This window comes from Ranitomeya imitator, chromosome 1 (assembly GCF_032444005.1).
Source record: "Ranitomeya imitator isolate aRanImi1 chromosome 1, aRanImi1.pri, whole genome shotgun sequence".
Lineage (NCBI taxonomy): Eukaryota > Metazoa > Chordata > Amphibia > Anura > Dendrobatidae > Ranitomeya > Ranitomeya imitator.
The window spans coordinates 365,864,518-366,008,696 of NC_091282.1; the positions used below are offsets into that span (position 1 = coordinate 365,864,518).

Consider the following 144,179-nt stretch of genomic DNA (forward strand, 5'->3'; position numbering starts at 1 on the left):
CTCCTCTCAGTTGGACAGGAGAAGATGATGGAATTCACCAGTGTGTCGTGGTACTCCCGCAATTTACGCTCCCGGGTCAACGCAGGGATGAGGTTTTGGACGTTGTCCCGGTAGCGAGGATCGAGGAGGGTGAACACCCAATAATCAGGCATGTTGAGAATGTGGTCGATGCGGCGGTCGTTTCTCAGGCACTGCAGCATGAAATCCACCATGTGCTGCAGAGTGCCAACCGGCCCAGAAACGCTGTCCCCTGCTTGAGACATGATCTCTGCCCGCTCGTCATCACCCCACCCTCGCTGTACACACTGACCACTGGACAATTGTGTCGCTCCCTCCTCTGGACGGAGCTCTTCCTCCTCCATTGACTCCTCCTCATCCTCCTCACAAATTGGCCCCTGCGTACCCCTTTGTGAGGAACCACGTGGCGCTGACTCTCCAGAAGCTGATGGAAAAGGTGACTCCTCATCCTCCACCTCTTCCACCACATCATCCCTTAACCCTTGCAAAGTTTGCTGAAGCAGGCAGATAAGGGGGACAGTCATGCTGACTAGTGCATCATCTGCACTTGCCATCCGCGTGGAATAATCAAAAGGACGCAAAACCTGGCAGACGTCCTTCATAGTGGCCCACTCTGTGGTTGTGAAGTCTGATCGGCGCTGACTGCGACTTCTTTGCGCCTGATGCAGCTGGTACTCCATAACTGCTTGCTGCTGCTCACACAACCGCTCCAACATATGTAACGTGGAATTCCACCGGGTAGGTAGGTCACATATGATGCGGTGTTCCGGAAGGCGGAATCGGCGCTGCAGAGCAGCAATGCGGGATCTGGCCAAGCTGGAACGCCGCAAGTGAGCACACTCTAGGCGGACCTTGTGCAGCAGGGCATCAAGATCCGGATAGTCCCTCAGAAAACTCTGCACAACCAAATTGAGCACATGTGCCAGACATGGGATGTGAGTGAGGTTGCCAAGGGCCAAAGCTGCCACCAGATTTCGGCCATTGTCACACACTACCATGCCTGGCTGGAGATTCGCTGGCAGTAACCACACATCGCTCTCCTGCTTTATAGCATTCCAGAGCTCCTGCGCTGTGTGGCTTCGATGCCCCAATGAAACTAGTTTCAAGACGGCCTGCTGACGTTTGGCCACGGCTGTGCTCATGTCGGTCATAGGTAAACGTTCACGGGTCCATGTGGGGGTGGACTGTGACGGATCCTGCAGAGAGGAATCAGAGGAACTGGTGTAAGAGGAGGAGTCGATGCGTACAGACTGGATTCCTGCAATCCTTGGAGTGGGCAGGACACGTCCTGCGCCACTCGCACGATCTGTACCTGGCTCAACAACATTAACCCAATGGGCAGTGAGGGAAACATATCGCCCCTGTCCATGCTGACTGGTCCACGCATCGGTGGTGAGGTGGACCTTGCTACTGACGGCGTTCAGTAGCGCATGTTTTATGTTTGCCTCAACATGCCTGTGCAGGGCAGGGACAGCCTGCCTGCTGAAGTAAAAGCGGCTGGGCACCTTGTACTGTGGGACTGCCAATGCCATCAAGTCACGGAAGCTGTCAGTCTCCACCAGCCTGAACGAGAGCATTTCCAGGGACAACAGTTTGGCAATGCCTGCATTCAGAGCCTGTGCTCGGGGGTGGTTGGCCGAGAATGCCCGCCTTTTCTCCCATGCCTGTACTACCGATGGCTGTAGAGTAGACTGGGAGTGTGAGGATGACTGGGAAGGTGGTGCTGTGGGTGGAATTACACAAGGTCTCTGGGAGGAAGCCAAACCAGCTGTGCGTGAGCTGGAGGAAGAGGCAACACGAGCTGAAGAGGTGGTAGCTGCCGCTGTTGGTTGGCCTACATCTTCAGTGTGTTTCTGTAACTCCACCGCGTGCCTGGTCCGCACATGTTTCCACATATTTGTGGTATTGAGGTTGCTGACATTTTTCCCTCTTTTTACTTTCTGATGACACAGCTTGCATTTGACAAAACAAATGTCATCTGCAACTGTGTCAAAAAAGGACCAGGCACTGCAAGTCTTGGGAGCGCCCTTTTTGGCTTTGGAAAGAGACAGGCTCCTAACGGGTGCCAAAGTGGAGGCTACAGGCTCCGCAGTCTTCCCCCTCCCTCTCCCTCTTTGGCCCGTAAGAGGAAGCTCTTCCTCTGAGCTGCTCCCACCACCTTCCTGTTCCTCACGCCACGATGGGTCAAGGACCTCATCATCTCCACTACCCTCTGCCACCAACTGCTCCTCCTGGGTAGTCTCAGCAGCACAGTACGCACGAGAAAGCGGCACCTGAGTTTCATCATCAGATGCGTACTGCGCTGTGGTCACCGGAGGCACTGGCCCACCTGCCTCTTCAGAGTCAGAGAGAAAAAGGTGTTGGGCATCACTGCACACTGCCTCTTCTTCCATTTCTCCAATGCTGCTTGGCTGGCCCCCTGTTTCCAAGCCAAGAGATTCAGAGAACAGAAGTAGAGACGGCTCCTGTCCTGGGCTCTCTGACTGCCTGGCCAATTTGGCAGGTGGTGAAGAGACAGATGGCTGCTCTCCAGTGCTCTGTGCCTGAGAGGATGTGGCACTAACTGAAGTCGATGCCGAGGCGTTAGCTGCCATCCACCCGACAACGGCTTCAATTTGGTCTTCACGCAGCAGCGGTGCACGGCGCTCTCCGACAAAGCTGCGCATGAAGGACTGTTCCCTGCTGAAACTGAGTGACGACGAGTCACCGGCGCCCGCAGCAGGCACAGAATCACCACGTCCTCTCCCTGCTCCTCTCCCTGCTCCGCGCCCACGCCCACGTGCCTTACTCCCTGCCCTCTTCATCTTGGTTGACAGATAAAGATAAGCAGAAAAGTACTAAGGCCTTAGTGTGCTTATTCCTGTAATGCTCCTCCTAACAGGTGTAAGAAACACTAATGTTGTAAATTGTGGACTAAACTTTATTATTTTTCAAATGTGGCCTACACAAGTGTAAGTTGTGTTTGGTGAACTTAACCTTTTTTTTGGTGCAGATCGGGCTACAGAGCTAGTTTAAATCACACGGAGACCGTGCAGACAGCCGTAAACGGCGCTGCAAGGCCAAGAAACCCTCCTCTAGGTTAACCTATATAGTGTTTTTCCACTATTTAGCTGGATACAAGTGGAAAGACACTAATAGGAATTTTTTTTTTCAAATTTTAAACTGGCTGCACTATTTGAAAAAAAGGAAATTGTTTTTCAAGGTATGAGGCAGTAACGCACCCTGAGCTGAATCCAACCGGCTATGGCTGCACACAGACTACAGGGCGAGCTGGGCTCACACGGAGACCGTGCAGACAGCCGTAAACGGCGCTGCAAGGCCAAAAAACCCTCCTCTAGGTTATCCTATATAGTGTTTTTCCACTATTTAGCTGGATACGAGTGGAAAGACACTAATAGGAATTTTTTTTTTCAAATTTTAAACAGGCTGCACTATTTGAAAAAAAGGAAAATTTTTCTCAAGGTATGAGCCAGTAACGAACCCTGAGCTGAATCCAACCGGCTATGGCTGCACACAGACTACAGGGCGAGCTGGGCTCACACGGAGACCGTGCAGACAGCCGTAAACGGCGCTGCAAGGCCAAAAAACCCTCCTCTAGGTTATCCTATGTAGTGTTTTTCCACAATAGAGCTGGAGACTGGTGGAAAAACACTAATAGGAAATTTGAGAAAAAATGTGCAGCAGGCTGCACTAAGAGCAAAAAAGAACAACTGTGTGAGGCAGTGTGAACCCCCCCTGAGCTGAATACAACCGGGTATATGGCTGCACACAGACTACAGAGTGAGCTGCACACACACACACACAGAGACCTTGCAGAACGCTGTTAAAACAGCGCTGCAAGGCAAGAGCAAGGTGAACAGTGAAGAACACACAGCGTTTTGCTAAATTAGCCTTTGGAAAGGAAAATAAAGCAATTAGCTAGCTCAACTGGCCCTCAGTTAGAACACAGCGTCCTGTCCCTAACTGAAATCACAGCAGAGTGAGCGCAAAATGGCGGCAGCGCTTTTTTATAGTGCAGAGTGACATCATTTCAGCAGCCAATCCAAGCCTTGCCAGTACTTACATGCCCACCATGCTAAACAGGATGTGCCCACACTTTCATTCATTCCTCATTGGCTGCTGCGTTCAATTTGAATTCTGGGAACTTCCGATTCCGGTATCCGATACGCGGGAAGTATCGGAATTCAGTATCGGAATTCCGATACCGCAAATATCGGCCGATACCCGATACTTGCGGTATCGGAATGCTCAACACTACTTGCGACTCAACCTCTGAAAATACTTTCCAGAATACCTGAATGGCTTCAGGTAGCTCACTTTTCACAACAGCAGCAATGTGTACATCACAACATTTCCCATAACACTCCAGACCCCAGGATCTTATCGTACTTGATGACCAGTCCAGTGCAGGATTGTGCATCTTTAACCAGGGTAACCCCAGGAAAACTGGAAAAGGCAATTTATCAAGTACAAACAAATCTAAAGATTCCTGGTGTTCCATATTCACAGTGAGTGGAAACCCGGTGACCATTCGAGAAACGCACCCATGCTCTAGAGGAGTGTTATCAATCACCATTACAGGAAAAGGGATGATAAAGGTACAGAATCAATCTTATACTTGTCTTCAAATTGTTGATCAATCAAATTAAGTGCAGAACCACAGTCCATCATCACTTGAAAATTAATCGAATGACCATGACAGGTAGAACTGTCAGAAAAAGAAACTCCTGCTGACCGTAAAAATGTAATGCAAATGGGAGGGTTACTCTGATTGACCTTTTTTCTCTTTTCCTTGCTTATGCGTCCTTTACATTGCTTAATAAAATGGTCAGCCTTACCACAATAAAGGAATGAGAGGACATCGCCGCAAGTTGCATCATTTCCCCACAGTCAACGGGGCTCTCCTGAGACACTGGTTCCAACAAAATTGAAAGCTTCTCATTCTGTCTATCTCTCAATCTTCGATCCACCCAGATAGCTAATTGCATAGCAGCCTCAAGCGTAGCAGGTGCAGGATATGCAATGAGTAAATCTTTAACTCTGTCATTCAAACCTGCTAAAAACTGACACTTGAGTGCTGGATAATTCCAGCTGACCTCTGCAGACCATCATCTGATCTGGGTACAATATTTCTCAGTGTCACCAGAACCCTGTTTCAGCCGTTTGAGTTCTGCCTCGGCTGTAGTGACCCGATCAGGATCATCATATAATACCCCTATAGCAGAAAAAAAGCTTCTACTGATATCAAACAAGGGTCATCCAGATGCATTGAAAATGCCCAAACTTGTGGCTTACCTCACAATAATGACATAATAATCCCCACGCGCTGTAATTCAGCCCCTGAAGACCTGGGTCTAAGCCGAAAATAAAGTAAACAAGCATTTTTAAACAAAAAAAGTTCCTGCCGTTTACAAGAAAAACATTCAGGTAAACCCACCTTAGGTTCTTCAGAGCAGATTCCAGGGCAATTACTCACGTGCTGTTGTAAGCTGGCAACTTCCAAGGTTAACCCTTGCAGACGCTGAGCAAGATCTTGAACGCTGTTCATATTGCAGAAATCCGGGAGAGTTTTTTTTTTATTATTCTTTCTGGCTGTACAAACTGTTATGGATCTGCAACACAGGACTAGGGTAGAAGGGGGAAAACTGACCCTGCACTATGACTAGACTGAAACCCTATGATGGAGTGGGCAACCCATTCCTTGCGAATAGACCCACCAAGGAAACGAGGTTAATCTCAAGCGAAGACCTATAGATAGGAAGAAGGGGCTCCCTAGAAGATCTAGGACTGGGTACAAAAATGGGTCACCTCCTTATAGAAAACACAGAGAAGGCTGCAGAACTGAACTGAAAACAGAAACTAAGTCTAGCAGAACCAGAGGTCCCAGAACCGCACAAATTCTCAACACACAGAAGACAAAGGAAAGCACCAAGCTAAAACTAAAGCAGATTAACACTGTTGTCCAGCAAGGACTGGGAGGCAAGTGCTGGACAACAGTGATAGAAACATCTGACCCAAGCCAAACCCAGCACCAGAGGAAAAAGACAAGCAGCCAGAACACCGCAAGAAAATGGCGGATAGTCACAAACTAAACAGATTCTAACAGTGACCACCAGTGACATTATACACAGGTGTTCTGTATATAGTGTCAGTGCACAAGTAATACAGTGATCACCGGTGACATTATACACAGTAGCTCGGTATATATTGTCAGGGTATAGGTAATACAGTGACCACCAGTGACTTTATACACAGTAGTTCTGTATATAGTGTCAGTGTATAGGTAACACAGTGACCACCAGTGACTTTAAACACAGTAGTTCTGTATATAGTGTCAGTGTGCAGGTAATACAGTGATCACAGGTGACATTATACACAGGAGCTCTGTATATAGTATATAGTGTCAATGTACAGGTAATACAGTGATGACAGGTGACATTATACACAGGAGCTCTGTATATAGTGTCAGTCTACAGGTATTACAGTGATCACCAGTGACATTATACACAGGAGCTCTGTATATAGTGTCAGTGTACAGGTAATACAGTGATCACCAGTGACTTTATACACAGTAGCTCTGTGTATAGTGTTGGTGTATAGGTAATACAGTGACCACCAGTGACATTATACACAGGAGCTCTGTATATAGTGTCAGTGTACAGGTAAAACAGGGATCACCAGTCACATTATACACAGGAACTCTGTACACAGTATATAGTGTATAGTGTGCGGGTACATGTAATACTCTTACTCATCAGTGACATCTCTAGTTGAAGTCTTTCTTGTTCGCTTTTCTTCTTCAACCAGCACAGACAGCCATCACTTCTTCCAGCTAGGACTCATCTCTGAAAAAAATAACAGTCATCAATTGCTGATCGCTTCCTGAGCACTTTCCCCACTTTTTTCCTGACACCTACACTATGTCAGATGAAGAAAAAAGTGATTTAGTGCCGCCCTGCACAGTAACAGGACCCCCATTTTGTTCCCTCCATGAAAAATGGTTTCCTATAAAGTAAATTATATTACAGTAGTAATAATATCCCTAATTGGACCCTAAAAAAATTATGCTTCCCACTTGTCACCATAAACTAATATAGCATATTGCTCATTCTGGCCCCCAAACAGTAATTAAGCCCCTCATCCTGGTCCCCTTTATTTTATAATATGCCCCAACCTGGCCCCCTATGTCCCTTGTGCAGCCTGGCCCCCAGATATCCATCCTGCCCCCCAGCTATCCATACTGACCCCCATATGTCCCTTGTCCTGCCCCCTCATATATCTCTCCTGGACCCCATATATCCATCCTGGTCGATTGTCTGAGCCTCCCCCCGATTATTCAATCCTGGCTTCCCCCATATATCCATCCTGATCCCAGTTATATATGCATCCTGGCTTCCCTATATAGCCATCCTGGCCCTCATATATAACTATCCGGGCTCCCCCATATAAAACAATCCTGGCTCCCCCATATACAGTACAGACCAAAAGTTTGGACACACCTTCTCATTTAAAGATTTTTCTGTATTTTCATGACTATGAAAATTGTAAATTCACACTGAAGGCATCAAAACTAGGAATTAACACATGTGGAATTATATACTTAACAAAAAAGTGTGAGACAACTGAAAATATGACTTATATTCTAGGTTCTTCAAAGTTACTGCTTTTCACACTCTTGGCATTCTCTTGATGAGCTTCAAGAGGTAGACACCAGAATTGTTTTCCAACAATCTTGCCCCCATATATCCATCCTGCTGCCCCCTTATATCCATTCTGGTCCTTTTTTCCTGCCCCCCAATATATCCATCCTGCCGCCCCCTTTATATCCTTCCCGGTCCTTTTTTCCTGCCTCCTTATGTATCCGTCCTGGTCCTTTTTACCTGCCCCCATATATCCATCCTGCTATCTCCCTTACATCCATACTCATCCCTTTTTCCTGCCCCCATATATCAATTCTGCTGCCCCCTTATATCCATCCTGGTCCTTTTTTCCTGCCCCCCCACCCCCATAGATCCACCCTGCCGCCCCTTTATATCCATCCTGGTCCTTTTTTCCTGCCCCCCCCATATATCCATCCTGCCTCCCTCCTTACATCCATCCTGGCCCTTTTTCCCTGGTCCTCATGTATCCATCCTGCCGCCCCCTTATATCCATCCAGGTCCTTTTTTCCTGCCTCCCATAGATCCATACTGCTGCCCCCTTATATCCATTCTGGTCCTTTTTTCCTGCCCCCATATATCCATCCTGCCGCCCCCCTTATATCCATCCTGGTCCTTTTTTCCTGCCCCCCCCATATATCCATCCTGCCTCCCTCCTTACATCCATCCTGGCCCATTTTCCCTGCTCCTCATATATCCATCCTGCCGCCCCCTTATATCCATCCAGGTCCTTTTTTTCCTGCCCCCCATAGATCCATCCTGCCGCCCCTTTATATCCATCCTGGTCCTTTTTTCCTGCCCCCATATATCCATCCTGCCGCCCCCTTATATCCATCCTGGTCCTTTTTTTATGCCCCCATATACCCATCCTGCCACCCCTTATATCTATTCTGGTCCTTTTTTCCTGCTCCCCCCCCCCCCCATATATCCATACTGGCCCCTTATGCTGGCTTCATAGAGAGACAGACAGAGAGAGAGGGAGACAGACAGAGAGAGAGGCAGACAGACAGGCATTCTCCTCCTCCTCTCTGCAGGTCAGCGAGCTCATAGTAAAATGGCTGCCGACCTAGCAGAGGCCGGCGGCTGATGTGCGCCCGTCTCGTGCGGCGCAAAACACTGACGTCATACGCCAGTGACGATGGGCACACACTTGACAGCTACTATCGGGACATGCGACACCGTGGCCCCTGAACTTTCTCTGTCTGCCCTTAAAAACTGCAGACTTTTTTTCTTATTCTTCTTCTCCTAATCTCCTGCCCCCAGAGACAAGTGTGACGCCCAGGAGACCGGGATACCCAGCACCGGACCAATGGAGTCTGTCTCTTGAGGGGGATGTCACGGGTGGCTTGACCCGGTGCTGTGGCCTCAGGCAATGCACAGTGTAAGGGGTATCGTGAGGGGACAGGCACTTACTTGATCAGGAGACCGGGATACCCAGCACCGGACCAATGGAGTCTGTCTCTTGAGGGGGATGTCACGGGTGGCTTGACCCGGTGCTGTGGCCTCAGGCAATGCACAGTGTAAGGGGTATCGTGAGGGGACAGGCACTTACTTGATCAGCAGCAGGTTCTCCCAGCGGTGACGATCCTGATCCTGGATAGATGGCTATTGTCCAAATGAAAGACTGAGGCACTGAAACGTTTAACCAGTTTACTTTAACATAAAAGGATTTACAACCAGTCCTGTCACCGGAGTCTGTATGGGAACTCTGAGTTACTTTGACCCTGCCGGGGTCTTCGCCTCTTATTGTGCGCAATTTCTGTGTGGCCCTGCTGCTGTATGTGAACTGGCTGCCGGCCCAATCTGTCCCCTCCGGGTCCTGGTTCAACGGGCAACCCGAGTCCTTTTATCGGTTTACCCCCTCTGGGAGTACCGCTGAACTCTGTGTCTGTTGCTGCGTCCGGCCCTAGTGAAGCTGATATCAGCTCACGTTTTTCCGGTTGCTGTATTATATATAATGAATACAGCCACGGATCCGGTATCCGTCTTTGCGCCTGTTCTGGGTAGTGATTAATGCTACCCGGTTCTCACAATGTCCTTTTTCTCTATCCCTCTTCTCCTCAGGCCGGTGATTTAGGCCTGGTAACAGTCACAGGGCTGTTAGAGATTCAACTGTATAACCTCTCACTATCAGCTCCTTGGCCCAACTGCCATTTCTTCTCTCAGACCAGAATGGATCAAGGGGAGTCTCTGGAGCTCCCCCTTCTGGCCGGAGGTGGTAGTGCAGTCTTGCTATATTAGTATTTGTACTTACTGTCAGTAACTATTTTTGTGGCAAATACCCCTAGGGGTGCCACATTCCCCCTTAGTTAAGAACAGTACTCCGGGACTGTGGGACAATAACATTTTGAAATAACAATTAATATGTACAGAGTCTTAAAAATGAAAAGTTACAAAAACCACTCAAGGAAACAAAAATAGAGTTCTGTAAAAAGTCACTTCAAATAGCGTCCATTAATACAGTTCTATCCTTAAAGGTATTAGGAACGGCACTGTACTTAGTGTCCAGGAATTTAGTTCCATTTTTCCAACGGAGTTATCAATATAAAGTCTAAAGAAAGTTCAAAAAGAGCAAAAAGCAAAGTTCAAAAAGCAGTCTTTCCGGAGCTTTGATTTAGTGCCTCCGGGCTGATAAAAAGTTCAAGAATATGCAATAAGTTCATACAGACAAGTCTCTGTAGGCACTGGGCTTAAACGTTGCAGACTGATAGCAATGACTATACTACATTTTCTGTTTAACTATATACGGCATAACATATATACAATTCACATTATGAGCTTTATAGTTGGTAATCTGCATACCTGGCCGGTAATTGACCCTGGGTACTACGCTGTGATCTACGTAATAGCGGTGTCTCTTCATGTGGTGTACTACTGTCTACTGCGGATGTAGTATCTGCCCGCTCTGCTAAAGATAATTCCACGACTATGGAGTTGGCAAGTCCACCGTGAATGGGATTACTCTGACCAGGAATCTGTTCTTCCTGGCCTGGAACCTCCTGTAGTACGGGGTCAGCCTCTTCCTGTCTTGGGACTTCTGGTATTGGGTTCGGTCTTGGGTAAAAGGCCACCATGGGAACCACTACTGCACCATGGTATGTTAGTAGGGTTTTGGGAAAGTCTCCTATACAGGTGTGATACACTTCCTCTTCTTTTTCCTTTACTGGTTGAACCTGTATGGGTTGAATAACTTCTGGTTCTGGCTGGACAACGTCTGGCTCTTTCAATGCTTCCGGACATAATTTAAGATTGTCTCTTGACACTAGTACAGATGTTAAGCCTCCGTTTTTGCTAATGAGACACATTTTAGGATTATCCACTCTTGTTGGTAAAACTGTGTAGGGTATGGCTTCCCACTGATTGTCCAGTTTATTGGTTCGACGATTTCTCTTGAGCACTTGGTCACCCGGTCTTAATGGGGTCGCTAGAGCATTCTGGTTGAAAGTTCGCTCTTGTCTTTCTCTAGTTTGCTGAAGGCTTCTTTCCACACTCTCTTGCACTTGGCGATACTGCTTTTGCTGTATGATATCCCAATTGGAGTCTTGAACTTCTGCGTCTGGTTTCAGAATTCCCATTTCTAGATCGATTGGTAATTGGCCGGGTCTTGCACGCATAAGGTAAGCTGGGGTGCAGTTGGTGGAGCTCACCGGGACATGATTATACAGATCCACCAAGTCAGGCAATTTCTCTGGCCATTGATTCCTTTCTGTCTCAGGTAAAGTCTTTAGTAGGTCTATTACAATATGGTTCATCTTCTCGCATAAGCCGTTTGTTTGTGGATGATAGGCCGTCGTCCGGATCTTTTTGCAACCATACATATTACAGAATTCTCTGAAGATCTCTGATTCAAAGGCTGTACCTTGGTCGGTGAGAACCTGTTCCGGATATCCATGGGGTCTACAAAAGTACGTTTGGAACGCTTTGGCTGCTGTTTTTGCTGTCAGATCTTTTACGGGTACTACTACCAAGAAACGTGAATAATGGTCCACGATGGTCAAGGCATAGACATAGCCGGACCGGCTTGGTGTCAACTTCACGTGGTCCATGGCTACAAGTTCAAGTGGTTGTTTGGTGATTATGGGCTGCAGTGGTGCTCTTTGGTTCTTTTGATCGTTTCTTCTGAGGTTGCACGGGCCACAATTTCTGCACCACTGTTCGATTGATTTTCTCATCCCGACCCAATAAAATCTTTCTCTTAGAAGTACTTCTAACTTTTTCCAACCGAAGTGACCAGCACCATTATGGTAAGCTTCGAGGACCATCTTCACATCTTGTTTAGGCACAATAATCTGCCAAACCAATTCATGTGTTTTCGGATTGGTGTATCTTCTACAGAGCTTCCCTTGATACAGGAACATTTTGCCTCTCTCTTTCCAGAGTTGATGCGTCTCTTCTGGGGCATCCTCATAGGGATATGCACTTTGCTCAGTCAACAGTTCCTTCACCAACTTCACAGCCGGATTGCTGTCTTGGGTGTCAGCCCATCTATGGTGTGCTAACGGATTAAAATTCACCTCTTGTTGTTTCTGATAGGTACTTGACTGATGATGTTTTGCCTTGGGACGATGGAAGGCTGGTAGTTCAATTTCTTCAAGCTCCCCCGTTTCCTCTTCTACATCTCTCAAGTGTGGCATCCGGGATAGGGCATCGGCATTTCCATTCTTGCGACCTGCTCGATACTTGATTATGAAGTTGTAATTAGATAACCGGGCTATCCATCGCTGTTCTAACGCACCTAATTTGGCTGTGTCCAGGTGGGTCAACGGATTGTTGTCAGTATAGACAATAAATTCTGCAGCGGCCAGATAGTGTTTGAAACGCTCCGTCACAGCCCAAACTACTGCCAGTAGTTCCAATTTGAAGGAGCTGTAATTTTCTGAATTTCTTTCAGTAGGCCGGAGCTTTCTACTTGCAAAGGCGATGACTTTCTCCCGACCTTCTTGCTTTTGTGACAGCACCGCTCCTAGTCCCACATTACTGGCATCGGTGTAGAGGATGAAAGGTTTATGGTAATCTGGGTATGCCAGAACCTCTTCTCCGGTTAGTGCCTTCTTTAGTTGTTCAAAGGAGTCTTCCCTTTCGTCGTTCCACTGAAAAGGAGGGTTTCGGTTTGAAGGTTTCTTCGTCTGCCCTACCAAGGTGTCTTGCAAGGGTGCTGCCAACTTGGTAAATCCTTTTATAAATCTGCGATAGTAACCCACCAATCCCAGGAATTGTCTCACTTCTTTTGCGCTGGTAGGTCTTGGCCAATCCCTTATGGCGCTTATTTTCTCGGGATCTGGTGCTACTCCCTCCGAACTCACGATGTGTCCCAGGTACTGTACCTTTGGCTTGAGAAGGTGACATTTGGATGGCTTGACTTTCATGCCATACCTGGATAAGGCTTCGAACACTTCTGCCAGGTCTATTAAGTGTTGTTCGTAAGTCTTTGAGTAGACGATCACATCATCTAGGTACAGGAGGACGGTCTCGAAGTTCTTGTGTCCGAGGCAGCATTCCATCAGCCGCTGGAAGGTACCGGATGCGTTGCAGAGTCCGAACGGCATGCGATTAAATTCACATAGACCCATTGGTGTGGTGAATGCCGTCTTTTCCTTATCTCTCTCAGCCACAGGGACTTGCCAATACCCGCTTGTTAAGTCTAAGGTGGAAAAATAATTAGCAGATTTCAAAGCAGTTAAGGACTCTTCTATCCTAGGCAAGGGGTAGGCGTCTCTATGGGTGATGTTATTAATCTTCCGGTAGTCTACGCACATTCTCATGGTTCCGTCCTTTTTTTTGACAATCACTAGAGGGGCCGCCCAGGGGCTACAGCTGTCTCTTATTACCCCGGCCTGTTTCATTTCCCTCAGCATATCTTTTGCACATTGATAGTGAGCGGGCGGTATGGGTCTATATCTTTCTTTTATTGGGGGATGGTCACCTGTGGGGATTGTGTGTTCTACCCCTTCTATCCGTCCGAAGTCCAATGGGTGTTTACTGAAGACTTGTTCATATTCCGTCACTAGCCTATACACCCCTTGTTTTTGATGGGTAGGTGTTGAATTTATGCCCACGTGTAGCTGTTGGCACCAATCCTCCATTTCTCCATCTGAGCCATTGCCTTCCACCTGACAGGTTGGTTCTAAGGGCTCAATGGTTGTGATGGCATTGTTGTCAACATTATATAGCTTTGCCATTGTAGCATACCTTGGCAAAGTGACCTCTTCCTCTCCACAGTTCAAAAGTCGTACCGGCACTCGTCCCCGGTGTACCTCGACTATCCCTCGTGCTGTGAGTATAGTGGGCCTGCTGTCGGTGTACACTGGTTCTATTAAGGCTTGATAATCTCGTCCCTTAGTACCAATGGCTGCTCTACACCATACCAGCATTTCTGTTTTTGGTGGGATTACAATAGACGTTGGATCACTTACCCTCACACTGCCGATTTCTCCACCTGCAACTTCTACCTGTTGCCTTAACATCAATACTTTTATTTCCCTCCGGAGAACGCTCTGCTGGCAGGATTGGGCAGTTTCAGCAATTTGCTGTAAGACAGAAATGACTTCGGAAAAGCAGTTCTCTAACACATTCATTCCTATCAATACAGTTGGTTCACAGTTCCGCCGGTCAACATCAACAACAATTATACCCTGTTTCTTCAGTTCTACTTTACCAATCTTTATGGTCATCTCCCTGAATCCTAGTTTCGGTACCAACTTACCATTACTGGCCCATATATCTAGTTCAACATCAGAGGGCCCTTTATCAATATCTGCATCAGCCCAGTACCTCTTATAAAGGATATACGGTATAGATGAAATCTGGGAACCTGTGTCCAGCAAAGCGTTGAGGGGAATTCCGTCCAGCACGATAGGGATAATGGGTCGTCCTCCGATGTACCTGTCGTGCCAGGGTGTTGGGCCTTGAAAGTTCATTCCTGCGAAGCGGCCCGCATTCCCAGGGGATTCCCGTTTAAATCACAATCTCGTGCAAAGTGGCCCGGCTGCTGGCAACGGCGGCAAATGGGCTGTCCATCCGGTTGGTAGCGGTCGCGGGGTCGTCCTCTCCATGTCGGGTATCTCCGGGGTCTCATCCATGGAACATCCTCTCTACAGTTTGCCAACTCCATCTTGGGTCCTCTCATCTCCTGCATGGTTTTAGCCATTGAAGCAACAACATCAGCTAAAGAGTCAAGCTTTTGTTGAAGAGCCTCATTAGTACTGGGCCCCAGGGGCTTAGCAATGGCCCCGGACATAGCTGATGTCACTGGTACTCCATGTTGTTGAGGAGCCTCTGCCATGAGTTGCGCAGGCTCCTGATCCCGAGGTGCTTCTGCCAGCTGGAGACGTATAGCACTCTCCTTTAATTGGGCAAATGTCAATTCAGGGTTCTTAAAAACAAGCATGCTCACATGCCCCCGGTGAGAAGGGGTGTAGAGTCCCTCAATAAATTGATCTCTTAGCAGTTTATCCGCTCCGGTGTTAAAAACGGGTTCAGCCAGTGTAAGTGATTTAAGGGCTTCCTGCAGGTTTAAGGCAAAGTCTCTCATGCCCTCATTAGCTTTTTGTTTGCAACTAAAGAATCGTATTTTAGCTTTGCTGCTGGCCGTGGTTTCAAATGTAGCTTTTAATCCAGCAAATATGCGTTCAACAGTGCCTTTTAGATCAGCTGCCCATGCTGTGACTTCTCGCTTAGCATGGCCACTTAACTGCATCATCAGGAGACTAACACGCTGAACTTCACCCACAGGGAACATGTCAAAATGGGCCAGCATCTTTTCTCTGAAATCGTCAAGGGTATTAGGCTCACCTTCATACATTGGAAGCCATGGGCCACCCGGGGTATATGGCATCAGCACCGGCATGATGGGCGCCACTCCTTGCACCGCTGCGCTGCCGGACTCTCTATTGACACTCTGTCTTTCAGCTGCATTAGCGTTGCCGAGTGCTGCGGCGTCTCCGTGCTGCGACATACTGTGCCCCCTTAGTTAATCCGGACCCTTCCGGTCCTCCGCTTCCGTCGGGATAGTGTAGGATTCGTTCCGCTGTGCAGCAGGATCGATTTTCCCCTTGCTCTGATGTCAGAGCGCTCAGCTTGGTGCCGCCCACAATGACACGCCCCCTGCTGCTCCCACCCACCGCGCTCTGTAATGGCGGATTCTGAAGTTTTTCAGTTAGACTGGGGCTCAGGTGATGGCGTAGCTCAATTAACAGTCTCGTGCCTAACGGTTATGAAGTGATTACCTCAGGGGATGGCGGCCATCTTTACTCCATTATAACCAATGGGGAAAAGTCACTTTCAATAGTTTTCAATGGGGAATGGATTTTTCTTTAATAAAGTCAATTTTCAAGATTTTTCATCCCAGTTTTCACAGTTTTGGGCTCCAATCACGGCACACAATACCCGGTATACGGGCTGGCTAGATCCTGTTCGTGACGCCAATTGTGACGCCCAGGAGACCGGGATACCCAGCACCGGACCAATGGAGTCTGTCTCTTGAGGGGGATGTCACGGGTGGCTTGACCCGGTGCTGTGGCCTCAGGCAATGCACAGTGTAAGGGGTATCGTGAGGGGACAGGCACTTACTTGATCAGCAGCAGGTTCTCCCAGCGGTGACGATCCCGATCCTGGATAGATGGCTATTGTCCAAATGAAAGACTGAGGCACTGAAACGTTTAACCAGTTTACTTTAACATAAAAGGATTTACAACCAGTCCTGTCACCGGAGTCTGTATGGGAACTCTGAGTTACTTTGACCCTGCCGGGGTCTTCGCCTCTTATTGTGCGCAATTTCTGTGTGGCCCTGCTGCTGTATGTGAACTGGCTGCCGGCCCAATCTGTCCCCTCCGGGTCCTGGTTCGACGGGCAACCCGAGTCCTTTTATCGGTTTACCCCCTCTGGGAGTACCGCTGAACTCTGTGTCTGTTGCTGCGTCCGGCCCTAGTGAAGCTGATATCACCTCACGTTTTTCCGGTTGCTGTATTATATATAATGAATACAGCCACGGATCCGGTATCCGTCTTTGCGCCTGTTCTGGGTAGTGATTAATGCTACCCGGTTCTCACAATGTCCTTTTTCTCTATCCCTCTTCTCCTCAGGCCGGTGATTTAGGCCTGGTAACAGTCACAGGGCTGTTAGAGATTCAACTGTATAACCTCTCACTATCAGCTCCTTGGCCCAACTGCCATTTCTTCTCTCAGACCAGAATGGATCAAGGGGAGTCTCTGGAGCTCCCCCTTCTGGCCGGAGGTGGTAGTGCAGTCTTGCTATTTTAGTATTTGTACTTACTGTCAGTAACTATTTTTGTGGCAAATACCCCTAGGGGTGCCACATTAGGGCCCACTGGGGATTTCCCCGATACCCCGCCAGGCCAGTCTGATCCTGACTGTAACTCCTAAATCTATTTAAATAAGTCTCATTCCCTTCTATTGAGAGTTGACTCTCAGTGATTCATTTTTTGTTCTGTGGAAATTCTGACTTTTTCTGGCAGCCACATGATTCTATAAGCTTGAGGCATTTCACAGAACACATACTTAGAGTAGTGTGGGAAGTGAGTGGTGTATATACCTAGCTAGAGACCAGTCAGTCAAGCAGACTAAGGTGGGATAGAACTGGGGAGAACCCACCCCCCTGACTAGTCCAGTTTGCCACCTTTTCTTGGAAACATTGCAGCATAAAACATGGCTATTTGTAATGCTGGAGCAGGCCTCTGATTCACACTCTCCAAAATGGCTGTTTGGACCTGATGGCTATTTATGAAAAAAAGAAAAAACTAAAACAAAAAGAAATCTGGTGACACGTCTTGTTTTCTCTCAGCACAAGAAGATTTATACTACTTAAAATCTATGGAACATTGTGCCACGTTTGGGAGTTGTCCTCCATCCATAGCTTTAAGAGTAACTTTCTGATCGCTGGGGATCTGACTACTAGACCCTCCATCAATCCTGAGAATGGGGCTCTGAAGATCCCTTTGTGAATAGAGTGGAAGTTGAGCTTGCGCACCTCTGCTCCAATCATTCTGAATGGGCGCTCTGTGAATCACAAGACATTGGTCCAGTGGCCATATCAGTATTCCTTAAACACCTGATGCAAACCTTGCAAAGCGCCTCATACCTGCCAGCATCCCAAGTATCTTTTCTGATTTGTAAGTCTGGCGCAACGTCATCATTGTGGCTTGAAGCAATAATCATTTCGCACCAGGCCTACAAATCAGAAGAGATGCCAACAGGTAGGAGGCGGTTCACCGAGCTTCTGTCCAGTGAATACTGACATGGCTTCTTGACTAGGGTCATGCGATTTGATAAGCTCCTCTATAATGCAAAGAACAGGGACCCATAGCCCTTCATTCTCAGGATTACGGATATTATAACATATTTAAATCTGATAAAACTAATTAACCACTAAAAATAATCTCCATAGTGAACATCATGCTAGAGTAAGTGACATATATAGAGACTGCATGCTGTGAGTGACACAGTGACTGAAGCTAACAGCGACCCTGTCACATATCTCCACCACTTCCTCCGTAACACTTTCTCTCCTCTCAATAAATAAAAGATCAGATATAACATAAAGCTTATGTTATACAGTACATCCTCACGGGGCTCGTTTGGAGAGATGAACTTTTTTCTCAAGACTTTCATTTTGTGTCTTTCATCTTGTTCGACTAAAAGATTGCCACCATATTTTATTTTCCAGCCTATAATAAACTGAGAATGTCTGCATATGCCGGTTTGTGGTTTGTAGCATTTTATTGCCATTTTTATCATAGGATTACTATGACACATTCTCTATTTTAATAGAACGTTAAACAAAACCTGGAAAATCTTTTATATAAGAAATACAGGAGTTTTTTAGAAGCATTTTAAAATGCTAAAATACCATATAAAGGATGTCTAAGGCTCATGCCCACTGGAACTGGGCTGTGGGGCACAGTTAATAAGGTGCTGTAACACCTGTTCATGCTACACATCTTCAGTTGGACCATGTTGCAAATGCAGAACTAATCCACAGAAGCCCAAAGAACCCATAGATTCAAAAAATCGTAGTTAGTGATGAGCGAGTATACTCATTGCTTGGGTTTTCCGAGCACGCTCGGGTGGTCTCCAAGTATTTGTGACTGCTCTGAGATTTAGTTTTTATTGACGCAGCTGCATGATTTACGGCTGCTAGCCAGCCTGAGAACATGTGGGGGTACTGTTGTATATGCATCTTGATTCTTTAATATACAATTACAGTTGGGCAGGGAATGATGACATCATTCATCTCGTTTTGGCTCAGAAGGCACAATTGCATTGTTATTAGTGTTGATCGATACCTTCCGATATTTGAAAGTATCGGTATCGGATTGTATCGGCCGATATCTGAAAAATATCGGATATCGCCGATACCGATACCCGATACCAATACAAGTCAATGGGACACAAATATCGGAAGTGATCCTGGAATGGTTCCCAGGGTCTGAAGGAGAGGAAACTCTCCTTCAGGCCCTGGGATCCATATTCATGTAAAAAATAAAGAATAAAAATAAAAAATATGGATATACTCACCCCTCCGGCGGACCCTGGACCTTAGCGGTGTAACCGGCAGCCTCCGTTCCTAAGAATGCAGGGTGAAGGACCTTCGATGACGTCGCGGCTTGTGATTGGTCGCGTGACCGCTCATGTGACCGCTCACGTGACCAATCACAAGCCACGACGTCATCGCAGGTCCTTCACTCGCTCATTCTTAGGAATGGAGGCTGCCGGTTGCAGCGGTTACAACCAGGGCGCGTCCGAGGGTGAGTATATCCATATTTTTTATTTTTATTCTTTATTTTACACATGAATATTCATCCCGATCCCGATTCCCGATATCGCAAAAATATTGGAACTCGGTATCGGAATTCCGATACCGCAAATATCGGCCAATACCCGATACTTGCGGTATCGGAATGCTCAACACTAATTGTTATACCATGCCTCCTGTGCAAGGCCAAACAAAGTGGTGCCATGCTGGAGCTGAGTACTGTGGGGGGTATCATAGTGTCTGTGTAAGGAGGTGGGCCTTGTGGGGGCATCACAATGTGTGCATCATTCTTTGTGAGGGAGTGCTAACTAGAGATGAGCCAATTTAATCGGGTCCCTCTTTATTTGGCAAGCTATAGCACTTACCAAATAAGCTGCAGAGGGAACACGGATACTTGGAGTGCTCCCCATTATCAGGTGTTCGGCTCCGCAGCTGCATGTGTTGTGGCTGTGTGACAGCCTGTTTGTTGGGCTCTCCATGCCTGTGTTGTGACTGTCACACAACCGCAACACATGCAGCTGTGGCGCCGAACAGCTGATCATCAGGAGCGCTCCATCTATCCGGGTTCCTGATGCAGCTTTTTCGGTAAGAGCTTTAGCTTTAGCTTTAGGAGGAACCCAGGGCCAACTGCACCAGCATATGGTCTCACAAGGGGTCTGATGATCTCATCTCAGTACCTAATGGCAGTCAGGCTACCTCTGGTGAGCACATGGAGGGCTGTGCGGCCCTCCAAGGAAATGCCACCCCACACCATTACTGACCCACTGCCAAATCGGACATGCTGAAGGATGTTGCAGGCAGCAGATCGCTCTCCATGGCGTCTAAAGACTCTGTCACATCTGTCACATGTGCTCAGTGTGAACTTGCTTTCATCTGTGAAGAGTACAAGGCGCCAGTGGCGAATTTGCCAATCCTGGTGTTCTGTGCCAAAGGCCAAGCATCCTGCACGGTGTTGGGCTGTGAGGACAACCCCCATATGTGGACGTCGGGCACTCAGACCATCCTCATGGAGTCGGTTTCTAACCGTTTGTGCAGACACATGCACATTTGTCGCCTGCAGGTCATTTTGCAGGGCTCTGGCAGTGCTCCTCCTGTTCCTCCTTGCACTTTATAGCTGCTAGCCAGCCTGAGTACATGTGGGGGTTGCCTGATTGCTATGGAATCCCCACATGTAATCAAGCTGTCTAGTAGCCGCAAATCATGCAGCTGCGGTGCTGAAAACTAAATCGCCGAGCAGTCACAAATACTCGGAGACCACCCGAGCGTGCTCGGGAAAACCGAGGGAGTATACTCGCTCATCACTATTTGTAGTCTGTGGCAGTTTCCTACACAGTCAGCTATAACAATAAACCAGAGGCGTAGCTAGAGCTTTTGCCGCCCGGGGCTGTTCCCGAGTTTGGCGCCCCCCCCCCCGGCTCAATACACACAAAGGTTACCAAAAACGGTTTTCCTGTTTTGTAGAACTTAAACTGGGCCTAATGGTGTCACCCCCACATGCCACACCTGTGACTTAATACCACCACACCATGACCAGGCCACATAGTGACCGAATAATACTACATACAAGGGACAAATACCACAACACCATTTCCAGACCACATATTACCACTACATAGTGACTGAATACTACAATACTGATCAGTAATAAAAAAAAACCCACAATACTATCACCATAAGTGCCAGTATTCACAGGAGATCTGTACTTAGTATGCAGTGTCTGTGTAGAGGTAATACAGAGATCACTGGTGACATTATACACAGGACCTCTATATAGTATACAGTGTATAGTGTCAGTGTATAGGTAACACTGACTCACCAGTGACGTCTCTAGGTGAAGTCCTTCATCTTTCATCCAGCACAGACCGCCATCATTCCTTCCAGCCAGGACTCGTTTCTGCAGGAAATAACACAGTTATCTCGAGCTCCGCTTGCAGAACACATTACTTAATTTTTCACAACTTCTACATTACATCACATGAAGAAAAAAAGGTGATATAGTGTCACTCTGCACAGTAACAGGACCGCCCCCCCATTTAAAACAGTATACTCAAAAAATAAAATAAATACATCACTGCAGTAATAATATCCCTTAATTAGCCCCTATGGTAATAATATTCCCCACCCTGGCCCCGTTTCTCATTCCTGGCTCCAGCCATATGTTCTCGCATCCTGCCCTCATGAGTATCCATTCTACCCCATATGATCTCCACATCCTGCCCCACCAGCCTCCATCGTATCCGTCCTGCCCCATGATCCAATCCTGCCCCGTGTCTCCAATCATGCCCCGTATCTACATTCTGCCCATGCCTCAAGTCCTGCCCCCAGTGTGTCCAGCATATTACCCCCATGTTGTCCAGCAATCTGCCCCAGTGTGTCCAGCATATTACCCCCATGTTGTCCAGCAATCTGCCCCAGTGTGTCCAGCATATTACCCCCAGTGTGTCCAGCAATCTGCCCCAGTATGTCCAGCACTGCCCCCAGTGTGTCCAGCCTTTCCCCAGTGTGTCCAGCAGTCTGCCCCAGTGTGTCCAGCATATTACCCCCAGTGTCCAGCATTGCCCCAGTGTGTCCAGCATATTACCCCCAGTGTGTCCAGCAATCTGCCCCAGTGTCCAGCATTGCCCCAGTGTGTCCAGAAGTCTGCCCCAGGGTCTCCAGCATTGCCTCAATGTGTCCAGAAATCTGCCCCAGGGTCTCCAGTATTGCCCCAGTGTGTCCAGCATTCTGCCCCATGGTCTCCAGTATTGCCCTGGTGTATCCAGCAATCTGCCCCATGGTCTCCTGTATTGCCCCAGTGTGTCCAGCATTCTGCCCCATGGTCTCCAGTATTGCCCCGGTGTGTCCAGCAATCTGCCCCATGGTCTCCAGTATTGCCCCAGTATGTCCAGAAGTCTGCCCAGGGTCTCCAGCATTGCCTCAATGTGTCCTGAAATCTGCCCCATGGTCTCCAGTATTCAGTGTGTCCAGCAATCTGCCCCATAGTCTCCTGTATTGCCCCAGTGTGTCCAGCATTCTGCCCCATGGTCTCCAGTATTTCCCCAGTGTGTCCAGCATTCTGCCCCATGGTCTCCAGTATTGCCCCAGTGTGTCCAGCAATCTGCCCCATGGTCTCCTGTATTGCCCCAGTGTGTCCAGCATTCTGCCCCATGGTCTCCTGTATTGCCCCAGTGTGTCCAGCAATCTGCCCCATGGTCTCCTGTATTGCCCCAGTGTGTCCAGCAATCTGCCCCATGGTCTCCTGTATTGCCCCAGTGTGTCCAGCATTCTGCCACATGGTCTCCTGTATTGCCCCAGTGTGTCCAGCAATCTGCCCCATGGTCTCCTGTATTGCCCCAGTGTGTCCAGCAATCTGCCCCATGGTCTCCTGTATTGCCCCAGTGTGTCCAGCATTCTGCCACATGGTCTCCTGTATTGCCCCAGTGTGTCCAGCAATCTGCCCCATGGTCTCCTGTATTGCCCCAGTGTGTCCAGCAATCTGCCACATGGTCTCCTGTATTGCCCCAGTGTGTCCAGCAATCTGCCCCATGGTCTCCAGTATTGCCCCAGTGTGTCCAGCAATCTGCCCCATGGTCTCCTGTATTGCCCCAGTGTGTCCAGCATTCTGCCACATGGTCTCCTGTATTGCCCCAGTGTGTCCAGCAATCTGCCCCATGGTCTCCTGTATTGCCCCAGTGTGTCCAGCAATCTGCCCCATGGTCTCCTGTATTGCCCCAGTGTGTCCAGCATTCTGCCACATGGTCTCCTGTATTGCCCCAGTGTGTCCAGCAATCTGCCCCATGGTCTCCTGTATTGCCCCAGTGTGTCCAGCAATCTGCCACATGGTCTCCTGTATTGCCCCAGTGTGTCCAGCAATCTGCCCCATGGTCTCATGTATTGCCCCAGTGTGTCCAGCAATCTGCCCCATGGTCTCATGTATTGCCCCAGTGTGTCCAGCAATCTGCCCCATGGTCTCATGTATTGCCCCAGTGTGTCCAGCATTGCCCCAGCCCCAGACAGTCAGACATAAAGAAAAAAAAAAAAAAGTAAAATCCTCACCTCTCCCGTTCCTAGCGCAGGTCCGGTGCAGTCAGCGTCTCTCCGGCTCTGCGACGCTCAGGACAGAGAGGCAGAGCGGCGCGCACAGTACTGACGTCATCGCGCCCTCTGCTCTGAGACGTCGCAGAGTCAGAGGACGCTGCAGCTGCCGGCGCCGCAGGAACCAGGAGAGGTGAGTATAGAGCGGGGGGCGGGGTCCGGTGGTGGGGGGAGCTGGCCCTGGTCGTGGCGGCGGACGGCGCCGCCCGAAGATTTAAAGGGGCGTCTTTTTTTTTTTTTTTTCTTCTCCTGCAGCGCCGGCCGCCCCCCCGCATTGTACCGCCCCCCCGCACCCCCCTTCCTACGCCACTGATATATGCAAACTTATGCCATTGTGGCATATCCAGAGACATTGCTCCATAGAGGGATGCTGTAGCGGTAATTAGGCATGAAACACCGCAGTTCAGACTTTACTCTTTCTTGAGACTCACAGGTTTGGTGATCATGCTTTCCAAATCTTCCAGATCGACCGGACACTTGCAGATTTGGAAAGCTGTCCCACTGTCCTGGATGGTCAGCGGTATGCCCTGAATTCAACTGTTGTATATGCATCTTGATTCTTGAATATACAATTACAGATGGGCAGGGAATGATGACATCGTTCAGCTCGTTTTAGCTCAGCAGGCACAATTGCATTGTTATACCATGCCTCCTGTGCAAGGCCAAGCAAAGTGGTGCCATGCTGGAGCTGAGTACTGTGGGGGGCATCATAGTGTCTGTGTAAGGAGGTGGGCCTTGTGGGGGCATCATAATGTGTGCATCATTCTTTGTGAGGGAGTGCTAACTAGAGATGAGCCAATTTAATCGGGGCCCTCTTTATTTGTCAAGCTACAGCACTTACCAAATAAGCTGCAGAGGGAACCCGCATACCTGGAGTGCTCCCCATAATCAGGTGTTCGGCTCTGCAGCTGCATGTGTTGTGGCTGTGTGACAGCTAGTGTTGAGCATTCCGATACTGCAAGTATCGGGTATCGGCCGATATTCGCGGTATCGTAATTCCGATACTGAGTTCCGATACTTTTGCAATATCGGATACCGGAATCGGAAGTTACCATAATGCAATCAGCCAGTTTGATTTAATTCAGCCAATGAGGAATCATTAGAAGTGTGGGCTCATCCTGTTCTGCATGTTAGACATGTAACTACTGGCATGGCTGTGATTGGCTGCTGAAATGATGTCATGATGCACTATAAAAGTCGCCGCCGCCATTTTGGATTCACTGTGCTGTGAATTCAGTTAGGGACAGGATGCTGTGTTCTGACTGAGGGCTGTTAGGACTGGCGGAACGCACCCAGAAAGATGATATAGATGCGTTCGCAGTCCGAGGTCCACCGTGCAGGTGAAAACCCGCTGCTAGTAAATTGCAGACTATATGGCGGTACACTAAAGTAAACACACGTGGGTTCAACCTCACCCAGCGTGAAGGAAGCAATCCTGTTGCGTCACAGGACCGCGGTACCGCACCTAAAGCGCGAGCAAGCAGTCAGCGTACTTAACCCCAACTGGGATTGAAGTCCGATTAGACCCTTGCTGGCACTACACCGCAACTGGGTGTGTAAGAAAACTAATTAGAAATATATAAATGCACAGGAGTGCGAGCAATGCCGCACTGACGGACGCCACCAACCACACAGGCTTGTGTATGGAAAGCGCTAGGCAAGCGCACGGCGCCGTACAGGCGAACACAGCAAGAGGACGCTGTAATGTGTGTATCGTGCAGATGGTTAGTCGGGCGCTAGATAGCTACCAACATCCGCGAGCAGACAACAACTCTAGGGAGGGATATTTAGGATCTTTCATCCATCGACATACATCCATCTACACACACACATATATAATTATGAGACAATACTAGCGCATGGCCGTGCGGTCATGCGCAGTTTATATAGTTGCAGCACAGGAAGTGGCTACAGAACTTTTGCCCTTCAAAGACCTGCCAAGAGGACCAATGGGATGTGCCGCAGAGCCTGAGCACCTGACCCTCGATCTCCAACGGGAGATCTTGCCCTGGGCATGCTCAGTATGTGCAGACAAGGACTTAGTTCCAGAGAAGTCCGCTTGCTGCTGACCAGTACTGGCTTTAATGGCAGAAGCTGGAGAAGCAGCAGTAACTCTTAGAACAGAGTGAGATTGAGCAAGACGCTGGGACCGACGTCTTTGCTGAGCAGACTCCACTGCGGCTGGAACAGAATGGGAGACCGCAGTGGAGATGGCTCGAGATTCCCCCTGTGCAGAAGCGGGAACTCGACCTCTAACATGCCCCCCACTCCTTGGGCCTCGCTACGTTCGAAGGCAGCAATAAGCTGCGGAGCCCGAATGTGCTCAGCAGGCTCCCAGGACCTATCCTCAGGGCCGTAACCCTTCCAGTCCACCAAAAAATATTTTTTGCCACGTACCACCTTGCACCCCAAGATGGCGTTCACCTCGAAATCGTCCGTAGACGAACCCGATGTCTCGGCAGATGACTCAGAAAACCGGGACATGTATACGGGCTTAAGGAGGGACACATGAAAGGTGTCGGTGATACCAAGGGGTGGAGGAAGGGCCAGACGGTAGACCACAGGATTAACCTGTTGGAGGACCTTGAAGGGACCCAAGTAGCGAGGAGCAAATTTAGTGGACTCAACTCGCAGCCTGATGTTACGGGCGGAGAGCCACACCAAGTCGCCAGGAGCAAAGGTCGGAGCGGGGCGCCGATGAGCATCGGCGGAGGACCTCATTCTCTCCTTAAAGGCCCGAATGGCATCCTGAGTGCGGTCCCAAATATCCCGTGCCTCCACAGCCCAGTCTGCCACCCTGGAGTCTGCGGAAGACACGGGCATAGGCACAGGTACCCGTGGATGCTGACCATAGTTGAGGAGGAATGGAGTTTGTCCAGTGGAGTCGGCTACGGCGTTGTTCAGCGCAAACTCTGCCCATGATAGCAAGGATGCCCAGTCATCCTGCCTGGCTGAAACAAAATGTCGCAGGTATGTGACCAAGGTCTGGTTGGCCCTCTCTACCAACCCATTCGTCTCGGGATGATAAGCGGAAGAGAGATTCAACTCAATACTGAGTAGACGACAAAGCTCTCTCCAGAACCGAGACGCAAACTGGGGACCTCGGTCACTGAAAATTTTGTCAGGCATACCATGTAGGCGGAAGATATGTTTAATGAACAACGCTGCCAAGGCCCGTGCAGAAGGTAACCGTGGTAGCGGCACCAAATGCACCATTTTTGAGAAATGATCGGTGATGACACAAATAATGGTACAGCCGCGAGATTTGGGTAAACCCACGACAAAGTCCATCCCGACCATCTCCCAGGGCCTATCTGCCACTGGCAAGGGATAGAGCAACCCAGCTGGCCTTTGACGCGGAGATTTATTTTTGGCGCAGGAGACACACGCCAGAACATAATCCCTGACATCCCGGACCATATGCGGCCACCAGTACGTCCTCGCCAGTAGCTCAGATGTCCTTTTTGTCCCAAAGTGTCCACCCACCCTGGACGAATGAGCCCAAGAGAGAACCTCCGGTCGCAAATTAATGGGCACAAAAGTCTTGCCCGGAGGCACAGACTCCAGTGAAACCGGCGCTACGGTTCTCAGGCTCTCAGCAGGGACAATAAGCCGAGGCTCCTCTTCCTCCTCCTCAGTTGACATAAGGGAGCGAGAGAGAGCGTCGGCACGAATATTCTTCTCCCCGGCGAGATAATGCAGAGTAAAATGGAACCGGGAGAAAAATAAGGACCATCTGGCCTGACGAGAATTCAGCCGCTGGGCTGTGTGTAAATACACCAAATTTTTGTGGTCCGTGAAGACCTGGAAATGAAACCGTGCACCCTCCAGAAGATGTCTCCACTCCGAAAAGGTCAACTTCATCGCTAGCAACTCCCTATCCCCGATGGAGTAATTTCTCTCCGCTGACGTAAAGGTCTTTGAGAAAAAGAAGCATGGATGCTTCCGACCTTGAGCATCCTTTTGATAGAGGACTGCTCCAGCACCAACGGATGAGGCATCCACCTCCATTAGGAATGGCTTATCAACATCGGGGCGACGTAAGATGGGAGCGCTAGCAAAGTGGGACTTAATAGAAGTGAAGGCCTTGGAGACCTCTTCCGACCACAATTTGGGATTTGCTCCCTTCTTGGTGAGGGCTACCAAGGGAGCTACCAGAGTTGAGAAGTGGGGAATGAACTGGCGGTAATAGTTAATGAACCCCATAAAGCGCTGCACCGCTTTAAGAGAATGGGGCTCTTGCCAGTCCATCACAGCCTGTAGTTTGGCAGGATCCATAGCCAATCCCTGGGCGGAGATGATATAGCCCAGGAACGGTAAAGACTCCTGCTCAAACATACACTTATCCAACTTAGCATAAAGAGAGTTTGCCCGTAGGAGGTCGAAGACTCTGCCAACATCTCTCCGGTGGGAGTCCATATCTGGAGAAAAGATGAGAATATCATCCAGATAGACTACAACTGAGGTGGAAAGCATATCCCGGAAGATGTCGTTGACAAAGTCTTGGAAAACGGCTGGAGCATTACAGAGCCCGAAGGGCATCACCAGATACTCATAGTGCCCATCTCTGGTGTTAAACGCCGTTTTCCATTCGTCCCCCTCACGGATGCGAATCAGGTTATAAGCACCCCGCAGATCTAATTTAGTAAACACTCTAGCTCCCCAAAGCCTATCGAAGAGCTCGGATATCAGGGGCAAAGGATACTTCTTCTTAACCGTGATAGCGTTAAGACCCCTGTAGTCTATGCATGGACGTAGTTCCCCATTCTTCTTCTGCACGAAGAAGAACCCTGCCCCAGCAGGTGACACTGACTTCCTGATGAACCCTCTTGCCAGATTCTCTTGAATGTACTGAGACATGGCCTCCGTCTCCGGGAGAGATAAAGGATAAACTCGACCCCGGGGAGGCTCCGCACCAGGCAAGAGATCGATAGGACAGTCATAGGGGCGATGGGGCGGAAGGGTCTCCGCCGCCTTTTTGGAGAACACGTCTGCATAAGACCAATATTGCTTGGGGAGAGAGGATAGATCTGCGGGTACCTCTGTAGTAGCAACCTGAACGCACTCTCGGTGACACCTACCCCCACATGATTCACCCCATCCCAGAATTCTGCCAGAGGACCACTCGATGTGAGGAGAGTGGTACCGTAACCAAGGTATCCCCAACAGGATCTCATCAATCCCCTCAGGAATGATGAGCAGAGATATAATCTCCTGATGGGATGGCGACATGGACAGAGTAAAAGGGATGGTCTGATGTGTTATCTGTGCGGGGAGTGTCGACCCATTCACCACTCGTACCGTTACTGGTTGAGATAGCATAACCAGGGGTATTGCGTGACGTTGGGCGAAGGCAGAAGACATAAAATTGCCCTCCGCCCCAGAATCCACGCAGAGCTCTACCGAGTGGGAGGATGAGCCAAAAGTAATTGTCCCCTTGAAAGACAATTTGGAGGCAAACGTCGCAGTGTCTAGTGCACCTCCACCTACTACCACTAGACGCTGACGTTTTCTCGACCGCTGATGACATCTGGTGGCAAGATGTCCTGACTGTTGGCATACATGGCAAACCTGGAGTGCACGGGCGGTCCGGGACTTAGATCCCGCTCGTGACACCACCTTAGGTTCATGGGGCTCAGGAGCCTGGACTGGAAATTCTAAAGGCTTGGCGAAGGTGGGAGCCAGCCGAAACCTCTGCCTACACTGGGCTCGCTCTAACCTCCGCTCGTGAAAACGGAGGTCAATACGAGTAGATATAGTTATTAATTCCTCCAGTGTGGCAGGAATCTCCCTAGTGGCCAGGGCGTCCTTAACGTGGTCAGCCAGCCCCCTCCAAAATATAGGGATAAGGGCTTTATCCGACCACTCCAGCTCAGATGCTAGAGTGCGGAAGTGGACGGCAAAAAGGCTGACCAAGGACGAGCCCTGAGTCAATGCCAACAGTTGGAGCGCCGTATCATGGGTGACACGAGGTCCTAAATAGACCTGTTTCAGAGTGCTCAGGAATAACGGAGCACTCTGCACCACAAGATCGTCACGCTCCCACAGCGGCGTAGCCCACTGCAACGCCCTGTCCGACAATAAGGAAATGATAAAGCCCACCTTAGCCCGCTCTGTAGGGAAACGAGAGGCCAGAAGCTCGAGATGTATTGAGCACTGACTAACGAAACCCCTACAGGACTTACTGTCACCAGAAAATTTCTCTGGTAGTGGGAGGCGAGATAGCGTCGGTACAGGGGCAGCAGTGGACAAGGTAGCTGCAGCCACACTTGCAGCCTGAACAGCGACAGCAGTAACATCCACAGCTGAAGTTGAACGCTCTAGAGCCGCCAACCTTCCCTCCAGCTGCTGGATGTACCGCTGTAAACGCTGATCGTCCGCCATTTATTAGCCAGACCTTGGCGCTAGTATTATGTTAGGACTGGCGGAACGCACCCAGAAAGATGATATAGATGCGTTCGCAGTCCGAGGTCCACCGTGCAGGTGAAAACCCGCTGCTAGTAAATTGCAGACTATATGGCGGTACACTAAAGTAAACACACGTGGGTTCAACCTCACCCAGCGTGAAGGAAGCAATCCTGTTGCGTCATCACAGGACCGCGGTACCGCACCTAAAGTGCGAGCAAGCAGTCAGCGTACTTAACCCCAACTGGGATTGAAGTCCGATTAGACCCTTGCTGGCACTACACCGCAACTGGGTGTGTAAGGAAACTAATTAGAAATATATAAATGCACAGGAGTGCGAGCAATGCCGCACTGATGGACGCCACCAACCACACAGGCTTGTGTATGGAAAGCGCTAGGCAAGCGCACGGCGCCGTACAGGCGAATACAGCAAGAGGACGCTGTAATGTGTGTATCATGCAGATGGTTAGTCGGGCGCTAGATAGCTACCAACATCCGCGAGCAGACAACAACTCTAGGGAGGGATATTTAGGAGCTTTCATCCATCGACATACATCCATCTACACACACACATATATAATTATGAGACAATACTAGCGCATGGCCGTGCGGTCATGCGCAGTTTATATAGTTGCAGCACAGGAAGTGGCTACAGAACTTTTGCCCTTCAAAGACCTGCCAAGAGGACCAATGGGATGTGCCGCAGAGCCTGAGCACCTGACCCTCGATCTCCAACGGGAGATCTTGCCCTGGGCATGCTCAGTATGTGCAGACAAGGACTTAGTTCCAGAGAAGTCCGCTTGCTGCTGACCAGTACTGGCTTTAATGGCAGAAGCTGGAGAAGCAGCAGTAACTCTTAGAACAGAGTGAGATTGAGCAAGACGCTGGGACCGACGTCTTTGCTGAGCAGACTCCACTGCGGCTGGAACAGAATGGGAGACCGCAGTGGAGATGGCTCGAGATTCCCCCTGTGCAGAAGCAGGAACTCGACCTCTAACAAGGGCCAGTTTGTGATAGCGATTTGCTTCATTGTGCTTTACCAAGGCTAATTTAGCAACCGCTGTTTGAGAACCTTGTTTTTGCCTTGCAGCGCTGTTCACAGCTGTCTGCAATGTCTCTGTGTGTGAGTGCAGCTCACTCTGTAATCTGTTCTGCAGCCACAGCTGGTTGTAGACAGCTCAGTGTGCGACACTGCCTCATACTGTTCCATTGTCCTTTTTTCAATTAGTGCTGCCTGCTACACATTTTTTCAAATTTATCCTATTAGTGGGTTTCCATCCGTATCCTGCTAGATTGTGGAAAAACACTATATAGGAGTACATAGAGGAGCTTTTTTAGGCCTTGCAGCGCCGTTCACGGCTGTCTGTAAGGTCTCTGTGTGAGTGCAGCTCACTCTGTAGTCTGTTCTGCAGCCACAGCCGGTTGTAGTCAGCTCAGCGTGCGTCACTGCCTCATACTGTTCCATTGTCCTTTCTTAAATTAGTGCTGCCTGCTGCACATTTTTTCAGATTTATCCTATTAGTGGGTTTCCATCCGTATCCTGCTACATTGTGGAAAAACACTATGTAGGAGTACATTGAGAGCTTTTTTAGGCCTTGCAGCGCCGATCACGGCTGTCTGCAAGGTCTCTGTGTGGGTTCAGATCACGCTGTAGTCTGTTCTGCGCAAACAACAAAAAGTTAATAAAGTTCACCAAACACTACACTTTACACTTGTGTAGGCCACATTAGCTCATATTAAAGTCTAGTCCACACTTTATAAAATTAGTGTTTCTTATACCTGTTAGCAGCTGTTCAGGAATAAGCACACTAAGCCCTTAGTACTTTTCTGCCTATCTTTATCAGTCTACCAAGATGAAGAAGGCAGGGAGTAAGGCACGTGGTCGTGGTCATGTAGGTGGAGCAGGGAGAGGATGTGGGGATTCTGTGCCTGCTCCGGGCACCGGTGACTCATCATCCCCCAGTTTTAGCAGGGAACAGTCCTTCATGCGCAGCTTTGTAGGAGCTTGCCGTACCCCACTTCTGCGGGACGAACAAATTGAAGTCGTTGTCGGATGGATGGCAGCTAATGCCTTGACTTCGATTAGTGCCACATCCTCTCAGGTACGGAACACTGAAGAGCACCCATCTGTCTCTTCACCACCTGCCAAATTGTCCAGGCAGTCAGAGAACCCATGACAGGAGCCATCTCTACTTCTGTTCTCTGAATCTCTTGGCTTGGAAAGAGGGGGCCGCCAAGCAGCATTCTAGAATCTGAAGAGGTAGTATGCAGTGATGCACAACAGCTTTGTCTCTCTGAATCTGAAGAGGCGGGTGGGCCAGTGCCTACGGTCACAACACCTCAGTACGCATCTGATGATGAGACACAGGTGTCACTTTCTGGTGCGTACTGTGCTGCCGAGATTACCCAGGAGAAGCAGTTGTTGGAAGAGGGTAGTGTAGATGATGAGGTCCTTGACCCATCATGGCGTGAAGTACAGGAAGGAGGTGGGAGCAGCTCTGAGGAAGAGATTCCCCAAACGGCCCAAAGAGGGAGAGGAAGGGGGAAGACTGCGTTTCCTGTAGCCTCCACTTCGGCACCCATTAGAAGCATGCCTCTTCCAAAACCCAAAACGGGCGCTCCCAAGACTTGCAGTGCCTGGTCTTTTTTTGACACAGTTGCAGATGACATTTGCCTTGTCAAATGCAAGCTGTGTCATCAGAAAGTCAAAAGAGGGAAAAGTGTCAGCAACCTCAATACCACAAATATGTGGAAACATGTGCGGACCAAGCACGTAGTGGAGTTACAAAAACGCACTGAAGACCTAGGCCAACCTACATCGGCACCTACCACCTCTTCAGCTCGTGTTGTAGCCTCTTCTTCCAGCTCACACACAGCTGGTTCGGCTTCCTCACAGGATCGCCATGGAAGAACCTCTGGCACTGTTGTACAGCGACCCAGTGTAATTCCACCCACAGCACCACGTTCCCTGTCATCCTCACCCTCCCAGCCCAGTCTACAGCCATCGGTAGCACAGGCATGGGAGAAAAGGCGGCCATTCTCGGCAAACCACCCCCAAGCACAGGCTCTGTATGCTGGCATTGCAAAACTACTGTCCCTTGAAATGCTGACATTCAGGCTGGTGGAGACTGACACCTTCCGTAACTTCATGGCATTGGCAGTCCCACAATACAACGTGCCCAGCCGCTTTTATTTCAGCAGGCAAGCCATCACTGCCCTGCAAAAGCATGTGGAGGGAAACATTAAACATGCGCTACTAAATGCCGTCAGTAGCAAGGTCCACCTCACCACCAATGCGTGGACCAGTCACCATGGACAGGGACGATACCTTTCCCTCACTGCCCATTGGGTCAATGTTGTGGAGCCGGGTACAGATTTTGTGAGTGGCACTGTACGTCTTCTGCCAACTCCAAGGATTGCAGGAATCCAGTCTGTACACATTGACTCCTCCTCATACTCCAGTTCCTCTGAATCATCGCTGCAGGAGCCGTCACAGTCCACCTCCACATGGACCCGTGAACACTTACCTGTTACGACCGATAAGAGCACAACCGTGGCCAAACGTCAACAGGCCGTATTGAAATTAATTTCTTTGGGGAATCGAAGCCACACAGCGCAGGAGCTTTGGAATGCCATCAATCAGGAGAGCGATGTGTGGTTTGTGCCAGCGAATCTCCAGCCAGGCATGGTAGTGTGTGACAATGGCCGAAATCTGGTGGCAGCTCTGGGCCTAGGCAAACTCACATCCCATGTCTGGCACATGTGCTCAACTTGGTCGTGCAAAGTTTTTTGAGGGACTATCCAGATCTTGATGCACTGCTGCACAAGGTCTGCCTAGAGTGTGCTCACTTGCGGCATTCCAGCATGGCAAGATGGCTCTGCAGCGCCGATTCCGCCTTCCGGAACATTGCATCATATGTGACCTACCCACCAGGTGGAATTCAACGTTACATATGTTGGAGCGGTTGTGTGAGCAGCAGCCAGCAGTAATGGAGTACCAGCTGCATCAGGCGCAAAAAAGTCGCACTGCGCGCCGTTCAGACTTCACAACCACTGAGTGGGCCACTATGATTGGCGAGTGCAGATGATGCACTAGTCAGCATGACTCTCCCCCTTATCTGCCTGCTTGAAAAAAACACTGCAAGCGCTAAGGGATGAGGTTGTGGAAGAGGTGGAGGATGAGGAGTCACAAATGTCATCAGCTTTTGGACAGTCTGCCAACTTGGTTCCTCACAAAGGCCTAGGCAGGGGACACTTTGTGATGAGAATGAGGAGGAGTCAATGGAGGAGGAAGACATCTGTCCAGAGGAGGGAGGTACACAATGCTCTAGTAGTCAGTATGTAGAGCGAGGGTGGGGTGATGCAGAGCAGGCAGAGATCACTCCTCAACAGGGGACAGCGTTTCTTGGCCAGTTGGCAGTCTGCAGCAAGTGGTGGATTTCATGCTGCAGTGCCTGAGAAATGACCGCTGCATCGCCCACATTCTCCACATGGCTGATTATTGGGTATACACCCTCCTAGATCCTCGCTACCGGGACAACTTACAAAGCCTCATAACACCGTTGAACCGGGTGCGTAAAATGCAGGAGTACCAAGACACACTGGTGCATTCCGTCATCTTCTCCAGTCCAACCGAGAGCAGTGTTGCTAGTGCTTTACAAAGCAGCTCAGTGTATCGAGGCAGTGAAGGAAGCTTTGCACAAAGAGGGAACAGAAGCAGTGTCTCAGCACAAGGCAAGACCAGTATGGCCCAACTGTGGCAAACTTTTGTGTGCCCGCCACAAATGTCTACACCATCACAGACAGCTCCAGTCAGCAGGAGGCAACGTTTCCGTCAGATGGTGACAGACTACATGTCTTGCCCTCTCAGTGTACTCCCAGACGGCTCTTCCCCCTTCAAGTTTTGGGTCTCTAAGCTGGATACATGGCCAGAGCTTAGCCAGTATGCATTGGAGGTGCTGGCTTTCCCTGCTGCTAGTGTATTGTCGGAACGCGTCTTTAGTGCCGCAGGTGGTGTACTAACAGACCGTCGCATGCGACTATCCTCCGATAACGTTGACCGGCTTACTTTTCTGAAAATGAACAAGGCCTGGATCTCGCAGGAATTTGCCACTCCTCTTCCAGATTAAATAATTGGTTGGCAACAGTATCCAGGTCTCCTGTTGTGTTCATGTTTCTACCACCTGAACTGTAATCCCTGGGCTCCAACACCGCCAGTTGCTGCTCAGAAGTGCCGTCTGCACAGTCAACACATGACCCAGTGTTATTGGGTTTCAGTAACGTCAGCTGATCCCCAGCTGTGTATCCGGCAATTTCTTCTGCTCCCTCCACACTCACACTACTACAGATATTAAAGGGAACCTGTCCCCCCAGGCATTTGTAAATAAAAGAGCCACCTTGTACAGCACTAATGCTGCATTTGGACAAGGTGGTCTTTTTGTTATGCTCCTTGCACACGCTGGACTAAACACTTATAAAATGTGCCCCCTCATACCGTGAAAGTCCCGGAGGCGGGACTTTCCTTCCTAATCAGACGTGGCACAGCCGTAATTCTTACCCCCTTGTCGCCAGGTGCTACCTCCTCAGTGTTGTTTGAATCTGTCCCGGCACCTGTGCTGTTATGTTATCCCTTAGCCATGCGCAGTTAGCGCTGCCCTTCTTCTGACATCATTTGATGTCAGGCTGACTGCGCCTGTGCGGCCACGCTGGCCGTGATCCCGCCCCGCAGTGTCTTCTGATTTATTCACACTGCGGGGCTGGGATTCATGGGCACGCGCAGTGCATATCTTCGCCTCTCACTCATCTCCCTCCGCCTTCTTCAGACTGTGCAGCGTCAGCTGATCCCTAATCGCCATGGCATGCGCTTAGGGATTAGCTGACGCTGTACAGTTTGAAGAAGGTGGAGGGAGATGAGTGAGAGGCGAAGATATGCACTGCGCATGCCCATGGGATAACATAACAGCGCAGTCAACGGGACAGATTCAAACAACGATCAGGAGGCGGCGCACGGTGCCAAGCGGGTATGAATGACAGCTGTGCCCCGTCTGATTAGGAAGGAAAGTCCCGCCTCCGGGACTTTCACGGTATGAGGGGGGCACATTTTATAAGTGTTTAGTTCAGCGTGTGCAATGAGCATAACTAAAAGAGCCTTTTCCTTGTGCAGCATTAGTGCTGCACAAGATGGCTCTTTTAGTTACAAACGCCTGGGGGGAACAGGTTCCCTTTAATTTCTGTAGTAGTGTGAGTGTGGAGGAAGCAGGAGAAATTGCCGGATACACAGCAGGCGATCAGCTGACATTACTGTACCCCAATAACACGGCAGCAAGTGTTGACTGTGCAGACAGCACTTCCGAGCAGCAACTGGCGGTGTTGGAGCCCAGGGATTACAGGAAAAACAGAGTGTAGGCAGAGACCTAATTGGAGCAAGTTTAATATATGTTGTAGTCTTTGTGTGGAGGGAGCAGTAGACATTGCTGCATACACAGCAGGGGAGCAGCTGGCCTTACTGAACCCCACTAACACAGGAGCTAGTGTTTTTCTCTGGATGAGAGACTCTACGGCGGTCTGCAGCCTTCTGTCTAGTGTCTATGATTTTTAACCCTTTAGGGACCAGGCCGCACTTTTCAAATCTGACGTGTCACTTAAATGTGGTAATAACTCTGAAACATTTCAACGTATCCCAGTGATTTTGCAATTGCCTCTTCATGACACATTGTTCTTTATGATAATTATTTAGGATAAATTTAGATCAATATGTTTTGCATTTATTATAAATATCTGATATTTGACAAAAATGTTAATAAATTAGCAATTTTCAAACTGTGAATGCTTATATCTTGAATCCAGATCATCACACCACACAAAAAAATATTTCCCATATATCTCCTTTACATGAGCACAAATTAGTAAAATGTCTAAAATGTCCTTTTATGTTGTTAGGATATTAGAAAGTTTAAAAATATAGCAGCATTTTTTAATTTTTTCAAGGAAATTTACAAAACTTATAGTATTAGGGAGTTATTTAGTTTTGAAGTGACTTTGGTGAACCTATACATAACAGAAACCCAAAAAGTGATACCATTTTATAAACAGCACCCTTCGGTATGTTAAAAGTGTTTTGTTTATTAACCCTTCTTGTGCTTTTCAGGAATTAACGCAAAGTGGAATCACAGGGATGAAAAAATTATATATTTTTTTACCACTAAAATGTTGCTAACATCTGAAAAGGTCACCAACCATAGCTGACAGACTCTAAGGGCACTAATTGGCCTTAAATTGCCATGGTAACAATCAAGACCACGCGATGATTTTAGGGTGCCGATGGGGATAAAGAGGTAGCCCCCACTGTACTAACCAATCTAAATGCCATTGTCACTATTGACAGCACCATCTAAGGGGTTAAATAGCCATGGTCAGTGCCAAAGCAGAATCTGGCTAATACTACAGGGTGTCAGTTATAGTGTACAAGTGATCACTGGGGCCAAAATTGAAGACAGTGATTTTTACAGAATAAGGCATCATCCAGGAGGCATACAGGTATAACTAATTTCTGCTGTATACAACCTGTATGTCCATATTATTAGCTCAAAGGTGTGACAGTGAAACAAACAGTTAAAACATTTTAAATGCCTTTTTGTACCAGATTCGCCCTAATAAGAACCATTCTAATACGTCATCCTATTTTACTGTACATTTGAATGCAGAGGCATAATAGGGGTTTAGCCCAAGGGGGAGAAACTCCTACAGACCAGAAGGCAAGCACGCACACATGTTCAGTGCATTATTCCTCTCAACATTTTTCATTTAGCACTTCCTGCTTCAATCTATTTTATATCTGCCTGCCCCCCCTTGTGGTGAAAGTAGGGTATTACTGTCCCAGATTTACTGAATGAGAATTAGGTCATCATATCCTTGTATGTGCCTGTGGGTAATCTCCTGTGCGCCTAACTTCACTCAGCACTTTGTATTTGGATGGGTGCTGTCACAGTGAGCGGCATTGGGCATTCTTCATGTATCAAGTAAGTTCTACCTATCACTGTACTATAATAATTATCATAGCGTAATAACATGGATGTGTTATCTCTGGAATATTCAGCGTAAGGTATACGCATGCCTGAGGCTTCACATCGCCTCCCCTCCTGCCTAATGTAAGATATTAAAGAAACATATGTTATTTCACTATATTTAAGTTTTAAGCATAGATCTATTAATATGAACTTCAGATAATATAAATTCCAGGCCTAATGCTCTTTTTAAAGGCAGATAAAACTAATTTTAAAGTACAGGGCTGATGGAGATCGCAGAAGCAATTCCAGTGCATTTATTCTAGGAAAAAAAAAAGTTTCTTGGTGTTTTAATAAGATAGTAATACGGTGATCATACTCAGTGCATAACCAACAGGATGGAGATCTGTAAAGTCTATGCAGAGTTATTGTTAAGGAATCCTTCACTGTGCGATGAGGGATCTCGTTCACTTTTGGCCATGAGTTATTTCAGGTTACCAGGATCTGTTGGAGATGTCGACCGGTATGTGAAGGAGGTTGAGGTGGGATTATTGGTACCATACAAACACAGGGTTGTAGAACACTAATATATTATGTGTATTACATTGGAAAGATCGAGAGGACAGGAATAATGTATGAACATCATGTAACATGAATATTATATTAAACAAGTCCTAAGTCATATTGCACGACTCGTTTAAAGGGTTGATTGTGACTTGTGGGATCGCTACTTCCAACAGGTGGCGCTATAGAGTTTAAGTCCTCTTTTTCTCAGAAGAGGCAATTTGCATATTAAACAAGTACATTTATAATTTATTGTTACGGCAGTATGAACCTATAGTCTTCATGAATCCACCAACATGGCACATACTGATGAATACCCGTTTCACATTGCTCATACATCATTATCATATATCCGGGCAACCATTTGTACCTGCGAAACTGTCTTATTTGTCTAACCGTGACATAGAAAGTATTATACAATGCGACTATAGAAACATCATAGAATACAAATAGTCAAAAAAAGGCACATGACATGGGTGAGTGGGAAAAAGTCATAAAGAAAAAAGTGGTGATGGCGATATTTCATAAATAAGACGCAAGTGTCAAAATAGTGATATATCTGCCATCTGATTTTTACCACTTTGTTATAAATATTTCCCATTGCACTTCATTTAATACAATTAACAGACAGACGTGACACATACGCCATTCCAATTAAAGTATTGTGAAATGTATTTAAACACTTAAATAGTCAAATTGTTCTTTTCTTTAGATTTATTTTTTTATCATTCTAACATTATCCTTCTGATAGCCATCATCAAGCTATATACATACGTCATAGCAGCTAAAATTGTTATGTAATAATAATTATGGAAATTATCGTCTTCAGTGGTGCATTTGGATTATGTTAATAAGTGCCTCCATACTGCTTAAATATCTGGGGAATGCAATAGATGTCATTGTCAAGAATAATGCTATTAGGTAATGAGCAGAGACGTTAAACATATAGTGTTATAGTAATCTATATGACACAACATTGTCATCCTAAAGGCAAAAATTACAGGTAAAGCAGGAACTATGAAAATATCATATGGATTTTATGCGTAAGATCAACTTTGGAAAATGTGTTTAGGTGAGGAGCAAAGGTCATCGCAATGAGTAGGCTCCTTTAATATAAAAACTATGATATACAAGAAGTTAAAATATGGCCGTAAATCTGATATGTCGGACAGTGCTACTATGGGGACAGCATATATCTTATATAATGCTGGCTGTGTCCTTCTGTATGAAGCCGAAATGGGTGGCGCCTGCACAGTGTGGTGCCGGGGTCAGCGCATGCGCATACCGCACCTCGGTACCATTTCATTGAACACACAGTGTATGTGAATTTGCAGACACAGTGTCTACAACAAAATGGCGCCTGATATTGCGGTATGTACACGCGCTGATTCCGCAGCCATTTTATTGAAGTAATGTACAACAACATCAACATAACAGTGTCAAAATCGCTATTATCCCTATGGCCGACACGTGAGCAGTGCTATGTTGACGTTGTAGCACATTACTTCAAGAAAATGAAGTCAGCATGTGCACTTATCATGATCTTTGGCGCCATTTTATTGAAGACACTGTATATATGAATTCACCCACACCCTGACTTTGGTGCCATTTTATTGAAATATTGGACTATAAAATTAAACATAGCTCTGCGCACGCCAACACTTCAGCTAAAATTGTAATACACTGCGAGCAGAGCACAAACGCCAACCATATGGCTACTGGAAAAAGGGAGAAGATGATTGTACTAAAAAGTTACATAGCGCTGCGCACGCCCACACTTAAGTGCCGTTTTAATTCTAATGCGCAAAAAATGTGGTTTACAGAGAAGTTTTTCACACAATAAAAAAAATAGCGTTTTTAACTAATACTTTAATAAGATTAAAAATATGCCAACAAAAATGTCATATATCAGTAAGCAAATCATATCCATAAAGTTATAGCGCCTACCATACGCATGTTATATAGGTTTACTGCTCTGTTCTCCAAGTGTAGAATCCATTTCAGTAGTAACAGCCTAACCCAAGAGGAGTTTTTGTGATGTCACGTATCATTGTGCATAGCACGAACGATAGAAAGCTGATATTTGGTCAAGGGACAAAACTAACAGTTATATATAGTAAGTATCACCTGGTAAATATGTCATCACTCAGACATGCAAGGTTTACATTTCATATATATTTATATATATATGTATATATATATATATATATACAGTGGGGCAAAAAAGTATTTAGTCAGTCAGCAATAGTGCAAGTTCCACCACTTAAAAAGATGAGAGGCGTCTGTAATTTACATCATAGGTAGACCTCAACTATGGGAGACAAACTGAGAAAAAAAAATCCAGAAAATCACATTGTCTGTTTTTTTAACATTTTATTTGCATATTATGGTGGAAAATAAGTATTTGGTCAGAAACAAAATTTAATCTCAATACTTTGTAATATATCCTTTGTTGGCAATGACAGAGGTCAAACTTTTTCTGTAAGTCTTCACAAGGTTGCCACACACTGTTGTTGGTTTGTTGGCCCATTCCTCCATGCAGATCTCCTCTAGAGCAGTCATGTTTTTGGCTTTTCGCTTGGCAACACGGACTTTCAACTCCCTCCAAAGGTTTTCTATAGGGTTGAGATCTGGAGACTGGCTAGGCCACTCCAGGACCTTGAAATGCTTCTTACGAAGCCACTCCTTCGTTGCCCTGGCGGTGTGCTTTGGATCATTGTCATGTTGAAAGACCCAGCCACGTTTCATCTTCAATGCCCTTGCTGATGGAAGGAGGTTTGCTCTCAAAATCTCACAATACATGGCCCCATTATTTCATGTACCCGGATCAGTCGTCCTGGCCCCTTTGCAGAGAAACAGCCCCAAAGCATGATGTTTCCACCACCATGCTTTACAGTAGGTATGGTGTTTGATGGATGCAACTCAGTATTCTTTTTCCTCCAAACACGACAAGTTGTGTTTCTACCAAACAGTTCCAGTTTGGTTTCATCAGGCCATAGGACATTCTCCCAAAACTCCTCTGGATCATCCAAATGCTCTCTAGCAAACTTCAGACGGGCCCGGACATGTACTGGCTTAAGCAGTGGGACACGTCTGGCACTGCAGGATCTGAGTCCATGGTGGCGTAGTGTGTTACTTATGGTAGGCCTTGTTACATTGGTCCCAGCTCTCTGCAGTTCATTCACTAGGTCCCCCCGCGTGGTTCTGGGATTTTTGCTCACCGTTCTTGTGATCATTCTGACCCCACGGGGTGGGATTTTGCGTGGAGCCCCAGATCGAGGGAGATTATCAGTGGTCTTGTATGTCTTCCATTTTCTAATTATTGCTCCCACTGTTGATTTCTTCACTCCAAGCTGGTTGGCTATTGCAGATTCAGTCTTCCCAGCCTGGTGCAGGGCTACAATTTTGTTTCTGGTGTCCTTTGACAGCTCTTTGGTCTTCACCATAGTGGAGTTTGGAGTCAGACTGTTTGAGGGTGTGCACAGGTGTCTTTTTATACTGATAACAAGTTTAAACAGGTGCCATTCCTACAGGTAATGAGTGGAGGAAAGAGGAGACTCTTAAAGAAGAAGTTACAGGTCTGTGAGAGCCAGAAATCTTGATTGTTTGTTGCTGACCAAATACTTATTTTCCACCATAATATGCAAATAAAATGATAAAAAAACAATGTGATTTTTCTGGATTTTTTTGTCTCAGTTTGTCTCCCATAGTTGAGGTCTACCTATGATGTAAATTACAGACGCCTCTCATCTTTTTAAGTAGTGGAACTTGCACTATTGCTGACTGACTAAATACTTTTTTGCCCCACTGTATATATTTATATTTGTACATACATATGTATATGAAAAATGCTAATAAAGGAAGCAGAACATCCAAAATAGTGAAAAAGTGAGGATCCTTTCTTCACCAAGGCCGGCTACGTCTCAGCTCTTATGGAACCTTTCTCCATTGGTTTTTAGGGAAAGACTACATAGAGAGCTGAGACATAGCTGGTGTTGGTGAATAAAGGATCCTTCCCTTTTCCCTATTTTTGGGATTTTTACATCTTTGACAGTAAACTTTGCCAGTGGGGGAGATTTGCATCCATTTAGGCAGTTCTGCCATTTTTGTGGATTTTTACATACACATTTATATTATTTCCAAATAATACCAGTAAAAATAGATATAAAATTGACTTATTCATAGACATGTTTTTGTCATCATAACACATTGTAGCCATTGTAAAAATGAGATGTTTTGTTGGGATCTGGAATATTTTCACCAATTAACACAATGGGGACTATGTTATTGTATGAAGGCCAATCACTGTGTATAGTGGGGCCGACAAACTCATATTCGGAAGTGGAACCAGACTATCTATAATATCAAGTAAGTAGCCTGCATCATTGTATGGGGTAATTGGGGTAATATAATAGTTGCATACTAATATTTAATATTATTGAAAAGTGTTGTATTTTTGGACAGTTGTCAACCTTAGCCATGTCTCTGTCCTATGGTGACCTATTGGGATTTTAGCAACTGAGAATATCACTGTGGGGGATCAAGCGAGAGGCTCATATTTGGGGTTGGGACCCTTCTGGTTGTTTTACTCAGTAAGTGCCATATTTTATTATTTAATTTGCTTTTACTTGACTTTGCATCAAAAGAAGTCAAAAAGTAGTTTTCGTGATGGGATATTTCACTGTGAACGATGGAGGTGGCAGAAGGCTGATTTTTGGAGGAGGCACAAGGCTATCAGTTGTACATAGTAAGTAAGGGTTAATGACACAAATGCATCGCTATGAGGGGGAGTAACTGAGGTGGGCATTCATTTTACCTTAATAATCTTAATAATTATTAAGCAATTAATACTTTATATAATACACGATGAGCAGATCTTTTCAGAATTCGATTTTTTATTTTGTAAAAAGAAAAAATAAAGGTATTGTTTTAAAATAATTTCCTTGGACATTGTAACATAAGTTAGTAAGTTAGGTCTCTTTTTTCATTTACAGTCCATCATTCACACACATATATATATACAGTATATCTTTCTCAAAATCTTGATTTGGGAAAGTAAAATTGTGAGAAATCTCCACATATAGGAATTATTCACATGGCAGTATTACAGCACTGTGCGGGCTCTGAGTTGCATGATAGGGGATCCATAGTAGTCTATGGGGCACCAAGTGATCCTCTGGACGACTCTGTACTGATATGATGGGATATATTATGGGGTTTTACTCCACCATTATCTAGATTCTATAGAGAAAAACCATGGGATGCTCCACCGAATAGAGGGATTTGTGCTTAAAATCGATGCTTTTAGAGAGGAATATCTCCAGAATACCATATGGGGTCCTAACTTCCCCCTATTTGATATGTCGTAACAAACTAAGTTCTGTTTCCCAATGTCCCCCTTTCCTTTCCCCTCTCACCCTCTCTGTTAATAAACAAAACAAACCCCTCAATTGCCAACTTACTTACCCCTTTTCCTTTACCACTCTGCCCCTTTGTTAATTATAAAATATTCAATAAAAATGATTGGAAAACAAAAAGCCCCCCGCTCTGTAGTATGGAGACACCATAGCGCCATGTACATGTAGTCTTGAGTAGATCAGTAAATGGACGACTTTCTATGAGATTACACTACGCCAGGTTACTGTAAGCAGGAGAATCACTGTGTATGGCTCCAACGAGAGGCGCGTATTTGGAAGTGGAACCAGACTCTCTGTGGCCCCAAGTGAGTATCAAATAATAGTGTAGAGATTGCTTTATAGAATTCATAATAACCTTAGACAACAAAACTTTATATATCTCCGGTAATTTCAGTAATTCAGACAAAAGAGGAGATTATTATGTTAATATCTGAGTCTTTTTGCGATATTTTTGTGATATTAGGCACAGACAGAACAAAAACACAAGGAACAACTAGCACAATTAAAAGCTGTGAAAATTACAGATCAGATTACAGTTACACAAGTATTTTTACATGTAGGTTATGATACAGTATTACGCCCATGGTAAAGTCAGGATTAGAATGACAAACATCTACAAGAACTACATAAACTACTAACATAAGTTAAAGGGGTAGTAGGTGTAATAATAATAATAATTGCAAATTACTCCATTTAAAAATGTGGTATAGTTTTCTGATTCACTGTCTATTTCCTCATGTGCAGGCATTGCAGGACCTTAGGTATCCATGGTTATGACCACTAGCAACAAGATAACTGTTCCCATATCAATGGTCGTAACCATGGATACTTAGGGTACACAATGCCCTGCATACCAGGAAAGAGACAGAGAATAAAAAAAAGCTAGACTACATTTTTAACTGGAGGCACTAGCTAATATTATTATTACACCATCTACATATGGGGATAGGATCTTGGAGATGGGAATACCACATTAAATGTAAATAAAAGAATATAAAGATGCAAATTTTTACAACAAAATCTAGTAAGAAATGTAAGTGCAGACAGGAGTTCAGTCCGGGCCACGTTATTGTAACCACGTCAGTCACAGTGTATGGCGCAGCACAGAAAGTTCTCTTCGGAAGCGGAACTAGAGTTCGTGTAACACCAAGTAAGTGTGCAGCTGAGTGTCTGCTCTTTCCCTAAACATACATATATGTGTATATATATACTGTATATATAATTACTCTTGGGACTCACAGTGTAATTTTCCTAACTAATACACCTACTTACTGTCTGTGAGCAAATTCCATAGACGCACCTGCAGATACCGCCACTACTGAACAAAACAGCGCAGTTATAAAATGGCAAAGTCTAGATCAGAATCCAGACCTTCCCCATTATAGTCAGTGATGTGGGTTCTGAACCCCTGGTTTGCGCCATGTAATCTGCCACTGCCATCAACTTTATTGTTGTCCTTCTATGACGAAGCATTGGAATTAAGAAACACAGATGTGAAGTAAGCCATACATCTGCTTTACCATGTGCCTTTATCTCGCTCTATTTCACATAACTGACAGGACACATAGCAATACAACCTAAAACATCACCAGTGTCCAGAAAGCTAAAGATCAGTGTGATACAGATACAGAGCTACAGCCATTTCTACCATGTGCGCAGGTCAGTTTTATGTACAGGGGGAATCACAGTGTTCTAACAACTATGCAAGGCTCATCTTTGGGCAAGGAACCAAAGTCGCTGTAAATCCAAGTGAGTCTATCTATCTATCTATCTATCTATCTATCTATCTATCTATCTATCTATCTATCTATCTATCTATCTCCTATCTGTCTGTCATCTAATTATCTATATATCGTCTATCTATTATTATTATGTTTTATTTATTATCTATCAATCATCTTTTATCTACCATCTATTATCTATCTATCTATCTATCTATCATTATTATATTATATCTATCATCTATTATCTATCATCTATCTATCATTTATTATCTATCCATCTATCTCTATCTATCTATCTATCTATCTATCTATCTATCATCTATCTATTATTATTATATTATATCTATCATCTATTATCTATCTATCATTTATTATCCATCTCTATCTATCTATCTATCTATCTATCATCCATATATTATTATTATTATATTATATCTATCATCTATCTATCATTTATTATCTATCCATCTATCTCTATCTATCTATCTATCTATCTATCTATCTTCTATTATTAGTATATTGATTATATCTATTATCTATCTATCTATCTATCATCTATTACTATTATTATTATATTGATTATCTATTATCTATCATCTATTATATCTATTTTGTGATGTTCTGATGATTTTACTGTTTTCTTGAAGATGCTTCTTTTACACACTTGCCATGTGACTTAATAACTTGGCGCCTCCATGTTCTGCCAGATCTGTCAAATGACAGGTATCACTGGCTCCACATACCCCCAGGGACTAATATTAGGTCTGATGACATTGTGCCATACTGATAAGAAAATTATCACTGCACACATGCCCTGAATGGAGCTTCTGATGCAGATGTGACCTATGTCTTCAGGCTTATCCACACTGGTGTTTTTTTGTACAGCAGTGCCTCAATGTGACGCTGTCCCCACCAGTGAGGCGCCCACATTGTCAGGCCATATTCAAAGATGTGATTATTAGTGGAGCACTTCTTTCTTTGGCTGCAGCCATGTTTGTTGTAGCAATATTATTGATTACTTTTTAGTTTTTGATATTCAGGAGAGAGATGAAGGGTAAATCGAGCCACAAGCAATTTGGGCCATTGTTTTTATTAGTTTGCATTTGGTAAAGCTGAAAGTCACGGTGGGCAAGTTCTTGAGGCCTCCATAGAGATGAGATGGCTGTCGGCCGAATGATGCTTTCTTCGACCGTTCTGCCGGAAGCCTCCTCAGATGTCTTTCCCATAGACTTGCTCGGCCGAGTGCTCCCCCATGTTCTCTATGAATCCAACAGCAATCTGAAATCGGACATTTCCTATCAACCTTTCTCCCGACCATCAGCAGGCCGGTGCCTCCATACATATTAGAGCGCTGGCTGAACCTGTCGATATAGGTAGACATTAGTCTAATGTGTATGGCCTTAGCCCAAAGCCGTCCATACTGTTATAGCATCAGGCTAATGATGTTGGAAAATATTTTCATTTGTTTCTACATGCCCAAATAAAATAGTTGTGTATGTGAAGCTGAGTGGCATCACTGGCACAATATGCCCGGTAGTGGTACCCTTTGATTTTGCACACACAGTGAGGAGGTTATTGTTATGGTGTGTGTCACTGTGAATAATAACAACAAGTATATATTCAGATCAGGGACCCGAGTATCAGTTATACCACGTAAGTAACTGTGTTTAATGTAATGACATCAAGTTATGTTTTCAGAATATATACTATTACTGCATTATAGTGCTCTATTACATGTACGGCTTTTTGCTCCAAAGCTTCACTACGTTTGGTCAAATACATTTAGTTATCAGAATTATATATCAGCAGCCCAGGACTAGGAGTGGAGGAATATATCTCATGGTGTTATCTAAAATGTAATAGTAAATTTTGTTATATTTATATAATAAATATAACGTATATCCGTATGTTTAATGTCTCTTACCGCATGTATATAAAGATGTCAATATCCCATGCTATAAAGAATAATTAGGGGAGAAGAAGTAGAGGAATAGGCAGTTTTTGGCACAGGAGATGTCACTGTGTGGACTCGGAGCTGCCAACAAACTTATATTTGGTGGAGGAACAGTCTTGTCTGTCACGCCTAGTAAGTACTACTAGAATTAGGAACGCTGTACTTATACCTAACAGTATTTTACAATTTAAGATCGTTTTGTGCATTTCTCTGCTGTGTAGAAGAATAAGAAATAAGAAGTTCTATAGTTTCCTATTATTCTTTGTGAATGAATTCCTTGCCGTTGTCAAAAAATTCATTATTCACTTCTCAGTTGCATCTAACAATATTTTACTCACTAGAGACTTGGAAATGGTGTCAAGAAGACATAAAATTCTCTATTTGTATAGTGTGTACACATGATTTAGATACTCTGAAAATCATTCTAATAATAATATTAAATAAAGGAATAAAGTATAAAAAACATTCCCCCAACCTTCATAAGGTTAATTTAATGCAAGTTGTACTGGAATTTTTGTGAAATTTGAAGCTTCACAAACTGCGGATTTTATCACATGAGGATAAACAATGCCTCCTCTTTGCTGTAGATTTTTTTTTAAACGGATTAGTTGACGGAACCTGATACATTTTTAGCACATCATCTGCTATATGCAAAGTCTCCAACAGGGTCCCCCAGGTCACTAATAGTAATAGTCTTTTCATTTAGGCCAAATGGACGTTTTGGGCCCCCTAGGCTCTAGGGCCCGAGTGTGATTGCAACCCCTGCACCTACTATAGTTACACCCCTGATAGAGAGAGAAAAGGAGAAACATTGATGGTGACTTGCATGTAGATTCTTGCTTCAGTGTGTACATGTACTCTGAGCTATTAGTTTTTTATTAGTAGAAATTGAATATTGTATTCACAAAATTAAAAGGGTGCTGTTGCTCATTTCCCCTCTTCCACAGCGCGCGCTATGTTTTTGTATATTCTCTTCTTTCTTGTTAATATACCAAAATCCACAACTCGTAGCCTGCCTCTTTACTTCTAATACCCAATCAGGATAGCTGGAAATTACTTTTCTACACTAGACAACGACTTTACCATTCTTCAACTTAAACGGTTAATCCTATCCTTTAACAGTGACATGTGCATGTATGATGCATTTAGCCATTCTATACATGATACCCATAATGTTTCTGCTGGGATAAGTTCTTGTAATGACGTCAGTCACTGTGATAATGATGCTCGGAAGATGGTCTTTGGTCAAGGGACAAATCTCAAAGTTTCCCCAAGTAAGTCTATGAAACTGGCGTGAAACCATGTTCTAGCAGTAACATCTACATCAAGAACTGCAGTGCACAGTATACGTGTGTGAATCCGCCGTCATTTATTATTTTACTGCATTTCAGGTAGCCTATAAAGCGGAGCTTACTCCATAGGCACGTGCTCTGTCGAATCGTGTGCTGGATGCTAATATATATATATATATATATATATATGTATATATATATATATATATGTATATATATATATAATTATATGTACTGTATATTCTGCACCCTGAATGTGTCCAGCAGTAGTGGTGTAAAAATATAGACTGGTGCGTTTTCTTACTATTAGTCTCTCTTGTATTGTATAATGAATGCAGTGTTCCGTTACCCGTGGATTTGCTGAGAGTTGTAGTTGTGCAATAGCCGTGGAGCCAGAGAGTAAGAACCATTAGTATATAAGACCATGTATATCTCTTCACCTTCGGTCATTATTACGGTGTGCTGGTAATGGAGACTTTTTAGTATGTTTTTAGCAATTAGAGGAAAGTCGTATTTCATTGCCATTACCATGATTATACGACACTTTGCAGTCTATTATTATTATGCTTTGCTTATATAGCGCTATCATATTCCGCAGCACTTTACAGACATTATCATCACTGTCCCCAATGGGGCTCCCAATCTCAATTCCCTATCAGTATATTAGTATTATATAATAACCCCTGTGTCCAACCCAGTAGGTTATATCATATTACACCACAGAATGTTTCCCGCACATAATAGTGAGATAAGAGGTTTTCGCTACTGGAAATATCACTGTGTGCTACCGGATTCTCCAATAGGCTCACATTCGGCAGAGGAACGGCTGTATCTGTTTTGCCCAGTAAGTAGCACTTTAGAGCTTATAGATCTAAAGTTATTCTAAAATAAGTATTCATACATCAGTAGAGAAAAACAGCGTTTATGCCCCAATATGTCCGTAGCATGTTCCCAGGGAGGTCACCTAATACAAGGAGGGAATGGTAATTCATGGGCAACTTCTCTTACTGCTATTCAAAAATGAACGTACATGTTATAATTGGTCAGCATTGCACAGAGCGTTCTGTTTTTCCATCCTCCAGACCAAGACGCTTCGTCCATGATGGAAATGTAACTTTCTCCAATGTAACTGTATTGTGTGGGCGGTTTTCATGGGTTGTAGTTATATATTGTAGAACTATATTGAACTATATAGTGATATTTATGAAGGCCAGAGACTGTGATGCGGAGAAGACATGAGCTTTTCTTCTGAGCCCGAGAGTTTATGTAATGCTCCTGAACACTGTGCTACATCTGGATATGACAAACTCTTGTTTGGAAAGGGCACCAAAGTGGAAGTGATGCCAAGTAAGTGATTATACTATATATTGCCAAAATGATAGGTAGATAGATAGATAGATAGATAGATAGGTAGATAGATAGATAGATAGATAGATAGATAGATAGATAGATAGATAGAAAAGAAACAGCAGCAGCACTGTGTAAGGGCCAAGATACATGAAAACACTAGAAATAATAAATCTGAACTGTGTTATTACTCAGTAAGATGTACTTACAAAAAATCAAGGTTCTTGGCTCATAAATTCACCACTTCATGAATGGAATCAACCATGCCAAGGTGAGAGGTATGTACAGTAGGGTAGGACCCATCAGATAGAGGTCACCTTGTTGTGGTAGATGAGCACACGTGAATTGGCCAATTTATGCGCTAAGAACCTTAATTTATTGTAAGTGCATGTTATTGAATAACAACATAGTTTAGATGTAATATTTCTAGTGTTTTCATGTATCTTAGCCCAGTCTTACAGAGTGCTGCTGTATTTCCTTTTCATATCATGCAGTCATTGCAAGTTGCACCTGTAAACACTGAGGAGGTGCTGGTCAGGCTTTCCACTATAGATAGATTTATTTTTTTTATTTTACTTATATAGTGCCATTAATTCCACAGCCCTTTACAAACATTATCATCACTGTTCTCATAGGGTCTCACAATCTAAATTCCATATTAGGATGTCTTCGGAGGGCGGGAGAAAACACGCAAACATGAGGAAAACCTACAAACTCCTTGCAGATTGTGTCCTAGGTGGAATTTGAACCCAGGACCCTAGCGCTGCAAGGCTGCAGTAATACCCACTGAATCTCTGTGCTGCCCCTGACAGACAGACAGACAGATAAATATGTGCTTGAGAGAGATAAATTAGATAGAGGGTTTCTGAAAAGCTTCTGAACACGGTGTTACATCAGGAAATGACAGGCTTACATTTGGAAAGGGCACCAAAGTAGAAGTGATCCCAAGTAAGTAATTATACAATATACTGTCAAGAGACAATTTTCACTACAGTTTTACTGTATTTATGTATATGAAGTCTTGAAGTTGTTGGCTATAATTACTCCGTTTCTCTAGATTGTGCACTATAACCCCAGTCCATCATAGATACAGAATTGCAGATATTGCTTGATCTTTAAACCTTTGACATAAAGCCACGTAATATTCATCATAAAATACTATTACCCCAACATATAATAATAATTCACCATATTTCGCCAAAAAAGGGATTGTAAAAAAGTAAATTTAAAGTGTGGATTCTCTATTCCAATTCAAAGCAGAGTAATAATGAAAACTGATAAGTCTAGGTAAATTATATATTTATAAATTCATCTAATATCTGTAGATTATATATTTTTACATACTGAGTACTCTCAGTAGGCTTTTTGATGAAAACAGAAATATTTTTTATTCTCTGACAGCAAATTTACATTTTGTAAATCGTGAAAAACTGAGATAAAGTTATTAGAAAAGTAAAAAAAAAAAGTTTTACGCAAAAATAAATAAAATCCCCTTTGAGGATCTGTGTATATGGGTAATTTTTGGACCGAGCGCATGGTCACTATTCACCTTTTCTAGTTGTAGACACGTTTTATAGTCATCTACAGTGACATTGATTTGATAATGACGATTCTAAAAAATAGTTTATTAACAAACGTCATATTTATATTGTTGAGGATCCTATAAAGAGCGATTCTATCATGTTTATTCATGGATTAAATTATCAGAAATGTTTTTACTTGCGCTAATGCTATTCTGTGATAGAAAAATCTGAAAATCCCAATAAAGGATCTATCTAGTAAATATTCGACATCGGTCTTGTAAAGGGATTATCATAATGTGTAAGGTAAAGGTCCTCTCCTTGCAGAAAATGTTCTGCACTTCAGTAGCTTAATTTTCTCTGTGATCCCCTCGGTGGGTTTCCTTACATGCCCCCATACTGTATGTCTCACATACGTAGCTATTTGACAAGCCTTGAAGCACTGTGCTTGATAGTAGTTGGGGCTACGGGCTGACATTTGGCAGCGGGACCAAGTTACTAGTGACTCCGAGTAAGTATAGCTGCTAGAATTGTACTGCGTATGTTCTACCAGAAATCAGACATTAAAAAAGTCTATTCTTAAAGGGACTCTGTCACCTGAACAGGAGGGAACAATCTTCAGCCATAGAGGCGGGGTTTTCGGGTGTTTGATTCACCCTTTCCTTACCCGCTGGCTGCATGCTGGCTGCAATATTGGATTGAAGTTCATTCTCTGTCCTCCATAGTACACGCCTGCACAAGGCAATCTGGCACAGCGCAGGCATGTACTATGGAGGACAGAGAATGAACTTCAATCCGATATTGCAGCCAGCATGCAGCCGGCGGGTAAGGAAAGGGTGAATCAAAAACCCCAAAACCCCGCCTCCATGGCTGAAGATTGTTCCCTCCAAATTCAGGTGACAGAGTCCCTTTAATGTCTGATAATACAAAATATATTATACTAAATATGTAGTAATAATGTAAAAAAAAAGACAAAATATATGAGTAATTATTACTTTGGCACCATATGGCTGTTACGTCCTATTGATAAATTTGGCAAATAGAAAAGAAAAGCAGGTTAGCCTCAGTGTTGTACCACTATTCATAGAAAAAAGTGGATTTCAACCAATCAAGTGCCCCCAGCAAAACTCTGAACAACTGCTCTCTTCCTAATTTTTTTTTTTTTTAAAGTTGGAAATAATAATAATCAGAGATTTTCTATTATTATTGAGTAAATAAAGGACCCTGCCCCAGTGTATCCTACACTCAAGGTAGCCACATATAGCTATGTACGAGGAAAGCTCTATTCAGATTATATATACAGTATGTACAAAATACATCAAATAAAATCGTATAAAATAAAAATATAAAAATAGGAATCTATAAAGTAATTTTTTTTTTTAGCTGAAGAAACTGATGCCGATTATTTTGACTGTAATTATCGTCATTTTACGGATTACAGTGAACGCAGCTGATGTCTTCATATCAGAACTATGGGCTGTAGACATGAATCACTGATAATCACAATGATTTATTATGGTTTTCCAATGTGTCCATAAAAAAATATTGCGTGTCTGTGATTGTTTTGTGACCTATCCTGAAAAAAAATAAAAAGTCAAGTTGGCAGCTCTGGTGCTCGGGTGAGTGAAATCTTCCAGCTGCGAGAGATATTGTAAAGCTGCGAGTTATTGTGCAGCCACCGGTAACAGGGGAAAGCTGGCATTCGGAGGAGGGACGCGGCTTTATGTTTCTCCCAGTAAGTTTATTTCTGTAAGAATATTCTAAATGTAGCACATTGAATCTAATAGTGAATAATGAATGCTGAGATTAGTGGCATCCCCGGTAATAGGGAATAGCAATATCTCCATATAATAGTGGTAGGATGGATAATTGCTATAGCGGACACTGTGTGCTATGGAGGAGTGCAGCTCAGGGACAAGTGTGACACTTTTTGTAATGACGCTGAGCACTGTGACTACATCTAGTGCCAATAAGCTGATATTCGGAACAGGGACGAAAGTTATTGTGTCACCAAGTAAGTGGCTCTGACTGATTCTTATAAGATTAATATTGTCAGACTGTGATGGGAAATACAGAGGGGGAGATTATTAATGCATTTTATCGGTTTTCTGCTGTTACAAATAGATCACATTTTGTAAGCATGCGGTAGTTATCTGTACAATTATAATGTAACCAGATTTAGGGCCTAAAAAGTGGAAAAACATCAATAGACAGATGAGTTACGTTACGTGTAAAGATGCAGAACGTTTATCAAACTTCGTGCAACATTTTGATAATTTGCAGCAACAAAGAAAACTGAGTCCTACAGTTCATCTCAAGATATATTCTCCCAATTTGTCTTAAGGCTCATTAAACCCTTTTTATTAACTAGACTTCTGTTAGAGTAGAACAATGTATTAATTTAATTCTCAGTGTGAATATTTGTAGAAAAGTTTGATGGATAGATAGATAGATAGATAGATAGATAGATAGATAGATAGATAGATAGATAGATAGATAGATAGATAGAGAGATAGATGGATATGGGATAGGTAGATAGATAGATAGATAGATAGATAGATAGATATGGGATAGGTAGATAGATAGATAGATATGGGATAGGTAGATAGATAGATAGATAGATAGATAGATAGATAGATAGATATGGGATAGGTAGATAGATAGATAGATAGATAGAAAGATATGGGATAGGTAGATAGATAGATAGATAGATAGATAGATAGATAGATAGATAGATAGATAGATAGATAGATAGATAGATAGATAGATAGATATGGGATAGGTAGATAGATAGATAGATAGATAGATAGATAGATAGATAGATATGGGATAGGTAGATAGATAGATAGATAGATAGATAGATAGATATGGGATAGATAGATAGATAGATAGATAGATAGATAGATAGATATGGGATAGGTAGATAGATAGATAGATAGATAGATAGATATGGGATAGGTAGATAGATAGATATGGGATAGGTAGGTAGATAGATAGATAGATAGATAGATATGGGATAGGTAGATAGATAGATAGATAGATAGATAGAAAGATATGGGATAGGTAGATAGATAGATAGATAGATAGATAGATAGATAGATAGATAGATAGATAGATATGGGATAGGTAGATAGATAGATAGATAGATAGATAGATAGATAGATAGATAGATAGATATGGGATAGGTAGGTAGATAGATAGATAGATAGATAGATAGATAGATAGATAGATATGGGATAGGTAGATAGATAGATAGATAGATAGATAGATAGATAGATATGGGATAGGTAGATAGATAGATAGATATGGGATAGGTAGATAGATAGATAGATAGATAGATAGATAGATAGATAGATAGATAGATAGATAGATAGATATGGGATAGGTAGATAGATAGATAGATAGATAGATAGAAAGATATGGGATAGGTAGATAGATAGATAGATAGATAGATAGATAGATAGATAGATATGGGATAGGTAGATAGATAGATAGATAGATAGATAGATAGATAGATATGGGATAGGTAGATAGATAGATAGATAGATAGATATGGGATAGATAGATAGATAGATAGATAGATAGATAGATAGATAGATAGATATGGGATAGGTAGATAGATAGATAGATAGATAGATAGATATGGGATAGGTAGATAGATAGATATGGGATAGGTAGGTAGATAGATAGATAGATAGATAGATAGATAGATATGGGATAGGTAGATAGATAGATAGATAGATAGATAGATAGAAAGATATGGGATAGGTAGATAGATAGATAGATAGATAGATAGATAGATAGATAGATAGATAGATATGGGATAGGTAGATAGATAGATAGATAGATAGATAGATAGATATGGGATAGGTAGATAGATAGATAGATAGATAGATAGATAGATAGATAGATAGATATGGGATAGATAGATAGATAGATAGATAGATAGATAGATAGATAGATAGATATGGGATAGGTAGATAGATAGGTAGATAGATAGATAGATAGATATGGGATAGGTAGATAGATAGGTAGATAGATAGATAGATAGATAGATAGATATGGGATAGGTAGATAGATAGATAGATAGATAGATAGATAGATAGATAGATAGATAGATAGATATGGGATAGGTAGATAAATAGATAGATAGATAGACAGATAGATAGATATGGGATAGGTAGATAGATAGGTAGATAGATAGATAGATAGATATGGGATAGATAGATAGATAGATAGATAAATAGATAGATAGATAGATATGGGATAGGTAGATAAATAGGTAGATAGATAGATAGATAGATAGATAGATAGATAGATAGATATGGGATAGGTAGATAGATAGATAATAGATAGATAGATAGACAAATAGATAGATAGATAGATAGATATGGGATAGGTAAATAGATAGATAGATAGATAGACAAATAGATAGATAGATAGATAGATAGATAGATATGGGATAGGTAGATAAATAGGTAGATAGATAGATAGATAGATAGATAGATATGGGATAGGTAGATAGATAGATAATAGATAGATAGATAGATAGATATGGGATAGGTAGATAAATAGGTAGATAGATAGATAGATATGGGATAGGTAGATAAATAGGTAGATAGATAGATAGATAGATAGATAGATAGATAGATAGATATGGGATAGGTAGATAGATAGATAGATAGATAGATAGATAGATAGATAGATAATAGATAGATATATAGACAAATAGATAGACAATAGATAGATAAATAGACAGATGATAGATTATTAGTATTATAAGAAAGTTGCAGAGCTCTTCATTATACAATAAGAAAACTTTATTTATGTAAAAAGTAAACAACCCTCTTTATCAGTATGTGAACCCCCGCTGTATGTTTGCAGTATTTGCATGCGAGATATGGAGACTATTCACCTATTTTAGTTGTAGGCACGCTTTATATTTGTCTATATTGCTGTCTCTGTGGAATTAATTGAATAGTGACGCTCTGGAGTGTAAAAATGATTTCTTAGCAAATGTCATATTTATATCATATAGAATCTTACAAAGAACAATTCTATCAATAGACATAGAGATTCCTGGAATATGTTATGAGAAATATTATCATTTACTCCTGCTAATATTCTCCTGTGGTAGAGAATATAACCATCCCAATATTGGAGGGACCAGACATTGGTCCTAAAATGGGGTTATAATTCAGAAGGTAAAGCGCCTCTCCTTGTAGAAAATATTTAATACTTAAGTAGCTTCATTTCCATTGGAATCCCCCCAGTGTTTCCTTACATGCCCCCATTCTGTACGTCTCACATACTGTATATAGCTATTTGACAAGCCTTGAAGCACTGTGCTTACTACTGGCACCTACAAACTGACTTTTGGCAGCGGGACTAAGCTTCTAGTGACTCCGAGTAAGTATAATTGTACTGTATTACCAGAAATCAGAAATTAAGAAATATCACTTCTTTTTATTAGGAATTATCCACAACTGTAAAATACCGCGCAAAAGTATAAAAGGTAGTAATAATATGCAGAACACAATATTTGAGAGTTATCAATCCCTCTGGATTATATCAGCAGTGTGCCAGCGTCTTGTCACTGTGAAGCATGGACCAGACTTATGTGGCCTCTTGATGAATTTGGCGAAAGTATAAAAAAAAAATCAAGTTTTGGTTTCTACCATCTGCAGTAAAAAAAATTGCAGAATTTTCTCAAATTAAGTGCAAGGACTTTACTATAAGGCTGCTTTCACACATCATTTTTTTGCCATCAGTCGCAATCCGTCAAATTTTGAAAAAAAACGGATCCTTCGCAGATTGTGAAAAACTGATGTGACGGATCCATTTTTTTTGCTTGATCCGACTAGCTAATCCGGCTACTAGATCCCAAAAAAATTGGCGCATGCTCAATTTCAAAAAACGGAATCTGTTGCCGGAATCCATCATTTCACGGATCCGGCGCATCTGTCGCTGGATCAGTTTTTTTACAAAATTCAACAGATTGTGACTGATGGCAAAACACTGATGTGTGAAAGGGGCCTTACTACTAATGATTACTATCAGAGACTTAACTATTACTACTATTTATTACTATTAGGGACTATACTGCTATTACTAATTATTACTATCAGACAGAGCCTTGACTGTTAGTGCACCTGCCCCAGTGTGTCCCATACACAGGGTATGTATATATATATCTCATTGTACACAGCTTTATACTATGGGATATATGTGACAGTGTCAGTGGAAAGCTCATGTTCTTGGGTGAATGAAATCTCCCAGGTCTGAGATAAATGTATTATAAAGCTGTGAGTTACTGTATACCCTCTGGTGATGGAGGAAAGCTGACATTCCTAGGAGGATGTTCTTCCCAATAAGGATTTTTTCTATAAACATATCGAAATGTAGCAATAAAAACTTCAATCGAATGTAGAAGTAACTAATGAATATATGTACTGAGATTAGTGACAACTCTAGTAATAAAAAATAGCAATTCTTGGCTCTTTATAACAGTGGTAAGATGGATAATAGCTCTAGTGGACACTGCGTCTGGAGGAGAGAAGGTTTTTCCACCAACATAGAAGAGGATTCTTTACTGTTAGGGCGGTGAGAATCTGGAATTGCTTGCCTGAGGAGGTGGTGATGGCGAACTCAGTCGAGGGGTTCAAGAGAGGCCTGGATGTCTTCCTGGAGCAGAACAATATTGTATCATACAATTATTAGGTTCTGTAGAAGGACGTAGATCTGGGGATTGATTATGATGGAATATAGGCTGAACTGGATGGACAAATGTCTTTTTCCAGCTTTGCTCACTATGTTACTATTTTACTATGTTACTATGTGAGTTATGGAGGAGTGCAGCTGAGGGATGTGTGACACTTTTTGTAATGACGCTGAGCACTGTGACTACATCTGGTGCCACTAAGCTGATATTCGGAACAGGGACGAAGGTTACTGTGTCACCAAGTAAGTGGCTCTGAATGTTTCTTGTAAGATTACTATTGGTAGACTGTGATGATACATACAAAGGGTTCATTTATTGATGCAATTTACCTTTTTATTTTTGCTGTAAATGTGCCAGTTTTATGAGCCGTCATCAGGTTTTGATTTTTGGATGAAAGTAGAATTGTTTTTATTTAATGATAGCAAATGTACAGTAGATCTTGTAAATCAAGAGAAACTGAGATAAAATGTCAGTAGAACATTTAAAGAAATGTTACTACAGTATATAGTAAGCTTTAGATAAAAACTGGAAAACCCTTTGAAGAGCTTTGCATGTCCTTAATATTTGGGCCCAGGTATGGTCACTAATGACCTGTTCTAGTTGCAGGAATCTTTTGCATCCTTCTGCAGTGCTGTCTTTATGGTTTTGGTAAAATGCTAAGGTCCTGGAGTCTGAAATATCATATTTATATAACCTAGAATCCAAGAAAAGAACAATTCTATCAATAGTTGTTTATTCCTTGACTAAATTATGAGACACGTGCTTTCATTTACTTCTTCTGGTGCTAGTTTGTGGTAGGAGATATAAAAATCCCAATAAAGGATCCATTAGATATCCCATAATGGGACTATCATAGTTTGGAAGGTAAAGGCCCACTCCTATATAATATCCTATACTTCCATAGCTGTGATCCCCTCGGTGGGTTTCCTTACATGCCCCCATACTGTACGTCTCACATACGTAGCTATTTGACAAGCCTTGAAGCACTGTGCTTACTGGTAGTGGGGGCAACAGACTGACATTTGGCAGCGGGACTAAGTTACTAGTGACTCCGAGTAAGTATAACTGCAAGAATTGTACTACGTATGTTCTACCAGAAATCAGACATGAAAATGTAATTTATTTTTGTTAGGAATTAGCCACAACTGTAAAATACTAGTGTTGTGTCACATCTCCTCCTGGACCTGCTTCTGCAACCTCTGCTTGTGTCACCAGGCGCCACTATATTCATTCTGCAGATGGTGATGGTGATGACAGACCCAGAAACTGTAGTTGGTGCTGGCTCTGCCCAGCCACTGAGACTAGAGTTGCTGGGACTTGTAGTCTGGTCCAGTCTCTGTGCTCCTCTCATCGGGCACGACACTTTACCAAAACTCCCATCTTACCACTGGGAGGTGCCAGATATAGTTAGTTATTCCCCTGGTTTGCTGCTCCTCCTCAGCTCCTTTGAAGTCGGTCAGTTTATGGCTCTGACCTCAGCTCATTTACTGATTATTCTTCTGTATTCTGATTTTGCACTTTGTCTGCAGTCCTTGTTCTGGTCTGTTGACCTAACCGCTCCTGCCAGTGTGCATCATCGGCCAACAGCCTACTCCATGGCACCAACCCATGGCTCCATGTTTATGTCCAGATTACTGTACAGGGTTTAAAGGTTGAAGGTCAGGGCAACCCCTGAGATCTGATAAATGAAGTTGCTAGGACTAAGCCTGTATTAGGTAGCTATTTTTAAAGCTGTCTGGTAGAGCTACATTATATGTTGTTTTCCACCATTTCCCAGAGCATAAAAAAGTAGCAGAATTTCCTCAAATTCTGTGCTCTCTGAAGCATACAGCTAATTCCACTTTTTCTAACAAAAGATAGGAATTATAATCTGGGACTTTATTGTTATTGCATAAAAACAATAATAACCGGCTCCAGTGTGTAACATAGACAGGATAAAAACATATAGCTATGGGATATACAGTGGGTGAAATAAGTATTGAACACGTCACCAATTTTCTAAGTAAATATATTTTTAAAGGTGTATTGATATGAAATTCTCAACAGATGTTGGCAACAACCCATCCAATCCACACAGGCGAAGTAATCAAACCATAGATGTCCATAAATTAAGTTATGTGAAAAAAAATTAGAAATTACACAAGGAAAAAGTATTGAATGCGCTTACTAAGATTTGTGTAATACTTTGTAGCCTTTATTGATGATGACAGCTTTAAAACACCTCCTGTATGGAGAAACTAGTCGCATACATTGCTCAGGTGTGATTCTGGCCCATTCTTCAACACACACACACTCTTCAAATCCTGAAGGTTCTGTAGGTTCCTTCAATTAAATCTGAGCTTTAGGTTCTTCCATACATTTTCAATTGGGTTCAGGTCAGGTGATTTTTGCACCTCTCCTGCTTCATGTGTTTAATACGTTTTCCTTGGGTCATTTCTCGTTATTACACATAACTTAATTTATGGACACCTATGGTTTGATCTATTTGCCCATGTGGATTGGATGGGTTTTTACTGACATCTGGTGAGAATTTCATATCAATAGCACCTTTAGAAATATTGTTACCCAAAAAATTGGTGACGTGTTCAATACTTATTTCGCCCGCTGTATATTATAATGTTTGTGGATATCTCATGTACCTCAATGAATTAAATATGAGTTAAAGATATTGTAAAGCTGTTAGCTACTGTGCAACTTCAGGTAGCTTGGGAAAGATGATATTCGGAGGAGGAACCCGGCTTTATGTTACTCCCAGTAAGTTTTTTGCTGCTAATATATCTAAATGTAGCTTGAAAATGTTCCATTAAATATAAAAGTAATGAGTATCTGTACTGAGATTAGGTGACAACCCTAGTAAGTAGAAATACAAATAATTGGCTTCCTATAGCAGTAAGATGTGTATAGGCTATAGCGGACACTGTGTGCTATGGAGGAGTGACTGAGGGACAAGTTTGTCACTTTTTGTAATGACGCTGAGCACTGTGACTATTTCTGGTACCAATAAATTGGTATTTGGGACAGGAACAAAGGTTAATGTGTCACCAAGTAAGTGGATCTATTAATTGTAGGATTATTAATGGTAGACTGTAATGATAAATACAAATGAGGCATTTATCAATGATTTTTTTTCCAGATTTCTGGCACTAAAAAGTCACAAATTTTGTCGGCTACTGTAAAAATTTGTGACTTTTTGTTATTTTTTGAAACTCTTGCCACTTTCAAAAACTAGTTGTTAAAGTTGGTAGGGTTAAGTATGCAAATAAGTTTATGCCAGATTTAGGCAATGTCAATTTTTGCATAAGTCACAATTCTAACACCATTAGGGATGGGAGTAAAAAGTAGAAACGTCTGTAGACAGAAGTGTTATAAGTGCTAAATTTATCAAACATCGGGCAACATTTGAATTAATTTGGCGAAAAATAGCGACAAAACTGCCGCAAGCAAATTAATCTCATCAATTTCGCTCAAGATAAATAAAAATTTGTCTTAAGGATCATTATTGTGTCATATAGGTTTATATCAGAGTAGAAAAAGTTAGCCACTTCATAAGATGGATAGATAATAATGTGTAGAGTTTGAGTATGTAAAGATCTACTCAGACACTGTTGTTCTCTAGTATTATCGGCGACCCACATACTTTTGGCAGTTGTAGGTTTTTGCTGAGGTTTCTTTTACTGTGATAATAACTACAACAAATACATCTTTGGATCAGGGACCCAAGTGACGGTGATTCCTAGTAAGTACTTAACTCTGTTATATTTCTTAGGAAATAAGAAAGACATTTGTTTAAGAACTAACACTGGATAAAGACAGAGATTTAAAATATTTTTAAATAAATATGATCAAGTTTTCTAATTTACGGTGACTTATTAAATTTTTTCTCAGAATGGCTGTATGTGTATTTATATTTTGCCATTCTCCCTGAATATAGATAGATCGATAGATAGATAATAGATAGAGAGTTCTTAACCCTGCTGTTGTCTTCGGTCAAAAACGACCGACCTTGAACTTCAATATTCTTTAAAATATTCAAGATGTGGCTCTGAAACCCGTGGCCGACCGACCCATCCTCATTTAAGTCAATCAACCACAAGTTTCAGAACCGCATCTTGAATACCCTAAAAAATACCAAAGTTCAAAATCGGTCTCCCAGACCGAAGACAACAGCAGGGTGAGAAAGTTCTTACTGAGCCTTTCTCGAGCCAAAACATCCCTATGCTATGTTGGTTTGAATAAAGTCCACTTTTTTCACCTTGAATTCTATGGAGTGCTGCCTTCCTTTTTTTTTTTTTACATTTATCTAGATAGAAATATAGATATGGAATAGATAGATAGATCTATGTATGTATAGATAGATAGATAGATAGATAGATAGATAGATAGATAGATAGATCTATATATAGATAGATAGATAATGATTGATATAGATAGATAGATAGATAGATAGATAGATAGATAGATAGATAGATAGATAGATAGATAGATAGATATGGGAAAGATAGATAGATACATAGATACATAGATAGACAGATACATAGATATATAAACAGGCAGTATACACAGTTTTTGCTCATCAGGATATCACTGTGGGTACTGGCAGTGGGTATAAGCTCACATTCGGCTCTGGAACGCTCGTTTCTGTCGTACCTAGTAAGTGCTAATATCTCTTTAATAATTCAGCAATTCTGAATATTACGCTTCTTATTGCTGTAGAAAATGATGACGGAGGGATTTACATTGTGCACAATTTGTGTATTCCATGAATGATTGCACGCTGACAGTAGACAGGAGGCCATGAGCCTTTTGGTGTGCATTGACATATTATGATAGCAAGAGCCTAAGTCTAGTTGTTAGGAGTGTGAAAACAGCGGCCGGTTTGCCAAAGTAATTTTACGTATTACACAGTATGTGGATAACATGGTACTTACATTGCAGTATATTCGTCTCTTAGGTCTAAGTCTTATATCTCCACACATACATGTCAGGTAAACAGCAATATGCAGTTTAAAATGTCTTTATGTTTTCTGACTAAGATTTTGTTAATTCACTGACATTTCATGTGCCCCCGATATGGTACAAGTGCGTAAAAAACTGCAATATTTAGAAAAAGATTTTGCTTCTCCAATATCTGGGTAGGAAATAATCAGATATTATTTTATATTTTAGAATGGATAGACAGAAAGAAAGAATATTTTTAAGTGTGCCATGAAAATCGTCCATTGAATCTAATAGTGAATAATGAATGCTGAGATTAGTGGCATCCCTGGTAATAGGGAATAGCAATATCTCCATATAATAGTGGTAGGATGGATAATTGCTATAGCGGACACTGTGTGCTATGGAGGAGTGCAGCTCAGGGACAAGTGTGACACTTTTTGTAATGATGCTGAGCACTGTGACTATGTCTGGTTCCAAAAAACTGACATTTGGGACAGGGACGAAGGTTATTGTGTCACCAAGTAAGTGGCTCTGACTGATTCTTATAAGATTATTATTGTCAGACTGATGTTAAATAGAGAAGGTGAGATTATTAATGCATTTTATTGTTTTTCTGCTGTCAAAAAAATCTCACATTTTGCAAGCATGCGGTAGTTATCTGTACAATTAGGTGTAACCAGATTTATAAAGTGTAAGGTTACATTTCTCACTCCAGTCAGTAGGGGTATTAATAGACAAAATTGTTACATGTAGATGCATCACATTTATCAAACATTGTGCAACACTTAGGTAAATTTGGCAAAAATAACAGCAAAGCAGCAACAAGCAAAGCTGACTTCCACAGTTCATCTCAAGACAAATTCTCCCAATTTGCCTAATGGCTCATTATTGCCTTTTTATCAAATAGGTTTCTATTAGGGTAGAACAACTTATTAATATCAATCTTGGTGTGAATATTTCCAGAAAAGATGGATAGATACAGTGGGGGAAATAAAAATTTGATCCCTTGCTGATTTTGTATGGTTGCCCACTGAAAAAGACGAACAGACTTTAATTTTAAGGGTAGGTTAATTTTAACATTGAGAGATAGAATATCAAAAATAAAATCCAGAAAATCACAGTGTATAAATTATGTAAATGTATTTGCATTTTGCAGTGAGAAATAAGTATTTGATCCCTCTGGCAAACAAGACTTAATACTTGGTGGCAAAACCCTTGTTGGGAAGCACAGCAATCAGACTTTTTTTAGATGATGATGAGGTTTGCACACATGTCAGGAGGAATTTTGGTCCACTCCTCTTTGCAGATCATCTCTAAATCATTAAGGTTTTGAGGCTGTCACTTAGCAACTCAGAGTTTCAGCTCCATAAGTTTTCTATGGGATTAAGGTCTGGAGACTGGCTAGGCCACTCCATGACCTTAGTGTGCTTCTTTTTTAGCCACTCCTTTGTTGCTTTAGCTGTATGTTTGGGTCATTGTCTTGCTGGAAGACCCAGCCATGACCCATTTTTAATGTCCTAGCAAAGGGAAGGAAGTTGTCACTCAAGATTTTACGGTACATGGTTCCATCCATTCTCCCATTGATGCAGTGAAGTAGTCCTGTGCCCTTTGCAGAGAAACACCACCACAATATAATGTTTCCACCTCCATGCTTGACTGTGGGGACGGTGTTTTTTTGGGTCATAGGCAGCATTTCTCTTCCTCCAAACACGGCAAGTTGAGTTAATGCCAAAGACCTCAATTTTTGTCTCATCTGACCACAGCACCTTCTCCCAATCACTCACAGAATCATCCAGGTGTTCATTGGCAAACTTCAGATGGGCCTACACATGTACCTTCTTGAGCAGGGGGACCTTGCGGGCATTACATAATTTTAAACCTTTACGGGGTAATGTGTTACCAATGGTTTTCTTGGTGACTGTGGTCCCAGCTGCCTTGAGATCATTAACAAGTTCCCCCATGTAGTTTTAGGCTGATCTCTCACCTTCCTCATGATCAAGGATACCCCACGAGGTGAAAATTTGCATGGTGCCCCAGATCGATGTCGATTGACAGTCATTTTGTATTTCTTCCATTTTCTTACTATTGCACCAACAGTTGTCTCCTTCTCAGCCAGCGTCTTGCTTATGGTTTTGTAGCCCATTCCAGCTTTGTGCAGGTCTATAATCTTGACCCTTGCTTCCTTATAAAGCTCTTTGGTCTTGTCCATGTTATAGAGGTTAGAGTCTGACTGATTGAGTCTGTGGACAGGAGTCTTTTATAAAGGTGACTATGTAAGATGCAGGTAACAAGTTGATTGGTAGTGTCTAACTGGTCTGTAGGAGCCAGAACTCTTAATGGTTCGTAGAGAATCAAATACTTATTTCTCATTGCAAAATGCAAATTCATTTTTATAATTGATACTATGTGATTTTCTGAATTTTATTTTTTGACAATATTCTCACAATATTAAAATTAACCTACCCTTAAAATTATAGACTGCTCATGTCTTTGTCAGTGGACAAACTTACAAAATCAGCAAGGGATCAAATACTTTTTCCCCTGCTATATATACAGTATATACAGTATATATGCATACAGATAGAGTTCTCAACATGATGAGTTTGTGTTCATATGTAGGACACACATTATCCTTCTAGCAGCTTTTCACAGTTCTGGTCATGCACATATCATGCCCCAAAAAATGACAGGTACTTCATCACTAACACCAACAATAACTATCTGCAGATATCATATTCCTGCATGCTAGTAGGTGGTGAAAGGATATTAATTTATACAAATAATATACAAGAAAAATCATTGGGGTCCGCCTGCATGCACCCAGATCATCTGTACGATGGGTGTAGGCTCCACCGATCTCTTTATTGTAAGTCTTTGTGCCACTGTGTCCAGGAAACACAAATAAGCTGATCTTTGGTGCAGGAACACGACTCACTGTAACTCCACGTATGTATCATTAAACATCCAAAGATAATTTATTCATACATTCGCCTATACAGATCAGAGTAGAGTCATTTATCTTCTCAGTCTTTAGATTTGACAATTGTGACGCAGACTTATGAGCATTGTGAATGTACCAGTGAGCCAGTTGTGATATGAAGGACCCTGACTGTGAATCTTTGCTTTCTATGATAACTGCACTGACTTTCTATAGTTTGTGGAAAGCTTTTGATCACTGTGCAGAATACAATAAACTTACATTTGGAAGAGGCACCAAACTTGATGTCCTGCCAAGTAAGTTTTACAAAGCTTTTCATAGATCTTCTCTCCGCATCTTTGTGTCATCTTAGTAATGTTGATAGATGCGTGTATTATCAGTCCAATTTCTTAACCACATTTTATGCTGATTACTTTGTAAATATACATGAATAGCTCCATTAATTTCCACCAGGAATGCTTAGGAATTTTATTTAAATGGTTTATGCCAAGTTAGAATCGTATCGCAGGATTGATGATAACTTGCTGATCACTGGAGGTACAACTACTAGGATCCTCACAGATCCTGAGAGCATTTGCACAACTTCTCTATTCCTTGGCCAAGGGACAGCCAGACATACTTGAGAGGTGTACTTGGCTATCTCTGGCAGTCTTCTAGAAAGTGAATGGAGCAGTGGTGCAAATGCTTGACTGAAGCTCCATTAAGATTGGACTTAGCAAAGCTCAATTCTCCGGAGAATTGTGAGCCACAGCAATCAGTAAGTTATCCACAGCATAAGTGATAACTTCCAACTTGGTACAAACCCTTTAAATATAAGGGCAATGCCTCTGGGCCCCTTGCCAGAACATGGCAAAATCCTTTGATAGGTACAACCCATATTGAACATGATAAGCAATCCTCAAATGCAATCTTTTAACCCAACCAAGTGTGTCAAGATTTGAATGGTTCTAGTCCTGGTCAGGGACCTACAATGCCCAGAACACATTCGTCCATCCGTGAATTGTGATTTGTAAAACCTTGGACACTGGATTTATTCACAGTCAAAGACACTACTTTTGGTCTTAGTAGGTAGGGTAATAGTGTTTTTGAATGATGAGATAACATTGTGCTTCTACGGGGTATAACAAGCTAACATTTGGTGGTGGAACTAAACTGAATGTTTTTCCACGTAAGTGAACATACTCATCAAGGTTTCATTAATATTGCAGATGTTTTATATGGAAATGAGAAAATTAAGTCAAATCTCTTCAAGATAATGTTAGTGAAAGATCTTCATTATACAAATATGGAAAACATGGACTGAATGTGGTTCACATGTTACTGTAATATGTACTATACATTATTAACAATATCTCCTTGTGCCGATTTGGAATTAATCAGTCCATATTTTCTAATATATTAACTAATTATGTTGTATTTGACGGAGTTATAAAGATGCGACCTGCTAACTGTGGAGGGTCATATCAGATACTGGTAGTGGACCACAATCTGAAAGGAGAGATGATGGTATGGTATATTTAGCCTAAAGAAATACCACATCCTTTAGAATTTATCATATGTCCACTTGATAAATGTGCCATAATTTTTTAGAACGAGGGACACACTTGTTGGCCCCTCTCAAATCTCGTGAATAGGTGATAAATGCAGACCACTGGAATATTCATTTCATTCTTTTATATAATGTAAAATCAATGTCCATTGGGGATATGTTAGAGAACTATTTCTGAAGCATAGAAATAATCCAGTGATCTCTTTATGGTGTAGTCACCGCAGGAGTAAATGGCGTCTCAGTGCACACTGCTCATGAACGTGATCTGGGGCACAGATGGGTTTATGTTAAGAGGTGAAGTGATGTGTACTACTAACAACTACAAGCTCATATTCGGACAAGGAACCAGATTATATGTTCTACCACGTAAGATATTTAGGATATTTCTTCAGTAATATTTTGTGTATAAACCATATGACAGTAAAATGTTGGTGGTGGTCAGATGGCACACAAACCATATATTAAGAGCAACTTCTTACAGATTACCACCCAAATTGCAGTATAAATGGTCCTTTAGAGCCAAAGTTATTAAGCGGTGCTAATTCTACTTTAAAAGAGCCTTTGTCAGACTTACAGTTATCAGTTCAGCTGAAACGCTGTTCACATTAGCCAACAAATACTCATTTTGCCTCTAGAACTTAGCATCTACTTCTGCCTGCTTCTCAATATTTTAGATTTCCATAACTTACAGCTTGATGCGCTGCAACCTATAGATTTCTCCTTTCTTTCTTTCTTTCTTTCTTTCTTTCTTTCTTTCTTTCTTTCTTTCTTTCTTTCTTTCTTTCTTTCTCTTTCTTTCTTTCCTGTATTTATAGACATATAAAAATATAATAAGATTTACGGTATTTAAATTTTAGAATAAAATATTAATAATGTTGCCTAGTACATATTGTAGTGTGTGATACTGTTGTACTATACATGAGGCACGTGAAAGGTCAAGAATCCAGTTTTCTATTAAACTTAGATATAGGTTAGATACACAGTAAATCTTCCATCCAGGTTTTCTTAAATTTGACAAAAGGACATCTACAGACTGAGAAGTAAATCAGGAGCAATAATTAGCTATGGATTTCCCATCCCCAGTATGTCAATATATGATGCAGTTTCTAGTGGATATATGTCTATCTATCTATCTATCTATCTATCTATCTATCTATCTATCTATCTACCTACAGTATCTATCTATCTACGGTATCTATCTATCTATCTATCTATCTATCTATCTATCTATCTACGGTATCTATCTATCTATCTACGGTATCTATCTATCTATCTATCTATCTATCTATATTCTATCTATATTCTATCTAGTTTACCAAAATGAATGTGTAAAATCACAAATAACAGATGGATTCATAGCCATGTAATGATTATGTCTGGGTAATTTGATATTTATGAGGTTATATTAAAACATTATTATGTCTATATGGTTATATGTGGACATAATAAATACTGGGGTCATATTACAGATGGTACCCAGCACTAGTTATGCCTTTCTAGATATCCTGTGTACGATCACAGCTTTTTGCTATGACATGAAACACTGTGTAACAATAATGTCAAAGTCATTTTTGGAAGTGGGACAAGGTTAACAGTTTCACCAAGTAAGTACATAGCTGTTTATGAGTTTTCAAATATGTCCCATAATGGACTGATTAAGATGTAAAGCTTTACAGGAAAGACAAGTGATGACATAATAGTATTGTCCTAGCATGGCCTAATAATATTCTTTCGCTCCCCACAATATCACTCTTAGCAGATACTCCGAGGTTCAGCATTCATTGAACGCTAATAATATGCCCATATGTTCTACATATAATAGATGATTGTCAGAATACAGAGATTCATGTTTCTCAGACTCTTAGTGATTATTACACATGCGGTGTATTGTATTTGGCCATGAAGGAAAGGTAGAAAACTAAATGCACTAGGAAGCCAGGACATGTTATGAGTTATTTAGAAGATGTCTCTGCAAAACCAATTTCTAACTCATCAAATAAGATAAACGGAAGCAAAGCTAAAAAGATAAAAGTATAGTAATGAATGATTGCATTAAAATAAGAATGAATGTCATTCTGGAAAATATCATTTTTGTAACATTACAATCCTAAGTGGCTAACATTCTCATTGTGCTGTACTTTACATTACTGTCATGTGGAGCTCATTGCAGTGAGTTCCTGTGTAATGGCTGCCTTCCCTTAGATTTTATGTAATGACATTGAGCACAGTGTTATAATACTGGCTTCAATAAACTGATATTTGGAAAAGGCACCAAACTCGAAGTGCGACCAAGTAAGTTTTCTAATTAATTCTACTGACTGATTAATTTAGTTTTCCGCATTAGGGAGGTGACAGTACATGTCAATTCTAAATTAAATATTTTACATAATACAGCTGTAATCCATGTGTATGTGTCTGTATATATCTGTATATATATACAGTATATATAAATATATATAATGTTTGTGCTTGTGAATTATTCTTCAGCAGTTCACATTAACTAACTTTGAGCAATATAACAAGGTAGCATTGGTGTCCATGCAATCCATCCCACTTTTTTATTAACCTTATTGACCTAATTTAATTATTATATTATTTTACATGTAGGACAAGTCCTGAATAATCATAATATATATTATTATAATACAAAATAAACTATGTTTCAATAAAAAATAGTAGTGGATTGTATAGAAACTTCTTTTATCTGTTATATTGCTCAAAGTTAAAGAATGTGAATTGACAAAGAATAAATTTCAAAAGTTATATGTATAGAGCCACCGCCAGCTGGTCATAAATTGACTTGGCTAAGACCTAGAACATCAGCAGACATATTCTTGTAGTTCCATGTAGCACTGTGCTTATGGAGGAAGCGACAAGCTGATATTTGGAGCGGGAACCAGATTATATGTTCAGCCAAGTAAGTTCTTGACTGTTTAATGCATGCACTAATGTATTATTAGGTGCTGGGGCCTAGGTTAATAAAACTTCCATTCTTAAATGTTTTGACTGTGTATGTATACCTGTATATGAATGTATAGATAGAAACAGTAGACATTTCCCACTTTTGGTTCATAATTGAATGTTTATTTTATTTGTGATTTTAACTAGTGATGAGCGAGTCTACTCGTTGCTCGGGTTTTTCCGAGCACGCTCGGGTGTCCTCGGAGTATTTCTTTGTTTTCGGAGATTTAGTTTGAATCGACTCAGCTGCATGATTTGTGGCTGCTGGACAGCCTGAGTACATGTGGGGATTCCCTAACAAACTGGCAACCCCCACATGTATTCAGGCTGTCCAGCAGCCACAAATCATGCTGCTGTGTCGACAAAAACTAAATCTCCGAGCATGCCAAAATACTCAGAGACCACCCGAGCATTTTTGGGAAAACCCGAGCAACGAGTATACTCGCTCATCACTAATTTTAACCCTAAATGCTGATATCAGTAGTCAGGTGTTTTGGCCATGTACTGTATATATTTGGTATGGCTGTAGAACATATATTGAAATACTATGAGACGAGCAATCCCCATAGTATAGTGTATTAAATAAGTAAGTGTAAAGCCTTATGTCATTGTGCTACTGGAGGCAACTATGGGAAACTTATCTTTGGACAAGGGACAAAACTACTTGTTAGCCCAAGTAAGTATGACATATGGTATGAATAATGTTTCTAAAATGTTCACCTCCACATATCATGGACCTAAAATTGTCATCAAATACTTAGGGAACAAGACTACACATAATTAAGACTTAGAATTACTATTGCCTTTCTGATGTAACAGTGACCTTGGAATGAAAACTAGGTTATAAGATTAATATATCACTCCACAATATGGTTGCATTTCTTTTTCTTATTTATCAAAGCTACTGAAAATATCCATGATTAGAAGTAGCCGGATATTACTTAATTGAACCAACAACTAATACCTGAAAATAGATATAGACGGAACATTAAGGTCCGATTCATCTTTTGTGTTTTTTTGTGTTGTGGTATTTATTGCAAATGTTAATGCCAATTTTTCAAAATGGAACACGCAATAAATCTGTGCAAAATGAAAAATACTATTTATTTTTATCTTATACGTTTTTTTAAAGTCAAAAGTTGCATATTGGGTAAAATGTTGCAAGTAACTGTGACATTTCCTTTTCGATATAGAAAAAAAAATCACTCCAGGGTCAGCCTGAAGTATATTTGAGCAAAAATGTAAACTAGTCGCATATAATTACGGTAATAAGCCATAAACATTTGGATGACAAAAATACGGAAACAGCCAGAGCTCCTGTAGTACTAACTGAATGCACTGGTGTAGCCAGGCCTGCCATGACCAATATATCTGCAATGTGCCAAAGCAAAAACTATGCCCCACAATGGTGTACAGAGAAAAATCACAGAAAAATAAGTTTAGCATAGACAATAAATTAGGCTCAATTTAAATGAAAAATCACCTTGAAAAAAGAATAAAACTGGACAAAAATAGGCACAAATGCATAGGCAATCAGCATCATGGATGAATTCTAGGTCTAATTCTGATTCTAATTCTGTGTCTATGTTTTATATTAGTCCATATAGTTCTATTATTTATTCAGATATTTAAGAAGAAAACTAAAGCCATGAGATATTATCCATGCTTTACTGATTGTGTAGTTGGTGGATGAAGTTCCAAAGGTGCCAGATGTTTTACCATGCAAAATGCTTAGTCTAGTGTGGTGAGACCTCCGAACTTACACCCACCAGATACAGTAATTGCCACTGATGCTTGTCTGAGATTATCCGACATGGGCGAGCAGGAAACATTTACTCAACAAAACAAAAATCATTCAGAAACTTATAATGATGATTCCTTTCAGTGGCCAAAAACAGCTCTAGCCATGTTTTTGAGACATACCGTAATTAGAAATGTACTAATCATTATAGTGAACCAAGCCAAGGGCCAAGTGTGTGTGTGTGTCTGTGCATGTATATATGTCCTATGTATATACAGATACATTTATTTGGTTACAACAGCAGACATATTCTTGTAGTTACATGTAGCACTGTGCTTATCAAGGAAACTACAAGCTGATATTTGGGGCAGGGACCAGATTAACTGTTCATCCAAGTAAGTTCTTTGAGTAAAATTACATACGGTATATATAATACTATAATAATATATAATATACGCATATATATATATATATATATATATATATACAATACTATATTACTATATATATGGATATACACACATATGTATATATATGCACACGTGAATAGTTTTGACCTGAAAGAAAGTACTTATTCTATTTACTGTGATTTTAGCGCCTTTTTTAGCAGCAATGTATGGATATTATTATTATTTATTGTTATAGCGCCATTTATTCCATGGCGCTTTATATGTGAGGAGGGGTATACATAATAAAAACAAGTACAATAATCTTGAACAATACAAGTCATAACTGGTACAGGAGGAGTGAGGACCCTGCCCGCGAAGGCCCACAATCTACAAGGGATGGGTGAGAATACAGTAGGTAAGGATAGAGCTGGTCATGCAGCGGTTTGGTCGATCGGTGGTTACTGCAGGTTGTAGGCTTGTCGGAAGAGGTAGGTCTTCAGGTTCTTTTTGAAGGTTTCGATGGATATACCGGACCATATAGATCCTAGGTCCATACGATGAGTCATACATCCATTCTTTCTTATATACAGACACTATGGCTCCTGTAGTGCCAGGCCCTGAACTCTGAAGGCCCTTGGAATTTGCTGCATTGGGAATATTACAAAGTGTCGGCACTTTTGGTACAATTTGCTTACTGCTACTGGCCAACCACTGGAAATCGAAATATTATACACTTTTATGTGTAATATAATTTACTTTAATTCTACTTAGTTTTTTAAATAAAATGAGAATATTGCAGCCATCCTGCTCCCTTGCGTTACAAAGGGTGGTCCTCAGCAGTTTCTGTAGTGGCGTTTCTGACTGTGCTACTACTGGCAGCTGGAAATACATCTTTGGTGAAGGCACCAGACTGACTGTTCAGCCCAGTAAGTGTTGGAAAATATGTTTGTGCTTTGAGATATACCGGTAATTGTTTTTAGTTTGAAAGATCAAAACATTAATTTTTCATTTCATTACACTTAGTCCACATTCACCATTCAGTATTTGGTCAGATTTTACCTCAGTATTTGTAAGTCAAAACCAGGAGTGGGACAATCAGTGGGAAAAATATAATAGAAACATGTCACCACTTCTGCATTTATCACCCACTCCTGGTTTTGGCTTACAAATACTGAGGTAAAATACTGACCAAATACTGAACATGTGGACGGGGCATAAATGTAAGAACATCAACATTTTCTATTATCACTTTTTAGATAGAATGATGTTTTTACCCCATTCTCTCTCCGTTTTCAATGCCAGGTACAAACTTTTTTTCTTAGGGACACAGCTATAATAAAACCTGTTTTACTAGCTTCATTTTTTAACCAGAAGACGCTTCAGGAAGCCGCTTATGGTGTTTTCTCTGAAACTTCTTTTCTGACATCTGTTTGGATGTCATCTGCAGTGGTTTTTGCCACTGGCAATTTTTAAAAAAATTCATATATACCATAGTAGCGACTTTTAAGTGGAAGTCCTCAGAAGAATGGAGCAGTAACCTTTTTTAGCGGCTTTACAGCTTTCAAATCCTGACGTGGTTTAAAAAAAGTTACAAAAAAAACAGGCACAACAAGTCGTTTTTACATTGCTGTGCATATGTTTATTTTTTTGGTGTATTTTTGGGCGGGCTTTTTCATGCAGGTTACAGGTGGAATTTACCTGACAAAGACGCCTTTAGATTACTATATGTTTCTGTATTAAACAATTTCTGGTGAGTAGCACAATGGGGCCTGAGTTCTACAGTTGTTATATGGGCGCAATGAAGCGGCCGTCTGAAAGTGGCTAAACACTTACTAATTCTTGAGTGGCATTCTGGATGTTGAGGTGAGGATATTTAGGTTCACCTCAGCATGTTAGGCGTTACCTCTTGGATCCCACTCAGATCACCTCAGCATGACAGGCTTGATATGTCACTCTCCGCAAGGAGAAACGTTACCCCTTGGATCCCAGTCAGATAACCTTACCCCTTGGATTCTGGATATTGAGCTACATGACATCTAAAACTACATACATTAATTTTACCTAAAGACATTAATGCTGCAATGTTCTCGTTAGTAATATTTAAACATATCAGAGCTGAGTTTGTCATTTGGTGATATCACAATGCAGCAATTTTACATTTTATCTTTACTAAGTGATACATTCAACTCTGATATATACCAACGACAGATGTTTATTGGATGTAGGTTCACATTATACCACTATATGCATTTACCCATCAGATTAGCATTATTATTAAAAACTGTACCTATTCAGATTGCACACTTGTGAGTTCCTTAGTGATCGATGAGGGATGATCAAGAGTGTTTTTTTTATTCTAGTAGTGTATTATTAATAATTAGTTCTATCCAATAAAGGATGAGAGGGTATGAATTACGTGAGTGCACTATGTATAGTCTCATTGTGTATTTTATTATTATTATTAGTAGTAGTAGTAGTATTAATAATACTGGTACAGAGAGGAGAGGGCCCAGCCCTCGCAGGTTTACATTCTACAGGTCTTTTATTTTTAATATAGCAATAAAGGTTAGGCTTTACGGGTATTTATTCCCTCAATAGATGTTACAATTGACTATCAGCGATTTGATGTTTCATATGTAGCTAAATCTTAAATAATGGAAATATAATATTACAATTTCGGTTCAAAAACTGTAATATTATAAAATCCGCAAATGATTTTGGTCTGCTAGTGGTACATGATACAGCTATGACACCTGGAGCGATGTAGATCTACAATAGAGATTTATGTAAAGGGGGCAGAGGATGTGTGAATAGTGGATCTGGCTGGGGAAAGCTTACATTTGGTTCTGGAACACAGTTGCACGTGAATCCACGTAAGTTATTTTATTAAGGGGTCTATAGAAAATGTTATCTACTTCTAAACACTTGAGGGGCTGTGGGGACATAATACTGTGTGAGGACTGTGTGGCCATAATACTGTGTGAGGGGCTGTGTGGCCATAATACTGCCTGAGGGGCTGTGTGGCCTTAATACAGTGCGAGGGGCCATAATACTGTGTAAGGGGCTGTAGGACCAAAATACTGTGTGAGGACTGTGGGGACATAATATTGTGTGAGGGGCTCTTTGGCCATTATACTGTGTAAGGGGGCTGTAAAACCAGAATACTGTGTGAGGGGCTGTGGGAACATAATATTGTGTGATGGGTTGCATGGCCGTAATACTGCATGAGGGGCTGTGTGGCCTTAATACAGTACGAGGGGCCATAATACTGTGTAAGGGGCTATAGGTCCATAATACTGTGTGAGGGGCTGTGGGACCATAATACTTGTAACAAATATCAACTGTAATCAACAGCAGTTATAGTTTTCATAATGTTGGCCAGAATTAACCCATTACTTGCCAAATTAAAATTTTGACAAGCACGGATTTTTCAGAAAAGGGCGTCCCAATATTAAATTAAAAATGACAATGACATGATTTCCTATTTTGAAAACATTCATTTTACAAACACAACACAAAAAATTGGACCTAATTATAAAAATTATAAAATCTTAGTTGCTAGAAGCAAAAGATTAGGTGTCCCCAAAAAAAGGACATTGGTAGAAAAAGGGTTTTAAGAAATGCACTATATATATATATATATATATATATATATATATATATATATATATATATATATATATATATATATACATATATATATATTTACAAATTGGTAGATACAGTAGTTATAACAGTCCAAATCATATTTGTTTCACAACATTCAGTGTAATGTAACATGTTAGGATGGAGACCTAAACAATAGAGAACAGTGAGCAGGTAGAGAGGAAATGTTTTTGTACCTAGCTATAATACTGTGTAATGATGGCTACAAGTTTGTTTTCGGAAGTGGAACCAGATTAGTAGTAAAACCAAGTGAGTTCTCATACACTTCATTTGTAACATTTTTCTTTTTTGCAAAAATACAATTTACAGAACCAATATTAGATTGTTATTATAAAATTTTATATTTTTTTATAGTTATTATTAATAACATATTCCACATAAGTTCCTGACACTTCACATTACATTATATAACACAGTACAAGGAAAGTAACCAAAAGCAGAGATATATACAATATGGCTCCAGCAGAGAAAAATAGAAAGCATGATGTGAATAATGGGGGGACTAATGGCAGAATTACAAGTCATGTATCTAGGGCAGTGTTCCCCAACTCCGGTCCTCAAGAGCCACCAACAGGTCATGTTTTCAGGATTTCCTTAGTATTGCACAGGTGATAATTTCATCATCTGGACAGGCAAGCATTCAATCACCTGGGCAATACTAAGGAAATCCTGAAAACATGACCTGTTGGTGGCTCTTGAGGACCGGAGTTGGGAACATTGATCTAGAAGAAACTAGTTCCTCCGCTAATACGTGGACGATCATATTAAGTCTTATTAAGCGAGGTTTCTCCAAGAGGTGCGGAGGTAGCTATTGCACCTGGGCACTGATGCCTGAGGGGGTCCTTGGTATGTAAGCGCCTTCTTACAGATTTTGCATTAGGATCCAGGATTATACATTTGTTCAAATAAACCCCAAAAAAGTAATTAGCCAGGTAACAGCATCACTGGCCAATGCCCACCATGGCACATGTTTGGCATATGCATAGAAGGAGATGACACAGCCAGCCTTCATTTCTCCATAAAGTTAGTAGATATATATATATATATATATATATATATATATATATATATATATTATATATATATATATCAGCAATATGAGATAAATACATTTTCATGTGTCTTCAGTATAGTTTTCTCCATATTCGCACATCAGAACATCATAAGTGCCAGAAGAATCACTGCAGTTATTGATACATATAGCATTAAGACCAAATCCCATTATTTTCAATGACTAAAGAACCTGCCACAGTTGCATGTGTATGAGTAAGTATTATTTCTAAGGAGCCCCTAATGATAACTATTGGGGGTCAATGTGACTTGTGTTGGAAGAGCAGTATTTGTTAAAGGGCTGCACACTGTGTACTTATGGCGGCGCAGGAAACAGACTGGTGTTTGGAAAAGGCACGCTTCTCACTGTTAGTACCAGTAGGTATTCCATATTTTATAACACAGTGCTGGAGTAACAATGTGATAGATAGAAAAATCTCATAATACATAATAGATCTAGTAAATTGCTTGAAAACATATATATGGATTATGGTAACTTTGTAGTTACAACAAATTCAGCTCTGCTACACCTGTACTTGTCATCTGTTTCATATGCAAAAATTAATTAATGATCTGGTCTGACCTATAAATGCAAATAATGTACAATGTAGTAATTGTGTGTATGTTCTGTACATCGGAGGCAAGAGTATTAGAAACTATTCACAAACCCTATAATGATATAGTAGTTAAAGGGATTGTACCAAGATTGGAAGTTATCCCCTATCCATGGGATAAAGAATAACTTCCTGATCGCTGGAGATTAGACCACTCAGTCTCCCACCGATCCCACGAGTGGGGCTATTAAAAGCTCAGTCTGAATGAAGCAGGAATTGAGCATGTGCACCTCTGCCCCTTTTATTCTCAAGGGAGATAGTCGAGCCCAGAGGTCAGATACCCAGCGATCAGGAAATTGGCTCATCATATGGGTAGGGGATCATTTCCAGTCTTGGTACAAACCCTTTAAGTCTGAAGTCCATTCATAATAGAGAAGAGTCATGAATCAGACAAGAATCGCAATGCTCGGACTGGCCGTCGGCTCTCCGATCTGAGCAAGACAGCACGTATTTCTGTGCAGCTGTCAAGCTTGGGTCAGGAGAGCCGACAGCCAGTCCAAGAATTGTGTTACGATCCTCGTCTGAGTTATACGGCCGTCTGACTCCTCCATTAATACAATTACAACAGAAAACTCATAACTGCATTAATAAACGGGGTCTGTTGCCTTCAGTATTTATCTACTTTAGTGAATAATAGCGAAGCATTGCCGTATTACATACTAACACATCCATAGTCTGTGAGGAATACACATGCATAGTAAATGTGCCTACTGATGCAAGAGCGGTATTTGTTAAAGGGCTACACACTGTGTAATTATGGCGTTGGGAATAAGATAGTGTTTGGACAAGGAACTGTTCTCAGTGTCAGCCCCAGTGAGTATGCTACATTTTATCACACAGCGTACATGTATTATACACTATATGTAGTGAATCCCCTTAAACATAAAAAGATATATATGGGCAGTAATTAGCCCTATGTGCATAGCGTCTCAGAAGAAATCCAGACCTTATTAATACTTGTTTTGTACATGTGCCAATATGACCATCCTATGTACAATGATTTATTGATACACGGCACTTTTTCATTAAATGTTATCTGAAAATGTCCTTCTTAGATAAAAGGCAATTAACAATAGGAAGTGAGATGTTGCTCAGTAGTGTGATATTCTGTATATTCCCTAATATTCTGTATGAAGGCACAGCTTGAGGCTACAGTGCTCCCTGCCCTACTTAGCAGACAAGAGCGCCTCGCAGGTGGGTACTGCAGCCTTTACCATGGCATATGTGTAGGAAGAGGTGTTCCTACCAACACTGCTTTATGGTCCATGCTACTTTCCCAAATACAGTGGGGCAAAAAAGTATTTAGTCAGTCAGCAATAGTGCAAGTTCCACCACTTAAAAAGATGAGAGGCGTCTGTAATTTACATCATAGGTAGACCTCAACTATGGGAGACAAACTGAGAAAAAAAAATCCAGAAAATCACATTGTCTGTTTTTTTAACATTTTATTTGCATATTATGGTGGAAAATAAGTATTTGGTCAGAAACAAACAATCAAGATTTCTGGCTCTCACAGACCTGTAACTTCTTCTTTAAGAGTCTCCTCTTTCCTCCACTCATTACCTGTAGTAATGGCACCTGTTTAAACTTGTTATCAGTATAAAAAGACACCTGTGCACACCCTCAAACAGTCTGACTCCAAACTCCACTATGGTGAAGACCAAAGGGCTGTCAAAGGACACCAGAAACAAAATTGTAGCCCTGCACCAGGCTGGGAAGTCTGAATCTGCAATAGCCAACCAGCTTGGAGTGAAGAAATCAACAGTGGGAGCAATAATTAGAAAATGGAAGACATACAAGACCACTGATAATCTCCCTCGATCTGGGGCTCCACGCAAAATCCCACCCCGTGGGGTCAGAATGATCACAAGAACGGTGAGCAAAAATCCCAGAACCAAGCGGGGGGACCTAGTGAATGAACTGCAGAGAGCTGGGACCAATGTAACAAGGCCTACCATAAGTAACACACTATGCCACCATGGACTCAGATCCTGCAGTGCCAGACGTGTCCCACTGCTTAAGCCAGTACATGTCCGGGCCCGTCTGAAGTTTGCTAGAGAGCATTTGGATGATCCAGAGGAGTTTTGGGAGAATGTCCTATGGTCTGATGAAACCAAACTGGAACTGTTTGGTAGAAACACAACTTGTCGTGTTTGGAGGAAAAAGAATACTGAGTTGCATCCATCAAACACCATACCTACTGTAAAGCATGGTGGTGGAAACATCATGCTTTGGGGCTGTTTCTCTGCAAAGGGGCCAGGACGACTGATCCGGGTACATGAAAGAATGAATGGGGCCATGTATCGTGAGATTTTGAGTGCAAACCTCCTTCCATCAGCAAGGGCATTGAAGATGAAACGTGGCTGGGTCTTTCAACATGACAATGATCCAAAGCACACCGCCAGGGCAACGAAGGAGTGGCTTCGTAAGAAGCATTTCAAGGTCCTGGAGTGGCCTAGCCAGTCTCCAGATCTCAACCCTATAGAAAACCTTTGGAGGGAGTTGAAAGTCCGTGTTGCCAAGCGAAAAGCCAAAAACATCACTGCTCTAGAGGAGATCTGCATGGAGGAATGGGCCAACATACCAACAACAGTGTGTGGCAACCTTGTGAAGACTTACAGAAAACGTTTGACCTCTGTCATTGCCAACAAAGGATATATTACAAAGTATTGAGATGAAATTTTGTTTCTGACCAAATACTTATTTTCCACCATAATATGCAAATAAAATGTTAAAAAAACAGACAATGTGATTTTCTGGATTTTTTTTTCTCAGTTTGTCTCCCATAGTTGAGGTCTACCTATGATGTAAATTACAGACGCCTCTCATCTTTTTATGTGGTGGAACTTGCACTATTGCTGACTGACTAAATACTTTTTTGCCCCACTGTAAATGCAAATGAATGTAGATTAATATGGATTTGGCCCCAGATTTCACAACTCAGATTCTATATACAGTAAAATAGAACTCTTAGACCTGATAAAAGTGGTGTACTTACTTTATAAATACTCGTCATAGTGGCTGTAATAGCATTCCTAGAATTAGAACACTACTAGCCCTGGACTCAAAATATGCTCATTTTATAATTATAATTTGGGAGAACATTCAAAAAGGATTATACTTCCATTTACCAAGTAAATCCACCAGCCTCATCTGACCCAAGAAATCTATTTACTAATGTGTTAATGTGTGAACAGTTTGTATTGTGAAATGTGGTGACGGACAAAGCTCAAAATTTTGTCTATTTATTATCTATCTATTATATCTATCTACTTATTATCTATTTGTATCTATCTATCTATCTATCTATCCATCTATCATCTATCTATCCATCTATCCCATATCTATCTATCTATCTATCTATCTATCTATCTATCTATCTATCTATCTATCCCATATCTATCTATCTATCTATCTATCTATCTATCTATCTATCTGTCTGTCTATCCCATATCTATCTATCTATGGATCTATCTTCTATCTATAGATCTATCTATCCTATATCTGTCACATATCTATTATCTATGATCTATTGATTATCTATCTATCTATCTATCTATCATCAATCTATCTAAGGAAAAAAGCAGGTAGCACTCCAATAAATAATGAAAAAATGATCGATCTACCGTACATATAGGAATTGCAAGCCAGTAGAAGAGCAGTATTTGTTAAAGGTCTGTTCACTGTGTGCTTATGGCAGCGGAGCTTACAAACTGGTGTTTGGACAAGGCACTGCTCTGTCTGTCAATCCCAGTAAGTATTCTGCATTTTCTAACAGAGACAGGAGTAAGTATATAACAGAAAAGTTCCAGATTTATGTGCCTTGGTGTGATCTGTAGACTGTACAAGTAAAGGCATTTATTCTATTTATCATGGGCACGCTCAGGACTTATAGTTCGGGATTGTGATGGAGGAAGGCAGGTTGTACGTGGGGGTATATGTAGTAGCATATATTACTGTGATGATACTGGGGCTAGGAGGTTGATTTTTGGACAAGGCACACGTTTGTCAGTTCATCCAAGTAAGTCTTAAAAAGTCATCGTTAACGTTATGCTAATTAGTAAAAGTGTTTAGCTGGAGGACTCATAATATACTAGGGTATCAGGAGCCCCGGCCGGTAATTGCCTACAAATAATATTTACGGGTTTATTTTTCATTCCAATTATATTTATTAAAACATAAATCATTATCTTTTTCTTTTCACTTTATTTGCAACTATGTAACTTATCAGTTTTCCATAGACTTCAATGTTGAAAAAAAAAGGATCCAGTTGAAATCATTTTTTTAGCAAGACAAAAAAGTAGTGACTGACGGATTGCTGCTAGGTCCATTCTAACTGATTACACGTGAACATAGACTAACAGAGCAAATAAAATGTATCAGTTTGGATCCCAGCAGGTACAGACTGGGGCTCAAATTTAGCCCTGGCATTTGAAATCACACAGGCCCATGCCATTCCCAAGCACCAGATGGGATATATTACTAATATTACCCTGGACGGAGGAAAGCAAGATTTTCTACAAGACCAATGCTTCTAAAGATACCCATGGCCTGCTGGGGTAAGTGACGGAGTCCGGGACTTTGTGCTCCGTCACAACTCTTAACAGTATGGGTGTCTTGAGAATACCAATTCTGCTAATAACTCAGCAGACAAGGCGTCCCATGACCAGACAGGCCTTTCTGGAATTTGCCAGAATTGCCAGATGGCCAGTCCGGCCCTGGATCCCAGGCAGTTATAGTTCATTGCCTGCTAGATACAATTGTATTCTATTCTCAGCTGAGAGTAGTGTCTGCTCACACCAGCAGATGTGCCCTCCAATTAACTGTCTATGTTAATCAGAGGACATTTAATTGCCGACTGTACTTCCAATGCACACTGAATGATCTGTAATATATTGCTCAGGGACCATAAGCTGCTATTGCTCTAGGCAGCACTAGTTCTGTTTACACAGGATGATGTGCTGCCGAGAACGATGATCTTTTGTGTAGCAAAAAAGATCATTTCACCCAATGAACAGGTAATTGGCAACCTATGTAGACTGCATGACTATGATGAAATGAGGGTTCTCTGGCACGCTCGTTCACAATAATCCACACTGTGGATGGACAGTAATGTAGGGTTGTACAGATTTTTAGCCCATGTGCCTAATAAGCAAAAGCACAGGTCGTAGGGTAAAGTATATTAGTATAGTAGTATAAACTTGGGAAAAAAAACTATGATGCTCACATGCGCTCAGTATTACCCAATGTATAGACTACATTGGAGATAGGAATATACAGGGGAGAGAGTATCAGCTCCACGAGGCGTTCTACATTTATTGCTATCTGACCCCCTACATTATTCTACATTTACATTGGCCTTCTTGTTCTTGAGGTTTTTTTCTGAGTTTCTCTCACCTATTTATATGTGTTAAATATATTGAAAGTTTAGTAATAAAGCTTTTCTGTATTTTCTAAAAAAAAATTACTTTTTTTTTTCTAGTTTGTAGGTTTATAGTGGTTAATGGAAATCATATATAGAGGGAATGGTTTTGCCAACTCTTGTGTAGGCTTAGTATATAGCAGGGGCAGGTGGGAGCACTGAATCACTACGGTTTATGTAATGGTTTCCATTACTGTGCTGATACTGGGAGCAGCGGGAAGCTCATATTCGGAAGAGGAACACAATTAATTGTTAAGCCCAGTAAGTTCATAGTTTCATTGTTTTCCCTCTATACATGGAACCCACTGGCACATTCATCCTAATATACAATTAAAGGGGCTATCCTTCTTCAAATCTAAAGTGGGCAACTTTTCCTGTACCAAGCTTATTTTTGGTTATTTTTAGAGTTTAATTTGCAACAAAGTAATGAAATATTGCACATCCATGATCTCATTTAGCATTTGAGGCTGGCCACATTTCAGAGCCTGTATACGGATCACAATGCATGGACAGATCATGAGTCTCCCAACCCAATCTTACAGCCTTAGAGGCATACAGTGCCTTGCAAAAGTATTCAAGCTGAACCCTGAGACTCTCACAGAGCAGGTGCATTTATACACAGACTTGATTACACACAGGTGGATTATATTTAGCATTATTAGGCATTTAGGACAACATTGGATCATTTAGAGATCCACAATGAACTTCTGGAGTGAGTTTGCTGCACTGAAAGTAAAGGGGCCGAATAATATTGCACGCTCCACTTTTCAGTTTATGAATTTCCACAAAAATTTAAAATAACCGATAAATTTTGTTCAACTTCACAATTGTGTTCCACTTGTTGTTGATTCTTCACCAAAAATTTACTTTTGGTATCTTTATGTTTGAAGCATGATATGTGGGAAAAGGTTGAAAGTTCCGGGGGGCCGAATACTTTTGGAAGGCACCGTATACAAGCCTGTAAGTTTGGGTTGGGATTCCCGCAGTCAGTCTGTCCATTGTGATCTGTATATATGCTTTTGGTTTAGTTTTTAGGCATATATTTTATGCCAGGCTGCTGTTGGCAGGAAGATGAAACTTTTTGTACTCTTTTAAAAATAACTTTTATTAACGCACCTTCACCCCTAATAATGCCCATTTAGCTAACTTTAATCACAAAATCTTGCACTTCACAAAAAGTATAATTCTTTTCTGTTCAAATTTGTAATAGAAATTAGATTGGATTCACACATCCACGCTTCACAGTCTGAGTACAGACCACGATGTACAGACCGGCCGGCGGTTTTGAGCCACTAGGACTAGGAAGACAGATGTCTGAAATCGGCATTAGCTGTTTACTACCCCTAGAAAGGTTTTAAATCGTAACTCAATCAATTTAAGAAATGATATTATCATATAACTTTATGGCAGTTTTGATCTTGAACTCACTTAGTCTTATTTATAATATCATATTTAGGACATGTAGTTTATTGTCATTTTGAAGATGAATCCCAAACCAAATGAAATTACTGAATGAATTTCTAGTAAATGTAGTAATTTCTAGTAACCTTGACTAGGCGTAAAGTAATATGCTAAAAATGCAATAACATTGTATACTTCATTTTCCTTATTCTATTCCCTGTATCCATAATATAATTCCATTGTTCTTCACTGAACATATCAATCTTGACTGTTGGTGACATAGATACTATAGGGTGCCCAGGAGGTAGTCAGGTTTGTGTACTGGCATGTATGGCTGTGCTTATACTGGAGGCATAAATAAACTGGTATTTGGAAGAGGGACACAGCTAATCGTTCAGCCCAGTAAGTGATGCTTTTATATAGTATTACCGGGAATACATGTAGCTGATATAATTAATATTAATAACCTAGACACAGTATTTTCCACATACAAATGCACATAACAATATATTGTTTGTATAGATAAGTCTAAAGTCATTGCACATAAAACCACAAAAATATATATTTTTTTTCTTTCTTTTTTATATACAGTGTATATATATGTGTGTGTGTGTGTGTGTATGTATATATACTGTATATATACATAAAAAAGAAAATTATAATATAATACATATACCGTATATATAAATAAAGACTCAATGTGTAAGATCATTGCACTTTATGGGCTACTAAATAGTCCCCCCTTTTTGGTTAGTTATGGGGTCTTTGGTAATCCTTGGTAATCTAAAAGTGTGCACATGGCAATATACTAATAGTGCTGCTTCATGTATATATATATATATATATATAAATATACATATATGTGTATATATATATATATATATATGTGTGTGTATATATATACAGAATGTATACAAGCAGATATGTACAGTGATATAATGTGTCAGGTCAGGCAATCCTAGTAACAGTATGGGGTTTAGGTAGGGGTACATCTGACTGTGCTAATGCAGGAGGCAGCTGGAAATTATCCTTTGGCAAGGGAACCAAACTAACTGTCCTTCCTAGTAAGTAAAGACTTTCCTACAAATTTGGAGGTCCTCTAATTATATAGAACCCGTTATTATTGTTTGAAAACATATTTTAACACTATTTTAAAAGGAAATTTCCTTTACTTAATATGTTGCAGTCACTCTACATTTTAGGTATGTAAAAAAAAGGATGCAAAATTAAAAATACAAGTCACACATATTGGTAAAATGTTTAAAGAGGTACTTATACTGTATGCAGTTCCAAAATTCATTTGTATGTATAACCTCTGCTAAAATACATTTCTTCATAGAGATTCGGGTAATTCCTGAAGGCTGCCGAGGCAGATATATATGTTATATGCACTCAGCTTCTAAGATACTTAGAATTAATAATATTTAATATTTCTCATACTCTTCTAAAAATTCTGCCACCTCTTGTCTACCACATATGGGACCTTTACACATAAGCCAAAGATTCAATTTGCAGTCCTAGCCGGGTATATAGTCAACCTGGCCAAGGTATATTGTCTTGTTTCTGCCCCTGACTAAGCTCATATACCAGATTTCTATTAGTCAGGAATGAAAGATACTAGACTTCCACAGAATATCAGTGTGAATATCTGATGTTGGTTGTGGAGTCTAAATCACATATTGATAGCAACCAAGGTGCTCAGGTCCACAGGACACTTACTGTATGACAGTGTACCACTGTGATGGTTCAGGATATGGAAAACTTCTGTTTGGTTCTGGCACAAAACTGTTGGTTAATCCTGGTAAGTGTTTAACGTTTACCCAAAAGTAATAACGGTAATGGACAGAATTTATACGGAAACATTCAGGAAACCTTAAGAATATGATAACCCCATTTTTAAAACAAGACAATTAGACAACACATTTTCAATGTATTAAAGGCTTGAGTGTAGTTAGATGAGAATAGTAAGAAAAGAAATAAGAATCGCTCTTCTTGCTGCAAACAGACAGTGAACCCAGTGATAATCCATCCATTAGGAAAATGTTGCCCTCTTTCTTCTACATAACTCTCCAGCTTTAGGTCAGTGCTATACACTGTGAATAAGCCGAACTCGCACAATACATCGACATTGAACATTTTCATGAAAAAGAGGTTGGATGTGAACATAAAAAAGAGTAGAACACGGAGACTATAAACATTTTAAGTGGTTGTTGCAGAAAGTTAGGAAAAAGAAAGATAAGTACAGTACTTAGTCGCATTATGCATTTATACTAAAGTCCTTAGTTTTAATGTCTGGACCTAGTAATTCTTCTGGCTGAAATATGGCTGAATTTATTACACGTTACATATATTTCTACTGCCACGGAAGAATGGATTGCTATAAAAAACCCTTAATACGGGCAAATAAACACTTCTAGTCACTATTCCTGGAGGGCTTCCATGTTTTACTATGTATATAGATAAACAGATAAGGACAGATAATAATTAGATCCTGTGCTTTTGCTATGGTCGCAGCTCTCGTGTCTTATGCACCACTGAAGGGCACAGACAGAGGAGGGCCCCTGTACAACAACAGTATATGGGCCCTTTGAAGCCCAATAGCTCATCGTAAAGTACATCTCCACCTGCTTTAGAGATGGAAATGGGCCCCTTACCTCTTGGGCCCCTGTGCGGCTGCACAGGTTGCCCAATGTTATGCCTGGCCCTGATGTGCACTATTCATGCATCCTAATCCTGAGTTTATGTAGAGAGGTTTCTGGTTGTGTGAATGATGCTGGCTGGAAGATGATGTTTGGAGCTGGTACTAAGCTCACTGTATGGCCCAGTAAGTAACAAATCACTACTGTATCTATCATTACACAGAAAAGGTCCCATTTGTGCTTATAATACTTGCTCCACTCTAATAGTAAGTAATAGGGGTGTGATAATTGTCATTGTGTTCCATTCAGTAATCATTTCCCTTTAACTTTTACATTTATTCTCCTAATTTATTATTCTGGAAATTCCAAAACTAAGATCAAGCTATTTATCCTGAATCCCACTGTTATTTAACGCATGGGGAACTACTAGTGTCCTTTTAATCATTATAAGTATTAGCATTAAAGTGCCCTCCAACCAAAAGCTATTTACATACTAAAACTTAAAATGCAGAAAAACTGATTGTTTTCCCTATTTGTATTCAAAGTCTAAATAGGAACCGAGAGAGATAATTGTGCAGGACTAAAGGCAGGAATGTATTCCACTGGTACTATTCACATAATTCTGAGCAGTTTTGGCAGTTGTCCCGAACTAAACTATGGATAGATACTGGATGGGACATCAATGTGAGATTTGTGGCGATCTGACTATGGACATCCCCGCTGATCAGCAGATGTCTGCTCTGGAATTACTGGACGTAAGTCATGTATGGGGAGGAATACCGCAGATCCAGACTTTGTGTGACCACTGCCAAGTACCGCAGTTTATCTCCTGCTGCAGTGCTCGGCAGCAGCTGCTACACAATGTACGGAGCTGCGGTGTTCTTCTGATGTTTGCACAATGTTTATATCGGGCCTCTGCTGAAGCTGATCAGTGGGGGAACCAGATGTCAAACCTTCTCTGAATTCAAACAGATGACGTATTCCATGAATAGGGATAGGTTATCAATAATTTAGCACCAGACAAGCCTTTTAAGTTGACTTAAAGGCAATATTCCTGTGACAGATATTTATTAGAAAAGTTATGAAATTTCTCAGTCCTCAGTGGTTGATACCTTTTAATGGCTAACTGAAAAGATGGTAACAAACAACAAGCTTTCGGGACTACTCAGGTCCCTTCATCAGGCTTAGTATAGCATAAAATCTGAAGAGTGAATCTGAATTCTTTATATTTTGATAAGTAAATAAAGGACATAAATCCAGACCTGTATATATGATCCGTGGGGCATCATTTTAAACTAAGGTTTTTGTCAGGATATATTTCAATGTGTGAATGATGCTGGTAACAAACTCATATTTGGAAAAGGAACCATTGTGACTGTGATGCCCAGTGAGTATACTTGTTTCTGATCTAAAATATTATCAGGAAGGAAGTATAATATTATATAAATATTATTATTATTATTTATTTATTTATATAGCACCATTGATTCCATGGTGCTGTACATGAGAAGGGGTTACATACAAATTACAAATATCACTTACAGTAAGCAAAGTAACAATGACAGACTGAAACAGAGGAGTGATGACCCTGCCCTTGCGGGCTTACATTCTACAGGATGATGGGGATGGAGACAATAGGTTGAGGGTTGTAGGAGCTCCGGTGTTGGTGAGGTGGTAGCTTTGGTAGTGGTGAGGAGGCAGCGGGGTCAGTGCAGGCTGTAGGCTTTCCTGAAGAGATGGGTTTTCAGGTTCTGTCTGAAGGATCCAAATGTGGTTGATAGTCGAACGTATTGGGGCACAGAATTCCAGAGGATGGGGGATATTCAGGAGAAGTCTTGGAGGCGGTTGGGTGAGGAGCAGATAAGTGTGGAGGAGAGAAGGAGGTCTTGGGAGGACCGGAGATTACGTGAGGGAATATATCGGGAGATTAGTTCAGAGATATATGGAGGAGACAGGTTATGGATGGCTTTGTAGGTCAATATTAGTCATTTGAACTGGATACGCTGAGGAAAGGGGAGCCAGTGAAGAGATTTACAGAAAGGGGAAGCGGAGGAGTAGCGAGGAGAGAGATTAATTAGTCGGACAGTTGAGGAAAGGACGGATTCTGGAGATATTTTTGAGCTGGAGGCGACAGGAGGTGGAAATAGCTTGGATGTGTGGTTTGAAGGACAGGGCAGGGCATATGATAAGATATGAATATACTGTATATATAATGCATCTGTTCAATGTTATTCTACTACGACCATATAGAAATCAGGGACTGAGATTCATTTTAAAACTGATACTTTTCTCATCAGTTGAAAACAATAGTTTTCACATCATGGACACCTGTCTAAGGCTAAAGCTCTACATTGACATGGAGTCATCCAATTATCAAGCATCCCCAATGGTTCTCTATGAGGGAATAAGTCAAAGACAATTTTTATTGGGGAAATTATAAAAGCTGTATATTAGTTTTTCCACATTCATTACACTAGAAAAATATGATATAAAAAAATATTAGAAGAACAGTCATCAAACAGGTAACATGGTATAACAGTCATTTCTATGTGGCTAGTAAACTGAGCATGACTTGTAATATGGCTATTGTTAACCTGTGGATACAGGATGTGGGTCTAAGTTGTTGTAATGAAATGTGTCATGGTGCAAATAACTTTGGACAGAAGATGATTTTTGGATTAGGCACCAAGTTATCTGTCAAACCTAGTAAGTATGTATGTATATAGCTAAAAAACATAACTGTTGTATCTCACATTATACTATCTATATTAGTGAGTATGGTAGTATAATCGCCATATGTAGTACATCAGAAAATGACTTAATACATTAGTAGATTAACTAAATTTGAATCAAATTATCACTATTTTAAGAGACCTGGTCTAATGCCCTAAAAAGCTTGCCAAACAAGTTGGGTGTGATGCTGGTCTTGTAATGTTGTGTATCACTGTGGTAATTATAATACTGGGAAATTTATATTCAGTCGTGGAACCAAATTGGAAGTGGGACCAGGTGAGTATATGATAAGTATTATACTCCAAGCAAAATGCAAGGAAAAGAGCAGTAAAAAAAATCTACGGGATATAACGCAATGGTCTTCAAATAGCGTCACATGTCACTATGATATATTAATGTCCTGTGTGTGCTGCTCATTATGTTGCATTAGTTCATTTCTTTTTTATTAAATCATTTGAAACATAACCTTACAAGTATAAATAGCATATAGTAACAGGTTTTAAAATTGTGACCAAACACATGACTTCTAGCCCTGCTCGAATGGCTTAACAAAGCACTTATTAGTTATGATCCATCACAAAATGGTATTTTATGGAAAGTCAGTTATATTTATTAAGCCATTCTTTATATATTTGTGTATATATTTTATTTTTTTAAATGCACTTTATACATAGTAAATATAATATAGTAAGTGATCAAATATTTATCACAGAAAACACAAATTATATGAATATAGTAAATTTAATTAAAACATGGATAAAGTATCTACTCTATAAGCAAAGTATCCATAGAGTATATGGTATGGGCAGAAGTAAAGCTGCCTCCTAATAATACCTATCATCAGGAATGTGCTGTGATTATTTCACCAATGGGTCAGTATGGAGTCTAAAGAGAATTTTATTAAAATTCTGGTCAACTTCTCGCTAATGAGAAAACCTTGGCTGCCATGGGGTTTATTGAAAGGGAACATATCATTGTGTGACTATAGCACCAGTAAACTTATATTTGGATCAGGAACTACCCTGATTGTGTCACCTAGTAAGTATTACAGTTCTTACATATTGTGACATACAAGAAATCTCGTTATAGTAAAATATTTTTAACTTTTAAGATGTTTTTGCTAACAATTATCAGATTTAGAACAATACAAAAACTGGGTGATAATCAGGCCTGACGTGGGGTTCTTGTATTGAATGAGCATAAGAAACAATGAAAAATTGCTAATTCATGCCGATCCAACCGTTTTACAAGATAGGAGGGAGGACTGAACTCTTTTTAGTAACATTTGGGTGGCATATAAGGGGTATGAGGATGGGCAGATGATTTACTAGCCATCACTGTAACTGAAATATCGCAATGTTATTGCAAATTTTGGGCAAAAATGTTATAAGTGAAAATTTCCCTATACGTATAGACACAGCAGAATTTACACATTTAAACCCCAAAAAGGAGCAAAATGAACCTATCAAATAACTTACAAAGTAAGACTCAAGCAGACAACTAAACATAAATAGAAAAGAACCACTTGAAAAAATAAAAATAAATAACCAAATCCAAAAACCATAATATGCAAATATAAATAACTTTATTAGAGACACCAATCCAGACTAACACAAAAACATGATAAAAACATTTTTTATCATGTTTTTGTGTTAGTCTGGATTGGTGTCTCTAATAAAATTATTTATATTTGCATATTATGATTTTTGGATTCGGTTATTTATTTTTATTTTTTCAAGTGGTTCTTTTCTATTTAGAATTTACACATTGTAGTTCTGTCTTGTAAGGTTAATGTAATGAACCTTCACATTGTGGGAATACTGCTGGCTGGAAAATAACCTTTGGAGCAGGAACCAAACTGAATGTTCTTCCCAGTAAGTCCATCATGTTGGATTGCTAACGAGTTCTTTCAATTAGTAGAGAAATTAGATTTAAGTAACAGATTTAGTTTTAACGATTCTTTCAGAATTAATCAGTAAAAAGTACAAAGTTATGATGTAGACAAATAGTACTAATTCAACCATTAAAAAAAACATGTTCTGATAGTTTATTTCATCTTTTCAATTGATCAATTGAATGAATGCTCCTCCGTTTGATATTATAATACCGGAGCTCTGAGATTATCTCATTATTCCTATCTGGTAAGTTTCTATTGAAATAGGTAACAAGAAGTAATGGAAAAATCTAAATAAAAATGTATCTATTTTATACCAGTTTCATATATTTATAGTGATTAGTTTTGTTTTCACTTTGATTGCAGCCATTTTTACCCCTCTAAGTAATATGTGTGTGTATGAGTGTGTATGTGTGCATATGGCATGTGTGTATGTGTTATTGCCCTGCAGGAAATCACTGTGTAATAATCTTAACAAGCTTACTTTTGGAAAAGGAACTAAGTTAATTGTAAATATTGGTAAGTGTCCGATAGTACGGTACTTTATGATATTCCTATAAGATAAGTATTAAACAAAGGATAATTTACCATATTTTTTATTTTTAGAAATACTTGTTATTGTTTTATTACAATTGAACCTTTAAAACAGTCATAAAATGCCCATGAAACAGCAGCATCCTACATTAAGCTTCCAACATTGTCACGATAATTACTCCATTTTTGAGGAGTTGGAAAGCTTGTAGAATGATTGAAGAGTTTAATAAAAAGCGTAAAGAACAGAGGGAAGAATTGTGCTGAGAGCATCACTTTGGATTTCTGAGATTAGTGGGTATTAGGGTATGTGCACACGTCAGGATTTCTTGCAGAAATTTCCTGACAAAAAAACGGACATTTCTGCCAGAAATCTGCATGTGTTTTTTTTGCGTTTTTGATGCGTTTATTGTGCGTTTTGGCACGTTTTTTGTGCGTTTCTTTTGCGTTTTTTCCCAATGCATAGAATAGCGGGAAAAACGCAAAAAAATCTGCAAAATTAATGAACATGCTGCTTTTTTTTCTGCGATGCGTTTTTTTCGCGGAAAAAATCACTTAATAACGCACCCTTATAATAAAGACACAGGAAAGCATAAAAAGACATGAACATCATAACTAGGAATGCATATGCAATAATGTTTTGATAAAGAAAAGTAAACCTTATTATTGGCAAGCGTACTTAAAGATAATTTTTGGCATCTACAAATCTGGTTAAAGGTAAAGACTAGTGATGAGCGAGTATACTCGGGTGATCTTCGAGTATTTGTTATTGCTCGGAGATATAGTTTTCATCGCCTCAGTTGCATGATTTACGGCTTCCGGATACGTTGAATACATGTGGGAATTCCCTAATAAGCAGGCATTCCTCACATGTATTCATCATATCTGGAAGCCGTAAATCATGCAACTGAGGCGATGAAAACTATATCTCCGAGCACTAATAAATACTCGAAGATCACCCGAGCAACGAGTACACTCGATCATCACTAGTAAAGACCAATACACATATTAGATTAAAGATGGTCAAATCTGTTGATTTTGTTCGAACCAGCCGAACATCTAATGTGAATAGGGTCCAACTGATTCTCCTTCAGATGATGTCGGGGAGAGAAGGATCAGGCAGTTTGAATGTAAACGCCTGATTCTTTTGTTCTCCTGGGAGATAAACCACCACCATAGGGCACAGGTTTGCTCCCTCATCCCCCCAACAGAACATTGATGTATATGAGGGAGTCGGGAGAGATGGCAGTAAATGAGTGTCAGCCTACAGCTGTATGGGCACCTTTAGTGATTATATTTGCAAAGGTATAAACTATTGTTCGAATTGGGGAGTAGCGTACAAGCTCATATTTGGTAGTGAAACAGAAATATTTGTGACACTGAGTAAGTGTGATATGGATTCTACTCTAGTACTGGCCTAACTTTACATAGTGAATGCCTTAACGTTAATGAAGGAGAACAAATCACTGTGTGACTATAATGCTAGAAGACTCATATTTGGATCTGGGACATCTCTATTTGTGTTGCCCAGTGAGTATTATACTACACGTCCTGTTGATATTTGTATAAAATCTCTCTAAAAAGATGTTTTCGTTTTTAATTTTAGGAATTAGTCTGTCTTTGCTTTGGTAGCATAAAACCACACATACCAACAATTTGGGTGACAATCAAGTCATGAATTGCAGATAGAATCCCATTACACTACAGTTAGTGGGGGTCAAACATATCATTCCAAGTCATCTTTGGTATAAGGACAATAGCTATTCTTGCGAAGTCCTTGGTCCTGGTTAGTCCTAGTTCTCTTGATAATTGGTAATTTAGAAAGTCACTGTGCAAAAAGAAATCTGGGAAGCAGCAGCAGTCTTGAGATAATGTTCTTGTTTCTCCACCTTGAGGACCCCATAAGTGATGGCATGATGTCACATCAAGCTATAAGCAATCACACAGTATTATGGGAAAACATCTTTAATGATAAAGACAGTAAATCCCTTTACCTAAAGCAAAAGGAAGAATGACATACTGTCCAGCCACTTTCAGTGTGCTCTTTAGTCCAATTTCATGTGTTTTTTTAATTATCACAAGTATACATGAGATGTCAGCTGTGAATGTTTTGTACCTCTGTTGTATCACTGTGTGATACCGGTAGGAAACTGACATTTGGAAAAGGAACCAAGTTAATAGTGAATATCGGTGAGTGCACATTAATATTACGATGAAATCCTCATGAACAGTTTATAAAATAGCATTATCAGATACATAAAAAATAGAATTATCACCCAGTATAGGTTAATAATTGTATAGGTCATATTTATATTAAATAAAAGAAAAATCGTATGGAAATTTTAGGATTTGTTTTTTTTTTTTTACAATTAAATTCCTTGCGCCTAAATGCATTCAATCATATATTCAACAGATACAAAAATGAGAACTAATTAAAATGTTCGTAAATAGTAGTTTTAGCAGATCAGTTTTGGCAACTAATAACAATCAGCGATCACAATATTCAGATTCAAAATAATAATTTTATTTATATAGCAGCAACATATTCCGCAGCATTTTACAATTCAGAGGGTACAAACAATATAGACATTACAGAGTAACACTGAATTCTACAATTTACACAAGAGTTAGGGCCCTACTCGCAAGCTAATAATTTATAAGAAGGTAAGGGAGATTTTAAAAAAAGCTGAAAATTGGTTGTACTGTATGGCCCTTATGGTCCAGGGATCTGGCGGTGCACTTTTTTTTTTAAATTAAGGTACTTTGAATGTGGAGCTAAAAAGATGAATGAAGTAGTTAAAATAAAAAAAATCCCACAAAACATGTAGAAATGGAATTGTTCTTTTTCTCATACTATTGGCTTTATATAATAATCAGAATAATAGAAATAATCAGTAATCAATTTACAAGTTGATGTAAATACGGAGGCCTTTGACATTACCACTACTGTACGCGGCTACGTAAAGCATTCTTGCTAAACTGTGCGTCACTGTGCTAATGTTAATGACAAACTTATATTTGGAAAAGGGACTAAACTTTGGGTAAATCCAGGTGAGTTGGCCTCTAGTATTTTCCAAAGAATTTATAAATGTTTTCTTATTTTCAGGACAGCACAGAATATTACAATATGATTAGAATGCACCCTGCAACCCAAGCAGTTTTCTTATTTTTATATATTTTTCTTTTGTATATTTCCAGTTATAGATATATCTTATACAGCCAAATCCGTCACCACGATGCCTATGTTTAATTGTGCCCTTTGGCGTTTTGTATGCCAGTCTTAATGAAGAGATTGCTCGTGTAATAAGTGCCTCATTTACTGAGGAGTGTGTGCCTCTTTAATGAATTTGGCGTATGCTTCAACTTCAGTGCACTTATATTTTTATCAAACTGACTCGGAGTATGGAGATGAAAGACTAATAACTAAGTAATTGCAAAATTAAAACAATATACAAAGAACACATAGAAATATCTTTTTTTTTCTTTATGCTCTGAAACTGTATAATAGAAATAACTGATAATCACTCAGAAGTAGTTAATATCAGGGGTGTCAAACTGCATTCATCGAGGGCTGCAAACAGGTCATGTTTTCAGGATTTCCTTGTACTGCACAGGTGATAATTTAATCACCAACTCATCATTTGTGTAGGTGATTAAATTATCACCTGTGCAGTACAAGGAAATCCTGAAAACATGACCTGTTTGCAGCCCTCGAGGAATGCAGTTTGATACCCCTGGTTAATATGGAGGTTTTTGAAGTTACAAGCGTGTTACTACATTCTTGCTATACCGTGCATCACTGTGATAATGCTAATTACAAACTTATATTTGGAAAAGGGACTAAAGTTTGGGTAAATCCAGGTGAGTTGGACTCTACTATTTTCCAATTTAGTTTTTAAATATTGGCTTATTTTTAGAACAGTACAGAATATTAAAATAATGCATTCAGATGGTTAAAAATATAATCCACAAACCAACCGTTTTCTCTTTTTTTTTCATATATACAGTTATATATTTATCCCATCACCTCAACAACTATATTTAATTAGACATTCAGGCACAGATTCAGTAATGCCCGTGTTAATGAAGGCACTACTGGCGTAACGTGACAAATTCATGTGCTCTTTACCGAATTTGACATATCTTTAAAATGCCAGGCAAGTAAACCCGATGCGCTGGCGTACATGTTTGTCGAAACCTATGCCATTTTTGTGTAAATTATCATGAATTGGTTGGGATTTCTTAGCCACAGACTTTCCCTGCTGAGCTCCATTCATACTACAAAAAGTTTGCTGAGCTGGCCAAGACAAGTATATCAAATTAAATATGCAAAAATACAATATTTTTGGGCAAAAATTTAGTAATGTTTCAACAGAATTTTGGTGAAAATTTCTTGATGAGTTGGAGCCTTAGTCTCCATTTTGAACCTGCACCAAAGTGCAATTCTATAATAAATAGGATTATATGTGTAAAGTTGCATGAACCAGTCATAAGCCAGTACCTATATGTGTACAGAAGTGCTAATGACTGCATGGAGTGCTGAGGAAACTGATGAAAGAAGGAATGAATTGCTGAGGAGATATATAGGAAATTGAGAAAAGTTAGGTGGTACGACAGGCCTGGCTAAAAAGATGTGACTTTGGGGGATGTTTACAACTGTGGATACTGAGACCTAACAGGATTGTTTGGGGTAATGCATTCCAGAAAACAGGTGCAGCATGACAAAAGTCTTGGAGACAGAAGTTAGAGTTTCAGATTATGTAGATGTTAGAAAGCGGGAGGAAGCATCCAGGGTCCTGGAAGACTGCAAAACGCAATCCAGCATGTGTGAGTAAAATTTCTTATTAGTTGAAATAGGACAAAAACAAATCATGGACTACAGTGACAATAATGGCATATATCCCGCCATAATTAAGAACTATATTGTTTGAAACGTGTAGGTTTAAACACTTGCTGAATATGTCACTGTAGTAGGTGATTTGTTTTCACCCTATTTTAACTGATAAATAAGGGATTTTACTCACACATGTGCAGGAATGCGTTTCGGAGTCTCCCAGGATCCTGATGATTACTCCCTCTTTCTAGTTTCACCTACGAGCCCGCAGGTTCCTTGCGCTGTGCATGAGTGGGATGCCTAAGGAATTATACTGGTGATAACGTCCTTCTCTTTTTTGATGGAGGATGTTATTCTTTAATCATGTATTAGAACATGTATTTTTCCAATGGTGTAAAGTGAGAGTGTAAATAAGAAATATCAAACAAGATAATATTTGGTGCTAAAGCACGACTATTCGTGACACCAACTAAGTCTACTTTAGATTATACTTAGGTACTGGCCAAGCCATCTGTACAATGAAGCATTAAACGCTATAATGAAAAGAAACTTATCACTGTGTGTACACAGTAGTAGAAAACTGATATTTGGATCTGGAACCTCCCTAACTGTGTTGCCTAGTGAGTATTACAGTGTATCACCCATAATCATTTGCATTAAATCTTCCTATGATATTTTTTCATTTTAGAATTATTTATACTATTGCTTTAATCACAGAGATCAAAATACAAAAAAATCTAACATACTTTGATATAAACATAGGTATGATTACATTTCGATGTACGGTATATGTAAGTTAGAAGCTGCCCATTTCACATAAAATGAAATGTTAATAGCTACACAACTGACAAATCCTATAGGTCAAGATCAGATTAGACGTTACAATTTGTCAAGCGTGAAGTCGCAATCAAACCTGCAGTTTTTGGTGCATTGATTAATACAGTTTAATTAGCAAAATTCTGTAATAGATGCTAAGAGGACGAGTATCAGACTTTCCTTTATACTTTTTCTTTATGGTAATTTGAAGACACCTTGGGCTTTGAATTAAAAAAAATACCAAAAACTGCATGTGTGCTTTACAGCGTAAGTGAATTGTTTTTGCAATGGTGTGAACTGGTGTGGAAATTGGGGAGCAGGTACAAAGCTGACATTTGCTACTGGAACACAACTAATAGTCACACCAAGTAAGTTGTGATGTTTAGAAAAGTGGCCTTAGAAAACAGAAATTACAATACTGTTCCAATTTTTTAATAATACAATAATGGTTGTAGATATATATATATATATATATATATATATATATATATATGTATACAGTATGTAGCTTCATATTATTTTAACGTATATTATTCAAATAAATACATATATATATACAATATGTGTGTATATATATATATATATATATATATATATATATATATTTGAATAACACACCACTAAAATAACTGAAGTAATTTTCAGATGAAGCTATGTCGCCAGGTATGTTCCAAATTACTGCTAAGTTCCTCCCTAGAAGCATTGAGCTCAGTTCTTCTAGAGCAAAACAACGTCTTACATATTGTATCTGATGGAGAATTAAAAAATATAGCTATGTACTATTATATTATAATGCTGCATAGTCCTATCATGCTAAGTGGATCAGGTCTGCAGCTTTATATAACAGTACCGCATAGTTATGTAATAGCCAAAGAAATGGCAGCAAGAGTCAACCACTCCACTGGAAGCAAGAGCCAGCTATGACAAACAGCAAACACATACTGCAATGGGTAGGATCGGATATAACGCTAATTCGGCCATTTAAACTTTTAGATGCTGAACTATAAAATGATCATGTTAGTTCACCCCTACATTAAATAGCATAAAAAATGCTGGTTTAGTTTTTTTGTTTATTATCCTGTCTCATAAAAGAAGCAATCGGATTAGTCATATATACCCCAAAATGTACCCAAAAGTCATACCAAATGTTAACCCATTCCACAAACCACAAGCAATCACAAGCTCACGGAAAATGGTGACACAAAACAGTGGCGCAGAATATTAGTGTTGGATGTCATTTCTATACTTTTCTTTTACAAGTAAAAATAGATTTTTAGTTTTACTTTATACTATTTATGTTGTATAATTAAATAATAGAAATAATGGTAATCAATCAGAAGTAGTTGTCAACTTTTGAAGTTACAATTGCGGCCACATAAAGCATTCTTGCTATACTGTGCGTCACTGTGCTAATGCTAATGCCAAACTTATATTTGGAAAAGGGACTAAACTTTGGGTAAATCCAGGTGAGTTGGCCTCTGGTATTTTCCTAAGAATTTTTAAATATTTGCATATTTTAAGGACAGCGCAAGAAAAATGAAGACAATAGATTCTGGTAAATTAGAAGTTACTCTACAACCTAAGCAAATCAGTTTATCCCATTATCAGTTATAGATTTTTCTTTTATATCCAAATTTGTCATACTAACTACCGTATATTTAATTAGACATTTAGGCCTTGACTCAATAAGACTGGCGATTTCTACACATATTAATGAATGGAGCACTGGAATAATATCCACCAGGTTGATTAGGAAGTGTGTGCTTCTAAATGAGTCTGGTGCATCTTCCAACTTCTGTGCCCCAGACTTTTATTAAACTGACTTTGAATATGGAGCTTAAAGGACTAAAAATATATTCTGCAATATTAAAAAATCCCCCCAAAACAGGTAGAAATAGAACTGTTTTGTTTTTTTGTAATACTACTAACATTATATAATCTGAATAATAGAAATAATCCTTAATCAATCAGAAGTAGATGTAAATATGGAGGCCTTTGACATTACCACTACTGTACGCGGCTACATATAACATTCTTGTTATACTGTACGTCACTGTGCTAATGCTAATATGAAACTTATATTTGGAAAAGGGACCGAACTTTGGGTAAATCCAGGTGAGTTGGCCTCTAGTATTTTCCAATTACTTTTTAGATGTTTCCTTATTTTTACGGACGGCACAGAGTATTAAATCACAGATTCTGATTGATAGTGGATAAGAATACACCCTACAACCCAAGTAGATATCTATTTTCATATCTTTTATTATATTTTCAGTTATAGATGTTTCTTTTACAATCAAATCCTTGACTACAATGACTGTTTAATCAGACATTCAGGCCCAGATTCCTTAAGATCTGGCGTTTTGTATGACCCTAATTCATTAAGAAGTATGTGCCGCTTTAGTGAAGTTGGCACATCTTTCAATTGCTCCATATTTTTTTTTTTAATGAAATGACTTTGAATATGAACCTGAAAGGACTAATTAATTAATAATTTTAAAAATGTCCTTGTAGAAATAGGATTTAATTAGACCATTCATTTCTCGATATGTTTAGACTGGCTCTTCATATGCCACGCTTAATAAAATAAGGAGTAAGCTGGAGTAAGAAGCGCCTAACTCATTGAGAAGCTTGCTTCTCTTTTTTTAATTTGGCACATCTTTCACCTTCCGTGCCCTTTTTTTTTTTTTTTATAAATCAAACTGACTTATATGGAACTGAAAAACTAATTAATATGTAATTTCAAAATTAAAAATATAAAAAAAGGTAGAAATATATATTTTTTATTTTTACTCTTGATATTGTATAACAATCAGAGTAACACAAATCATTGATAATTCCTTAGTAGTGGTTATTATAGAGGCCTTTGAAGTTATAGGTTTGTTACGACATTCTTGCTATACCGTGCTTCACTGTGCTACTGATAATTACAAAATTTTATTTGGAAAAGGGACTAAACTTTGGGTAAATCCAGGTGAGTTGGCCTCTAGTATGTTACTATGAATTTTCTAATGTTTGCTTATTTTAAAGACGGCACATATTTTTTCTTTTTCATTCTCTTTTTTATATTTTCAGCTATAGTTTTTTCTACTACAACCAAATTTTATCATCACAACAAATATGCTCATTTAGACATTCAGGCACCGATTCATTAAGACTGGCGACTGGCATTTTTTTACCCCCGTGTTAATGATAGGAGTGTTGTTGTAAGATGCAATAATTTCATTATTACGAGGCTTGCTCTCTTTAATGAATTTGGTGAATATTTCAGCTGCTGGATGCCGTTGCCAGAAATGCATGGCAGCCCCTGGCTCTTTGGCAGAATTTGCTACACTTTTAACTGTAAATTAGGATGAATTTATTGGGATCTCTTGGCCACGACCCATCCCAAATGAGGTCTACTCACTTTTCAAAAACGTAGTGGATCTGGCCAGGACAAGTATACAAATATCAAACGTAGCAAAATTTTGTGTGAAAATTTGGCAGCAATTCAGGCAGTTTTACTGCAGAATTCTGGAGAAAACTGCTTGATAAATTAAGGCCTCAGTCGTCATCTACATTTCGAAACTGCAGATGAATTAAATTCCTAGTTGGTAAAATCATTATCTTGAAAATAGAGATGCATATTCTAACAGAAAAGGGATATTATAAAAATTCAACCTGATGTAAATTATTTTTTTCACTTTGAAGCTACCTGACTGTACTATTAGGGGATGTTTTATTGCACACCTGTTTACCACTGTGTATACTGGTGTTGGATATGGAAAACTTGTTTTTGGATCTGGTACAAAACTTCTAGTTAAGTCTGGTAAGTTCTCCAGAATAAAAACAGCATTATTTACACATTAAGAAACTCTTTTTTTGCCGCAATTTTTTGAGTATTGAAAATAACTTATTTTTTCTAGGTTTTGATTTCTTTTGCTAGTATAGATGTAGCTATAGATGATAAATTCAATGACAATCTAACGTAATGAGATCATAATGGAAAATCAGAACACCTAAGTAATAAAGCATATTTATTTCTGAAATATATCTTGAACAATTAATAGTTTTGAACAAGCCTCGAAATTATATTTAAAAAATTGTGAATTTTTTAGTCCAAGTATTCAGTTTCTAAATTTTTCTTTCTTTTTTGTCCTAATCACTGCACCCTGTAAGAGGTTATCAAAGAAACAACATTAATTGCTTGTTTACTAAATAGGTGATAAATGTATAAGGCCATGTTCACACTTTGCGGTTTTTACCGCGGAACCGCGGTGATTTTGCAGCTGCGGGTCCGCAGCAGTTTCCATAGCGTTTACAGTAACCTGTAAACCCTACGGAAACCGCAAACCGCTGTGCACATGCTGCGGGAAAAACCGCGCAGGAACGCAGCGGTTTACAACCCGCAGCATGTCACTTCTTTGTGCAGAATCGCAGCGATTCTGCACCCATAGGAATGCATTGATCCGCTTACTTCCCGCATGGGGCTGTGCCCACCATGCGGGAAGTAAGCGGATAATGTGCGGTTGCTACCCGGGGTGGAGGAGAGGAGGCTCTCCTCCAGGCCCCGGGAACCATATTTGTGGGTAAAAAAAAAGAATTAAAATAAAAAATAATGCTATACTCACCTCTCAGCGCTGCACGCGGCCGTCCGGTCTCAGGTTTGCTATGCGATCAGGACCTGCGGTGATGTCGCGGTCACATGACCGTGACATCACGAAGGTCCTTCTCGCACAGCATCTTTGGAACTGGACCGCCGCGTGCAGCGCCGAGGAGATCGGGACGTCAGAGGGTGAGTATATCATTATTTTTATTATTTTTAACATTACTATTGATGCTGCATATTGCTGCATATGCAGCATCAATAGTAGGAGTAAATCCAGCAGTGGAACCCGCAACACAAACCGCGATAAATCTGCAGGGATAATCGCAGCGGGTTTGCCCTGCAGATTTATCAAATCTGCTGCGGGAAACCCCGTGGGAAAACCCACAGCCCCCTTCCTAGGTGTGAACATAGCCTAAGTGTTGGATCCAACCACTTGGATGGTCAAAATTGGGGTTTCAAAGTCCAAGTGATTGGAGCAATAGTGTGCATGTGTGACCACCGCTCCGTTCATTTCTATTAGTATAGGGGAGCAATAGTGCGCATGTGTGACCAGTCCACCATTCCATTTACACCCATTGGTATAGGGGAACAATAGTGTGCATATGTGACCACCGCTCCGTTTACGCCTATTGGTATAGGGGAGCATTAGCGTGCACATGTGACCACCATTTCATTTATGCCCATTGGTATAGGGGAACAATAGTGTGCATGTGTGACCACCTGTCCGTTTACACCTATTGGTATAGGGGAGCAAAAGTGTGCATGTGTGACCACAATTTCATTTACACCCATTGGTATAGGGGAACAATAGTGTGCATGTGTGACCACCGCTACGCTCATTCCTCTTAGTATAGGGGAACCATGGTGTGCATGTGTGACCACCATTCCATTTATACCCATTGGTATAGGGGAACAATAGTGTGCATGTGTGATCACCGCTCCTTTTATGCCTATTGGTATAAGGGAGCAATAGTGTGCATGTGTGACGACCACCAGTCCATCCACTCCTATTGGTATAGGGGAGCAATAGTGTGCCTGTGACAACCACTCCATTCACTCCTATTGGTATAGGGGAGCTATAGGGTAGCAATAAGGCGCATGTGTGACCACCGCTCCATTCACTCCTATTGGTATAGGGAAGCAATAATGTGCATGTGCCCAGATAAACTTCAAGTCCCTATTCCCACTTTACTAAAGGGCTTGTCTTTGATTATTTCAAAAACATGCTAAAAGTAAGATATGTATGGAAGAAAAACATTTATATCTGTTAGCCCACTTTTTTGAACATTCCAGACAAAACCTTAAACTATTGGGGACCTTATGAATATCTTCATTAATTTCTTGCAAAAGGCCTAGCAATATGATTACAGGATCTGATTATACAGAGTTTGTTTATATTCTGTTACCATGTAGATCTATAATTCTGCATAGGAGCTGTAGCTTCATTTTTCATTTTAGACTCCAAAGCTTTTTCAGCAATACTATTTGTTTCGAAGAGGAGCATAGCCTTGATTAAGTGTCACTAGTAAAAGTAGATATGGGTTATTAAACTAATGAAATAATAAAGCGAAAACATTAAAAATTAAAGGTGAAAAATGTAGTCAACTAGAAATAGCAGCTAGCTTGTCTTCCTAAAGATGGCGATAAGTATTATCACCTGAAGGTATTTGCACTATCCATATATCTGGGTGTTCTTGCCAAGCTATAAACCACGGTGCAAATACTAATTATGGTAAATTCATATTTGGACAAGGAACACGACTATTGGTGCTGCCCGGTGAGTTTGTCACAGCAAAATCAACATTTATCATGACAACTGTAAAATAAAATATACTTTTTACATTTTTTAAATTATTTTGGGAAGTGTTTTGGTTTCCTTGGGTTGTCAGGGATTTTTCAAAATTCGCCCAATAGCTGGATTTTCCTTTTAAATTTCCAGACAAACCCTTTAAACACGCTCTGTTCCTTGGAAACAGATTAAAAGGAATGTAAGTGGTGGTAGTATGGTGGGACAAATGCATAAAATGTGCTATAAAGATAGAAAGATGTGGGTAAGCCAGCACTGGCAAGTAGAAGGAAAGATATTACTGTATGTATCGATATAATTCCCAAATATAAGGAAAATACATACATATATTTTTACTATATTTTACTGATTTGCTATGCAAACATCTAGATAGATAGATAGATAATTAGATAGGTAGGTAGATCGATAAAGAGATATAAAAAGTAATAATAAAACATACAGTAGTTCTACGGTAGCGACTTTTGATACATTTTGGGGGTCCCGTGTAGTGTATCACTGTTCAGCGATCCATTAATGGCCGTACCATAGTGTAAGGAAGTTCACCAATGTGATGATGATGGTGTCAGAAAAGTGGCATTTGGAAGAGGAACTTTCCTGTCTGTTAGTCTCAGTAAGTGTCTATCAGTCACTAATAGATGCAGAAATATAAAAATAATAATAATAATAATCTTTATTTTTATATAGCGCTAACATATTCCGCAGCGCTTTACAGTTTTGCGCATATTATCATCACTGTCCCCGATGGGGCTCACAATCTAAATTCCCTATCAGTATGTCTTTGGAATATTATCTAATGTGTGTCAATAATTCATATAGCGTTCTATACATTATATTATATCTATATCATTAATAAGTCTGATTCAGTTTTAAATACAATAAGTGGTTTTCAGTTAATAGGAGGGTATTCCTCCTTTTAGGCCCACTCTTTCACCAAGGCGCCGAGATGCTACCGATTGATTCTCCCACTGATCGAAAACAGCTACAGAGTTTAACACCCCCATAAGACTCCAATGTAAAGGCGAGAGGATTGTTAAAGTGCTGTGCTGTACGCGTGTCTCAACACTGAGTAGCGTATACGTTACATGTGGAGAGATATTTTACTTACTAACTGAGTAACGACACTGTGCCAACCAAATATATCAGTTGGAGAAAATGATTTTGAATATTTGTACATATAACCACAAAACACACAATTAACCTCCATCCTGTTTCTGTTTTATAGGAACATCCCGCACCATCCCTTCTGTATATCGGCTGGAGGCTGACAAGCCCAACGAGGATCTCCCGAACACGGTTTGTCTGGTCACCGATTTCCCAAAACCAGATACAACATTGACTGTAGATCAGAAGGAGATAAGGCTGAATGAAACATCTGTGCTGGACAAGTCCATCAGTGATGTGTGGAGATACAGTGCCGTCATCTGGGACAATGACAATCCCTCCAAGGACCTGGCCTGTAACGTCAAATATGATGGAAAAGATGTCCCTCAGGAGAAGAAGATAAGAGGTACATTATATATGTTCAATCTGTATAAAGGAATATCTATCTATGTAGCATTTTTTAATCTATTGTCTATCTCTCCATGTATCTATCTATTCATCCATCTGTACCTTCCATTCATTTTTTTAAATTTGTCAAAGTGATAGAGGCAGATTACACTTTGATGAGAGAATGATATTGGTCCATCCCATAGGGTAAACCAGTTGTATGCAAAAATGACAATTACCTTAAAATGTCTTTCAAAGTGAAATACACGGTAGCACTTGCTCCACACATCATCACCAATAACCCTACATCGGTCATAAAAGAAATATGTATTTCTTACTTGCATTCCACATGTAGTAATGGTAATGATGTTCATGGGGGACAGATCTGTTCTTTTAGAATGTGTTATTGGAAAAAAACAATTATTGTATTCGGTGAATAATTACTAACCACAACTTACTCTTTTACTTTTTCAGAAGAAGCAGCCACTACTTGTTCATCTCTAACTGTCAGTGAACGATTCGGCACAAGTACGTTTTCGCCAAATATCATTTGACTGTATTTCATAGTAACTTACCGTAAATAGTAGCTGCATTTTTTTCTTCCTAAATGAGTGTTACAAACGTCTATAAATTTGTCAGCAGTGAGGGATCAAATTATACCTGCTGCCTATAGAAGTGTATGAAGTGGGGAAACTGTAGGGGGAAAACCCAGAAAGGCACCAAGAAAAACTGAAGCTTATAGTGCAGAGGGAACACTGCTAACAATGCAGGACACAAGTCTTCATATGGCCAGAATAGTGGTATTCCTCATGTACACACATTACAGAGTACTCCGGTGAGCCACACGGAAGTGCAATTACACTTTAAGTCTAAAAATTATTTCATATTCATCCATTGCAATGTATTGAATCTTACGGCACGTGGATGGGTTCTCAATTCAGTAAAGTTTAATCATTTGATGTGTGAGTGACAAGGGGTTGCAGTTGTACTGAGGCCTTGGAGCTTAGGGTCCCTTTAACCCATTATAAAGACCAATACTATTAAAGACCCTTGATAGCTGTGGGTCCTGTTGCAGATTTTGTATTGGGCCAACACTTTTCTAGTTATGCCACTCGATCTGTCGTGGCTCCTGTTAAACTGACAACGCCACCAATGTGAACTGTGATCTAGCCGTCACATTCTTGTTAATATAAAGTAAGACTAGACAAAAGATGCCAAATAAATCACGGCTGGAATGCTTCCACCATTGGGTAATACTATCTGAGTAGTTAGTAATCTTAGATTGTGGCTAAAGGATTATTTTTAGGCTGATGGTCAATGATTAAAGTGAATGAGAATGCTTAATTAATTACGGTGTGCTTTACTCCTTTACAGACCCAAGCATGAACATGTTGTCTATGTCAGTTCTTGGGCTGAGGATGCTTACTGCTAAAGCCGTTATATTCAATCTAATAATAACCCTGCGACTTTGGTCCTCATAAGGTGGGCGACATTTCTTTATGCTACATTTCTGTTTTTTCTTACTTATCCTCTAAGGCTTTAACATTGAAAGGAAATGAAAGAATCTGTTTTTGAGCACCCATAAATAATCATTGAAAAACTAATCTAATATTTAAATGTAATTTTAATTAAAAAAAAAGAGTAATGTGAAGGTAGCGGGTTCTGGTGACCCCAATTACTGCATCAATAACTGATCACTGGCTGCTAGACTTACCGTTCAAAGGCGCAATGGATTCCAGTCTCCCCTCCATGGTTCGCTCACCTCTAATCCTGGCGATTGCTACATATGGAGATATCAAAATCCCATCTTATTATCCATTGAATTACCTATCATATAAAATGTTTTCCCCTCCTCCAGCAAATAAAGTAAATAAGTGTGATTCTGTGCCATAAAATTGCTAATGTTGGGAGATTTTCACTGTGTGCATCTTATATGATCTTCTTAATTTTGAACTTAACCCCAACATGACCAGGCCACATTTCACACTGGCAATTACATTTTTATTTTCTCTCCTTTTTCCAGGAGCTATTTTGGTAGACCTAGAAGTATGAGGTTTTGATATTTTTGTGGGAAGAGTTGTCATTTTTAATAGCAATGTTCACTTTACCCCACATTTATTTGTTTCCACATTTTGAGTAGATCATATGGTAATCTAGTGAAAAATTGCAATTACGACATTTGTTATTTGAGGGTTATTTTTTAAGGTGTTCAGTATATTGGCCTAGCTGCGCGATTTTCCAGGTCTGGATGATTATGAAACTTAAACAGTATTTTCTTCTTCTTTTCCAATGGTATAAAAATGTCACCTTTGCTTCGTGTCACCATTTTCCAAGTCCCAAAACTGTTTTATTTTTTTCTTCAACAGAGCTTCATGAGTGCTTGTTTGTTTGCTGTAGTTTTTATTGGTCCTAGTATTAGTACATACGACTTCTCATCGGAATTTATTACCGTAGATTGATCCGGTGATCTAAATCCAGCATTTTATTTTTTTGCTTTATTCTATTTATCATAACAGTTAATTAATTTTATATTTTCATAAGACTTTTACGGACATGGCATTAGAAAATATATAATTTTATATTTTTAATTTAATTATTTTCATATTGGGAAAAACGGGTGATTTTATCTTTTGTTTTTTATTATTTAATTTTTTTATACTCAATTTTCCATCTTTATTTCAAAGTATACATTAACAGTACTTCATTACATTATCTGCATCCTGAGGATTCCATTAACATACAATTTTCAGCAAGTTTTCTTAACAAAATAATTATGTTATTACTAATACATAAACTATAGAATATATATGTTATATAGGTTTTTGAAAGCTAATCTTGCACTGCAGATTGGCAATTCTCACCAAATCTGACATTAAAACATACAGTAAATCAAAACATGTGAAGATTTACAACATATATAAAGGCAAAGAAAGCAGAATGGTCAAGTTTTCCTAATGCTTAAAGCGATATTCACGTTCCATACTGTAGTATACCTGGTGAAATAGCACAAGACTAATCATCTGTTATTCTTCATCCACAGGAATTCACCTCCTGGGCCAAGTATCACCTATACGGGGAGCCTCGATCGTTTTCAGCACTTCTGTCCAATGAAATGAAAGCCTTACTATTGTACTGAAGCTGTATATATGTAATTATAGTGTGCTTTGTACTGTATGTATATTGTACAATTAATTTTAGGTTGGATTGAGATGATTAAAACAGGAAAAATATTATATAATCCACTATATTCAGTTAAAATCCATGTATGCACCACTTATCCTTATACACACTGTTACTTACTATGTTCTAGTCTTCATATGAATGTTATACTGTACACTTGTATCATAAATGTTGCTTCTATATGATGTAAACTATATCACAAAAGTTTTATTAAAGCATTTATTGAAAAATAAAGTGTTTTCAATGCTTCAAGTACATATGCATATCCCTTACTTACTGTTTGACAAAGAAATTGAGCTAAAGGATCTCTGGATATTACAAATGATCCAGCTTATAGATAATAGCTATTGGAGGGGCCCTCCCCGATTGTGGGTCTCATATTTCCTATTCTACGGAGTGGTGGTTATCAAAACACCTCATGAGAGCAAAAAGGAATCACAGAACCTAACCTATATCAGCTAGATTACAATGTGAAAATACTGTGATAATCTTGCTATGGATATAAAGAAGGAAAAAGTCGCAAAAGCGATAAACCCTAAGAAAAAAAACACGACCAACAACTCCCAAATATGATTTAAATAATCAACGATACATTTATTAAATAGCCAGGTATAGATGACGAAAAACGAAAAGAAGGGGTTACAACCACTAACACATGCCAGAAAATAGGATGCTCACAGGACGTAAAACATATCAGTAATATAGGCTTACAGGGACATATATCATAGTATAAAGTATGGTCACGTATCCATGTTTTACTCAGTATTTTGTCTCTTACATCAATTAAGGGGGTTGTCCCATGAGCAAAGCTTATTTTAATCAATAGATCTTGGAATAATAATAAGTTCCACAATTGGATGTTTAAATAAAATGTTCCTGTGCGGAGATTATCTTATAAATGTGCCCCTGTTGTGTAATGGCTGTGTTTGACCGTGCAGGAACATGGTCTGATCATATTGCAGTCCCTGGCTAGGGGAGGAAGCAAAAGAGAATATACAGACAGGACAGCATGGGGATCACAGCTAATCCCGTGCTGTCCTCTAGTTGACTGACTATTCTCTCCTACATGTGTATTGGACTATTTAGGTCTCTCCCTATAGTCCCCGGTTGGTTGCTCAGACTGTTTTTGCTGAAATTTTGTGGTATTTTGTAGAAAATCATACTTGTTTGCAATCATGCAGCCAGGCTCAGAAACACAGGCACTAAGAAGATAGTGACAGGTCCCCTGAATGCTAAAACATTTCAGTATTTGATCAGTTTTACTTATTGTTGTTAGTCAAAGCCAGAAATGGATCCTAAACACACAAACATATAACACAAATATACCGTTTCAATTTCTTGAATGCACTCCTGATTTTGGCTTACAAAACAGAGTACACATATCAGAGAGTCGCCATCTTGCTGCATTTCCCTCTTTTCAAGATTAAACAAATTACTGAAGTGTCCGAAGATGTACACATAGAAACAACCAGACTGTAGTATACTGTATATTAAAATTTTATATATTCAGTTGAAAAAGACACTATTACCTAGTGCAGCTGTTATTAATACAGGCCGGAGCAAGCAATGTAACACTCTAATGGTTCACTATGACAAGCGACTTTACCCTGTGGAAGATGAACCTCCTTTTCAGACCATGAGGCGCTACACAAAGTGTAACTGAACTGCCTTGTTCCACAATTTATAAAGGAATGTTGAACAGGATCCCTTAAGGCAGACTACCTTGGACACATAGAACTCATAGAATAGCATTACACAGATATATTGTCAATAAAGGTTTTTAACCCCTTTACGACCTTTTACATACCTATATGTCATGGTCGGGAAGGAGTTCCTGACCAATGACGTACAGTTATGTCACGGCGATCGTGTGGACACAGCTCCTTAAGTGATAGCTGAGCTCCGGCTGTAAAAGCCAGGGGTGGTTCCCGCACTGACGACAACTGTTTAACCCCCTAAATGCCACAATCGATAGTGATTGTATCATTCAGAAGACTAGGGGAGGTGGGGGCTCCCTTACCATGCGATCACCAACCCTGTGACACAATTGTAGGGTGCTGATGGTAGTCATGGCAAGCCTAGACCACATGACGACTTCTGGGTCTGCCAGCTGCAATGGCCTATTAGATCATGCCAGGAACATAGTCTGAAAGGCGTTCTGTCAATGTAACACTGACAGCTATAATGCATTGCAGTGCTTGTGCATTGCAATGCATCATACCAGTGATCAGAGTAAAAAAAAGTCCCAAAGAGGGACTAAGATAAAAAGTGAAAATAAAAGTAAAAAAAAAAAGTAAAAATATATACAAAAAAAAAAATATTACAAAAGATGTAAAAACTATGAAAAAAAAATTCCAATTAATACATATATTTATGTAAAAACAAAAAAGTACACATATTTGTTATCGCTGCATCCGGAACGACCTGATCTATAAAGTAGTGACACTAGTTAACCCCTTCAGTGAACACCGTAAAAAAAAATTGCCTAAAAATTAATGTTTTTTCATCATATCGACGGAAATGGTAGAATAAAAAGGCGCTCAAAAAGTTGAAAGTAAACAAAAATGGAATAACTGAAAACGACATCTTGTCCAGCAAAAAACAAGCTGCCATACAGCTCCGTCAGCGGAAGAATAAGAAAGTTATAGCGCTCAGAATAAAGCGATGCAAAAACTATTTTTTTTCTTTGAAATAGGTATTTTTGTGTAAAAGCGCCAAACATAAAAAAACTATATAAATGTGGTATTGCTGTAATTGTACTGACCCAAAGAATAAAGCTGCCTTATGATGTTTAACATAGGGTGAACGGCATAAAAAAAAAAACCAAACAATTCCTGAATTGCTGGTGTTTGTTCATTCTGAAAAAAAAAGTGACTTTTATTGTGTTCTAGCAAACATACAGTCATGGCCAAAAGTATTGACACCCCTGCAATTCTGTCAGATAATACTCATTTTCTTCCTGAAAATGATTGCAAACACAATTTCTTTGTTATTATTATCTTCATTTAATTTGTCTTAAATGAAAAAACACAAAAAGAATTGTCCTAGAGCCAAATTGGATATAATTCCACACCAAACATAAAAAGGGGGTGGACAAAAGTATTGGCACTGTTCGAAAAATCATGTGATGCTTCTCTAATTTGTGTAATTAACAGCACCTGTAACTTACCTGGGGCACCTAACAGGTGTTGGCAATAACTAAATCACACTTGCAGCCAGTTGACATGGATTAAAGTTGATTCAACCTCTGTCCTGTGTCCTTGTGTGTACCACATTGAGCATGGAGAAAAGAAAAGACCAAAGAACTGTTTGAGGAATTGAGAAACCAAATTGTGAGGAAGCATGAGCAAGTCCATCTCCAAAGACCTGAATGTTCCTGTGTCTACCGTGCATAGTGTCATCAAGAAGTTTAAAGCCCATGGCACTGTGGCTAACCTCCCTAGATGGGGACGGAAAAGAAAAATTGACAAGAGATTTCAATGCAAGATTGTGCGGATGTTGGATAAAGAAGTTCAAGCTGCCCTGCAGTCCGAGGGTACAACAGTGTCAACCCGTACTATACGTCGGCGTCTGAATGAAAAGGGACTGTATGGTAGGAGACCCAGGAAGACCCCACTTCTTACCCCGAGACATAAAAAAGCCAGGCTGGAATTTGTCAAAACTTACCTGAAAAGCCTAAAACATGTTGGAAGAATGTTCTCTGGTCAGATGAGACAAAAGTAGAGCATTTTGGGCAAAGGCATCAACATAGAGTTTACAGGAGAAAAAAAGAGGCATTAAAGAACACGGTTCCTACAGTCAAACATGGCGGAGGTTCCCTGATGTTTTGGGGTTGCTTTGCTGCCTCTGGCACTGGACTGCTTGACCGTGTGCATGGCATTATGAAATCTGAAGACTACCAACAAATTTTGCAGCATAATGTAGGGCCCAGTGTGAGAAAGCTGGGTCTCCCTCAGAGGTCATGGGTCTTCCAGCAGGACAATGACCCAAAACACACTTCAAAAAGCACTAGAAAATGGTTTGAGAGAAAGCACTGGAGACTTCTAAGGTGGCCAGCAATGAGTCCAGACCTGAATCCCATAGAACACCTGTGGAGAGATCTAAAAATGGCAGTTTGGAGAAGGCACCCTGTTATGTCTGCTAATGAGAGGTGTAATGAAGGCAATCCAGAGACACAGTGTGCCTAGCGATCAGAGCGCACACAGTGATCTGACAAATACCCAAAAACAAAAGAACGAGCTCTGAGACGTGGAAACTCTGTAGACTGCAACCTGATCCTATCCTAAGCACAACTAAAAGCGGCTGTGGATTGCGCCTAACAACTACCTATGCAACTCGGCACAGCCTAAGAAACTAGCTAGCCTGAAGATAGAAAAATAGGCCTGACTTGCCACCAGAGAAATACCCCAAAGGGAAAGGCAGCCCCCCACATATAATGACTGTGAGTAAGATGAAAAGACAATACGTAGGGATGAAATAGATTCAGCAAAGTGGGGCCCGATATTCTAGACAGAGCGAGGACAGTAAAGCGAACTTTGCAGTCTACAAAAAACCCTAAAGCAAAAACCACGCAAAGGGGGCAAAAAAGACCCACCGTGCCGAACTAACGGCACGGCGGTGCACCCTTTGCTTCTCAGAGCTTCCAGCAAAACAAAAGACAAGCTGGACAGAAAAAAAAAAAAACAAAATAGCAAAACAGCACTTAGCTATACAGAGCAGCAGGTCACAGGAACAGTCAGGAGAAGCTCAGATCCAACACTGGAACATTGACAAGGAGCCAGGATAGCAGCATCAGGCGGAGTTAAGTAATGAAGCAGTTAACGAGCTCACCAGAACACCTGAGGGAGGAAGCTCAGAAGCTGCAGTACCACTTGTGAACACAGGAGTGAATTCAGCCACAGAATTCACAACAGTACCCCCCCCCTTGAGGAGGGGTCACCGAACCCTCACCAGAGCCCCCAGGCCGACCAGGATGAGCCGCATGAAAGGCATGAACAAGATCGGGAGCATGAACATCAGAGGCAAAAACCCAGGAATTATCTTCCTGAGCATAACCCTTCCATTTAACCAGATACTGGAGTTTCCGTCTAGAAACACGAGAATCCAAAATCTTCTCCACAATATACTCCAATTCCCCCTCCACCAAAACCGGGGCAGGAGGCTCAACAGATGGAACCATAGGTGCCACGTATCTCCGCAACAACGACCTATGGAATACATTATGTATGGAAAAGGAGTCTGGGAGGGTCAAACGAAAAGACACAGGATTGAGAACCTCAGAAATCCTATACGGACCAATAAAACGAGGTTTAAATTTAGGAGAGGAAACCTTCATAGGAATATGACGAGAAGATAACCAAACCAGATCCCCAACACGAAGTCGGGGACCCACACGGCGTCTGCGATTAGCGAAAAGTTGAGCCTTCTCCTGGGACAAGGTCAAATTGTCCACTACCTGAGTCCAGATCTGCTGCAACCTGTCCACCACAGAATCCACACCAGGACAGTCCGAAGACTCAACCTGTCCTGAAGAGAAACGAGGATGGAACCCAGAATTGCAAAAAAATGGAGAAACCAAGGTAGCCGAGCTGGCCCGATTATTAAGGGCGAACTCAGCCAACGGCAAAAAGGACACCCAATCATCCTGGTCAGCAGAAACAAAACATCTCAGATATGTTTCCAAGGTCTGATTGGTTCGTTCGGTCTGGCCATTAGTCTGAGGATGGAAAGCCGAGGAAAAGGATAGGTCAATGCCCATCCTACCACAAAAGGCTCGCCAAAACCTTGAAACAAACTGGGAACCTCTGTCAGAAACAATATTCTCAGGAATGCCATGCAACCGAACCACATGCTGAAAGAACAAAGGTACCAAATCAGAGGAGGAAGGCAATTTAGCCAAGGGCACCAGATGGACCATTTTAGAAAAGCGATCACAGACCACCCAAATGACTGACATCTTTTGAGAAACGGGAAGGTCAGAAATGAAATCCATCGAAATATGTGTCCAAGGCCTCTTTGGGACCGGCAAGGGCAAAAGCAACCCACTGGCACGAGAACAGCAGGGCTTAGCCCTAGCACAAATCCCACAGGACTGCACAAAAGTACGTACATCCCGTGACAGAGATGGCCACCAGAAGGATCTAGCCACTAACTCTCTGGTACCAAAGATTCCAGGATGACCAGCCAACACCGAACAATGAAGTTCAGAGATAAGTTTATTAGTCCACCTATCAGGGACGAACAGTTTCTCCGCTGGACAACGATCAGGTTTATTAGCCTGAAATTTTTGCAGCACCCGCCGCAAATCAGGGGAGATGGCAGACACAATGACTCCTTCCTTGAGGATACCCGCTGGCTCAGATAAACCCGGAGAGTCGGGCACAAAACTCCTAGACAGAGCATCCGCTTTCACATTTTTGGAGCCCGGAAGGTACGAAATCACAAAGTCGAAGCGGGCAAAAAATAACGACCAACGGGCCTGTCTAGGATTCAAGCGCTTGGCAGACTCGAGATAAGTCAAGTTCTTATGATCAGTCAATACCACCACGCGATGCTTAGCTCCTTCAAGCCAATGACGCCACTCCTCGAATGCCCACTTCATGGCCAGCAACTCTCGGTTGCCCACATCATAATTACGCTCAGCGGGCGAAAACTTCCTGGAAAAGAAAGCACATGGTTTCATCACTGAGCAATCAGAACCTCTCTGTGATAAAACCGCCCCTGCTCCAATCTCAGAAGCATCAACCTCAACCTGGAACGGAAGCGAAACATCTGGCTGACACAACACAGGGGCAGAACAAAAACGACGCTTCAACTCCTGAAAAGCTTCCACAGCAGCAGAAGACCAATTAACCAAATCAGCACCCTTCTTGGTCAAATCGGTCAATGGTTTGGCAATGCTAGAAAAATTACAGATGAAGCGACGATAAAAATTAGCAAAGCCCAGGAACTTTTGCAGACTTTTCAGAGATGTCGGCTGAATCCAATCCTGGATGGCTTGGACCTTAACTGGATCCATCTCGATAGTAGAAGGGGTAAAGATGAACCCCAAAAATGAAACTTTCTGCACACCGAAGAGACACTTTGATCCCTTCACAAACAAAGAATTAGCACGCAGGACTTGAAAAACCATTCTGACCTGCTTCACATGAGACTCCCAATCATCTGAGAAGATCAAAATGTCATCCAAGTACACAATCAGGAATTTATCCAGATACTCACGGAAGATGTCATGCATAAAAGACTGAAACACAGATGGAGCATTGGCAAGTCCGAACGGCATCACTAGATACTCAAAATGACCCTCGGGCGTATTGAATGCAGTTTTCCATTCATCTCCTTGCCTGATTCTCACCAGATTATACGCACCACGAAGATCTATCTTAGTGAACCAACTAGCCCCCTTAATCCGAGCAAACAAGTCAGATAACAATGGCAAGGGATACTGAAATTTTACAGTGATCTTATTAAGAAGGCGGTAATCAATACACGGTCTCAGCGAACCATCCTTCTTGGCTACAAAGAAGAACCCTGCTCCCAGTGGTGATGACGATGGGCGAATATGTCCCTTCTCCAGGGATTCCTTCACATAACTGCGCATAGCGGCATGTTCGGGCACGGATAAATTAAATAATCGACCTTTAGGGAATTTACTACCAGGAATCAAATTGATAGCACAATCACAATCCCTATGCGGAGGTAGGGCATCGGACTTGGGCTCTTCAAATACATCCTGATAATCAGACAAGAACTCTGGGACCTCAGAAGGGGTGGATGACGAAATCGACAAAAATGGAACATCACCATGTACCCCCTGACAACCCCAGCTGGATACCGACATGGAATTCCAATCCAATACAGGATTATGGGTTTGTAGCCATGGCAACCCCAACACGACCACATCATGCAGATTATGCAACACCAGAAAGCGAATAACTTCCTGATGTGCAGGAGCCATGCACATGGTCAGCTGGGCCCAGTACTGAGGTTTATTCTTGGCCAAAGGTGTAGCATCAATTCCTCTCAATGGAATAGGACACCGCAAAGGCTCCAAGAAAAACCCACAACGTTTAGCATAATCCAAATCCATCAGATTCAGGGCGGCGCCTGAATCCACAAACGCCATGACAGAAAACGACGACAAAGAGCATATCAAGGTAATGGACAGAAGGAATTTGGACTGTACAGTACCAATGACGGCAGACCTAGCGGACCGCTTAATGCGCTTAGGACAATCAGAAATAGCATGAGTGGAATCACCACAGTAGAAACACAGCCCATTCAGACGTCTGTATTCCTGCCGTTCAACTCTGGTCATAGTCCTATCGCACTGCATAGGCTCAGGTTTAACCTCAGGCAATACCGCCAAATGGTGCACAGATTTACGCTCGCGCAAGCGTCGACCGATTTGAATGGCCAAAGACAAAGACTCATTCAAACCAGCAGGCATAGGAAATCCCACCATGACATCCTTAAGAGCCTCAGAGAGACCCTTTCTGAACAAAGCTGCCAGCGCAGATTCATTCCACTGAGTGAGTACTGACCATTTCCTAAATTTCTGACAATATACTTCTATATCATCCTGACCCTGGCACAAAGCCAGCAAATTTTTCTCAGCCTGATCCACAGAATTAGGCTCATCGTACAGTAATCCGAGCGCCAGGAAAAACGCATCGACATTACTCAATGCAGGGTCTCCTGGCGCAAGAGAAAATGCCCAATCTTGAGGGTCGCCGCGCAAAAAAGAAATAATAATCAAAACCTGTTGAATAGGATTACCAGAAGAATGAGGTTTCAAGGCCAGAAATAGCTTACAATTATTTTTGAAACTTAGAAACTTAGTTCTATCTCCAAAAAACAAATCAAGAATAGGAATTCTTGGTTCTAACATAGATTTCTGATCAATAGTATCTTGAATCTTTTGTACATTTATAACGAGATTATCCATTGAAGAGCACAGACCCTGAATATCCATGTCCACACCTGTGTCCAGAATCACCCAAATGTCTAGGGGAAAAAAAAAAATGAACACAGAGCAGAAAAAAAAAATGATGTCAGAACTTTTTCTTTCCCTCTATTGAGAATCATTAGTTGGCTCCTTGTACTGTTATGTCTGCTAATGAGAGGTGTAATGAAGGCAATCCAGAGACACAGTGTGCCTAGCGATCAGAGCGCACACAGTGATCTGACAAATACCCAAAAACAAAAGAACGAGCTCTGAGACGTGGAAACTCTGTAGACTGCAACCTGATCCTATCCTAAGCACAACTAAAAGCGGCTGTGGATTGCGCCTAACAACTACCTATGCAACTCGGCACAGCCTAAGAAACTAGCTAGCCTGAAGATAGAAAAATAGGCCTGACTTGCCCCCAGAGAAATACCCCAAAGGGAAAGGCAGCCCCCCACATATAATGACTGTGAGTAAGATGAAAAGACAATACGTAGGGATGAAATAGATTCAGCAAAGTGGGGCCCGATATTCTAGACAGAGCGAGGACAGTAAAGCGAACTTTGCAGTCTACAAAAAACCCTAAAGCAAAAACCACGCAAAGGGGGCAAAAAAGACCCACCGTGCCGAACTAACGGCACGGCGGTGCACCCTTTGCTTCTCAGAGCTTCCAGCAAAACAAAAGACAAGCTGGACAGAAAAAAAAACAACAAAATAGCAAAACAGCACTTAGCTATACAGAGCAGCAGGTCACAGGAACAGTCAGGAGAAGCTCAGATCCAACACTGGAACATTGACAAGGAGCCAGGATAGCAGCATCAGGCGGAGTTAAGTAATGAAGCAGTTAACGAGCTCACCAGAACACCTGAGGGAGGAAGCTCAGAAGCTGCAGTACCACTTGTGACCACAGGAGTGAATTCAGCCACAGAATTCACAACAGCACCCTTCAAATATCAGGGACCTGGAGCTGTTTGCCAAAGAAGAATGGTCTAAAATTCCAGCAGAGCATTGTAAGAAACTCATTGATGGTTACCGGAAGTGGTTGGTCACAGTTATTTTGGTTAAAGGTTGTGCAACCAAGTATTAGGCTGAGGGTGTCAATACTTTTGTCTGGCCCATTTTTGGAATTTTGTGTGAAATGATCAATGTTTTGCTTTTTGCTTCATTCTCTTTTATGTTTTTTCATTTAAGACAAATTAAATGAAGATAATAATACCAAATAATTTGTGTTTGCAATCATTTTCAGGAAGAAACTGAGTATTATCTGACAGAATTGCAGGGGGGTCAATACTTTTGGCCATGACTGTATAAGAAAGAAATAAATCTGATATTGCTGTAATCGCACCGACCCAAAGAATAAAGTCGCCTAATCAGTTATACCACACGAGGAATGGCGTAAAAAATATGCCGAGCGCTTACACTGGAGTTTCCTTGTAAAAATTTAAAATACATGATTCCCCATAATGAGGCAGATGGAGGCAGTGTGGATGCCATGGGACCTGTGATCTGGCGGTGTATGTCTTTTTAGGAATCCATAAAAGTGCCGTTGGACACAGTTTTGTGCATCTCTGAAAAAAAGGAAACCGCCGAACAGAGGCCAGACGGAGTCCAGAGTAACTCTGCTGCCTCATTATAGTGAATGGATCCCTCGGAGGTCTCATCTGAATCACGTCACTGGAAACTTAATCGCTAAAAATGAACTGGAGTATAAGTAGATATGCATGTAAAATAGAAGAATGTTTACACTGGTCAATAAACAGACAAAACCTAAGACAGAAAACAAAATGAACATATATCCTGCTGAAAGTAAGGCTGCCATCACACTAGCAGTATGTGGTCAGTATTTTACATCAGTATTTGTAGCCAAAACCAGGAGTGGAACAATTAGAGGAAAAGTATAATAGAAACATATGCACCACTTCTGCATTCTTCTCACGTCTTGTACATCTAAGGCTGCCGTCACACTAGCAGTATTTGGTCAGTATTTTACACAGTGGCGTAGGAAGGGGGGTGCGGGGGGGGCGGTCCGCCCCGGGCGGCACAATGCTGGGGGCGGCCGGCGCTGCAGGAGAAGAAGATAAAAAAAAAAAAAAGACGCCCCTTTAAATCTTCGGGCGGCGCCGTCCGCCGCCACGACCAGGGCCAGCTCCCCCCACCCCCGGGTCCCGCCCCCGCCCCCCGCTCTAATACTCACCTCTCCTGGTTCCTGCGGCTTCAGCGTCCTCTGACTCTGCGACGTCTCAGAGCAGAGGGCGCGATGACGTCACTACTGTGCGCGCCGCTCTGCCTCTCTGTCCTGAGCGTCGCAGAGCCGGAGAGACGCTGACTGCACCGGACCTGCGCTGGGAACGGGAGAGGTGAGGATTTTACTTTTTTTTTTTTTTCTTTATGTCTGACTGTCTGGGGCTGGGGCAATGCTGGACACACTGGGGCAATACTGGAGACCATGGGGCAGATTGCTGGACACACTGGGGCAGTACTGGAGACCATGGGGCAGAATGCTGGACACACTGGGGCAATACAGGAGACCATGGGGCAGATTGCTGGACACACTGGGGCAATACAGGAGACTATGGGGCAGATTGCTGGACACACTGGGGCAATACAGGAGACCATGGGGCAGATTGCTGGACACACTGGGGCAATACAGGAGACCATGGGGCAGATTGCTGGACACACTGGGGCAATACAGGAGACTATGGGGCAGATTGCTGGACACACTGGGGCAATACTGGAGACCATGGGGCAGAATGCTGGACACACTGGGGCAATACTGGAGACCATGGGGCAGAATGCTGGACACACTGGGGCAATACTGGAGACCATGGGGCAGAATGCTGGACACACTGGGGCAGTACAGGAGACTATGGGGCAGAATGCTGGACACACTGAATACTGGAGACCATGGGGCAGATCTCAGGACACATTGAGGCAATGCTGGAGACCCTGGGGCAGACTTCTGGACATACTGGGGCAATACTGGAGACCATGGGGCAGATTGCTGGACACACCGGGGCAATACTGGAGACCATGGGGCAGAATGCTGGACACACTGGGGCAATACAGGAGACCATGGGGCAGATTGCTGGACACACTGGGGCAATACTGGAGACCCTGGGGCAGATTGCTGGACACACTGGGGCAATACTGGAGACCCTGGGGCAGATTTCTGGACACATTGAGGCAATGCTGGAGACCCTGGGGCAGACTTCTGGACACACTGGGGCAATGCTGGACACTGGGGCAGATTGCTGGACACACTGGGGGTAATATACTGGACACACTGGGGCAATGCTGGACACTGGGGGTAATATGCTGGACACACTGGGGAAAGGCTGGACACTGGGGCAGATTGCTGGACACACTGAGGGCAGATTGCTGGACACACTGGGGGTAATATGCTGGACATACTGGGGCAGATTGCTGGACACACTGGGGGTAATATGCTGGACACACTGGGGCAGATTGCTGGACAACATGGGGGTAATATGCTGGACACACTGGGGCAGATTGCTGGACAACATGGGGGTAATATGCTGGACACACTGGGGGCAGGACTTGAGGCATGGGCAGAATGTAGATACGGGGCATGATTGGAGACACGGGGCAGGATTGGATCATGGGGCAGGACGGATACGATGGAGGCTGGTGGGGCAGGATGGGGAGATCATATGGGGTAGAATGGATACTCATGAGGGCAGGATACGACAACATATGGCTGGAGCCAGGAATGAGATAAACGGGGCCAGGGTGGGGAATATTATTACCATAGGGGATAATTAAAGGATATTGTTACTGCAGTGATGTATTTATTTTATTTTTTGAGTATACTGTTTTAAATGGGGGGGCGGTCCTGTTACTGTGCAGAGTGACACTATATCACCTTTTTTTCTTCATGTGGTGTAATGTAGAAGTTGTGAAAAATTAAGTAATGTGTTCTGCAAGCGGAGCTCGAGATAACTGTGTTATTTCCTGCAGAAACGAGTCCTGGCTGGAAGGAATGATGGCGGTCTGTGCTGGATGAAAGATGAAGGACTTCACCTAAAGACGTCACTGGTGAGTCAGTGTTACCTATACACTGACACTATACACTGTATACTATATAGAGGTCCTGTGTATAATGTCACCAGTGATCTCTGTATTACCTCTACACAGACACTGCATACTAAGTACAGATCTCCTGTGAATACTGGCACTTATGGTGATAGTATTGTGGTTTTTTTTTAATTACTGATCAGTATTGTAGTATTCAGTCACTATGTGGTGGTAATATGTGGTCTGGAAATGGTGCGGTGGTATTTGTCCCTTGTATGTAGTATTATTCGGTCACTATGTGGCCTGGTCATGGTGTGGTGGTATTAAGTCACAGGTGTGGCATGTGGGGGTGACACCATTAGGCCCAGTTTAAGTTCTACAAAACAGGAAAACCATTTTTGGTAACCTTTGTGTGTATTGAGCTGGGGGGGGGGGGATGGGGGGGGGGGCGCCAAACTCGGGAACAGCCCCGGGCGGCAAAAGCTCTAGCTACGCCTCTGATTTTACATCAGTATTTGTAAGCCAAAACCAGGAGTGGGTGATAAATGCAGAAGTGGTGCATATGTTTCTATTATACTTTTCCTCCATTTGTTCCACTCCTGGTTTTGGTTTCCAAATACTGATGTAAAATACTGACCAAATACTGCTAGTGTGACGGCAGCCTTAAAATAAGTAAAAGCAAAAGTGCATATAAATAACCTAGGGTACTTAGTAAACACCGTTTTATATATATATATATAAAAGCGTAAAAGTCATCCCACCATTGTCAAGTACTCAAATTGTGAAGGCCCTAACCTCTGGTATTAAAACCTTACCATGTGTTAATGTGACATCCATTGTGAATAAGCTCCTGCACATGGTAGCACAAAGGCTCTGGAAAAGCACTGGAGCTCCTCACCACCCCAAAAGAAATCCAGCAAATTCTGCATTCACAAATCCAAATGCCCCTTTCCCTTCGGAGCCCCACAGTCTACCTAAACCACATTAACATCCACATGTTTGGCATTACTGTAGCGATGAGAGCCCGCTTAATTTACGCTTGCATGTCTCCAGAGATATGAGCTGGGCATAATGTACGGGCACTACAATGAACTGGGCGCTGTCCGACTCGTCATGATATGGATATGTGGCACCACAAGATTAACACTTTGATTTTACAATGATGCTGGCAACTTTCCCTTAACATTGTGGTTGCTAGAAATCAGTGTTACACGATGAATGCTGCAATGTAATTAGTTCATTGGGATAAATCCTACTGCCAGGTTCCCTTTAAACAAATACAGTATATCTTTACTAATTGAAAGTGTGTACGATGTGGATATTCTTGTGAAACACGTTGAGATTAGAGGCGTGCGATGTCAGAGGAGGATGAGGAGAGGGTAGATAATTAATATTGGGGCAGTTAGTAAATTAATTATGCTTGTGCTTGGATTACTCAAAATATAAAACCTTGGCAGCCCGAGGCAGGCCACACATGCAATAACTACCCTCCCTTCCGAGTCTCCCCCACACATGCACAATCTGCTCAGCTGTTTATCCATGTGTATTCAATAGGGAGAGAAGAGAAAGCTGCTCGCAGACAGCCTTCATGATGACTCAAGAACCAAAGGGTTGGGAGATTAAAGTCAAGCTGCCCGTCCCAGTTGTTATCCGGGAAGATTTGAGAAGCCTCCACCCACATGATATTTTACTCCCATTCCACCCACATGGGCAGGTAAGGTAAACTTTAATCTAAATGTACGGTATTGGGGGCCTTATATTTTAAAGAAAAATCTAATGTGTGTCATCATGAAAGACTAATATGCAAATTGCCTCTTCTGAGAAAAAGAGGACTTAAACTCTATAGCGCCACCTGTTGGAAGTAGCGATCCTACAAGTCACAATCAACCCTTTAACGAGTCGTGCAATATGACTTAGGATAAAAGCCAAATCAGTATCTCAATTCACAGACACGGTGTTTCGGGCTGTTGGCCCTCATCAGTGCGAAGCATGAGAACTAATTTGGCTAGGTGAGAGGCTCTGGACTTGGGTCTAAGGGGCAACGTTTCTCCTTATTGAGAGTGACATACTGATTTGGCTTTTATCCTAAGTCTTATTGCATGACTCCTTAAAGGGTTGATTGTGACTTGTAGGATCGCTACTTCCAACAGGTGGCGCTATAGAATTAAGTACTCTTTTTCTCAGTAGAGGCAATTTGCATATTATATTTCCCAGAGGAGCCTTGCACGGCGAATAAGCCTCCTTACCTTGGCAAGCCAGAGATGGTATGTAACTCTCCATAAGGAGAAACGATACCCCTTAGACCCACATCATGAAAGACTAAAACAACAATCAAATATTTATTTTACTAGAAAAACATTTTTATTTTAAACAACAATTTAGTAATGTCCACATCAGACTGGTAAGTTGCACACAATGTAGGTGGGTAGTGAGCTTCAAGCACAAGAACTGCAACAAATTAGTGAATAAAAGAAACAGAATTTTAACAAAGTGTAAGTCCAAATTTAGATGTCCATATATCATGGTCCCATATATCATGGTCCGAGTATGGACTGCAATGTGTGGACTGACCAGGGCTCTCCGGTCACGTTCAGGTTGGGAGACCCACGGCCAGTCCATGCATCGTGGTCCGTACTCAGACTGTAATATATAGATGTCTGAATTTGGCTTTAGGCCGGCTTTAAAAGTCCAAGAAACAAAGATAGTGCCCGGATCACAATATTCAGCTCAACCGCCCCGTCTCCTCACCTGAGCTAGCTACGTCCTATGGACGGTAATTCACATCCGTATGAGAGATGCGGCTGCTCTCACTTCCTCTGGATGTCTTGATTTGTCCATAGGAGAAGAGAGGAGAGGAGAGAGAGGCCAGTGCTGATTGTCCACAGAGATCGCGTAACATTGTTATGTCACCCGTTCCCTCGGAGAGCCAGTGCCGACACTGCTGGAAAGGCGCAGGAGGAAACACTACTGGAGAGAATTACGGTAAGTTAATTTTCTCCTCGCAGCGCTAGGCTAAGTGCGGGTGCCAGGCAGGGAAATAATGCAATTAGCCTGCAGATTTACCCCATATCTGCAGGTTAGTAGCATTTTTTTCTGAAAGAAACAAAGACATCAATAAATTCTTTTTGTAGAAGATGAAATATTCTTACATACATTGGTATGTTTATCCAGCCAGCTCTGCTGCTGTCTGTCTATGAAGTGCACATAATTACATCACCCAGCTTTCCACACAGACTTTCCTCTGCTCCTAGCATTCTCATGGTATGCTTTTCAGCTAACCCCAGCTTACCCTGTGATATTTATGACCTTGTTTACTTTGGCCTGATTGTATGCATCTGGTCCACTCTTAATTCTCTGACCAAGATGAGCAGAGATCACTCCCCTCTGCTTCACACCTGGACGCACTTAGTTTGCCATATATTGCATAGTAGAAGTCTGCATGGACTTCAGTCTGCAGTGTGATCCCTTAGAAGTGTGTCCTTAAAAGTGTGGATTACAGTAGAATTAAAACCTGAATTGGAACTGAAGGTAACTGGACACAGTCATTGTAAACAATGTTTCTGTTTGTTGTCACTTTCACCCCTATAATCCTTCACTTTCTGCTAACTCCCCTGATCCCTACACCAAGTAAGGAACTATTCATCTCCTCGTCAATCCTCCCCATCCATCTCACCTCCTCCTCCAAACTGTTCCTTAACATACAATCCTCTGTCTCCAAGCACAGACAGCCCCCTCATGCCCTCTCCTTCTCCCACCTGCTAACACTTTCTCTGCTCCTTCTTACTGCTGGTGATATCTCTCCAAATCCTGGTCCTCCTCACCATATTCCCACAATCATTTCTACCTCCCATCCACGCTCTAGCACAAACTTCCGTAACCTCTCTAACCTTATACCCATTTGCTCAGCCCCCGCCTCCCCAGTCCCACTAACAGGAGCTCTGTGGAACGCCCGCTCTGTCTGCAACAAGCTTTCCTACATCCATGATCTCTTTGTTACTACCAAACTTTCCTTCCTCGCCATCACCGAAACCTGGCTCACCCCTTCTGACTCAGTCTCCCCTGCTGCACTCTCTTACGGTGGCTTCCACCTTTCCCACACACCCCGCCCCAGCAGCAAACATGGCGGAGGAGTTGGTTTTCTCCTGTCAGATAACTGCTCCTTCACCCCAATCCCACTGCCACCCTCTGTTACCCTCCCTTCCTTTGAGGTGCACTCTGTGCGCATCTATTCCCCCACCAACCTCCAACTGGCTGTCATTTACCGCCCCCCAGGGCCAGCCACCATCTTCTTTGACCACTTCACCACCTGGCTACTTCATTTCCTTTCTGCGGACATCCCCACTATCATCATGGGCGACTTTAACATACCCATTGACACTTCCCTCTCAGCTGCCACTAAACTTCTATCTCTCACTTCCTCCTTCGGCCTCACTCAATGGTCTTCTGCAGCCACTCACAAAGACGGTCAAACACTGGACCTCATCTTCACCCGCCTCTGCTCTCTATCTAACCTCTCTAACTCACCTCTTCCACTCTCTGACCACAACTTTCTCACATTCTCATCTCTCTCCACTCCATGTCTACAATCCCCACCCCACAAACTTTCACACCCTCGCAGAAATATTATACATCTTGACCTACATTCATTCTCTGAATCCCTCCTCCCCCTCACAGGCATAAGTTCCATACACAATGCGGATGACGCTGCTGCTCTATATAACACCACAATAGTTGTAGCTTTGGAATCTGCTGCCCCACTTACACATACCAAAGCTCGCAAAATCAACAGACAGCCCTGGCACACCAGCCTGACCAAAGAACTGAGGCGAGCTTCCAGGGCTGCTGAGCGCAGATGGAAAAGATCCCACTCTAACGAGCACTTCATCGCATTCAAACAGTCCCTCACTACTTTCAAGACTACACTCGCCACAGCTAAACAAACCTACTTCTCATCTCTCATATCCTCTCTCTCTCACAACCCTAAACAGTTATTCAACACCTTCAATTCTCTCCTCCGTCCCCCAGCACCTCCTCCCTCCCCACTTATCTCTGCTGAAGACTTTGCCTCATTTTTCAAGCAGAAGATTGATAGCATTAGAGACAGTTTTGGTCAACAACCCCCAGAGCTCTTCCTCCCGATTTCCCAGCCCTCCACCTCCAAAACCAACTTCTCCACCATTACTGAAGATCAACTCTCCACTCTACTCTCAAGATCACATCTCACCACCTGTGCACTTGACCCACTCCCATCCCACCTCATCCCAAACCTCACCACAATCTTCATCCCAACCCTAACCCATCTCTTCAACCTATCACTAACAACTGGTGTTTTCCCCTCAAGCTTTAAACATGCCTCCATCACACCTATCCTCAAAAAGCCCTCTCTTGACCCATCCTCTGTATCTAGCTATCGCCCTATATCACTTCTCCCCTATGCCTCAAAACTACTGGAACAACACGTCTACCTTGAACTGTCCTCCCATCTCTCTTCTTGCTCCCTCTTTGACCGCCTACAATCTGGCTTCCGGTCACACCATTCCACCGAAACTGCCCTAACTAAAGTCACCAATGACCTCTTAACCGCCAAGAGCAAGCAACACTACTCTGTCCTCCTCCTCCTCGACCTGTCGGCTGCCTTTGACACAGTGGACCATTCCCTATTATTACAAACCCTCTCATCCCTTGGCATCGCAGACTTGGCCCTATCCTGGATCTCATCATACCTAACAGACCGGACATTCAGCGTCTCCCACTCACACACCACCTCCTCACCTCGCCCCATATCTGTCGGAGTCCCACAAGGTTCAGTCCTTGGGCCCTTGCTCTTCTCCATTTACACCTTTGGCCTGGGACAACTCATAGAATCTCATGGCTTTCATTATCACCTCTATGCTGACGACACACAGATCTACATCTCTGGACCAGATACCGCCTCCCTTCTAACCAGAATCCCTCAATGTCTGTCCACTATTTCATCCTTCTTCTCCGCTAGATTTCTGAAACTTAACATGGAAAAAACGGAATTCATCATCTTTCCCCCATCTCACGCGACCCCCCCAACGAACCTATCCATTACAGTAAATGGCTGCCCACTCTCCCCAGTCCCACAAGCTCACTGCCTCAGGGTAATCCTTGACGCTGATCTCTCCTTCAAACCACATATCCAAGCCCTTTCCACTTCCTGCCGACTTCAACTCAAAAATATTTCACAAATCCGTTCATTCCTCAACCATGAATCTGCAAAAACCCTAGTCCATGCCCTCATCATCTCTCGCCTTGACTACTGCAACCTCCTGCTCTGTGTCCTCCCCTCTAATTCTCTCGCACCCCTCCAGTCTATTCTAAACTCTGCTGCCCGACTAATCCACCTGTCCCCCCGCTATTCCCCGGCCTATCCCCTCTGTCAATCCCTTCACTGGCTCCCCATTGCCCAGAGACTCCACTACAAAACCCTAACCATGACGTACAAAGCCATCCACAACCTGTCTCCTCCATACATCTGTGACCTCGTCTCCCGGTACCTACCTACCTGCAACCTCCGATCCTCACAAGATCTCCTTCTCTACTCCCCTCTTATCTCCTCTTCCCACAATCGTATACAAGATTTCTCTCGCGTATCACCCCTACTCTGGAACCCTCTACCACAACACATCAGACTCTCGCCTACCATCGAAACCTTCAAAAAGAACCTGAAGACCCACCTCTTCAAACAAGCCTACAACCTGCAGTTACCACTGATCGACCAAACCGCTGCATGACCATCTCTACCCTCACCTACTGTATTTTCACCCATCCCTTGTAGATTGTGAGCCTTCGCGGGCAGGGTCCTCATTCCTCCTGTACCAGTTATGACTTGTATTGTCTAAGATTATTGTACTTGTTTTCATTATGTATACCCCTCCTCACATGTAAAGCGCCATGGAACAAATGGCGCTATAACAATAAATAATAATAATAATAATAAAAATAATAATAATAATAATAATAATAATAATAACATACTAATATGGCTAGGGATGATAGTGGGGTGACAGGACATTTATTTGCAGAGATTATTTAAAAGGGTTATCTGGTAACAAGAAGTTATGACCTCACCATAGGATAGGCGTCCAACAGTTGAGACCTCCACCGATCGCCAGGATAGGGCATGTGCTCAGGGGATCAGTCTGTGTGCAATTTCTTCTCTATGGGATTACCTTAGAACTGGTTATAGCATCCCAACCCCACTGTTCTAGAGCATGGGTTTCAAACTGCATTCCTCGAGGGCTGCAAACAGGTCATGTTTTCAGGATTTCCTTGTACTGCACAGGTGATAATTTAATCACCTACACAAATAATGAGTTGGTGATTAAATTATCACCTGTGCAGTAGAAGGAAATCCTGAAAACATGACCTGTTTGCAGCCCTCGAGGAATGCAGTTTCACACCCCTGTTCTAGAGGTTATCAACTATTCTGTGTTTTTACCAATAGAACAGTGTTGATGGCAAAGTTGGGTAACGAAATAGGCCTGATATCAGTGTTAGGGCTCACTCACACAAGCGTATACATCAGTCAAGTCCTGTTCGATGTTTTATCAGATAGTAGTCTGTCCAATGATATACATTGCTGAACAGCACTTTTTTTCTCAGCATCATGTGAGTTGCTGCGCCAATCAGCTCTCACCCATTCACGTCTATGCGTTCGAGGAAAACATCGGACTGCACTCGGATGACATCAGAATGGAGTCTGATGTACGCACGTTCACACAAATGAAGAATCGGATCAAATTCTGATCAGTTTGATCTGAGTGTCATTAATTGATCCTATTCACTCACATGCATCAACGCTCAGGTGACCCTGGTCTTAGAAGGCAGCTAGGATCTTTACAGTGAGTCACATTAATTGTATGCAGACTAGAAATGTCTACCGGCATTCACAATTATTAAACTGTGTGTTATGTTAAAGGGGTAGTCCAACATAAAAAGGGTCTGTGAAGGTACATAATGGTATAAAATAACAAATAAGGATGATTGTCATCAGATGTGGTAACATCATCCCTTACACACATGGAACAGCTAGGGCAATTACACGACACACTTTAATAGGGCCCCTACTATAATGCGCTATGTCTAATGCTATGGCCTCACATAAAGGACATATGTCCTCTGTATTGGGAATACATGCATTATTTGGAATCTGTAAGCTGTACCCTGTAGATACAGTAGTTGCTGCCTCAGTGTTAAATGTGGTTATATCATTTTTCCACACAAGATTTGTTTTTTGAAGCTCATTGCATACAGATATCCGGTGTGTTGAACGCCCGTATCCGCTCCATGACGTGGAACTTTCCGCTTAGACACTTCCTTGTTTCCACTGCTTAAAAATAAAAAATAGGTCAAGATTGGCGGTTTTGTAGGGGCGTTATGCAGGTGCACAAGACCAATCCTTTGCTCAGTCAACCGCTCCATGACAAAACTAGGCCGCCTTTGAAGCCTCTCTCAATTTGTCGGCCACATCCTCTTGAAAGTTGCAGATTTAAAAATACAGACTAAACAGTCAGATGTGATCAACAGGATGCACGTCATAGGCGAGCGCACGAGGCAGGTGGGCAACCACAAGGACAGAGAAGTGTGCCATGACGTATGTGTGGTAAAGCCGCACGTAGTGAGGTGAGAACCTGAAACAATGCTATAGTGTAATGTTACTCGCGCCGCAATCACCATGGCGATAACTCGTGTGGAGAATAGATTAATAATTAATGTATACATGTAAATACGAGTCGGCCATTTTCAGAATGCAGGAGGCATGTGGAAGTCAATGCTGAAGTATGTCAGGGACAAGATGGCCTGTGGTAAATGTGCGCAGAACTGACATCATAGATGTGACAGAGCCGTGTAACGTTTGGTCACATTAGCAAGCTTTGTCTATGGTGATGATAGAGTTAACTCTAAGAAAAGGAATATTTTTAGCTGCCTCTTTCTTTTACAGACTAGCTGCGGTTTATGCTTTTACAGCGCTTGTAGTGAAATGACACCTGCGCCACAGGTCAGACCAAGCAGTGGGCAACACCGCCACCTATGCTTCTGAAAGGGAACTGCAGGATGGGTTCTCTGTCTCCATACTGCTGTATGGTAATAGCACGTGCCTGGACTGCCAGTGTGCGGGTCCTGGGCCTCAGCCACAGATAACAGCACGTGCCCGGACTGCCAGTGTGCCGGTCCTGGGCCTCAGCCACAGATAACAGCACGTGCCCGGACTGCCAGTGTGCCGGTCCTGGGCCTCAGCCACAGATAGGCAAGGGACATTATGCTCCTGCAAAACAACACAACGATCTGGGGAAACCAGCTAGTTACCGGATGGATTCCATGTCCTAAAGGTTTTTACACAGTTAGGCCTAATTCACACGTCTGTGTTAAACGTACATATTCTATCTGTTTTTTTCACGGATTCAACACGTACTCATAATAATCTATGCTGCTATTCACATGTCCATGTTTTTTTAAAAGACTGTGTCAGAAGCATGTCAGTTTATTTCCGGTATCACAGATGAAAATGGCTAATACAAGCCTATAGGTCCGTGAAAAACATGTACAGTACATGGATGGCGTCTGTGTGACATCAGTGTGCTATCCATATCTATCATTGCAAAGAAGGAATGCAGAAGCTTACTAATTTATGCCTTTATCCACACTGGAAAACACTGATGACATTGATGGTAAAAATGGACACAAGGACCACACACTGATGGTACAAACAGGCACACTGAGGCCGGCGTCACACTTGCGAGTTTTACGGACGTAAGAGCGCAGAAACTACGCCCGTAAAACTCGCAAAAAATACGGCACAATTATTCTCTATGCCCCTGCTCCTATCTGCCGTATTTTACTGATCAGTATTATACGGCTTTCTACGGCCGTAGAAAATCGCAGCATGCTGCGTTTGTCACCGTATTGCGCAAATAAAACGCCAATGAAAGTCTATGGAAGCCCCAAAAATATGGATTACACACGGACAAGCAGTGTGACTTGCGAGGAATACGCAGCGCTGTTAGAGAGAAAAGCCGGTAATTCAGTGCGGTGTACAGTAAAATCACACTGACAGCTTACAGTAGAATAGGTAGAATAAATGTGTACACATAGAATAGGTATATATATATATATATATATATATGTCAGGGAGACACATATATGTATATATATTCTTACTTCATACAGCTGCGATATAGCAGAAAGCTGGTAATTCAATTACCGACTTTTGCTTTCTCCTTCCTAAACCCGACATGATGAGACCTGGTTTACATACAGTAAACCATCTCATATCACCATTTTTTTTGCATAATCCACACTACTAATGTTAGTAGTGTGCATCTGCAAAATTTGGCCGTTCTAGCTATTAAAATAAAGGGTTAAATGGCGGAAAAAATTGGCGTGGGCTCCCGCGCAATTTTCTCCGCCAGAGTAGTAAAGCCAGTGACTGAGGGCAGATATTAATAGCCTGGAGAGGGTCCATGGTTATTGGCCCCCTCCTGGCTAAAAATATCTGCCCCCAGCCACCCCAGAACAGGCACATCTGGAAGATGCGCCTATTCTGGCACTTGGCCACTCTCTTCCCATTCCCGTGTAGCGGTGGGATATGGGGTAATGAAGGGTTAATGCCACCTTGCTATTGTAAGGTGACATTAAGCCTAATTAATAATGGAGAGGCGTCAATTATGACACCTATCCATTATTAATCCAATTGAATGAAAGGGTTAAAAAAACACACACATTATTAAAAATTATTTTAATGAAATAAAAACAAAGGTTGTTGTAATATTTTATTTAACGCCCAATCCAATCACTGAAGACCCTCGTTCTGTAACAAAAAAACATAATAAACCAACAATATACATACCTTCCGCAGATCTGTAAAGTCCAACGATGTAAATCCATCTGAAGGGGTTAAAACATTTTGCAGCCAGGAGTTCTGCTAATGCAGCACTACTCCTCGCTGCAAAACACCAGGGAATGAAGGTAAAGTAGGTCAATGACCTATATTTACCTGCATTTGCGGTGAGGCGCCCTCTGCTGGCTGTTCATAGATCGTGGGAACTTTCCTAGAAAGCTCCGCAGCATGTAAATTTTTTGTGCGGATTCCGTAGCGGTTTACACTTGCTCCATAATAGGAATCCGCACGTATAAAACTGCAGGTGGAATCCGCACAAAATCCGCATAAAAACCGCGGTAAATCCGCAGGTAAAACGCAGTGCCTTTTACCTACGGATTTCTAAAATCTGCTGCGGAAAAATCCACAGAGCTCCTTTCTACGTGTGCACATACCGTGATGGTAAAAACAGACACACTAATAACATTTATGACACACTGATCCAAAACACTGATGGCACCGGTACCGTTTTTTCATGTTCATGTTTAAACATAAACATGAGGCCTTAGGCCACCTCCACACATTCATTATTTGGTCAGTATTTGAAAGCCAAAGTCAGGAGTGGAAGAATCAGAGGAAAAGTATTATCGAAACACGTCACCACTCCTAGTTTTGGATTACAAATACTGGGGCAAAATGCTGAATGTGTGAACGTGGCCTTTGAGTCTGTATGTGGTCCGTTTTTTAAGGACCGCAAATTTGGGCACATGCAGACCCATTGTATTCAATGATAGTGTGCACATATCAGGTTTTTCACACAAATCGTGTGTCCGTGTGAAAAACCTGCAGATATGTCAGTTTTTTTTAAGAAGCAGCACGGACAATATGCGTGCTGCACACGTGTCCACTCATGACACACGGATGAAATCCAGGTGTCATCAGCATGATACATACCGGCACCTGGGAAGAAGCAGTACAGTTTGCACTGTTCCCAGGTGTCGGCTGCTGAAGGCAGCTCTCACCATTGTCACCTCGTCTCCCTGTGATCAGTGCGACAATGATGGGAGTTGTATTCACCTCATTGAAAATTCTCATGCTACCGGTGACGTCAGTGATGTGAATGGAGTTCATTGGCCTTATTAACGTCACCGCGAGACACTGATGCTGCGCTATCAGGTGCAAATCAGTGTCTCTGCTGGAAGGCAGACTGATCAATCGCATCATGCCCGCGTTCAGCCTGACATCTAGATATAGCGGAGCTAGACTCGTCATGGGACAAATGGATTATCTTCACGTTGGACAGGTAAGGAACATGGTTGTTTATTTTTTTTATTTTTTTAACAGGGGACATGGGCTTCAATGGATTTTAGGCGTAAATTTGAGTATAACTTAGCTTTTTATTTTTAAATATATGTGTAAAACAAGGTGTTGAGTTTTATTTCAAATAAAGGATTTTATTTTTGTTTGTGCTTATTTCCAAACTTACTATGGGGTTAGTAATAGGGGTGTCTTATAGACACCTCTCTATTGCTAACCATTGGACTTGATGTCAGTTGCCAATTCAAAGCTGACATCAACCCCAACCCTATTACCCCACTTGTCCCCACACTAAGTCAATTGGGAAGAGCGAGCCTAAGAGCCAGATTTGACACTTCTTTTGAAAGCGCCATTTCTGGGGCAGCTGAGGGATGATGTAGGTAGTCTGGTAGGGCAATATCTCTGATCCCTTGCCAGGCTATTAATATCAACCCACATCTGTCTGTTTAGCCTTTGCTGGTTTGAATTTATACGAAGACCCTACATCATTTTTTTCTGGGGTCACCTGTAAATTCACCAGTAAAGGCTAGGCAAACAGCTGTCAGTTGGTATTATTAACCTGGGAATAACCTTTTGGGATATTGACACTTTTCTGAGATTATTAACATTAGCCTCCAGATGTGGGCTTTTCCACTGTTGGTTATGCGGAAGCCCACCTCAATTTTTTTATTTCTTTTTCACAAAATGTACAAAGTGGGTGGTGAATACAACTCTCATCAGTGTTACCTAGTCAGCGCAAACTGTATGGCTCCTTCTAATGCGCCAGTACGTGCCTAAGAAACAGGCAATCACTGCATGTGTTATAGCTGTCAAACAGCTGTGGGACATGCAGCGGCGAGGGTTCGAACATATTTTTCGAGCATGCCGCAGACACTCAAGTCAGCACACGAGCTCGGATAACAACTTATCTGAGCACGTTCACTCATCACTAATGTTTACTTGTTGCATGGAGCTGTGTATTGTCTATTTTTTTTACTGGATGAGAAAAACTTCTGTGTTGATCTGGCCTGAAGCAAGTTTCACATAAGTGCATTTTGCGGCAAGTTCGATCCCAACCAAGCGTCTGATCACCCAAACTAACAGCACTATCAGAACCAATGATGCGGTTAGCTTGGTAGGACATATTTAATGCCGTACTACGTTAGCAGACATGCACTCGTATTATGCTCGTATGAAATGGACCTTATTTGGAGGTCACACATTGAATATAGCTCTATTGTATTGGTTGTCAGGTTTATACACACAGGTGTATTTGGGATCCTTGTTATACTGATCTGAATGGAGCTTCACCTCCGTAGTTAAAGGGAACCTGTCACCTCAATTTGGCGGGACCAGTTTTCAATCATATGGGCAGAGTTTTCGGGTGTTTGATTCACCCTTTCCTTACCCGCTGGCTGCATGCTGGTTGCAATATTGGATTGAAGTTCATTCTATGTCCTCCGTAGTACACGCCTGCGCAAGGCAATCTTGCCTTATGGAAGACAGCTCAGTCTCTACTCGCTTCCAGGGGTTAATTTCTTCAAATATGATGTGCTTGGAAAACTTGGTGGCTACAGATCACAGCCTCACACTCAACTAGGTATCTTTGGACCAGATTTAAAAGGGATATCCAACGCTTCTGCTTCGAGAGGTGAGAAGTGCTACTAAGGTGGCATCTACTGGCCTCTCGCATGACTGGCATGAGTCATGGACCTGGCTATAAATTAGAACAGGACGCATATACAATACCTGCCAAGAATTGGAAACCGTCAGGTCAGCAGATCCGTTCGCACCCAGGAATGAGAGGCACTCGATCGCTCCTTTATGAAAACCATGCATTTCTTTATGTGGATTATTTGGCTCCCCTTTTGAGGCATAGAGGTTGCGGGCGCGTCCCCTCTTCAATATACTGGACTTACATCTACAGTGTGGGCAATGCGTTCTATTCACCTAGAGGCCTAAGATTGATACTATTTGTGCAGTTTTGGCTAATAAGAGTAAACCTGTCCCCATACTAAAATACCCAAACACAGGGAAGCACAATCTTAGGAAAAAACTGCTTTAGTTAACATATGCTAAGTTAGGCAAATTTTGTTTTTACATGCCATGAGAAAAAAAGATAGAATTAGACTTACCGGTAATTCGGTTTCTAGGAGCCTTCCACGACGACATACGGAGGTTGCCTCTTTGCCCTGATAGGGAACAGGACATATGGAGAGGTTAAAAGGCCCTCCCACTTGCCAGTGACTTATAAGTGAAAACCATAGCACCGGTTTGCCTTTGAATCCCAGATTTTTATCCAGGAATATAGGGAGGGAATAAGGCTCCTAGAAACCGTATTACGAGTAAGTCTATTTCTATTTTCTCTAGTCACCTTCTACGATGGCATACGGAGGAATACCAACTAATTTGGCGCTAGGGAGGGAAAACGGCCTGGAGAACTTTCCGGCCGAAGACTAAATCTTTATTGAGCAATATGTCCAATCTATAATGCTTGGAGAAAGTATGTAATGAAGACCACATAGCTGCCCTGCAGATCTGTTCTGCGGATGCGCCTGCTCTTTCTGCCCAGGAGACTGAAGTGGATCTGGTTGAGTGGGCCTTGATCCCTACTGGGGGTGTCTTCTCTTGAGCAAGATATGCTTCTGCTATAGCTCTCTTTATCCAGTTGGAAATAGTACTTTTCGCTACTTTTTTCCCTTTATTTTGTCCAGAGAGATGGACAAATAGATTTTGATCGATTCTGCAAGAGCTGGTTTGCTCTAAGTAATATAGGACAATACGTCTGACATCAAGAGTATGGAATTTTTCTTCTTTCGGATTTGCTGCATTTTGACAGAAAGAAGGTAGAACAATTTCCTGGGAGCGGTGGAATTCAGAGACTACCTTTGGAAGAAAGGTAGGGTCAAGACAAATTACTATGGAGTCATCCCTAATAGACAAATAGGGCTCTCTTATTGATAGGGCTTGGAGCTCTCCTGAATCTTCCTTTTCTTCCCTGGAGAAGGTGGTGGAGGGGTAAGGCTATGTGCACACGTTGCGGATTTTGCTGCGGATCTGCAGCAGTTTCTCATGAGTTTACAGTACAATGTAAACTTATGGGAAACCAAAAACGCTGTGCCCATGCTGCGGAAAAAGCCGCGCGGAAACGCAGCGGATTATTTTCCACAGCATGTCAATTCTTTGTGCCGATTCCGCAGCGGTTTTCCATCTGCTCCAATAGAAAACTGCAGATGGAAAACCGCAGAAGCCGCATTAAAAACCGCGATAAAGCCACAGTAAAAACCGCAGCACTGTTTTGCACTGTGGATTTATCAAATCCGCAGCGGATTTTTCTACATGTGCACATAGCCTAAAAGCTGCCAAGGAAGACTGCTCCTCTTGCTTAACTAGCGAGCGGATCTCTTCCAAGAGGGAGGGTTGTTCTGCTCTATTTTGTCAGTACATGATTGGCAGGGTTTTTTATCCCATAATGAGGGCAATTTAATATTGCAGATGGTGCACTTTTTCTTTATAGAAGCTTTAGGGGTAGACTGGTCTCCCTGGAATAAGAGGGAGAGCAGTGTCAGAAAAGAGACCCCCTAGGTTATCTAAGGATCCCCATCCCTGTAACACTTACTGTGGCAGGGGCAACGCTGGGCTCTGCAGGTGCAGGGAAGGTATTGCCTTCCATACTGAAAGACAGTCTTAACTGTGGCGTCTTCAGGCAGGTTTTATACTAAAAGTAGCAGGTCCCAGCCCCCCAGCGACGATTGGGTTCCCTCCTCCTGGGTCCGAGAGTAGAGGAAAGGCATCCTGCATGATGCGCCGCCGGCAGAAGTGCTGCATAGAGCAAAGACCCAGAAGTGATGCGCGCGATCACCTCCTGGACGCCGGCTGAGCACGTGGAGGGAGAGACCAGAGAGCTCAGGGAGGACTCCGGTCGGGATCGCTGGCCTGCTTTACCTTCGAGGGGGTGCGGGGAGGCCAGGAAGAGGTCCCGAAGTTACCGCAGCACGGAAAGATGGGAGCAGCAAAAGGGGGAGGCGAGACGGTCCGGCTTATTTGTGGTGTTTTGGTTGCTGGGTAACAGGATGTCACATCTTTTGCAGTTGCGCACTAGCGCTTGAATGTGTGGCGATTCGGTTCACTTGCAGCTTCACGATTGCCTGGTGACTGGACACTTGTCTCTGCAGCTTCGCACTATACTGAGTGGAGGGTCAGATACACGGGGTGTCATGGGGCGGTTTCTCCGTCCAGGAGCGTTAGGGTTGCTAGACAACGCGGCACAATTACATCATTGGATGTCTGGTGTTCCGGATACAACGGACTTTTTCACATATGTGTGGTGGCAATTAAGACTTCATTTCTCCTCCTATCTTTCTGACCGCTCCTTCAGGCTATGTGCACACGTTCCGGATTATTTGCGGATTTTAAGCGTTTTTGCGCTATAAAAACGCTATAAATCCGCAAATAATCCGCATACTTTAAGCATCCTATCATTTAACATGAATTCCGCAATTTTAATGCACATGCTGCGCTATTTTCCGCGCAAAAAATGCTTTGCGGAAAAATAATGAGCATGTCCATTAATTTTGCGGAATTTGCGCGGATTTCCCACTGGCTAAGCATTGAGAAATTTTTGGGAAAATCCGCGCAAATTCCGCGGTAATTCTGCATGCAGATTTGGTGCGGAATTCTGGCAGAAATGTCTGGATTTTCTCCGGAAATTTCTGCTAGAATTCCTGAACGTGTGCACATAGCCTCAGTGTTCTGTTCTCTGGCTCCACTTCATCTCCTCTTCCTCTCACTGTTGGGGTACCTCAGGGCTCAGTCCTTGGCCCCCTTCTGTTCTCTCTCTACACGGCCCCAATTGGACAGACCATCAGCAGATTTGGCTTTCAGTACCATCTTTATGCCGACGACACACAACTATGTACGTCATCCCCTGACCTTACTCCTGCTGTACTACAGAACGCCACTGACTGTCTGTCTGCAGTCTCCAACATCATGTCCGCTCTCTATCTGAAACTCAACCTCTCCAAAACTGAACTTCTTCTGCTCCCACCATCTACTAACCTCCCTAAACCTGACATTTCCATTTCTGTGGGTGGCACCATAATAACACCCCGACAGCAGGCGCGCTGTCTGGGTGTTATGTTTGACTCCGATCTCTCCTTCACCTCCCATATACAATCTCTTGCCCGCTCGTGCCGCTTACACCTAAAGAACATCTCTAGAATCCGCCCTTTTCTCACCATGGAGACAGCTAAAACCCTCACTGTCGCCCTGATCCACTCCCGCCTGGACTACTGTAACGCTCTATTAATTGGCCTCCCCCTCACTCGACTTTCGCCTCTCCAGTCCATCCTTAATGCAGCAGCCAGGGTCGTCCATCTGGCTAATCGTTACTCGGACGCGTCCGCTCTTCGCCAGTCGTTACACTGGCTACCCATTCATTACAGGATACAATTCAAAGTACTTGTTCTCACCCACAAAGCTCTCCACAGTGCGGCACCCCCTTACATCTCCTCCCTCATTTCTGTCTATCAGCCTAAGACCACTGCGCTCTGCAAATGACTTTCGATTAACCTCTGCACTAATCCGTACCTCCCACTCCCGACTCCAAGACTTCTCCCGTGCTGCGCCAATCCTCTGGAATGCTCTACCCCAAGATATTAGGACCATCCATAATTTGCATAGTTTTAGGCGCTCGCTCAAAACACATTTGTTCAGAGCGGCCTATCACGTTCACTAATCAAAGTTATGTTATGTTTGTGTGTGTGTAGCCCATTCACTATCCCCATCTATTCCCCAACCCCTAAAGATGGCTGCACCATCATTGTAAATACATCATTGTAAATACACACCTGTACTTTGTATCTCCCCCACCTCATTGTAGATTGTAAGCTCTCACGAGCAGGGTCATCTTATTTTGCTTTAATTATTGTATTGTTAATGTTGTTATTTATGACTTTTGTGTTTGAAACTGTTAAACTGTAAAGCGCTGCGGAATATGTTGGCGCTATATAAATAAAGATTATTATTTAAATAGTGCAAAGATGATTGGCTGGAAACTGGTTTAATTAGACCCTCATTTCCTCCTTTAAGTACACGCCCCCGGAAGAACTTATCGAAACGCGCGTAGGGGTTTCTTGCTCGTTCCGTGTGTGAGTGCACAGGAGGTAACTATGACCTGATGAATATGGTCTTTGACCGCCTGATTAATATTAACAACTTGGATGCCAATAAGTAGTTTAGCACTTTATGGTTTTTCTGCATTACAAATGTATTAACTTTAAAAGCCGTGCAGGCAGCTTTGGCTTGGTAGCTGTACATATGTGCCTATTGGCACTTGATTATATAGTTAGATCATAGTTGCAATAGATAAACTGGTATACAGTGGGGCAAAAAAGTATTTAGTCAGTCAGCAATAGTGCAAGTTCCACCACTTAAAAAGATGAGAGGCGTCTGTAATTTACATCATAGGTAGACCTCAACTATGGGAGACAAACTGAGAAAAAAAAATCCAGAAAATCACATTGTCTGTTTTTTTTAACATTTTATTTGCATATTATGGTGGAAAATAAGTATTTGGTCAGAAACAAACAATCAAGATGTCTGGCTCTCACAGACCTGTAACTTCTTCTTTAAGAATCTCCTCTTTCCTCCACTCATTACCTGTAGTAATGGCACCTGTTTAAACTGGTTATCAGTATAAAAAGACACCTGTGCACACCCTCAAACAGTCTGACTCCAAACTCCACTATGGTGAAGACCAAAGAGCTGTCAAAGGACACCAGAAACAAAATTGTAGCCCTGCACCAGGCTGGGAAGACTGAATCTGCAATAGCCAACCAGCTTGGAGTGAAGAAAGCAACAGTGGGAGCAATAATTAGAAAATGGAAGACATACAAGACCACTGATAATCTCCCTTGATCTGGGGCTCCACGCAAAATCCCTCCCCGTGGGGTCAGAATGATTACAAGAACGGTGAGCAAAAATCCCAGAACCACGCGGGGGGACCTAGTGAATGAACTGCAGAGAGCTGGGACCAATGTAACAAGGCCTACCATAAGTAACACACTACGCCACCATGGACTCAGATCCTGCAGTGCCAGGCGTGTCCCACTGCTTAAGCCAGTACATGTCCGGGCCCGTCTGAAGTTTGCTAGAGAGCATTTGGATGATCCAGAGGAGTTTTGGGAGAATGTCCTATGATCTGATGAAACCAAACTGGAACTGTTTGGTAGAAACACAACTTGTCGTGTTTGGAGGAAAAAGAATACTGAGTTGCATCCATCAAACACCATACCTACTGTAAAGCATGGTGGTGGAAACATCATGCTTTGGGGCTGTTTCTCTGCAAAGGGGCCAGGACGATTGATCCGGATACATGAAAGAATGAATGGGGCCATGTATCGTGAGATTTTGAGTGCAAACCTCCTTCCATCAGCAAGGGCATTGAAGATGAAACGTGGCTGTGTCTTTCAACATGACAATGATCCAAAGCACACCGCCAGGGCAACGAAGGAATGGCTTCGTAAGAAGCATTTCAAGGTCCTGGAGTGGCCTAGCCAGTCTCCAGATCTCAACCCTATAGAAAACCTTTGGAGGGAGTTGAAAGTCCGTGTTGCCAAGCGAAAAGCCAAAAACATCACTGCTCTAGAGGAGATCTGCATGGAGGAATGGGCCAACATACCAACAACAGTGTGTGGCAACCTTGTGAAGACTTACAGAAAACGTTTGACCTCTGTCATTGCCAACAAAGGATATATTACAAAGTATTGAGATGAAATTTTGTTTCTGACCAAATACTTATTTTCCACCATAATATGCAAATATATTGTTAAAAAAACAGACAATGTGATTTTCTGGATTTTTTTTTCTCAGTTTGTCTCCCATAGTTGAGGTCTACCTATGATGTAAATTACAGACGCCTCTCATCTTTTTAAGTGGTGGAACTTGCACTATTGCTGACTGATTAAATACTTTTTTGCCCCACTGCATCTCAGCATACAAGTCTTATAGGCTGTTAGAGCAAATAGGCATATATTTATGCGCATGTGTACAGGTATATGAGCCGTGTAGGCTGCTTTGGCGTAATAGCTATATTTATATGCACATTGGCACTTGATTATATAGTTGGACCATATTTTGTAATGGATAAACTGGTATATATCAGTATACAAGCCTTATAGGCTGTTGGAGAAAATAGGGATATATTTATGCATATTGGCATTTCAGCATGGTCTATTTTTCCTCTTTGGGTAAATCATTTGGAATGGTAGCCACTAATTAGGCTAACAATAACTGAGGAATAAGCTATTTTAGACTTACCTCATTATATACCATAATTGGGTTATTGTGGTTTGTTGCACTACACATGGAACTAGCTTTTGGATTGGAGGCATTCTGTATACCATAAAAAAATGTATGAAAATTGTATATGTTAAGTAATGAGTTTTTATCTCAGCTATTTATAATAAATTTGTTTGAACTGAACATTCTGTGGCCTGATTAATTATCTTGGCGGTCCCTTCTTTTTGGTATCTCATTGCTTTGAATGTGTTCTATATATGTTTTGGACTACTATGTATAAACATTCACTATACTTGCCTGACCAATCCCTCTCCGAGAGGCTGCGGTTCTCCATTAGCCATGGTGAGGACATATCAGCTAATATTTCTAGTGATATCTAATGCAATATATAAATCATTCCTTTTCTGATGATGGCCGCCTCTCAGGTAACTGAAGTAATGGCGGCCAGTAGCCTATACACAAACTTACCGCAGCTGTAGAACTATGTACACAGGACCCCCGAGTGTGGCAATAACAGGACAACAATGTAAGAAAGTCACAGATTTATTAACCATGTCATTTTTTTATCACAGACTGGGGCTCCAAGTCATGTTCTTGGGGAGGCAACGTAGTATGAGGTCACAGAAAAATAATAATCCCGATGTCCAGCAATGTGTAAAATGCGTCCACTCCGATGAGGCAACAGTTCTAGAAGCTAAAAGAAAAACCACAATGAGTTACTGGGTGAAGAGCTTCAGTGTGGACATTTGCAATGCAGACTGCAGAAATAGACCCACCCCCCCTTAAAAAAAAAATGGCTTCCACATATATTAGGTCATCGGCCAGTCCCTGCAGTTTCAGCCAATAAGGGTCTAACTTGGTCAAACCACTCTGAAATTTGTCCTTGACTATGAGGACAGCAGAGTGCTGGAGAAATGAAGGTTTACTGCACAGAGAAGGCAGACATTCATTGCAAAGTAGAGAAACATCGCCCTCTACTGGCTCAATCTAGTACAGTAAGAGAAAATACCAACTAGATGACTGGGTCATTTATGCCCAAAAAGACAAGTGATATTATTGGCGAACCAGAAAAATTATATTTGCAACCTTCAGAGCACAGAGGCTCCTTCACT

General features: G+C 41.6%; 1 protein-coding gene and 1 gene segment (V, D, J or C); one reads left to right on the forward strand and one right to left on the reverse strand.

Moving 5' to 3' along the window:
* The first annotated feature begins 50,113 nt into the window (after positions 1-50,113).
* Positions 50,114-109,897, forward strand: LOC138672904 (T cell receptor alpha chain constant-like). The segment is given in 5 exon segments: positions 50,114-50,225; positions 106,200-106,484; positions 106,940-106,993; positions 107,840-107,947; positions 109,506-109,897. Coding segments are annotated over 4 exon segments (558 nt in total).
* A 33,697-nt stretch (positions 109,898-143,594) lies between these two features.
* Positions 143,595-144,179, reverse strand: part of DAD1 (defender against cell death 1) — a 10,141-nt gene continuing 9,556 nt past the window's right edge. Inside the window, exon 3 of the mRNA XM_069761376.1 lies at positions 143,595-143,761. The gene's annotated coding sequence lies outside the window, so the exon portion shown is untranslated. The remainder of the gene's footprint in view (positions 143,762-144,179) is intronic.